Source organism: Cupressus sempervirens, chromosome 9, assembly GCF_028749045.1.
Source record: "Cupressus sempervirens isolate cs-2001-9-10 chromosome 9, ASM2874904v1, whole genome shotgun sequence".
NCBI lineage: Eukaryota > Viridiplantae > Streptophyta > Pinopsida > Cupressales > Cupressaceae > Cupressus > Cupressus sempervirens.
Window position 1 is genome coordinate 704,960,065 of NC_143126.1, and position 144,179 is coordinate 705,104,243.

The 144,179-nt window shown below is 34.5% G+C and overlaps 1 protein-coding gene across 1 annotated transcript; it reads right to left on the minus strand.

The window, feature by feature from the left end:
* Positions 1-27,842: 27,842 nt before the first annotated feature.
* On the minus strand, positions 27,843-88,512 carry LOC149540676 (uncharacterized). Its single transcript, XM_089802727.1, has 7 exons — positions 88,413-88,512; positions 88,196-88,287; positions 35,547-35,788; positions 35,064-35,427; positions 29,885-30,730; positions 28,142-28,358; positions 27,843-27,931 (listed from the first exon to the last, which is right to left on the minus strand). Exons 1-7 carry the CDS (start codon positions 88,510-88,512, stop codon positions 27,843-27,845), a joined length of 1,950 nt encoding a protein of 649 aa, XP_089658853.1.
* Between the last annotated feature and the right edge of the window lie 55,667 nt (positions 88,513-144,179).

Genomic DNA, 144,179 nt, shown 5'->3' on the forward strand with positions numbered 1-144,179 from the left:
TTAGTTTCATTTGTTACATACTTGTAACCCTTGCAAGTTATCATTGTTGTGACATCAATATCTTCATTATTCAAAGGAAAAAGAGCCAAATTGTAACACGGGTCACATGTTCCTCTAATGCAATTAATTTATCCAAAATGAACATCTATTTTTTCACATTAAATTAGATTAGACGAACTCACTTCATCTACTAGGAGGGGCATATTTATAACCAAAAGTTTCTTCTATATATTTTACGATAAACTTGATAGTGGAGATCAAATTCAATATGATAATGAAAAAAAAAAGTTTCAAATACTTTGTTTCTCCTAACATAATATGACTTCAATCTTTCAAATAATGTCTTCCCAATCTTTATACAGATTTGAACTAAAAAATGAGACATAAGTTTCATGTTCTGTTATGTCCAACCAATGTTTTGTATGATATTCGTAAAGGTTAGGTCTAACCCTATCTGTGAGAACATCTCTATTATTTGATGATGGATGAGTATTATCATTCCAAAATGATATTACCAAATTTTTTATTCTATCATCAATCATATGACAATGAGGAGCTCTACACATAATTGTCCAATTTCCTTCCAAAGTGCTATCATCCATAACTATTCTCCCGTTCATATATTTTGATATGGTTTTTCTACTAAAACCAATATGTGATTAAATTGAAGACATTTGCCTATTTTGGGGTATACTACTACCAAGAATAGATTGCAATATAACTCTTCTTGTAGTGCTCTTATCTATACTTCAAGTTTTCTTCCCTATAGGGCTCAAACCTTTCTTGACATTTTCAATAATATCACTTTGCATGTTAGAGAATTTTCTCTTTTTCGATGTTGTGTCTACACCTAGAAATTTCAATGACTCTTCCAAGTTTTTTTGTAAAAGAACACAAGCAAGTACTTGAGTTTTTTCAAGAGTTTCCAAAACAACAAATTTACTTGCTATTTCTTTTACTATCTTTTTCAAAGCTCTTTTTTTGGAAATACTTAATGATTTAATATCAACAAGTAATTTTACTTTATCCACATCCATTGTAAGTAAATGATCTAGATTTCTACAACTGATATTTTTCTTTACACTTGTGGCTAGTCTTATGCATTCATCCATACTAATTTGGAAAACTAATCGTAACCCTTCTTCAACTTCCATTGATTCATATCCTAAAAATTATCATGTCCCAGATTATTATGTCCTAGATTGTCATGTCCTAAATTTTCATGACTCAAATCTTCTTCAACATGTATTTTATTGTCTTGTGATTGTTGGTTAAGATCTACATGCATATAAATGAATAAATTTAGAAAATTAATTATAAAACTACAAATATACATGTCCATATAAATTTACACATGTACATACCTTCTCTTTTTTTCTGATAATTTGCTAAATTTTTCTCACGATTTCTGTGTTTGCATCAGTTGATCTATTTTTTATAGATGTACTTTGTCTTCCTTGTTGTTGTCCCATCTTTGATTTTTTAAAAATTATGAAAAAAAATTGAAGTGTCAAGTCCGTCTTCAAAAAATTATCAAAATATTTTAAACGGTCTTCATTCTTCTTCCTTTTTCTTCAAAAAAAATGAATTCCTTGTAAAATTGTTCTGTATTGATTTTAAAAATTAAGGCAATTTTTTCTTTTATATCAAATAAATCTATTTTAATTTTTAATTTTTTTGAGCCAACAAGGGGTTTCAAGCAAAGCCCTTGGCAGCCAAAATGATAGACTAGGGGATTTTTTTGAAGCCCTTTGGCACCCAAAATAGTAGCCAAGGGGCTTCAAGCAAACCCCCTTGACACCCAAAGTAGCCAAGGGGCTTTGTGCAAAGCCCCCTGACACCCAAAGTGGTAGCCAGGCATCTTCACTCGAAGCCCCTTGGCTGCATTGGGGGCTTTGTTCAAAGCCCCCTAGGCCTTTCTACATGGCCACTCATGGTGGCCAAAAAACAACCCCAAGGGGCTTTGAACAAGGCCCATACAAAAACATGGTAAATTACCTCAGAGGCTTCGTTCGAAGACTCTTCATGCAAAGATCCACAAATGGGCTTAGAGAAAAGTCGTCTTCGCTCAAAGCATCTAAAAAAAGGAAATTTCTCAATTTATGTCAAATTTTCCTCTTTTGATGACTCAAACAAGGGCCAAATAAGGTTAAATTTTGGATCTAAATTTGAAAAAGTGTTGTCCTTTCGATAAGCTTTCCAATGAATACATTTTTAGCATATATTGTGTTTATTGTGATGTTTTATTTTTAGTTTTATTAAATGGGTATATGCAGGATCATGGTGTGCCAAAAAGTGGCCATGTGAAAAAAATAGAGTTTGAAAATTTCTAAAAGCATTTCAAAATATGCTCTAACTTTTTTTCACCCATCCTAATACCACACCTAGAAAGTAGGCTCCAACCCTTATCGGGTATCCAATTTCATATTGGATACCTGATATTATTGGATACCTAATATTATATCGGACATGCGATAATATTGAGTATCCAATGTTATATTAGATACCTGATAACTATCACTATTATTTGAAAAAAATAGAACCCGTGGGTTGTAAATTCACAGTTATATTGTGTTTTTGTGCATGAATATCTATTTGTAAATTGGATACTTGATAAGAGGTGAGTTTTTTAAATCAATTTTAGCGTAAATTTAATAAATTTTATTATAAATTTGTTAGTTTTAGTTGAATTTGTTAAAATTTAGGGTTTTTTGATAGAAATTGTTAAAATTTAGGTTTTCTAAATATAAATTATGTTTTGCGAATTAATAGTTATGGCTGATCAAAATGATGACACCGAGGTAAGGAATACTATTCTCCGTAACCCCCCATCGAATTATCTAGTGCCCCTGCAAAATTCTCCACCAAATGATCCTTTACCCACTCAAAACCTTCCTCAAATCGAGGATTTGATAATTGAAAATATCACCGAATTGAGGGCTTTGCGAACAACATATAATTATGTACTTGCATTGGCTCCTATGTTATCCATGTTAAACACCATAGTGGATAACATTAAAACCCTTACCAAAGAACAAAATGCTGCTCTTTGTTCACGTGATGAAATGCATGAGATGTTTGATGATGGGTTGGACTATGATGAGGTTGCAACCCTCAATATAAGAAAAGATGATTTGGTTGGCCTTTTTGCGAACCCAAAAACTAGTTTACCAGTCAACTGCAAAAACCCAAACTATTGATTGAATGGTGCACAAATGATGTAATATGTGTAAACTTTTGGGATCGTTGGTGGATCGTTTTTGATATCCTTCAACATATCAATTTAGAGGTACCATTTTATTTCCTTAGAAAATTGTATGCAAAATTTGTGTTGGGCCTCAAGGTGAACTATTGGAGCATAAAACCCAACATGGGTGTAGGAGGAGGAGCTCCTTAGAATAGACCTTCTTCCCAATAGAAGAAAGCTGGCACTTTTTTCCCCCCTACTGATGTCTCCCCCCCTCCTCAAGTGCAACATCCTGATATTATAGCAGAGGCTAGCTCTTAGACCATTAGAGCCATTCATAGACTAAGTAGCCTATTGATATCTCAGGCTAGGTCAGTCTTGCCTCCCCGTGTTGATGATGCTGGTGCTAGTTCATCATCGGCTAGCTCATCCCACATTTGTGTGCCTCACACTTGCATTACGTGGAAGAATATTTGCTTGTGTCCCATTGGTGATCTTCTTGAGTATCATTTTAAATTAGATAAGGATACACCAGATGCACGTGTAGAGGCTACAGACTGTGATGCAAGAGAGGAGGGGCATATAGAGGCATGGACTGCTTTTGTGTCAGTATGTGTATACATTTTTTTGTTATGACATATGCGATTTAAAGTTAATTTTTATAATAGAGTAATTTTTATTTATAAGCCATACTGACTTATACATGTATGTGATCTTCATTCATGTTTAGTTGATGACTGAGGAGGAGCTCAGACAGGTTGATGATGCCATGCTCTCAGCTATTTTATTTGGCCTTGAGACATCTATGGTACATTATGTTGTGTTCTCATTGTTTTTTCTATTTGATATTGTAACATATATGGTTTCTAATCTTTCTTTTATCTTGTAGGTACCACCTATCCCTAGGGGACAAAGTGTGGGGGATGAGCCAACACCCATTGGCAAAGGAAAGGTAATTAGGTGCTTTCTATTTGATTAAATATCAATGCATTCTTGTAAAATGTTTGTGGTATAAATGGAATTTAATTACATTCTTTATTGTATATAGGGTGTGACTACTGGCAATGATCCCATACAGATTTCACATCATATACGTTTATGCATTTCCATTCACACTGAGAGCCTCATTGTATGTATAAGTATCATTCATTTTTTTATTTTCCTTATCTTTATAAATAAATTTAAAACTGATTTCCATCATATTAACAACTACTATTTTTTATCTCATAGGAAACTCCTAGTGCACACGAAGTTTGACAGGAGAGTTTTGTATCTTTGATGATGCAGCCACTATACCCTGAGGAGGAGTCTACACTAGTAAGTTATAGTTTGAATTCTTGATTAAATATGTTATAAATTTAGAATTATATTAATTATAATGTTATAGTTTAAGTTGTAGATTCATCTACAAAACATATTTGAACATACACAGGCCACAATCAGCGAGGTACAAGCATTTCTAAGGGCATACGAGAGTACTCCTGACCGATGCAGGAGATCAAGAAGAGAGGTATTTATTATGAAAGTTTAATAGTATAAATCTTCATTAAAAAAAAGATCATTATGCATTTGAGTAATTCAATGTTAGATATAAAGAATCATATAAATTTAGTAGTCTAACTTTGGGTTTTTCTTTTTTGTTTATTTAGGAGGCATCTGATCCACCTAGTGTAGTGAAGAGGCTACATTTTGATCATCCACCAATAGCCTAGGATAGTAGAGTTGTCATAGGATGCGTCATGAGAAATTTTGAGATGGCATATGCCACATTGTTTACAAAAATATTGATATTATACACATTCTGATGGCATGATCAGCCACATTTTGTATATGGATCTATGTATTTTGATATATATTTGTGTACTTTGTCTACGGATACATGATCTTTGATATATATATTTGTGTAATTTTTTTATGGATACATGTATTTTGATATATATATTTTTGTCATTTATGTGCATAATTATATACATATTAAATTAGTATATAGTATTGTTCAATTTATCGTGGATCATCTGTATTGTTCATGTTTATGGAATATCATTAATTTTGATCATGTTTGTTATATTCGATTCAAATGCAATAATTTGTGAATAACATTTTAACAACCTTTATTATCAAATTTGGATGCAATGTTTAATTTGAAGTGCTATCATGACATAAGCACACTTGTTAACCTCCTACACAAGGTTCACATAACCCCAAACCTGATTTTAAACTCCACCTTCAACCTTGAAACTAACTCTTGGCTTCAAATCTAATCTCAACACACTTAAGGACTCCACTCCTCAACTATGGATTCTATTCCCAACCACGAACTCATTCCTAAACTCATAATCTTTGATAACTAGCCCTTCACTTTGTTACTATCCTCATACTACAAATTTTCAATTTCAACATAACCTCAAAATATCCCAACTTAAGAGACTTGATTGGTTCAAACCTTTTAACTTGGTTCCCCAATGCCATATCCATATGAATAACATCTATACTTTTCTCACATTGATCAGATTATCCATACTGATCCACTTAACAAAATTGGCTTCATTAATGCATGCTATCATTTCACACCTTATATAGGTGTTTACAACCTTGTATGGTCATGCTCAAACCCCTAATTGACTCTTTGCACTCATTTTCACTTTACATGAAAAAGTTGCAAAATTGTAATTTTGCAACTTTTGCAATTTTGAGAAAATTTTGCTATAACTTTAAATTCTTAATTAGACAATTTCACCAAACTTCATAAGGGGTTATCGATAGCCCACACAAGCTCTGAGTTATGACCCTTGAAAGATCAACCTCGAAATGCACTTAGAGCACCTTGGAGACTACTAGGTATGGGGGTGGCTGTGGACTATGGATGGTTTCCTTGGCTGGAAGAAGGGTGTCACTAGCATTCACCTACTCACCTGGAGCTAATGACATTGACAATTTGATGCCAAGATCAACAATTTCAAAGTTATGCTATGGTGCACCTATGAATTGAGGCACACTACGAGTTTTGGCATTAAGTGAGATCATTGTGCCGAATCCAAATGAAATGTGATCTCTTGAAAATGAGATAGGTTATTTTAAGCCTCAACATCACCATCTGTAGAATTCAATTTTTCATTGATAGACCTCACAAGCTCTGAGTTACAACCCTCGAAAGATTGACCTCAAAATGCACTTAGAGCACCTTGGAGACTACTTGGTACGAGGTGGCCATGGACAATGGATGGTCTCCATGGTTGGAACAAGGGTGTCACTATGGTTTAATTTCCCATCCATAGCTAAAGGTGCTGATGATTTTAAGCCAACGTTAGTAGTTTCAAAGTTATGCTCTGGTGCACCTATGAATTGAGGCACACTACAAGTTTTGGCATCGAGTGAGATTGCTATGCTGAATCCAAATGAAATGTGATATCTCAAAAATGAGATAGGTTATTTTAAGCCTCAACATCACCATCTTGTAGAATTAAACATTTCATCGATAGCCCTCATGAGCTCCAAGTTACAGCCGTCAAAAGATCAACCTCACAATGCACTTAGAGTACCTTGGAGACTACTCAGTATGGGGTGGTCGTGGATGATGGATGGTCTCTTTGGATAGAACAATGGTGTCACTAGAGTTCACCTACCCATCTAGAGCTAATGGTGCTAATGATTTGATGCCAAGATCAATGATTTCAATGTTATGTTGTAGTGCACCTATGAACTGAGGCACACTGCGAGTTTTGGCATTGAGCGAGATTACTATGCTGAATCCAGATGGAATGTGATTGGTTATTTTAGGCCTCGGCATCATCATCCTATAGAATTCAACATTTCATCAATAGCCCTCATGAGCTCCAAGTTACGACCCTCAGAAGATCGACCTTGAAATGCACTTAGAGCACCTTGGAGACTACTCAGTATGATGGATGGACTCCTTGGCTGAAACAAGGGTGTCATTAGGGTTCACCTACCCATCCAAAGCTAATGGTGTTGATAATTTGATGCCAACATTAGTGGTTTCAAAGTTACGTTGTGGCACACCTATGAATTGAGGCACACTACAAGTTTTGGCATCTAGCAAGATTGCTATGCCGAATCCAAATGAAATGTGATCTCTCAAAAATGAGATAGGTTATTTTAGACCTCGGCATTAAAATCTTATAGAATTTAACATTTCATCAATAGCCCTCATGAGCTCCAAGTTACAACCCTCGAAAGATTGACCTCGAAATGCACTTAGAGCGCCTCAGAGACTACTCGGTACGGGGTGGCCGTGGATGATGGATGGTCTCCTTACAAGGGTGTCATTAGGGTTCACCTGCCCATCCGGAGCTAAGGGATGCATTTGGTTGGTTCCAATGTGTCAAGAGGGGTCATAGGTTAACCTATGGTCCCAATTGATGGATTTCATGACAATATATGTCCTAGGGGCCCTAGGACCCCTAGAGACACATTTGGCTAGTTATAATGCGTTGAGAGGGGTCATAGGTTAACCTATGACCCTTTTCGATGCATTTCATGACAATGTATGTCCATAGGGGGCCTAGGACCCCTAGGGATACATGCGGTTGGTTCCAATGCTTCGATAGGGGTCATAGTTTAACCTATGACCCCAATTGATGCATATCATGATTATGTATGTCCCTACGGTCCCTAGGACACCTAGGGATGCATCTCATTGGTTATAATGAGTTGAGAGGGGTCATGGGTTACCCTATGACCCGTCTCAATGCATTTCATGTAACGTATTTCCCTAGGGGCTGTAGGACCCCTAAGGAGGCTTTTGGTTGGTTATAATGCATCCAAAGGGTTTATAGGTTAACCTATGACCCCTCTTGATGCATTTCATGACAACATATCTCCCTATGGGCCCTAAGACCCCTACAGATGCATTTGGTTGGTTATAATACATCAACAACCTATGACCCCTCTCAATGCATTTCATGACAACGTATGTCCCTAGGGGTCCTAGAACCCCTAGGGACACATGTGGTTGGTTATAATGCATCAAGAGGCATCATAGGTTAATTTATGACCCCTCTCAATGGATTTCATGACAACATATGTCCCTAAGGGCCCTAAGATGTATAAGGATGCATGTGGTTAGTTCTAATGCATTGAGAGGTGTCATAAGCTAACCCATGACCCCTCTCAAGAAATTTTATGACAACGTATGTCCCTAGGGGCCCTAGGACCCCTAGGGATGCATGTGGTTGCTTCTAATGTGTCAAGATATTTCATAGATTAACCTGCGACTCCTATTGACACACTTCATGACAACCTATGACCCTAGGGGCCCTAGGACCCCTAGGGACACATTTGGTTGGTTCTAATGCGTCGAGAGGTGTCATAGGTTAATCCATGACCCCTCTAGAGGAATTTCATGACAATGTATGTCCCTAGGGGCCCTAGGACCCCTAGGGATGCATGTGGTTGGTTCTAATGCATCAAGAGGATCCAGAGGTTGACCTATGACTCCTCTTAACACATTTCATGACAAATTATGTCCCTAGGGGCCCTAGGATCCTCAAGGATGCATTTGGTTGGTTATAATGCATTAACCTATGACCCCTCTTAATGTATTTCATGACAATGTATGTCTATAGGGGCCTTAGGACACCTAGGGATGCATGTGGTTGTTTTTAATGTGTCGAGAGGCATCGTAGGTTAACCTATGACCCCTCTTGATGCATTTCATGACAACCTATGTCCCTAGGGGCCCTAGCAACCCTAGAAACCCATGTGGTTGGTTCTAATGCATAAAGAGCGGTCATAGGTTAAACTATGATCCATATCGATGCATTTCATGACAACCTATATCGCTAGGGGTCCTAGGTCCCCTAGGGATGCATTTGTTTGGTTCCAATGCATTTAGAGGGGTCATAAGTTAACCTATGACCTCGATCGACACATTTCATGACAACATATGTCCCTAGGGGCCCTAGGACCCATAGGGATGGATGTGGTTGGTTCCAAAGCTTTGAGAGGGCTCGTAGGTTGACCTATGACCCAAATCGACACATTTCATGAAAATGTATGTCCCTAGGGGCCCAAGGACCCCTAGGGATGCATTTGGTTGGTTATAATGCATCGAGAGGGGTCATAGGTTCAGCTATGACCCCTCTCAATGCATTTTATGATAATATATGTCCCTAGGGTCCCTAGGACCTCTAAGGACATATTTGGTTAGTTATAATGCGTCGAGAGGGGTCATAAATTAACCTATGACCCCTCTCAATGCATTTCATGACAACCTATGTACCTAGGGATCCTAGAGCCCCTAGGGACACATTTGATTGGTTCTAATGCATTGAGAGTAATCATAGGTTAACCTATGACCACTATCGACTCCCTATGACCCCTCTCAATGCATTTTATGATATTGTATGTCCCTAGGGTCCCTAGGACCCCTAAGGACATATTTGGTTAGTTATAATGCATTGAGAGGGGTCATAGATTAACCTATGACCCCTCTCAATGCATTTCATGATAACCTATGTCCCTAGGGATCCTAGAGCCCCTAGGGACACATTTGGTTGGTTCCAATGCATTAAGAGTAATCAAAGGTTAACTTATGACCACTATCGACTCATTTCATGAAAACCTATGTCCCTAGGGGCCCTAGGACCCCTAGGGATGCATGTGATTAGTTCCAATGCATTGAGAGGGGTCATTAGTTAACCTATGACCCCTCTTAAGGCATTTCATGACAACGTATGTCCCTAGGTGCCCTAGGACCCCTAGGGATGCACGTGGTTGGTTGTAATGCATCAAGAGGCATCATTGGTTAACTTATGACCCCTCTCGACACATTTCATGACAACCTATGTCCCTAGGGGCTATAGTACCCCTAGGGACACATGTGATTTTCATGAAAATGTATGTCCCTAGGGGCCCTAGGACCCCTAGGGATGCATGTGGTTTGTTCTAATGTGTCGAGAGGGGTCATAGGTTAAACTATGATGCCTCTCGATGCATTTCATGACAACCTATGTTCTTAGGGGTCCTAGGGCCCATACGGATGCATTTGGTTGGTTTTAATGCATTTAGAGGGGTCATAGGTTAACCTATGATCCCAATTGATGCATTTTAAGACAATGTAAGACCATAGGGGCCCTAAGACCCCTAGGGACACATTTGGTTAGTTATAATGTGTTGAGAGGGGTCATAGGTTAACCTATGACCCCTCTCAATGCATTTCATGACAATGTATGTCCGTAGGGGCCCTAGGACTCCTAGGGATGCATTTGGTTGGTTCCAATGCTTCAAGAGGGGTCATAGGTTAACTTATGACCCCTATCGACGTATTTCATGACAATGTACATCCCTAGGGGACCTAGGACCCCTAGGGACACATTTGGTTGGTTCCAATGTGTCAAGAGGGGTTATAGGTTAACCTATGACCCCGATTGATGCATTTTATCACAATGTATGTCCGTAGGGGCCCTTAGACCCCTAGGGATGCATTTGGTTAGTTATAATGTGTCGAGAGGGGTCATAGGTTAACCTATGACCCATCTCATCACATTTCATGATAACGTATGTCCCTAGGGGCCCTAAGACCCCTAGACATGCATGTGGTTGGTTCTAATGCATCAAGAGGTGTCATAGGTTAACCTATCACCCCTCTCGATGCATTTCATGACAATGTATGTCCTAGGGATGCATGTGGTTGGTTCTAATGCATCAAGAGGCATCATAGGTTAACCTATGACCCCTCTTGATGCATTTCATGACAACCTATGTGCCTAGGGGCCCTAAGACCCCTAGAGATGCATGTGGTTGGTTCCAATGCATCGAGAGGGGTCATAGGTTAACCTATGACCCCTCTCGAGGAATTTCATGACAATGTATGTCCCTAGGGGCCCTAGGACTCCTAGGGACACATGTGATTGGTTCCAATGTGTTGAAAAGGGTCATAGGTTAACTTATGACCCCTCCTAAGGCATTTCATGACAATGTATGTCCCTAGGGGGCCTAAGTGTTAGTTTTTGGTGACTGATCAGGTGACATTATAACCCTAAAATGACTATACTTGTATAAAATGGCTTAGGGTTACGGATTATATTATTGTGGTGATGCAAAATTGCTTCTTGCAATGGTATTGAGCTTTAAGGGATTAGAGAGTGTAATCATGTTGTAATCATAGGATCATAATAATATCAGACTTTCTATTTGGTGGACGTAGCCCAGGGATTGGGTGAACCATGTTAAATCTTGGTGTCTTATGTTCTTTTCTATGTGATCTATTATTTTCTATTATTGGTTATATTTGCATGTAATGGTTATTTCTATCCATAGTTTTATCCTAAAAAGTGGTATTAGAGCGAGGTTGTTTTTTCTATTATCCTCTACAAGAAAGTCTCACAATTGAGTGGGAGCGATGGTAGACAAGGGTAAGTTGATTGTTGATAGGTTTAATGGGTAGAGCTTCCAATTATAGAAGATGCAAATGGAAGAATATCTTTATCAAAAGGATTTATGGAAGCCATTAGAAGGCAAAGCCAAGAATCAAGGATCTATGTCAAATGGTGAATGAGATCTATTGGATAGTAATGCACTTGGAAGCATTCGATTATGTCTGGCACCATCGGTGGCATTTAATATTATAAAAGCAAAGACGACAAAATAATTGATGCAAACCCTAGTGAAACTATATGAAGAGCCCTCTACTTCAAACAAGGTATTTCTCATGAAGGGTTTATTTAATATGAAAATGGAAAAAGGTGGATCTACTACAGATCATTTAAATGAGTTTAATACTATTACTAGTCAGTTATCTTCTGTGGGTATCAATTTTGTGGAGGAAATTAGGGCTGTCTTGATTTTGTGTTCTTTGCCTGAAAGTTGGAATGACTTGGTAATGGCTATGAGTAATTATGTTCCTGGATCTAGTACCCTAAAATATGATGATGTGTCGGTGTTATTTTGAGTGAGGAAACTCATAGGAAATCCTCAAGTGGATCTACATTAGGAAGTGCTTTGAATGCATAAAGCAGGGGCAGAATGACTAAGAGAGGAAGTAATTCTGTAAATCATGGGAAATCAAGAGGAAAGCCAAAGGGGAGGAGGTCTCAATCAAGAGGACCAAAAAATTGCTGGTACTATGGGAAACTAGGTCATAAAAAGAAATATTGCTGGAATCGAAAGAAAAATGAAGGAGATAAATCAGATGGAGACAAGGAAGCAAATGTAGTAAGTAACAAATCTGAAGAGGATGCTTTGTTTTTTTCTTTAGAACGTGTTGATGATTCATGGGTTTTAGATTATGGTGCTTCATTTCATGCTACACCTCATAGAGGTTTTTTCATTGATTATGTCCAAGGGGATTTTGGGCTTGTTTATTTTGGGGATAATGAACTCTATCAGATTGTTGGAAAGGGAAAAATTAAGATTAAGTTGCAGAATGGGAACCATTGGCTACTACATGAGATACGATATGATCCAAGGCTAAGTAGGAATTTAATTTCAATAGGGCAACTTGGTGATGAGAGTTGTGTAGTTACTTTTAATGATAAAAATTGGAAGGTTTCAAAAGGTTCCCTTGTAGTAGCAAAAGGTTTGAAAGTAGACACCTTATATCTTCGTACAAGTCATATTGTTCCTTCTACTTTAATTGTTTTGGATAAAAATGAATGTTTAGGAACAATTGTTGCAGTTGAGCAGGGAGAACAAATAGCTACTATAGATTCTAATACAACACTATGGCACAACAGTCTTGGGCACATGATTGAGAAAGGTATGAAAGTGTTAGTCAAAAGAATAGTCTTGACAATTTAGTGTCAACACACTTAACCATTTTCACTATATATGTCGAGTAAACTAGGAAATGTTCATGTGTCAAGTAATGCAAAAATGTTTAGTTGTCGAGCAATACAGAACACATATGTGTCGAGCAATACAACATTTAACAAGTGTCAAGTGATTCGAGAAAGTAACAAGTGTCAAGAAAACTAGGAAAGTAATAGATGCCAAGCAATTGAGGAATTAGTTCATGCCGAGCATCAGTAATGTAATGAGTGCTGAGTAACTCAGGATCAACATAAGAGTTTGTGCTCTCACAAACTAAGATGTAAACCATTTTTGGAGCTAACCTAGAGAAATTTTGAAGGAGAAAAAGGATAAGGATGAATCATTTACATTTCCTATGCAATCTGCATGCAACCAATCAAAAAAATAGAGAAGGCATTCAACCAATGAAGAAAATCCAAGGATTTGAGTAGGAATTTGAGATTCAATATGGATTGTAGATCCATACCTAACCCTAAGTCTTTGCATTCTTTATAAGGAGGTTGAATACATCATTGCATGTGTGGAAGAGAATAGTGTAAGGATAGATTATAGCCAAATTTCAGTAAGAAGAAGGAAAGACTTAGTGGAGTAGAGTAGCAATTTCGTATCAAGTTGATCGAAATAGTACAAGAGACAAGGAACACATACAAAGATTAGATCAAGCAAGGATCAAAATGAGAAGAGAAAATCTAGTACCTGAATCTAGCAATTTGAGATTGCATTCAATTAGATCAAATGTTCTAATACTCTCTCACAATTGTATTAGAGGTTGAAATCCTATGTTGATAGGTTAGCTTGATAGCTAGGTAGGAGAACCTTCAGAGAAGGTCTTGAAAATCCTATGTATTAGGTGGGTTGAACAACCTTTTGTAAATCCTTTAGTAGGGTGACACTTCATGAAAGTGTTTGTAAATCCTTTAACTAGGTCACTATTGACAGAATGTAAAGCCTTGAATAGGGCAGACCATCATAAGTGGTTGAACATTGATTGTTGTAGTGATTTTTGTGGGTTTCATCCCCACCCCAGTTTTACCTTCTTATTCCTAGAGGTTTTTTAGGTTACCAAATCTTTGTGTTATGTGTTGATGCATTCTTTCATTTCATGTTTGTTTATATGTTTACATGCATGCAATTTACTTTCAGTTATATGTTAATAAGGACTTAAAAGGATAAAAGTTGGTACTTCTGATTCATGCCCCCTCTTAGAAGTACTCTTCCCATTTGAACATTCCAACAATTGGTATTAGAGCTTTGGTTCTCACAAGGAGAAGCCTAACAGGTTAGAGAAAAAGGTCAGAAGATGGAAGTCTTCAAACTTGGGAAGATCATTGACAATCAAGTGATTAATGTGCAACTATCTCTATGCATGGTAGAGGAAGCTAGGGAGGAATTAAGAAAATCCTTGAAAAGAAGGAAGAAGATAGCTATAGCTGAAAATGACATACACTACAAGGAGATTGACACCACACAAGGGTTTTCCAATGGAGATTCCAAGGAATTTGATGTAGCAATAGCAAAATTAATGGAGAAAAATAGAGCACAAGCTGAAGAAATCAGATTACTCAAGCTTGAACAAGAATCACAAGCCATAATGCTTTGTGAAGTGACTGAACAAAAGAAAAGAGCTATTGAAGACAAGGCCATGATAGAAGATGATAAGAGAAATCTCACTAACAGGCTAGAAGAGAAGACAATTGGATTTGAAAAGATCTCAAACATGCAATTGGACACCTTAAGCTAGATGATGAATGTTCATCATGAGCTAAACATGAGGGACATTGAGATATCCACCTTGAAGATGTAGAATGAACAATTTTAGAATGAATTGAAGAGAGAAAAGGAAATAGTAGAAAGTTATAACAAACCCAATGAGGCCATCAAGTACATTGAGCAATTGTTGAAATCACCAAGGGCTAGTAATGATACTTCAGGACTTAGCTACATCAGCACTGAACAAGGAGAATCATCCAAGGCTGTAGAAGAAAGAAGCAACAAAGGTAAGAACACTAAACCTACTTGTCATTTCTATGGTAAAAAGGGACATAGCTCTAATGTGTGTAGAAGCAACAATAGTCATCAGCATGATAAGCCTACAAATGCAAAAAGGAAGGACATTCAACACAAGACTACAGAACCAAGACCATGAGGACACCAATATTTGAAGTTAACTACTACAACTGTAAAAAGTATGGACATAGAGCATTTGAATGTAGATCAAAGCCTATGTGGACACCTAATCTACCCGCGAGAAGAATCAATCATCCACATCACTACAATTGGGCTTACAATACCAGGTATAGCTGTCACTATTGTCAAGAGTATGGACACATTCCTAAAAATTGCATAAGGACACATTTCAAGGGAAGTTACAGTAGGTGGCTAAACTAGACTACATGTTTTAGTTTCTTGAAGACTGGACACATTAGTAGAAACTATCCTACAAAGACAAAAGCACCAAAGACTGAAGTCAATAAAGGAAAATAAAAGATTGATGTTGAACAAATAAGAGGAAAAATGAGCAGGATATGGAAGAAAAAAGGTGAATGCAACACATCAAATGGAGAAATGACTTCACCCAAGAGGTCAAGTGATCACATCTCATCCAATTAAGCACACGACAGATACATGGGGCTGATATATATAAAGATGTATCATACATCATGCCAAGAAAACATAGATGTACTGCAAAGGAGAAATATGCATGAGAAAAGATGCCTAGTTAAAAGTTAGAAGGTGATGTCGAGCTATCTTTGGTTGCCAAGTAAAATTCTAGTCTATGTCGAGTTGAACAAACTAGTGGATGCTGAGTAAGACATGCTAGTAGTTGTCGAGCAAACAAACTTTAGTGGAACCTGAGTTGATAAAATATTTGGGAGCCAAGTGTACATCTGTCATCACAAATGCAATAAATACTAGTTTTTTGAACCTAATAAAGTTGAAAATTGTTCATTTTTTGAATCATTCAAACACAAAGAAACTAGTTTTTGGGTCTGCAAAAAGGGCAACCAAATCATCTTTACTTATATTGAGGGCTACAACCCCATCATAGTCCAACCCATCATCAAACATCTCATGCATTTCGTCATGCCATTGAAGAGTGACATTTTGTTCCTTGGTAAGTGTTTCAATCTTATCCATTATGGTGTTTAACATGGATAACATAGGAGCCAATGTAGGTATAGTATTATATGTTATTTGCAAAGTCCTCAATTTGGTGAGATTTTCATAGAGGGTTTTGAGGGGGTAAAGGATCATTTGGTGGATGATTTTGCGGGGGCACTAGATCGTTTGGTGGGGGGTTACGAGGAAAAATATTCCTTGCCTCAGTATCATCATTTTTGGTCAGCCATACCTATTAATTTGCAAAACATAATTTATATTTTAAAAAACCTAAATTTTAACAATTTTTACAAAAAAATCTAAATTTTAACAAATTCAATTAAAACTAACAAATTTATAATAAAATTTAATAAATTTATACTAAAATTGATTGAAAACATTAAAAAAAACCTACTTATCGCGTATCTGATTGCAAAATGGATATTTGAGATCAAAAACATGAAATCACTATTAAAAAAAACAACTCTCGGGTTGCATTTTTTTAAAATAACAACACAATTATCGGGTATTTGATTTGATATCGGATATCCAATATCAAATTCGATACCCAATAAGGCTTGGGGGTCTACTTTTCAGCTTTGGTATCAGGATAGGTGGAAAAATGTCAGAGTAGATTTTGAAATGCTTTTAGACATTTTCAAACTCTATTTTTTTCACGTTGCCACTTTTTGACACACCATGATCCTACACATACCCAAATTATATTAATGATTGCATTTTATCAATGTTTAATTAATTATACTACTGTTTCTGACAACCATGGCAAACTAGGTTTCCAACTGTTTCTTTTGACAACTGTCGTAAATTGGAAGTTTGGTCATTCACTTATTTCTAACGAGGTTTGATGTTAGATAATGGAAATAATTGAAGAAAAATGGGAAAAATAAGATTGTGAAAACAATCTTTTTTCTATTTTAGAAAGAAAATAGTTTCTATCCTTCAAAAGGAAACTTTAAGTTTTTTGAGGAATAAATCGAGTTTTATTCTATGTTAAGAAGTTTTCCTCTTATCTTCAAGAGGTCATATATCTTTCTTCTTTGTAAAGGCATATTTTATGTCTAAAAATAATTATTGCACCATCAACTATGAAGTTGGAGATGTAATGAGTTTCTTCTAAACAATAGTAATACCAATACATTCCCCATGGATGTTTCCTTAACATATTGTCAAGGTTTTACCACGTTTATCTGTGTCTTGTCATTTCTCTTTTTATTGCTATTTATTTCTCTTATTATTTCTTTGCATCTAACTTGTGCTATAAGTATATTGTTTCTAGTTATTACTTCCACTTCCATAATAAGTGGTATCAGAAAAATTTCTTTTTAAAATAGTTGTGTTAGAATTTGGTGTTGAGTTTTTTGTAGCATCAAATGACAAAGGTTTTAAGTGCAAGATTCAAGGTACAAAAATTTAATGACAATAAAAACTTTGAGCTATGGAAGCTCAAGACACATGATTTGTTAATGCAACAGGGATTGCATAAGGCATTAGCTAGAAAGTCAAACAACCAATAGCTATGATAGAAAATGATTGGAAAGATTTGGATATGAGAGCCATAAGCACAATCCGATTGTGTTTGGCAGATGAGGTTCTTTTAATATTGTTGAAGAAGATATAGCTATAGGTTTATGGGGTAGAATGGAGAGTCTTTATATGACAAAATCCTTGACAAATTGAATCTACTTGAAGAGGCAACTGTTTAGCCTGCGAATGAAGGTATTAAAATTGATGATCATTTAAATCTTTTCAATGCTCTAATTTGTCAATTGGGTAGTATGGATGTAAAATTTGAAGATGAAGACAAAGCAATTACTTTGTTATGTTCTTTGCCTGAATCCTGGAATCACTTAGTTACTTCTATTAGTTTTAGTACAACTGACTCCCTTAAATTTGATCCTGTTGTGGAAGCTTTGTTGTTTGAAGAGGTGCAAAGGAAGTCTAGTAGAGGAACATCCACACCAAAAGCAATGGCAGCTAGAGGTCATTCCACAAAAAAAGGGAAAGGTTCAAGAGATAAATCCATATCCAAGTCAAGAGGCAAAAGAGAGTAAGGTAAAATGTTGGTATTGTAATAAAGTATGGCATCTTAAGAAAGATTGTTGGAAAAGAAAAGAAGAGAATGATGAATCCAAAAAGGAAGTGAGTCCAACTGAGGCAAATCAGGTACAGTTGGTGAAGTGTTATCTGTTTGTAATATCTTACAAAATCAAGATGAATGGATTTTAGATTATGGTGCTTCTAATCACATGTGTCCACGTAGGAGTTGGTTTTCTTCTTACCAACCTATTGATGGAGGTGCTATTTTAATGTGAAATAATGCTTCTTGTAAGACTTGGGATTAGGAGTATCAAAGTCAATATGTTTGATGGTATTGTAAAGACACTAATAGGGGTAAGACATGTACTAGAACTAAAAAAGAATTTAATTTCCTTGGTGTTATGGATTATGGTGGTTATAAATTCTCTTGTCAAAGTGGAGTTATTAAAGTGTCTAAGGGAATTTTAGTGGTGGTGAAGGCTACAAAAGTTGGAAACCTTTATAGGCTGGAAGGAAGTACAAATGTAAATCATGTGATAGTGGTATCTAAGGAAAGTGATGAGTCTACTTGTTTATGACATCAACAATTGGGTCATATAAGTGAGAAAGGGCTAAAGGTCCTCGTAAATCATAAGTTTCCTCCAAACTTAAAATCTTTGAACTTGAATTTTTTGCAAGCATTATGTCTTTGGAAAGAAATGTAGATAGATGTTTAAATTTGGTAGCCATACAAGAAAAGGTATTCGAGACTATATTCAATGAGATGTTTAGGGTCCATCCCCTATAGTTTCTTTTGAAGGAGCGTCATATTTTGTGACATTTATAGATGACTATTCAAGAAAACTATGGGTCTTTTTATTTCAAAGTAAAGTTGATGTCTTTGGTGTATTCAAATAATTTAAAGTTTTTATTGAAAAGAGTACATGTAGATCAATCAAGTATTTTAGAAGAGATAATGGAGGTGAGTTCACATCTTTTGAGTTTGAGAACTATTGCAAAGAAGCTAGGATCATAAGGCATAAAACCACAGCTTACACTCCTCAACAAAATGGTGTTTCAAAATGCATGAATAGGACTCTTCTAGAGAGAGAAAGAAGTATACTTAGTAATGCCAAATTGTGGCAAGATTTGTGGGTAGAAGTAGTTAATACAACATGTTATCTGATAAATCAATCACCATCAATTGCAGTAGATTGCAAGATTCCTGAAGAGGTATGGATAGGTCATTCATGTGATTTTTCAAATCTCGAAATATCTGGTTGTGATTCTTATGCTCTTGTTTCTAAAAATCAGCATTCTAAGTTAGATCCCAAATCCAAGAAATACTCCTTTGTTGGCTATGGTGATAGAGTTGAGGGATATAGATTGTGGGATCCTGCTACCAATGAAATCATCATTAGCAGAGATGTAGTATTTGATGAATCCTCTATAGCAAAATTAGATTTTGTAGAAAATAATTTGGAATAAAAAGAAGTACCACAATATCAACAAGTTCAATTGGAAACTCATCCTTCTATAGAAGAAAAAGAGCAAGAAGATCTCTCTAAAAAAGAAGGCACAGATTTATAAAATATGTAGGAAACTATAAAAATACCATAACCATCTCTTAGAATATCTACACGAGTTAATAATCCTCCTAAAAGGTATGATGATTTAATTTCATCATTTCTTTGATTTCTAATGATGGGGAACCAAGTTGTTATCAGGAAGCAATGAGTAATCTTGAATGGAATATAGTAATGAAAGAAGAAATGGATGCCTTAGAGAAGAATAAGACATGAGACTTGGTAGAACTTTCAAAGGGTATAAAGGTTGTTGGCTGCAAGTGGGTCTACAAACTGAAGAAGGGTGTTGATGATAAAATTCAAAAGTACAAGGCAAGACTGGTAGCAAAAGGATATTCTAAAAAGAAGGTATTTATTTTCATGAGGTTTTTTCACTAGTTGTTAAGCTTGTTTCTATTCTAATTGTATTAGCATTAGTTGCATTACTTAATCTCTAGTTAGAGAAACTAGATGTTAAAACAACATTTTTACATGGAGATTTGGATGAGGATATATATATATATATATATATATATATATATATATATATATATATATATATATATATATATATATATATATATATATATATATATATATATATATATATATATATATATATATATATATATATATATATATATGGAACAACTAGAAGGGTTTGTTCAAGATCGAAATATAATTTTTTTTAACAAACTCAAGAAATCATTGTATGGCTTGAAATAGTCATCAAAAATTTGTAAGAAGTGAGTATGACCATTGTGTATACTTTAAAAGTTTAGAAAATGGCTTATTCATTATCTTGGTATTATATATTGATGATATGCTTGTAACAAGTAAAAGCATGACTGAAACTAATAAGTCGAAGGCTCAGTTGGCTAGGACGTTTGACATGAAGGGTCTTGGAGTAGCAAAACAAATTTTGGGTATAGAGATACATAGAGACAGGGAACATGGTAAGCTTTGGTTATCACAAAAGAAATATCTGGAGAAGATTCTCATCAGATCCAGTATGCAAAATGTGAAACCTGTTAATATCCCTTTGGCTTCCCATTTTAAGCTTTCTTCAAATTTATGTCCTAGTACTAAGGAAGAAAATGATTATATGTCTCGTGTACCTTATGCAAATGCAGTAGGAAGTTTAATGTATGTGATGGTATATACAAGACCAGATATTTCACATGCAATGGGTGTTGTCAATAGATACATGGAAAATCTAGGTAAAGAGTATTGGGCAACAATGAAATGGGGGCTTCGGGATCTTAAAGGCACAAGTAATTTTTGTATCACCTATAATGGTTGTAGTGATTCAGTGTGTGGTAATGTTGATTCTGATTTTGTAGGTGATTTGGACAAGAGGAGATCTATATTAGGTTATGTCTTTACTCTTGCAGGTGGAGCAATTAGGTGCATGTAAAAAATCCAAGTGAGAGTTGCTCAATCTACAATTGAGGCAGAATCTACGGCTATCTCACATGCATGCAAAGAGGCAATTTGGTTGAAGGATTTTTTGGGTGAGTTTGGAAAAGTGCAGAATAATGTGATTATATTTTGTGATAGTCAAAGTGCTATCCATTGGCTAAAATCTAGCTTATCACAACAAAACTAAGCATATTAAAATTAAGTACCATTTTGTAAGACATGTTATTGAAGAAGGTGGAATATCTCTTGAAAATGTCCATACACCTAAAAATTGTGCATATATGTTTACTAAACCAATGCTGGTAGAGAAGCTAAAGTGGAGTGTAGCTTCACTTGGTTTGCAAAAAGGGTGATACATGGGCTTGGGAAAGTATTAGGTAAATTTTTTTCAAGGTGGAGATTGTTAGATAATGACAACAATTGAAGAAAAGCAGAAAAAACTAGATTATGAAAATAATCTTTTTTTTTAATTTTAGAAAAAGAACAGTTTTTTTTTTATCTTTAAAAAAAAAATTTAAGTTTTTTGAGGAATAAATTGAGTTTTATTCTATGTTGAGAAGTTTTTCTCTTATCTTCAAGAGGTCATATATCTTTCTTCTTTGTGAAGGCATAATTTATGTCTAAAAAGAATCATTGCAGCAACAACTATGAAGTTGGGGATGTAATGAGCTTCTTCTGAACAATAAGAATACTAATACTTGCCCTGTGGATGTTTCATTGACATATTGTTAAGGTTTTACCATGTATATTTGTGTATACTCATTTCTCTTGTTATTGCTATTTATTTCTCTTATTATTTCTTTACATCTAACTTGTGTTGTAAGTATATTGTTTCTAGTTATCACTTCCGCTTCCGTAACATCAGGCACCACCGGAGTGTCATAACATTCCGGTGGCAAGTCTATGAGAGTAATAAGCCTATCAGCTTAAAAATTCTTGAGCATACTATGGAACTTCAGTCACTTCTAAAAGATTCCATTGAGAATAGCCACTAATAGAACTTAAAACTGTCGATATCTATAGGTGATGCTCAACTTACTATGGTTTAGCTCAAAGTTGAACCATGTCCCACTGTTGTTTAACTATTCATTCAATTGGATAGTTATGATTTATGAACAAAAAATTTGCATTATTTGGACAATATTAGTTCTAGTTAAGGGATACACATACAACATTCATTTTAGATGCTAGCTACATATAACTTGTTAGGATTAAACCACAGATAGAAATTTAAAAAAAAATTAAATGCAAATATAACCAATAACAGAAAATAATAGATCACACAAAAATGAACACAAGGCACCAAGATTTAACCTGGTTCACCCAATTCCCGGGCTACGTCCACCAAATAGCAAGTCCGATCTTATTACAATCTAGTGATTACAACCTAATTACAATCTGTAATCCCTTACAACTCAATATCGTCGCAAGAACCAATTTTGCATCACATCATAATGAAAAATACCTAACCTTAAACCCTTTTATACAAGTATTTTATGTTGTTTTAAGGTTATAATTAATAATTACATGTCAACCCAAAATCCCAATAAAATAGGGCCCAAATTTTTTTTTCTTTGGGGAGATGCCCTGAACCCCAAAGAATTATGGAGTATGTATAGTACTTTCCTAACCAGTCACCACAATCTAACAATCTCCCACTTGGGGACTGATCAGGCTCCACACTAAACAACAATCTCCCACTTGGAGACTAATCCTATAGCAATAGCACTACCACATGGGGCTCCCACTGGATCAAACCACCCTGGACTCTACTGTTCTTTTATTCATGTTCAGTCTAGAAGACCAACTGAAGCTGAAGAGGAGTTCAGCTTCTCCCTTGTTACAACCTTTGTCAACATATCTACTGGATTGTCATTTTTATGTATCTTCTCTAGCTTTAACTGTCCATCCTCCAAAATTGACCAAATGAAATGGTACTGCAACTGTATGTGTTTGGTCTTAGAATGCAGAGCTGAATTCTTGGCAAGATGAATGGCACTCTGAATATCTATGAACAAATCATTATCCTTCTGAGAATGTCCCAATTCTTCCAAGAAGAATTGAAGCCATATCATCTCCTTGGCTACCTCTGTAGTAGCAACATACTTCAATGCCTCTGTAGTGGATAGAGCATTAATCTTTTGTAACCTAGAAACCTAGCTCACGGCTGCCCCACCAATAGTAAAGACATAACCTGTAGTACTCCGCCTAGTATCAATATCCCCTACCAAATCTGAGTCAACATAGCCCTGTAAATTAGTAGTAGAGCCCCCAAACTGTAAACACTTATTGAATGTGCCTCTCAGATATCTAAGAATCCATTTGACTACATTCCAATGCTCAATTCCTAGATGACTCATATACCTGCTAAAGACTCCCACTACATGTGCAATATCTGGCCTAATGCATACCATAACATACATCAAGCTTCCTACAACTGAAGCATAGGGTACCTTGGACATCTTATCCTCCTCTTCTTGTGTCTTAGGACACATCTCCTTAGTCAATTTCAAATGACCAGATAAAGGTGTGCTGACAACTTTAGCATTCTCCATAGAGAAACATTGCAACACCTTCTCAACATAATTAGCCTGAAATAGCGTCAATGTTTTGTTGTTCCTATTTCTAGAAATCATACCAAGAATTTTTTTTTCTGCCCCCAAATCCTTCATAGCAAATGCATGTGCTAACTGGCATTTTAGCCTCTTAATATGATCCATGTTAGGTTCAGCTACAAGCATATCATCAACATATAAATATAAAATAATGTAGCTATCATCATCCAACCTCTTACAATAAACATAGTAATCTGAATGACACCTATTATATCCATGCTCATGAGTAAAACTGTCAAATTTCAGATACCATTGCTAAGGTGCTTGCTTCAAGCCATATAAACTTTTCTTCAATTTGCATATTAAGTTCTCCTTACCTTTGACCTCAAAACCCTGTGGCTGAGCCATATATATTTCTTCATCCAAATCACCATGAAGAAAGGTTGTTTTAACATCAAGCTGCTCTAAATGCAAATCTTCAGTAGCCACAAGACTTAAAATAGTACGGATAAAAGTCATTTTAACAACAGGAGAAAATATCTCATCAAAATCAATTCCCTTTTTCTGTGCAAATCCTTTTACAACTAACCTGGCTTTAAATTTTTTCTTACCTCCTCCTTCTTTTTTCAACCTATAAACCCACTTATTCTATAAAGCCTTTTTACCTATAGGAAACTTGCATAAATCTCATGTCTTATTCTTCAATAAAGAGTCCATTTCATCTTTCATTGCAAACTCCCATTGAATCTTAGTATCCACTTGCATAACTTCATCATAACTTTCAAGTTCACCAGCATTAGTAAGTAAAATAGAATACAAAAAGGGAGAAAATATTTGTGGAGGTCTAATTTGCCTTGTTGACCATCTAACAGTCATCGGTGTGTGTGGTATTTGTTATTGTGGTTGTTGCACATCATGAGGAATGGCTGGAACATCAGCTTTTGGAGTATCATCCAACACTCCATAATCATCTTCTTTCTTCTTATGTTGCTGCGACAGATCTTTGTACAACACTTTCTCATTGAATATGACATCCCTACTTCTTACAATTTTCTTATTTTCAAAATCCCAAAGGCTATAACCAAATTCATTAATGTCATATCCAAAAAATACACATTTTTTTTGACTTAGCTTCTAGCTTGGTTCTATTTTCAGAATCTATGTGAGCAAATGCTTCACAACCGAAAGTTTTAAGAAAAGAATAACTCACCTTCTTACTAGTCCATGCCTCCTCTAGAATACGACAACCCAAAGGAGTAGAGGGACCTCTATTAATCAAATATATAGCAGTATTGACAGCCTCCACTCACATGTATAAGGGCAACCTAGCATGCAACTTCATGCTCCTTGCGCACTCTATTATAGTCCTATTCATGCGTTCAGCCACTCCATTTTTCTGTGGAGTCCTTGAACAGTTTTCTGTCTATGAAAACCATTAGTGGAGCAATAATCTTCAAATTCATGACTGCAATACTCACCACCATTATCAGATCTGAGACATTTTAATTTCTTACTAGTCTTATTTTCAACCAAGCATTTCTATTTCTTAAAAGTTTGAAATACATCAGATTTCTATCTAAGGAAATAAACCCATACTTTTCTAGTTGCATTATCAATAAATGTAACATAATAATGAGAGCCACCAAAGGAAGATACCTGAGCTGATCCCCATACATCTGCATGCACAAGCTCTAATTTCTCCTTTTTGTTTTCCTTCCCAGTCTTTGCAAAACTCACTCTCTTTTGTTTTTTATACACACAACTTTCATAGAAATCCATATTAACGCATTTCAGACCTAGTAAAACTTTCTTTGAATGAAGTATTTTCATACATTTCTCACTCATGTGCCCAAGTCTGTTGTGCCACAACACTGTATCAAAATCTATAGCAGCTATTTGTTCTTCCTGCTCAACTATAGCAATTGTTCCTGAAAATTCATTTTTCTCTGAAACAATAAAAGTAGACAGAACAATATGACCTGTACAAAGATATAACGTGCCTACTTTCACACCTTTTGCTACTACATGAGAACCTTTTGGAACCTTTCAATTTTTATCATTAAAAGTAACTACACAACCCTCATCACCGAGTTGCCCTACTGAAATTAAATTCCTACTCAGCCTTGGAACATGTCTTACCTCATGTAGTAGCCAATGATTCATATTCCACAACTTAATCTTAATTTTACCCTTTCCAACAATCTGACAGGGTTCATTATCCCCCAAATAAACAAGCCCAAAATCCCCTTGGACATAATCAATGAAATAACCTCTATGAGGTGTAGCATGAAATGAAGCACCAAAATCTAATACCCATGAATCATCAACACTTTCTAAAGATAGAAGCAAAGCATCCTCTTTAGATTTGTTACTTACCACATTTGCCTCCTTATCTCCATCTGATTTAAATCTCCTTCATTTTTCTTTCAGCTCCAACAATCTTTCTTTTTGTGCCCTGGTTTCCCACAGTACCAGCAATCATTCAGTCCTCTCGATTGAGATCTCTTCCCCTTTGACTTTCCTCTTGATTTTTCACGATTTCCATAATTACTTCCTCTCTCAGTCATTCTGCCCCTACTTTATGTATTCAAAGCACTTCCTGATGTAGATCCACTTGAGGTTTTTTTTAGGGTACTAGATCTAAGAATAGAATTACTCATAACCATTACCAAGCCATTCCAACTTTCAGGCAAAGAACACAAAATCAAGAGAGCCCTAATTTCTTCTTCAAAATTGATACCCACAGAAGATAATTGACTAGTAATAGTATTAAACTCATTTAAATGATCTGCAACAGATCCACCTTTTGCCATTTTCATATTAAATAAACGCTTCATGAGAAATACCTTGTTTGAAGCGGAGGGCTTTTCATATAGTGTCGCTAGGATTTTCATCAATTCTTCTGTCGTTTTTGCTTTTGTAATATTAAATGCCACTAATGGTGCTAGGCATAATCAAATGCTTTCAAGTGCCTTTCTTTCCAAAGGATCACATTTATCATTTGACATAGTTCCCTGATTCTTCGCTTTGCCTTCCAACAGCTTCCATAAATCCTTCTGATATAGATAGTCTTCCATTTGCATCTTTCATAACTGAAAGTTCTGCCCATTAAACCTATCAACCCTCAGCTTACCCTCATCTACCATTGCTCTCACTCAACTATGAGACTCCCACTCAATCGTGAAACTTTCCTACAGAGGATAACTGAAAAAACAACTAGGCTCTGATACCACTTGTTAGAATTAAACCACAGACATAAATTTAAAAAAATTACATACAAATATAACCAATAACAGAAAATAATAAACCACATGGAAATGAACACAAGGCACCAAGATTTAACATGGTTCACCCAATCCCTAGGCTATGTCCACCAAATAGCAAGTCCGATCTTATTACAATCTAGTGATTACAATCTGACTACAATCTGTAATCCCTTACAGCTCAATACCGCTGCAAGAACCAATTTCGCATCACATCATAATGAAAAATACCTAACCCTAAACCCTTTTATACAAGTATTTTATGCCATTTTAGGGTTATAATTAATAATTATATGTCGGCTCAAAATCTCGATAAAATAGGGCCCAATTTTTTTTCCACTTTCCTGCTCAGTCACCACAATCTAACATAACTGTTGGTTGCTGACTTGTAATTGTGGGAGAATAGAAAGTTTACAAGTATGACAGTGAAAATGTCCTCATAATTGGGGTACGATATTTAATCTTCCCCTTTAACCAATTGAAACAATGGTTTTTGGTGTGTTTACTAAATGCTCCGTTTCCCCCTGTTTTATAGATTTCTATACAATCATTGTCACTTTTAAGAACATTACATTTGTAAATAAGAATTCCATTGCTCACAACGGTTCAGAGATATATGTTTTTGCATTATGCTCTCAAAATAGCAACTCAGAAACCATTAAAAACAAAAATAATCATTCGCATAATGTGAAACATTGTCACTAAAAGCATCTCATTTATCAAAGAGAATTCCAAAGCATCAACGTGTTCAGAGATATAAATTGTGCATTACAGCCTCGAAAAAATAAATAGAAATATAGTCATTAGCCCAACATAAAACATTGTCACTTCTGAGGCATCTCATTTATGATATAAAAAACCTCATCGCTTGAAATTGTTTGGAGATATAAGTTTTTCAATTATAGCTTGTAAATAGTAACTCAGAAACCATTGAAAAATTAAGTCATTTAGCAGAACATGAAATATCACCGCTCCTAAAAGCATCCCATTGATCAAAAAAAGATTTCGTGATATCAATATGCTCCTTCTTCCCTGCAACAAGTCCAATATATTCCTGTACAATTAGATAAAAACTATTAGTACTTGCATGAGGTTAACAAATAAAATTATAATTATCTTTGTTATATTAATAGAAAAACTAAGATCTTAGACTATTTACATGATCCTATAGAAACCAAGAAAATGTTACCCAAGTAGCACAAGTTTAGAAACAAGATCAAAATGGTAACTGAGAAAACATACAAGAATTAGAGGTTGAAGCACCAGAATGAGATTGCATCCTAGCATTGTGTGCAGGAGCTCCACCATCTTCTTCAATCATTTTTCCTGTCAGCTTCCTCTTAGATTCCTCTCTCTCTTGTATAGGGCTCAATCTTTTACCATTCTCAGAGCGTCGAATAATTTGCTTACTTAGATTTTGATTGTTGGTCATTGAATCTTCAAATCTGAACGTATTTTCCTGCATTTTGTTGAATTCCTTATCAAGTCAGTCAACTTCAATAGAAATTCCCTTTCAGTTCACATAAATCTTCTTACCGGAGCTTACAGATTTGTTTTAAGGTTTTAGATGAAATGGACAATTTATTATTTGAAATTAAGACTCACGTTCTTCTATGAAATGGATAACTCGTTATTTAAAAATCAAAAGTTCAAAATTGAGGTGAAAGATGGAAGATAATAGATTTAATCTCAACCATTTGTTCCGTTTGAACATTGTTCTAACCTTTTTACTGCTATTTTAATATTGAAATAGTTGTAACTATTTATGTAGACTTACATTATGAAAATACTTACAAAAGTTGTCAAACTTATATCTTCAACTTACAATCTATTATTTTGTAAGTACTCAATGTTGATATCTTTTTAGTGTTTGAAATTTTTTTGTTACATATTTATTTATATAAGTACTGTATACTTTGGAATAAGGATAATTTTAGAATTCATATGCATTTAAGAAAATATAATAGTAAAATTAACAATATCTATATTAGTTGTTATTTAAATTTGATACATTAATACATTAAGATATTGGTAAAAAGTTAATCTAGGTTACCTACACATATGTATTCTTATTATTTATTCACTTATACATCTATTTTTAAATTTCATATAAATCTAAAATACAAATTTGATATTTTCTAGTAAAATTTTAAATTAAATAATTATATTGAACAATTAATTAAATTGGTGTCTAAATTTGAGAGCTATAGGAGTTAATTTCTGAAAGTTATATTAGTTTGAAGTTAGGGAAGTTTCTAGTACTTGTATACCCGAAATGCATACAATAGAAGTTAAAAAATGATCAATTATTAGTGCATGTGTAATGTTAAAAAATGATCAATTATTAGTACATGTGTAATTGGCTATTGATACATATGTTGCCATTTTTAAGACTCCCTCAATGTTAGCAATTATCAATTACCAATACTTTTCCAAAGAATTTTTTTCAAAATTAATTGTTAAGAAGCCTATATTTATATTCAATTGAGTAAAATAACCTTTACATTTTAAGTTTCTATCGAATTCAACAAGTGAATATTCAAACATCTGGTATTGAGAGTTTGTCCATGTATGGTTTAGATAGTTTTGTTCTATGTTTAACTTCAGTGTCAATTTAGCTGTCCTAATGTGATTAAGCTTTGATGTACATTTTCATTCATTCTGGATAGTCCTTTTAGCAGTCCTTTGGTGTGAAGTGGTTGTTGTGTTGGGGTTTGTGTTAATGTGTGGCTATTTGTTTTGGTTCATGTTAGTTGTTGATGTAATTCTGTTGATCTAATAGTTTAATTCTTTAATTCTTTCTGTTTTGTAGAATCTCATTTATTATGAACCCCTATCTTCATGTCCCCTAGACTTGGTGTTTATTTTTATTTAAGATAAAATTCTTAACAAATATACGATCATTGCTCAAAAATAATTTCTCACTGAATATAATTTTTGGTTTGGATAATCAAATTAGAAAATGAACGATATTGAGATGCTAACCTGAATCCGAAGTCCAGGAGCAGCCAGTTGGACTCCAGTGGCAGCTGATCGCCCTTCCAAATTGACAGAATTTGTGTTGGCATACCGAAATCCAAGAATATCGAGTAGTAATTCCCTGGCAGAAAATGGTGCACCTCGTGATGGTGGAAGAATCGGACGCATTTCCAAATTGATTATGTTTGTTTTCTCATGGATGACTCCCCCATAGTTAATGTGATCTGAGATAGAAGCCTCGTCTCGAGCACTAGCCAAGGAATTGTATAGGATGGGCAACGCAACCTGAGCCTCGTTGTTCTCCACAAAAAGAGCTCCCTTGCTTGAGCAGAACAAATAATGTCCAAATGGTCTGTAAGGGCTTAAGTCGACCGCAAGCTCCGCTAGAAATCTTTCCAGTCTCTTTGCACCCTCCATATTAGTTGAATTGATGAGCACAGTCACTTCCCAGGCATGCTGCATGACAGTGCTTAGATACTCGGGAAAGCCCCCTCCTGCAGGTTCCATAAAAGTGTCTGAATTGTCTCCATTCATCTCCTCCATTGACTTCTGCCAGTAGGACAGCAAGAATTCCAAATGGCTACGCACAGATTCGCAGGAAGCTAACAGATTTCTGGCAAAAACATCACTGCTTGAAACAACATTGAAGAACTTATTGTCCCACCCCTGCTTACGAACTTCTCTGGCAAAAATTTCATCTCCAATTAGGGGAAAACCAAATGTGATGGCATAAACAGGGGCTTCCTTGCCCCATTTCTCCAAACTTGCGAGTGTGGCCAAAGTAGCAACCCCACCTCCAAAGGAATGCCCTGTAAACAGAACAGTTTTTTTCGTTCCCAGTGCCTCTTCAACCTGCAGGAACAAAACGGGAGCTTCATCAATTTCAAGTTAAAAACCATGGAATCTAGCAATATAAATAATAAAACAAAAGTAATGTTGTCTGAAGATAAATTCAGCCATGACGTGACAATCACGGGAAAAATGACTGCTTGACCACAAAGTACTTCACATCCTCCTCTTGAGGGAGAGTTAAGGACTGCCCAAAAGGGGAATCTTGAATTTATAGATCTAAGACAGAGAAGATAAGAAAAAAATTTGGGGTGAAAGTTGTTGAATGTAATTATGTTTTTCTCTTGTCAAATTAGACATAACTTCAAAAATGCAAAGTTAAATAAAATTTTGGATATACTCAGTGTTGGGGACTAAAAAGAAGTTGTATTGATGTAATTTACTGAAATAATTAATAAAATCTAGAAACTTTTTAGGTGCAGAAATTTAGCTGAAAGAATTATTGGAAAAATATATTTTTCTCAAATAGTAAATATATGATTTTGTATTACTATTATCCTATTATGAAATAATGTTTATTTATGTACTATTTTATGATCATCTAATATAGATTAAATTAGTAAAGTATATTATAAAATTTTATCTCTTATGATCTTTTCTACTAAAACAAGTGCAATCACATATTTTGATCTACACAACCTAAAAATTGAATCTCATCCATATCTTTTTAAAATTGGATAAGTTTCCAGTAATTTTCTAAAACAAAAAACCACCGGACCTATCACGTTGCTTAGGCAAAGACTATCGATTTCGATTCCTTGAGAGTCCGAGACTTCATTGTAATGAAATAAAGCTATCTGCTTTTTTTGTTTGGAGGTTGTTAAGAATTTTGCTCATAGCATGGTAAGTTTTCTTTCCTCCTAAATGGATAAGTCATCAGACTAGTTGGGCACATGTTGGGATATGAAGCCCAACGGTCGTGATTGTCCCTCTCCCTCTTGTCTCTTCATATTCAATGAGTTTTCTATAAATGACTTGTGCAGTCATGTTTTGTATCGTATCAGATATTTCATTAATATAATTGTTCCCTGCTTTGAGTGTGGATGTAGACAAAGTTTTACCGACTGACCATAAATAATTGTATCATTATATTTTGTCTTCTTTGTTGATTAATTTAATCTCCTTATTTAATAATTTACAGCACGTGAATGAAGCTGAGTAGATTTACTCCAAACACGTAAGATGAACTGATCCATACTCATAGTAAGCATAATCTAGGCCAGTCAAGTATATTCACTCTTACATAGGTCTGGCCCGAGGCAAGGGACAACATCAAAACCACTTAACAGGCCTGAGACATGTGAGGCTTCTACGTCAACAGAAGAATAGAGATTTTAGCAGACGACGTATAACCTCCTTTAAATGCTTCCATAAATAAGAACTGGAATGGTCCTCTTCGTAATGCCCCTTCCTAGTAATTACAGAGAGTTATAATCCTTAATCTTGGCCACGGAATACAAATTAATAGAGCAACGTACCCAGATTTCAGAACCTTCTACTTGTAATTGTAAAATTAAAAGAGCTAGAAATAAGCAGTAGAAACTAAAAACACAATGACATAATATTAATCATAGTTCCACAAAACTTTGCCTAAATCTACGCTGAGCAGGAGAATCTTTTTTTAAAGTCTGAATACAATATGCTTACAAGCTATAGCAGATCAAATATATATATACAAGTTTGAAGAAACTCTTGAATATCTAATTAGAGTTTAACAGACAAGGAACTGTTGAGCTTCACACCCCCGAATGTAATACCATCCATATTGAGTAGTTGCTAAAGCTGTGTAGATTATTGTTAACAACTGCAATATTACTTGGACACGATTTTAGATGTTATATTTACAGATACAAAACGAGTTTTATAAAATTTCTTCCCCATCATGGTCAAATTTGATGGATCAAGTCTAGATATAATGTATTAACGATGCTACCAATCTGTGCTTTGAGATTGTCGTTCCAAATATCTGAAAATTTGTTTAGAGCCTTATCGACTCAAAACAATCACTACGGTTATCGATTCATCAGCCTCTCCTTATTTCTCAGCATAGTTCACAATTAATATCTCTGATCTACTCCCCTGTTTTGCTCTGTTTTTCCTTACATTGCTATAATAGTTAATGTCTTTTAGCATGGGCTTCCTCCTCAAATGAATGGGACCAATTCTTTATTTATGGTAGTCTTTTTATCAAAATGATGATGGTAACTTCTCTGCTTGTATCAAGTGATAAGAAGTTTGTAAAAGGTCATACACTTGCTCTGTTTTGAGTTCTTTAAACAGAGCTGAAGTTCCAATGTAAGAAGCTTTTATGCACACATTGCACAGCAGTGATGTTTTTGTTTCGTCTGCAGAACAACGTTGAAGCTCTTATAATCGAAGTTGAAGTTCTGTTTCTCTAACTCTTTGTTCATTTGGTATCAGAACCAACGATGACATCTTCTTTTGGCACAAGTCATATAAATCCTCAGATTCTTCAGTTTATACGCCAGAAAAAAATATGGATATTGTTCAAGGACAATGAAGTTTTCTTCAGCTTCTAAAGATATATGAAAATTTGTGGAAGTTTCAGATCTACCAATGTCTTATCTTATGTCGAAAAGAATTTGCTCAAGGATAACACGCAAAACATTTTCAAAGCTCTCCTCTACATCTCTGAAGGAATGTCTATGAGCATATGAGCATCTTCTCAAAGCTTGCAGTAGATGCAATGATATCAAAGCAAAGCATGAGATACCCTTCAAACTACATATTAAAGAATGATCGAGGTAAATTCTACATTGTTGTAAATGTTGAAAACAGATGTTCAAACTATGTCAATTGAAGATTATAAATTTGTAAATTTGTTTTTATAAATTTACAAAAAGTCTACCTAAATTTAGAAATTTGTGAGTGGAAACAAGAATTATGGGATTACTTGAGCCGCAATGATGATAAGAAGAATAAATCCAATATCACTTTGTACTCAATAGAAAGATATAGACGGTTACAGAATCGTAATTTCTTTACATTGGCTGCGTCTGGGTATCATCTACAACTTTGGCACTCGATAGAACTACCCAAAACCATCTTGATATAACAGGTTGCTTAGGCAAAACTGAGAATTTGGATTCCTTTAGATTTCTTTACAACAATTATCTGTTTCATTTTCGTTTGGAGGTTGTCAAGACTCCTGCCGATATATATTGTGGCAATCTTTCAATTTCTCCTCAGTGGATCAGGCTACATGGGCACACAGGTGAGTAGATTTACTTCAAACATGTAGGAATGATTGTGATATTGTTATCAGGATTTAACTGTGTAGTTCTTAAGTCAAACTCATTGACCCATGTTTTATGAGTAGTGGTTCACACGAATCTATCTCTCATGAGAATTAATGGAACACTTAACATTTATTGGATCTAGGTGATGCTCCGGACTTCCTGAGAGAGCACTCATCCCAGTAGTCTTCCAGCTCTAACACACTTACTACAGAGTTCCCTCTCATGAAACATGGGTCAATGAGTTTGACTTAAGAACTACACAGTTAAATCATGATAACAATATCACAATTTGACTTACTGTAGAAAATATCTGCTACTTATCAATATAGAAATGAAATTACACTGATTCATAGTAAGAATAATCTTGTCCAGTCCAAGTCTATTCACTCTAGACAGGCCTGGCTTAAGACAAGAGATAAACCTGAACCCAGATGTCAGGACTAAAACCTACGAGGTGTTTATGTGAAAACAAAAACAATCTATAGTATCCCAGATGTAAAAGCTCAGAAGAAAGAGGGTAGAGGAATAACTTTCTTTAGCTGTTCCCCTGCATAAGGACAGGATAGTTCACTTTTTGAATGCCCCTTCATAAGGTGCAATCCTATGTCTGGACACTCTTAAATACAAACTGCACAAATACTCCTTTTCCTCAATGTTGCTTAACCTTCTCAAATTTCAGAACCTTGCACTTCAATACAATCCATGTTGAGCAACTTGTAATTTCTAAAGCTAGGTAGATTGCTAACAACTGCAACTTTACTCGGACATGAACATGAATGTAGATTTTATAGTTACATATTCAAAACACGGTTTATACAATTCATTCCTATTCATAGTCGAATTTGATGGATCATGTTAGATTTATTAGATTAATTAGGTTAGTTTCTAAGTTTAGTTTAAATAATCAAATAAGTTAGATCTATAATAAGTAGTTTTTAAAGGAAAAATAAAGTTATATAAAGTTGTTCATATATCAATGTGAAATAATTTAATATCAATTCTCTATGTATCCAGAAAATCTAAATCAATAAAATCAGCACTTTAAATTTTAGCTCTTTCAGGATCAAGATACAAACCTGTGCTTTGAGATTGTCGTTCCAAACATATGAAAATTTGGTGAGAGCCTCTTTGCTGATAAGCGCTAGCACCAGGGACTCAAAACAATCGTTAAGCTCATTGATGTTGCACGCACCAAATTTGTGGTCTGTCTGAGGCGGTAAGGCACTGGAATGTAGAGAACCAGAAAAGGCTAGGCAAATTTTGCTATTTCCAATTTCTTGCAAAACATATCCATTGTCACTATTGTAAGCAGTACAGCTTAGCTTCCATCCCCTAATCATACATGTTTTGATATATTCTGTCTCTGCAAACCTGTACTCAACACCGACCACAAGCACAAAGTTAACATAAACGAGAACAGAAGAATAATCAGAGGGAATGCTGTACATGATCAATCCAAGTGGGTCTACCGATCAAAATTTCAGAGGAAGTTGTTAATGAAGCCAAATCCACAAAATGCATAATTGAAATGAAATGAAGCTGCCATAATTATGCTAAACCTTGCAAAAGTCGCACCCATGAGCACAGCGATGCTCTCTCCGTCCCTTCCTTTCTTCACTTGTGAATTCTTGCAGGCACCGTGCTCTTCTCGGCCCCCTTCTTGAACAGTGTTTAGAGGAGAGGTAACGCAGAGCAAATACCAGACTTCGGTGTTTGTAATAGAGTTCAAGCACAACCAAATACCGCTTTGTCGTGAGGAAATATTAAAAAAATGTTTTGATGTTACGTAATCGCCGGTTCGCTGAAAAATACAAATCTTAGTCCTCAAAAAGTATAAATTTTGTTTCGCTTCTTTCACTTTCGCTACTTTCACCGGTCGACTTCTTTGCTCATGATATAGTATTTGTTGATAGGCTAAGCACATACTTCACAAGTGAAAATTAATTATTTTTATATTTTCTTATAAAATTAATATACTTTATAGTGAAGATGCAACTTTTTTATGGTTAGAAATGAACAAATCTAATTTGTAGTAATCTCATTGACTAAAATCATTTAGCTTCTTATACATGCTTTTTATGGAAGCACTATAAAAATATAATTTTTGAGACATTCTTTTCGGGTTTATGAAATTGTTGTAATAATTTACCCAATACTATTATTCATGATGCATATTAATAATGATGGGATATAACATTAAAAATTATAATATAATACAGTATTATAATCTATTTTTTTATTTAAATAATTTTTACTATACGGAATATGATACTATAATATGATATATATTATAATACTATATCATATAACGTATTAATGGTGATATATAATTAGAAAAATACAACACTAAACTACAATTAAGATTGTTAAAAATACAATTAAAACGTATTTAATTAAAATTAGAGTTGTGGTTTAAAGGCTCACATAAATACTTTTATGATATTATTAGATTTTTGTACTTAAATTTCAACTATCTACTATAATTTTTTAAAATATCATAATAATTAATCAATTTATATATTTAATACTTATAATAATAGTCACCAAATTATAAATTTAGATATAAAATTAAAATTAAAATTAATTAAAACAAAAGGCAAGTACTTAGACATTGTGTGACACTTGATTTTTTTAAAGTGAATGAGTTCTCATCTACTTCCACACTTCACACTTGCTATAAGTTTGCAATCATTATGAATGTGCATATCATTTTCAATGTATGGTCTAATTTGATCTATTTTGACCCTTTCATTTTCTTGGATCCTTGTATGATCTTATGCATTGCTAATTAGAGTTTTCTATTGTCTAATTTAGATAGTTGTAATTATTTATATCAAAAGTTCATTTGTCTTTTTTAAAATTGTATTGTTAGGGCTAATGAATTGTTGATCTCAAATTGTATTACAAGAAGTGTATCCCTAATGTAATTATAGAATATAGAACACATCCTTTTGTAATACATTTGACTAAGGGCAATTATGACTCATGGGCAATAGGAATCATCACATATTGTATGTTGGCATTATGTTGTATTTGTCATTAGTGACAACACTTATTCAATTCTGAATGATTACCAAGCTCATCACTTAGTCTACAGTTTACACCGAGCATTCAGTGGTTGCCAAGTAAGTTCAGCAGTTAAGTAGTTCACACCGAACATTCCTGAAGCTACCGAGTGAGTGTGCAGTCCAACAATGTTCACTGAGTAGATAGTGGCCATTGAGCTTCACAGTGTCTACCGAGTCATTAGTTTGTGTGATGAGAAGCCAGTGTCTACCGAGTGATGGATGTATAGTGTTTACCAAGTGAAGCAAGGTAAACGAAGGATTCAGTATCTACCGAGTGACACTATATCTACGAGTCTCCAATGGTTACCAAGTTCAAAGCTACATTGTGTGATTAGTATGAACCAAGCTTCTACTTCTACCGAGTGCATGATGATGTTGAGTAATGCAGTGGACGTCGAGTATCAGAAGTTCACCAGGTCAACTTACAGAACTCGAGTTTCTACTACTTGGCCGACTCAGTAATATTTTGTTTACTTGTGTTTTAGCCGACCTTGTAATTGTAAATATTGGAATTATATATATATATATATATATATATATATATATATATATATATATATATATATATATATATATATATATATATATATATATATATATATATATATATATATATATATATATATGTAATGTATTGTATCATTTGCAATGTATGGATGTGACTATCAAAGAATGAATATGTAATATTTTGAGAAGAGTGAATGTGAATCAATAGTAGAGCAGAGTATTCAGCAAGGTCTACAAGGCGCAGTAAAGTTATATCAATCACAACAAGTGATATGTACTTCAAGGATCTAATCAGCAATCAAGCTGTAAGTTAGATCTACTGTTTCAACTTGATAGGTGAATCAATTTTCAAATCCTTTAATAGGGTAGACTTAACAGTCTTTGTTTAAATCTCTTAACATAGTGCATACTTCATTGTATGTTTGTAAAACCTCTAACAAGGTGGATCTAGCAGTCCAAATTGCTCTTAACAGGGTAGATCATCAGAAGTGGTCAATATAAGCCCTAACAGGCCAACTTTATACTGCAATAGTGAAGTTTTGTGGGCATCATCCTCACCCCAGTTTTACTTTCTATTTGGAAGGTTTCTGGATCACCAAAATTCTATGTTCATGTGTTATGAATGTTTATCTTTTCTCATGCATGTAGTAGATTAGATGAATGAATGATGAATGGATTAAGTACTGAACTAATTTAAAATTTTTGAGGTTATTGATTCACCCTTGCCCTCTCAATAACCTAGCTAGTCTTGATTATTTGTAACAATTGGTATTAGAACTTTGCGATTCTTAGGATAAAGTTTGACTGCTTGAGCAAAGATCAAGGACAATGGAGATATTCAAACTTGATAAAGCTATTGATAATGAGAAGCTAGATCTGGAAATGGCTATAGTCCAACTCAAGGAAGCAAAAGAGCATCTTTCTCAATCCCTAAAAAGAAGGAAGGAACTTGCAAGACAAATGAATGACCACCATTATGTTGAAGAAAAGATTGAATATTTTTTCCCTTCAAGCAGTTCAAATGAACCAAATGAGGCAATCATAGAACTCCTAGAAAAGAATAGTTCTTTTCAAGAAGAGGTAAGAAAATTGAAAAGAGAATAGGAAATTCAGTCAATAAGAATGTGGGAAATCTTGGAACAAAGGAATAAGACAAGTGAAGACTTGGAATCAAGGAACAATGCAAATCAAAATCAATCCCTTCAGCAAGAAAGTCTTATCAATCAACTCTCCAATGCAAATGAGGAAATCATGAATTTGAGATCTGAAAATGAAAGTTTAAGGAATGATTTAATCACAGAAAGACAGACCAATGAAAGATTGAAAGATGATCTAATTTCTGAAAAGCAACTCAATGAAAGGATAATGAAATCTTAAGCAGAATCTTCAAAGGTAAAAAGGTAAAGCAGGACTTGGATATAAAGAAGAAGGTGAATCTTCCAAGTAGGGTGCCCAAAGGAATCAAAGACCTACTTGCAATCATTGTGGTAAGTTAGGTCATACACTAAACAAATGTTGGAGCAATGGAAAGACAAAATTCAATGGAAAATGCTACAATTGTAGTCAACATGGTCATAAAGCTAATGAATGCAAGGAGAAACCAAAATTTGAAGGTAAATGTCACAAATGTAAGAAGCAAGGTCACAAGGCAATTGAATGCAGATCTAAAATATTCAATCTAGTTGAACAACTTGTAAAGACAATATTTGGTTGGGACTACAATACTTGGTGTAGATGTCACTATTGTGGAGAATATGGATACATTGGCATAAACTGTGCAAGGCATCATTTCAAAAAGAAGGATACAATAGTAAGATGTTATACATGCACTGAACTTGGTCATATAGCCAAGAACTGCATGAACGTAGGAAAGGTTGAAGATGAAAAGAAAGCTAAAGCTAATAATATCAGGAAGCAGATGAGACAGTAGTAGATTCCCAAATCTACCAAGTAGAACAGTTCAAATGATGGTCATGTGGGTGACTCCACCATTTCCAATTAGATTCCTAAAGGAGGAACTAGAATTACATCTTCAAGACAAATCTCGAGTAGTTCCAACGAAATGAAAGAAAGATCGAAATCAATATTGCATATACAGAGGGATCACATGAATTTAGCATTCACCAAGCTAGGTTGGTCATGGACTCAACCAAGCTAAGTTGGGAGTAATAAGATTTTTTCTCAATCGCTAAGTCATAAGTTTCTACCGAGCAAGTGAGGGGATGATAGTCTATCATGCACTATGTCATTATGGTACCAAGCATTAATGGAGAATTTTTCATCAAAAGGGTAGAATTTGACTTCATTTTTCACTGCAATTTTAGAATTCATAAAGCAGAGCAATTCCAGGTGCATCCAGGTAATTTCGAGCGAATTTGTAGTGAAGAATTTGTTCAAAAAATTTCTCTTATTTACCGGGTAGCGATGGCATCCAGAAGCACCAGCAACAGTAAGGAAAAAAGAGGGTCTAAGATGTTGGTAAAAGGTGTGGACTGGAAAGTGTCAAACTTCAAGCTAGTATCAACAGTTGCAGAGTCACTGGACCCTAATGGAGCTTAATCTCAAATTCCTCCCAAGGTACTCCTAATTAACGATATTCACACTCATTTTAAGTGTTCTATTCAAGAGATTGGAAACTTAGAGATGGATAATGCCCTAGGAGAAATGTGTGTTGATGGTTTGTTGAAACCTGAGCATAAGCATTTAGAAACCAAAGGATTAACCCATATTCCGCAAATGCCAAGGAGCTTTCAAATTAAGTGGATTAGGTATATTCTCAGTTGTGTGCATAATAGACAGTTGTGGTTAGAACAACTTGTATTGATCACAAAGAAAATGATTCATAAGATTATGGGTCTCCCCATGCTGAGCAAAGCCAAAACTACCAAAACCCTAGGTGGGTATGAACTTCAAAAGAAAACCCTAGTCGAGTGGGATGGTAGAGTTTTGAAGATTAGCACTATTTCTGACGTTGAATTAAGGTTTGGTATTCACATCATTACTCATAAGATTTATAGCTCTAGTCACTTGAATAGTGTGTTGTGCGAGGCAGTGGATTTGGCATATAAGGTTGTGAAGAAGAATTTGGAATTTGATCTGTTAGAGTTATTGTTGAAGTAGTTGAATAAAAACATGGATAGTATCAGGACTTCAAAGAACAACTTGTGCAAATTTGGTTTTTTGCTAACATGTCTCTTCTTTTATGTTCAAAAGTTTTTCCCATCAAAAGGTTCAGTAGTATGGAAGAAAGACACCCCAATTCTGTATCAGATTAATGATTTCATTGCTGAAATGGGTATAAATTTTGATAACATTATGGATAATTACTTTGAAGATTTCAAGGAGAAGATGAACAACAGGTTCAGGATTCCTCCCAAGCTTGTTGAAGACTACAAAGATGATGTATGTTTTATGGTTGATTGTGATAGAGTATATATCCAGGTAGTCAGGCCTAGAACTGCATAAGTGAAACCTCTTCCATATGAGGTTAACATTGATGAAACAAAAGATATCATTGAAGCACTGGTGAATGAGCCAATAGATCCTAAGCTACCTATTTTTGGAAGTTATGATGAGGCCAAAGCCAGAATTGAGCTTGAAATCAAGCTTCCCTAGGCTATAAGCAAAGGCAAGAGGAAGATTACCAAGATGAAAACTGCAAGTGCCCCTCTCATGCTTACCGAGGGAAAAGGATAGGATGAACAAGAAGAAGAACAGGAATTTGAAAAGGAGGCAGAGCCAGTAAGAAAAAGGGAAGAGTAATCATTACCAAGCCACCCAAGGCTTCCACAACTATTTTCACAAGGAGATCCAAGAAGAAAGGTGGTAGTGAAGTTGTATTGAGCAAGCCCCCAATCACCTTTCAAAAAAGGTTGAAACAGATGGAAGAAGGAACATGCATCAAAAACTTCAAGGCATTAAAGTTTGAAACTAGAATAGATGTTGAGAAAATGCAAATTGAGGAGCTAGTGCTCAATAAGATGGGAAAATGGAAATATTCCCCCGATCAAATTGCCCCTCAAATTTCAAATGAATTATTGGCAAGATTGTAGCCAAGGTGGGAATCAACTGTACAGACATCAAAAGATATATATGAGCAATCATTGAGGAATTTACTAGCTAATCTTATAGATGCAGAAGTTAAGGCAACAATGAAAAATAATGAAGGTAAAATGATGATTAGATTCCATACATGTTTGATTTTGATCAAAGGCATTGAGCATGTTGTTAGAGATGCAACAAACATGTGGAAGAACATCTATCATTTGCATAAGCCTAGTGAAGACCCAGTGGAAATAAAGGATGATGATGATGAAAATGATGATGATGAAGAAGATAACACTCCATGTGTTACCATTGATGTTGAGGAATGTCAAGAGTTGATGAAGGATGATGAAGAGAAAGAGGGAGAAGTTGAAGAGGAAGATAAGGAAGGAGATAAAGAAAGTGATCCAGTGAGAATTGTAGCACAAGTCATAGCCTCCCTTCCTCACTCTCCACCTAAGATTGCTACATCATCAGGGTTGGAGATAGCTTCAGCAAATGTGACCATAGCCACAACATACACATCATCTGTTCAGTCATTATTTTTTACCTCTTAGCTCCAGGTATCTACAATGGAAGTGTCTACCACTTCATCTAACAAGATGCAACCCTCTTCATCAGCTCCTGAGTCAACAACATAAGCTGCATCTAGTTCTACAATTTTTTCAACTTCATGAGCAACATCTATAGTAAGTTTGCCATCATGTTCTATAGTTTTGTCAACTACAACTTTGATAGCACCAATTTTTATTCCAGTTAGTTATTCTATTGTAAGTATTCCAGTTTGTGCTCCACCTATTGTTACTTCAATTTTGGGTAGCACATCAATTTTGGATTCAATTAGCACTTCTTTCAATTTTCCTTCAATTGGACCTATTCAAGTTTTTATTGCAAGTCTAGCTATCTCTACAATTGTTTCTATTCCTAAGTCTAAGGCAGTAAAGTTAGAAGTAGAACCAAGGACACCACTAAAACTTTTGATTACTGGTAAGGAAATTGATGAAGACATTGATTTAGACAAGGAAATTGTCATTCCTAAGTTGGATCTAGATATTGCTACAACTGATGAAGTGATACTGGTCAATCAACTTTTGGAACAGAAGGCAAGGCAGAAACAGTCAAGAGTTGAAAGAGATAGAGAATTTACAATAATTGAAAATGCTAAGAATATAATAACAGAAGCTATTGGTGTTGATGTGGATTCATCTCAACACATTTTGCTACAATTGGAAGAAGCAATCAATAATTTTAATGAGGATACCTCTAGCCAAGAAAAGTTAATTGAGAAGGCAAAGAAGAATTTTGATAACAAGGTGCTTGAGCACATTGCTATAAACTAGGTTGAACTATCCTCAAATTTGGGCAATCTTGAACATTCTTTCACCAATGTGACATCACTTTTTGCTAAGCTTTGTGATGTTACCAAGTATACCAAGGAGATCAAAGAGAAACTAAATAAGATTGATGTAGATATGAAGGCAAGTGCTCAAAGGCTACAACTTGACCCCAGTTCAAGCTCAACACATCACATCAAGGTGAGATTTTTGTCAGATATGCAGGCAAAATTGCTAAGAGAGGGAGCCAGGATAAGGTCCACATTGATAGATATCCAAAATATGATCCTTCCAGTTATGGACACAATGTAGAAATGTATTGCATATTCAAAGACATTGGTCCAAGATAACAATTTTTCTATTGTAGATCATATGATTGAACTCTCAGTAGAAGTTCAAGTGGCACTCTCCACCTGCAAGATTTTGCAAGACAACTGGGATAAGACTTTAGCTCTTATTCTCAAGGTACACTCTGAATTTCTCTCACATTTTGGTGTCTCTATTTGAATGTATTGCATAAATCTTTGGCATTATTGTCAAAAAGGGGGAGTAAGAGATGATAAGAGACTTGTGGAGACAATAAGGGAGAAAATAGATTGATATATGTACAAAGAGACTATGTATATACTATGTCATATGTCTGGGGGAGATATGTGAGATATGTATATATAGCAGCTTTACACAGATCAATTTTGAAAAATCAAAATTAGTATGTTAGTGTACATAAGGCTTATAAGTGTTTTTGTCACAAATGCCAAAGGGGGAGATTGTTGGCATTATGTTGTATTTGTCATTAGTGACAACACTTATTCAATTTTGAATGATTACCAAGCTCATCACTCAGTCTACAGTTTATACTGAGCATTCAGTGGTTGCCAAGTAAGTTTAGCAATTAAGCAGTTCACACTGAGCATTCTTGAAGCTACCGAGTGAGTGTGTAGTCCAACAGTGTTCACTGAGCAGATAGTGGTCATTGAGCTTCATAGTGTCTACTAAGTCATCAATTTGTGTGATGAGAAGTCAGTGTTTACTGAGTGATGGATGTATAGTGTTTATTGAGTGAAGCAAGGTAAATGAAGGATTCAATATCTACCGAGTGACACTATATCTACCAAGTCTCCAATGGTTACCGAGTTCAAAGCTACATTGTGTGATTAGTATGGATTGAGCTTCTACTTCTATCGAGTGCATGACGATGCTAAGTAATGCAGTGGATGCAAAGTATCAGAAGTTCACCAAGTTAGCTTATAGAACCCAATTTTCTACTACTTGGCCGACTCAGTAATATTTTGTTTACTTGTGTTTTAACCGACCTTGTAATTGTAAATATTGGAATGATATATATGTAATGTATCGTATCATTTGCAATGTATGGATGTGAGTATCAAGGAATGAATATGTAATATTTTGAGAAGAGTGAATGTGAATCAATAGTAGAGCAGAGTATTCAACAAGGTCTACAAGGAGCAATAAAGTTATATCAATCACAAGAGGTGATCTGTACTTATCAACAATCAAGTTGTAAGTCAGATCTACTATTTCATCCTAATAGGTGAATTAGTTTTCAAATCCTTTAATAGGTTAGACTTAAAAGTTTTTGTTTTAATCTCTTAACAGAGTGCATACTTCATTGTATGTTTGTAAAACCTCTAACAAGGTGGATCTAGCAGTCCAAATTGCTCTTAATAGGGCAGATCATCAAAAATGGTCAACGTAAGCCCTAACAGACCAACTTTATACTATAGTAGTGAAGTTTTGTGGGCATCATCCCCACCCTAGTTTTACTTTCTACTTGGAAGGTTTTTGGGTCACCAAAATTCTGTGTTCATGTGTTATGAATGTTTATCTTTTCTCATGCATGCAGTAGATTAGATGAATGAATGATGAATGGATTAAGTGATGAATTAATTTAAAGTTTTTGAGGTTACTGATTCACCCCTCCCCTCTCATTAACCTAGCTAGTCTTGATTATTTCTAATAATTGTAGATGGCTTAGTCTCTGACCTCATATTTATGGGCTTGTTCTTGAGCCAAAGATACAATGGAAGTGTAAGAATTTGGTATAGCTTTGATAACATGTAAGAATTTGCCTTAGGGAAAAATTACCCGAGATCAAGGAACTCAAGCACAAGCACAACAATAGACCAAGAAGAGTATAATCAATATGAGAATGCTCTCTATTATGTCAAAAGCATGTACATACACACTAGGAGTGCTTGTATATAAAGGCATCTAAGATGCATCTAGAATGGTTCTAGAAAGAACTTTGAGATAAGCATAACAACTAAGCACATGTCCTCCATTGTGCATGAATGTACATGCATCAATGAGGGGATAAGCATGATGAGGTGTCTCACATGTGGAGATGTTGTAGACACCATATGCATAATTAGAGTGCTAACTCCTATGTTGTCAACATGACAACTCACAAGAGTATGCATACTCCTAGGTGACTAACTAATAAATAATAAAATAATGCATTAACATAAGTAAACTTAAGTAAGTGTAAATAGTAAATAGTAAATACTTATTTACACCAACACTCCCCCTTAAGTGAAACTTAGGGGAATGCACTTGAGCTCACAAAATCTAGGATGAAATGCATAATGGGTCTCGACTACTAGGCCATGTTAGGTACCCATGTGCATAATGAAATGCAATCTCTCATAAAGTAGAGAAAGAGGGAAAACCACATGGGAAAAACCCTCCCCCAAAAAGAGAGATGAAGAAAACAAGATGCATGGATGGATGAAGTAATCAAGAACCCTCCCCATACGATATACATCAAGTATATACAAAAGAGAATCAGGAGAAGGACAAAACCCCATAAGAGGAAAAAGTCCCCCCTATAAAAGAGAAGAAGAAGGAGACAAGGTAGCCCCCCGACCCCCACAAATGTAGTGTGCCAATCACTGATAACTACTCCAATGTAGAAACTAATACATGACAACAAAATAGTGTTCCTCCCCTTTGGAAGAAACAATGGTAGAGGTATAGGTGAGATGCTTTTCCTATGTGTAGAAAGAATCTCGATGATGAAGGGTGTCTCTGAAACCTATTCAACTGTCCTTGTGTCGATGTTGATAGCCACTCCTTCCAATACTCCTGAAAAGAATGAGTATAGATCTAGCAAGGATGGATGTATAACATGCCCCATAGAATAATCTATCTCCTCAAATGATAAAGAGACCTCCTACAACTGTTGTACATAAGGATCCACAATCACATCAACCTGTGAAGATTGATCATGTAGAGAATGGATAAGAGGGTCAAAGTGAGCCCTCATGACAAATGAAGAAGATTCTGCTTCATCAAAGAGAAGATGGATATGATCAATGCTGTCTCCCAAATTTGTGATGTGTGACTCCACGAACAAACCTAAAATATCTGTCAAGAAGTCATCCACTGATGCTGGAGCTGGAAGACTAGGTGTACCCTGTTGTGCTGGACCTATCACTATGGCAATGGATAAAGTATTTTCCTTAACAAAGAGAAGATGAATATCATAAATGATGTTTCCTACATCTTCAACGTGAGACTCCATGAATAGACCTGCAATATCTAGAAGGAAGTCATCCCATGAAGCTAAAGTAGGAAGACATGTAATTTCTTGCTATACTGAATCAGAAGCATCTGTGGCTGGAACTAGATCAGTAGAATCAATAGGAGCATCAAGAGGTATTATCTCATTTAGAGTTGAAGGAACCAATACTAAAGTTGCTAAAGATAGAATGTCATCTGGAAAAGGAGGAACTATGGGATCTCCATATTCTTTCCAAAGAGCCACCCACATATCATATGGGTGAATGAGCTTTTTAATGACATGCCAAGGATCAGAACTCATGTTTATTATAATAATATCCAAGAGTCTGCTAATAGGTGTTTGTTTTTTTATTATCAGAGATAAGTTCATTGGAACATAAATAAGGAAATACTTCCTTATGCCCACTTCTTAGATGATCAATGACTAAAGCACTCCATTTTTATAGTTCATTTTTGTCAATGAGGATCTAATCCCAAACCGACATGTGAAACAAAACTCCTCCATGATATCAATGAATGTAAGCACCCCCCAAAATGTAGAAATAATCAATCAACCCCCCCACCCACTAATGTATGATTTGGGCACTCTGTACTTAGTGTGATTACAGTAGTCAATTTAGGACCTATTTATGAAAGTAGTATTTCTATTCACAAAAACTATAATTTGATTGTCGATTTGGATAGTAGACAAAAAAAAATGCACTTTAAAAAAAATTAGAACCTAATTATATGTCCATATGAGCCTGTACTAAGACTTTGAAGTGGCAAAAATCAGGATTTGCGATTTGCAAAAAAATTTAGGAACATAGATCTCAAACCACCTACACCAATGTGTAGATCATGAAATTCTACCCCAAAACAAAAAAAAAATTCTTGAAAAAAGGAGTCCATATGAGGAAGATATCATCGTTTAAAAATCACTGTTGTAATTACTTTTCCTAGATCACTGCCGTCGTGCCTCCAAAAATTAGATGGCTTTAGATTTTTCCTTAGATGTCCAATTTGGATGAAACAAAATTCAATTTGGGGGTTTTTTGACCTTTTGAATGTGATGCAAATATCTAATTTGCACCAGCAAGCTTCAATCTTCACCTATAGAAATCTCTCCTACTAGCCTAATGGCCAAAATTTTCTGGAAAATAATGTAGATCTGAATTTTTCTTGTAGAGATGTAGATGAAAAAATGCAGATCTAAAAATTAAATGTACAGATCTGAAATGATCATACCAATTTTGCAAATTGGGCCTTTGGGTTGCCAGCTTGTAAAAAAAATGCCTCAAATTTGACTATGGCCCAATATAGGGAAATTTATAGTCAAATTTCATTGAATCGATGCTATGAATGCAATGGTGAGGTCTACTTTGGCTCTAGATGCTCTTAATATCTATGGATTCTCTAGATTTGGGTCAAGGTTTTGTAGCAAGAATGGTCTTGAATGGCTGTGTGAAGAGAATCTCTCCAAGAGCTCTGATACCATGTAAGAATTTACCTTAGAGAAAAATCACCCAAGATTAAGGAACTAAAGAACAAGCACAATAGAAGACTAGGAAGAGTATGATCAATATGAGAATGCTCTCTATTATGTCAAAAGTATGTACATACACACTAGGAGTGCTTGTATATAAAGAAAGGTCTTTAAGATGCATCTAGAATGGTTCTAGAAAGAACTAGGAGATAAGCATGAGAATTAAGCTCATGTCCTCCATTGTGCATCAATGAGAGGATAAGCATGATGAGGTGTCTCACATGTGGAGATGTTGTAGACACCATGTGCTCAAATAAAGTGCTTACTCCTATGTTGTAGACACCATGTGCATAATTAAAGTGCTAACTCTTGTGTTGTCAACATAACAACTCACAAGAGTACGCATACTCTTAGGTGACTAACTAATAAAAAATAAAATAATGTATTAACATAAGTAAACTTATGTAAGTGTAAATAGTAAATACTTATTTACACCAACACCCCCCCTTAAGTGAAACTTAGGGGAATGCACATCCCCGTATTAGTGTAAATAAGTATTTACTATTTACACTTACATAAGTTTACTTATGTTAATACATTATTTTATTTTTTATTAGTTAGTCACCTAGGAGTATGTGTACTCTTGTGAGTTTTCATGTTGACAACACAGGAGTTATCCTTCATGTGCCAAATTATCTTGTTGATATCAAGCATCAACATTTTGGATGTGTTTTCTAACTTTTTGGTGCAAGCTAACTTACAAGACTTATTCTGATCATGACATTTATGATAAGATCTTTTCTTGGGATGTGTCAATACCATTGTTGGGTCAGCCTTTCTCTTATGTAATGTTCTAAGATTTTTTGTAAGCCTTTATGGCAAGTATAAATAGAGTGTTTAGGCTTAGAGTTTGGGCAAGTTTGAGAGATTTTGGGTAAGATCAATTTGGAGCATTACTGGAAACTATAAATTTGAAGCTGGATCTTTGATCTAGAATGTATTTTATATCTGGCCAAAACCTAAAAGGCCTTATAGCTGGGCATGTATGCTGATCATTTGATGAATCAATAAAGAATATTGTTCTGTGTGTGTGTGTGTGTGGAAATGTTCTCTTTGTGTGTTTTCTTCCATTGTGTTAACTCTGCAAGCTTGGTTTGGATTGTTGGTGTGCCTTTAGCCCTAGTTATTCCCTACCCTCCTTGCATTAGGTGGTATTAGAGCCTAGTTGTTCTTAAGTGTGCAAGCATATTGCAGAAGTGTGAGGCAATTTGTACTAGGACTTTGGATCGGGTAGAACCCTAATTTAGATTTGGTTGTAGGGTTATAGATCTATAGATTTGACCTATAACTTGCAGAGGGTTACGATCTTGCAAGAACCTAATTTGTAAAGATGGTTCGTGGTATAGGAAATGTTGATAATGTTATATTGGATCAATTGAGACAAATTATAGCTAGATTAGATGCTATGGAGGTAGCCTAGAGGGGAGGAGCACATCTTGAGGATGTGAGTGATGAAGAAGCAGTAGTATCAAACCTTAATCCAGAACTTCAAGAACATCAAGATGAGGAAAGATTGCTGAGAGTATTGTCTAGGGCACATTTGAAGCTTGTTGTAGAAGTTTTTCCTTATGATAGAAAGTTGGACACTAATACTATGTTGGATTGAATTTTTGATATGGAGAAGTTCTTTGAGCATGAAAATACTCTTGATAATAGGAAGGTAAAAATTGCAATTACTATGTTGAAAATTTATGCTTCACTATGATGAGAGCATTTGCAAACTAATAGAAAAAGGAGACGAAAGGAGAAGATCAAGACTTGGCTGAAGATGGTGAACAAGGTAAAGAAAAAATTCCTTCCTTTTGATTACCAAGTTAGCTTGTTGAGAAAGATGGAAAATTTGAGACAAAAAGACATGACTGTGAAAGAGTAAACTAAGGAATTTTCAGATATGGACATGTGGATGATGACATTGAGAAAATTACAAGGTACATAAATGGATTAAGATATGGAATTCAAAATGAGATAAGTTTTTTGAAATTGGAAATTATAGAAGAAGCATATCAATATGCATTAAAAGTTGAGGAGATCTTTGAAAAGAAGCATGAACAAAGACAAAGAGATAGAGGTGGTAGATTCCAGAGAGGCAGAGTAAGATCTTATGGATAAGGTGGTAGATTTGACAATTTTGTGTAAGATAAAGGAAAATTTGAATGGAAGAATTATGACAAAGAAAAGATCGAGTGGAAAGGTGGTAGCTCATATCAAGGAGGTATTGGTTCTTACCAAGGAAGAGGTAATTCTTATTCTAGAGGTGGTTTTTGAGGTAATTGTTTTAGATATGGTAAAGAAGGACATAGATCTTTTGAATGTAGATCCTCTGAAAGTGGGAAAGGTAATAGAAATTTTGTGATTCAAGGAGACACTAAGAGTTCATTAAGTGGACCTGAGGCTAGAGAAAATTTAATGGTGAGAAGAACCTTATGTAATAAGGGAAGTGAAGAGGAACCTATTCTAAGGATAATTCTTTTCAAGACTAGATGTAAGATGGATGGAAAATGTTGCAAGGTGATAATTGATAGTGGAATTTCCACAAATTTGGCATCAGGAGAGATAGTTACAAAGTTGTAGTTGCAGAGGCTGAAATATCCCAAAACCTATCATGTTTCATGGATCAAAGATGAGCATAAGATATTGGTAAGTGAGCAATGCATTGTGAAGATCAAGATTGGACATTACTTTGATGAAGTGTTGTGTGATATTATTTCTAAAGATTGTTGTCATATTTTGTTGGGTAGACCTTGGTAATATGATAGATATGTTGTACATAATGGAAGATTGAATCAATATACTCTTTGGGTGAATGAGAAGAAACAAATATTGTTGCCTTTGATTGAAAGTCCGTATGATGTTAGTTTTACTACAATAAAAGTTTGCATGGTTAATGGGAAAAACATTGAAAAAGAAGTGAAGAAGAATCAAGTCTATTTTTCCATAGTTCCTATAGGACTGAGTGGTGGTAGTAATGACTAAGTGATAACAAAAGTTGGTAATGACCAAGTCATAACAGATAGTGGTAGCCAAGTACCAGAAGAAATTACAAAATTACTGAATGAGTATAAAAAGATTGTTGCTAAGGATATTTTTGATGGTTTACCACTAGTAAGAAACATAAATCATTGTATGGATCTGAGTCTTGGAGCTAGCTTTCCTAATAAAGAACCTATAGATTGACACCTATAGACAATGAAGAACTTAACAGACTAGTGCATGAGTTTCTTAAGAAGGGATTAATCAGAGAAAGTTTGAGTCCATATGTTGTACCTAATGTATTAGTACCTAAGAAGAATGGAGAATGGAAGATGTCTACTAATTCAAGAGCTATTAACAAGATCACAGTGAAATATATGTTTCCTATGCTAAGAATGGATGACATAATATATTGTTTGAGTGGATCAAAGTATTTTACCAAGATTGATTTAAAGAGTGGCTATTATTATATCAGAATTAGAGAAGGTGATAAATGGAAGATCTCTTTCAAGACAAAAGATGGTTTGTATGAATGTTTGGTTATGCCTTTTGGTTTGACTAATGCACCTAGTACTTTCATAAGGTTGATGAATGAAGCTCTGAAAATATTCTTGGGTAAATTTGTGATTGTTTATTTGGATGATATTTTTGAGATTCATTAAGACTAAGAAAGAACATCTTGAACATGTTAGACAAGTATTGCAGAGATTGAAAGAGGAAAAGTTGTTGTTTAATCTGAAAAGTGTTCTTTTATGCAAAAGGAGATTGTGTATTTGGAATTTGTCATTTCAGCTGATAGTTTGAGAATGGATCTTGAGAAGGTTAAAGCAATTTTGGAATGGCCTACACTTGAGAATGTGGGTGAGGTAAGATCATTTCATGGTTTGGCTAGTTTTAACAGAAAGTTTATAAAGAATTTTAGTGCTATTTGTAATGTTGTGACTACGAGAATGAGAGGAGATAAAAAGGAATTCAAGTGGACACATGGAGCTGATAAGAGTTTCGAGACTTTGAAACAAAAGGTTGCTGAGTTGCATGTATTGGCTTTACCTAACTTCAATAAGGTATTTCAAGCTGAATGTGATGCAAGTGGTAGTGCAATAGGAGTTGTATTAAGTAAAGAAGGTAAACATGTTCCTTTCTTTAGTGAGAAGTTGAATGATGCTAAAAGAAAGTATTATATGTATGATCAAGAGTTTTATGCTATTGTTCAAGCATTAAAGAAGTAGGGTCATTATTTGATTCCTAAGGAGTTTGTGTTGTATATTAATCATACATTTTTACAGTACTTGGGAAGTCAACATAAATTAAATCTAAGACATATGAAGTGGGTTGAGTATTTGTAGAGTTTTACATTTGTGATTAAGCATAAGAGTGGAGCTACTAATAGAGTTGTTAATACATTGAGTAGAATATGTTCTTTTTTGACTAAAATGAAGGTTGAAGTTCTTGGTTTTGATGACATGAAAGAGTTGCATGATACTGATCCTTATTTTTCTAAGCCATGTAGAGAGTGTAGAGCACTAAATTTGATAGATCAGATCAGTAAGTATGATGAATATTTGATCCAAGAAGGTATGTTGTTAAAAGGTATTTAGTTGTGTATCCCTAAAAGTTCTATGAGGTTGAATTTGATTAAGGAAAAAAATAGTGGTGGATTGGTTGGACATTTTGGAAAGAATAAGACATTGAGTTTGCTAAAAGAGAAGTATTATTGGCCATATATGTATAAGGATGTTCAATTTTTTTTGAAAAGTTGTGGAGTTTGTCAAGTTACAAAAGGAGTAAGTTATAATACTAGATTGTATACACCTATTTTTATTACTAAGAAACCTTGGAGGGACATTAATATGTAAATGCTTATGAAGTTGAGTTACTTGATGACATGGATATATCTCCTATACTCAATGTTTTTTATTTGTTTAAGTATCATGAGTCATATGATGAAGTTGTTGTACTTGATGATTATCCTAAGAAGAAGATGGAAGTGGTTGAATAGATATTGGATTAGAGAGTTGGTAAAATCACAATAGCAAAGGAATACTACGAATATTTGGTAAAGTGGAAGAACAGACTAGTTGAAGATGCTACATGAATTTCTTAATCTGAGTTGGATTTAGCTCAAGTTGTGACACTTGCATGATTTAGGAGAATCATTTATTTCTACCCTAGTTGTCTGATGCAAGAGCATCCTGAGTTGACATGTTATCCTGCTCATTTGCGTTCATTCTACCACTTGTTGCCAAGTTATAGTCATTGCCAAGTTGCAAGAATTGTTGAGTGCCAGAAATTTTGTAGTTTAAGTTGAGTTGAGGTTATCCTATGTCATGTTAACACTTTGGTTAGCATGTTATCCCATCTTACTCTGTAGTGTATGTCAAGTTCCATAGTGTGTGCTGAGCTATTCTTCATGTGTTGAGTTACCTAGTTTATGATGAGTGATCCTTTATGTGCCAAGTTAGCCTATTAATGCTGAGCATCAATATTTTGGACATGTTTTTTGCATTTTTGGTGCGAAATAACTTGCAAGATTTATTTCAATCATGACATTTATGATAATATCTTTTCTTGGGATGTGTCGAGACTGTTGTTGGGTCAGCCTTTTTCTTATGTAATATTCTAGAATGTTCTATAAGCTATTTTGGCAAGTATAAATAGAGTGTTTAGGCTTAGAGTTAGGGAAAGTTTGAGAGTTTTTGGGTAAGATCAATTTGAAGCAGAAATGGAAAGTATGAATTTGAAGCTGCATTTTTGATCTGTAATGTATTTTGTATCTAGCCATAACCTAGAAGGCCTTACAATTGGGCATGTATGTTGATCATTTGATGAATCAATAAAGAATATTGTTCTCTCTCTATGGTGTTGTTCTCTTTGTGTGTTTGCTTTTGTTGTGTTAACTCTACAAGATTGAGTTGGATTGCTAGGTGTGCCTTTGGCCCTAGTTAGTCTATTCCCTCCTAGCATCAGTAGCACATTATGCAGTAGTCAAAAGGATATTTAGATATCTAAAAGGAACATCAGAGTTTGGATTGTGGTATGATAGATCTAATGATTTTACTCTAAGTGCTTATATTGATGTTGATTAGGTAGGCAATATGGATGATAGAAAGAGCACCAATGGTGGAACCTTCTTTCTTGGAGGAAGATTGGTTTCTTGGCTAAGCAAAAAGTGGGATTGTACTTCACAAAGTACAAAAAAAGTAGAATATGTTGTAGTAGCAAGTAATTGCAATCAAATTGTTTGGATGAAGCAGATGCTGAAGGATATAAGGATGGAAATCAGTGAACCCATTGTCATACATTGTGACAACACAAGCATACTAAATATGTCTATGAATCCAATGTTGCATTCAAATACTAAGCACATTTCTATCAAATATCACATGTTGAGAGAGAAAGTTGTAGAAAAGCAAATTAGATTGGAGTATGTGAGCACTAAAGAGAAGATTATAGATATATTCACTAAGCCTCTTCCCAAAGAGACTTTTGGGTATTTGCAAGGTATGCTAGGGTTTATGCCCCTTCCTATATTAGAGTAGAAGATGTAAGAGTGCATAAATCCATAGTAATAGAGCACCATTATTTTTTTGGACTAAACATTGATGCTTCTTGTATGGGGGAATATTTGTGATAGACAGAGTCATCTAGGAATCTTGTTGGATGTTATTTTTTTGAACAGTGTCTTTGGACACTTGAGCTAGTAAGAATCAATTATTATAGAGTTTGATAGATGTTGAACCCTTTGAAATTGATTTCAACGGGGGAGAAGATTCAAGTTGAGGAGAATGATTAATTTAGATATAATGATTGATAATTTGATGAAGATGATTGGAAAAGAAAGATGAATAGTCTTTTGTTGGTATTCTTGGAACTAGATGTTTTTCATCTATGTTGCCATCAATGCCAAAGGAGGAGATTATTGGAAGCATGAATGTTAATGATATTCCTATGGGGGAGTATTGTAGATATGTTACTATGATGATATATTATATTCATGACTGACTATGCCATTGATGTCAACATAGCAATTTTCTGTGGTAACTGACAAAAGAACAATAGAAAGATCAAGATGGTACATATGACTAGTTGAGTATTCTCACTATCTAAGGTTATGAGAGATACTTTTTAGTATCTAGTATATGTAGTTAACATCAGATGAAGAAATGATAAGTTTGGAAGAATTTATGTAAGTTTTGGTGATGTCTGTTCTAAGATTCTATTCTAGTAAACTTGTTATATCTCTTAGTAGAATTTTTATTCTGAGAATCAAGGTTGAAGATGTGTAGAATACATGTTGGCAATGACATGGTTAAGTTTTCTCATTATGATATTGTGTGTATGGAAAGTTATCTAAGTTGCAAGGTAGAAGATTAATGTAATTGCTAAGTGTAATGTGTTCTTAATGTGGTACTATAATGATTAATTAGGAAGGTCTAATAGTCAAATCATAGAATTATTTTATGGGCTTAGTATAAAGGAAGGATATTTTCCTTTATAATGATATGCATGTGGATGATATCAATAAGTAATTTGTAAGTAACACAAGAGTGGAATGTGAAGTTGAGCAGAATAGAGTGGAAGTGAAGGAAACTTCATTGCTGAGGTTCTATTGTATGATCTAAGGTTTGATATTTGAATCCAAGGTTCATGACCTAGTCTACAAGGTTTGACAATGTTTGGTTTAGTTGACAAAACAAACGAAAGAAGAACATACTAGTAAATTGCATGTTTGATTAGTGAGCTCTTCTTCTAGTTGAAATTACATGTTTGGACAGTGGGCTCTTCTTGCATACATTGTACTACAACTCCTAACAAGGTTAGAATCTCCTAACAAGGATTCAAAGTCTCCTAACAGGGACTCTATATACTTAATGTTGAAATAGACTCCTAATAGGGTCCATCCTCTAACAAGGAATATTTAGATTAGTACATCATCTTGTAGGCATTATTCCCACCATGGTTTTCCCTCTAATCAAGGGTTTCCCTAGTTAACATATCTAGTATAATTGCCTATGTGCATCTTATTATGCTTGCTTTTTTACTTTGGTTGAATGATTAAGTTTGTTTAAAGAAGATAAATGTTCTAATTATTGGACAATTGATTCACCTCCCCCACCTCTCAATTATCTTGGTGGACTATTGTTTCTAACAAAAATATTTATCAACATGTAACATTCCTTCATTATATGATAGAAGTCCATAGATTCAAGAAAATATAGCATATTTGATGATGTAGTGTAAGGTAGGAGAATCCTCAAAGAAGATTTCCTAGCCCCCAGCCATATAACCACATAGCAGAAAAACAAGACAAGATAACAAAAATGCAAGATCTAATACCAAATCACAACTCTTTATTTATAAAATAACTATTTACATGCAATATGCCTGGCTATAAGGCCTTTTGGGTTATGGCCAAATACAACAACAATTACAATAATAGTTTTGCAAGATCCCTCTAGATCTAATCCATACCCTAGCTAGTCCAGATCCATAATTGGATAAGAATACCAAGAAGAATCCACACTTGTACCCTTAGGTCCACCAAGCTATTCTCTGGTTCTCAAGCCACAACCCTAGCTCTACTCACAAACTTGTTCTACAAAATCCCTCAAGATCCAACTCAATCCTAGCTAACCTAGACTTATAACATAACAATAATCTGGCAGAAACCTTCAAGATCTTAACTTGTGCTTGCAAGACACCAAGAAATGTCCTTGTTTCTAAACCACAACCCAAACTTTATCCAAGATCCAAGTGTAAACTGCCTCACATTCGGTGCTCTATCCACACACTCATAGCTTCATCAAAATCCTATTATAAACTGCCTCACATTCGATTCTCTATCCACAGGCTTAGGAAAATTTTCCCTTCAACTACTCCCAAAAATTGTTTCTCCCCTTAAATCACTTTCCCAAATCGCTTGCCAAACTCTAAACCTAAACACTCTATTTATACTTGCCAAAATGGCTTACTAACATTCTAGAAAATTTACAAAATAGAAAGGTTGACCCAATAATGGTTTGCACACATCCCAAGATAAGATATAATCATAAATTTTGTGATCAAAATAAATCCCACAAGTCAGCTCACACCCAAAATGCAAAACATAAGTCCAAAATGTTGACACTCAGCATCAATAGGAAAACTCAGCCAATGAAGAACCACTTGGCACATGAAGAGTCACTCGGCACACACTGTAGAGTGAGATGAGATAACATGCTAACCTAAGTGTTAACATGATGTGGAATAACCTCAAATTGGCTTAAACTACAAAATTATTGGCACTCAAAAATTGTTGTAACTCGACAGCAACCAACATAATCAATGAGATAACATTGTGGCTAGGATGCTCCTACATTAGATTCCCTAGGTAAATAGAAAAGTGTGTCCCACATTTTGATGCCAAAAGAAAGATCAAAAACCATCTTCATCTTCACCAAAGGACTCCACTCCAACAAGGACAAGAAAATCAATTTGTACATCATCCACAGCTGCATCATTCTACCAAACACCAGAATCTCAACCACCCAATTAGCATGCTTACTCTTAGGAACAAACTGAGCATAATGCTTTAACATCAAATCCTCATCCACAACAAAAAACTCTACATCAACAACAATATGTAGATCTCCATCAACACATGCCAAACTCACAACACCAATAATCTCATTGCTCACAAAAAGATGCTCTGCTACATACAACTCCTCACCAACAACAACCAGATCATCCATGACCAAGTGCTCTACAATTTCCATGCCAGACCTAGTCAACTAATCATGAAAACCAACCTCTATCCCAACATCAACAAGGTTAGGAATATCCTTAGCAACAACCTCAAGTTTCTTTGCAAGTTTTATATCAGACTCCACAAACTAATCAACAAAACTAAACTCTTCTATCTCAACCTTGTTATGCCATCTTCATTCTCAAAAAGGTCTTCTAATCAGAAAAACAACTCTCTTCCAAATTGGTAGACTGCAACTCCAAAAACTTCTTTAGAATTCCTTCCTCATCCTATCCCTATCTCAATCAATCAAACTAGTTTCAAACTGATAAACCTCCTCCTTAGCTCAATAAGCCAAACTAGCTTCTAACCAAGTAGACATCTCAATACCTCCTTTGCACATCACAGAGATTCACAATCATCTTAGGGTCCAATTCTCTTGAAGCCTTCTCCTAATATCTTCATAAACCCTCTACAAAAAATCCTTCCCATGCTCCTTGTGATAAAATTGAATTGTTTGCAAGTTAGATCACAACCTACCACCTCACATGAACAATTAGAAACCACATCACAAGTCCAAGACCATAGATCTACAATATACAAAATCTCTATGATCGTGCCTCAACAAGATTAGTTTTCCATCATTACATCCATCGATCCATCTACAAGACCTCTACAATTACAAGTCAAAACCATGATCTGCCACACCATAACCAAGAGATCTAGGACTCTAGAAAGAAAATTCACCACCAGATCAAGATCAACTTATATTTACTTCTCCAACCCAAGTCCTGGTGAAAATTGCCATAACTTTAGTGATCTGTCTACACACTTAGTCACAACCTTCACTCTAATAAACTTTGCCCAACCAAGGTCTTGGTACAAACTATCTCACACTTTGGTGATCTACTTGCACACTCAGGAACAACTAATCTCTGATACCACTTGACATAGTGGCAAGGTTGAAGAATCCCCAAAGGAGATGTCCTAGCCCCCAACCATATAACCGCATAGTGGAAACACAACACAAGATAACAAAAATGCAAGATCTGATACCAAATCACAACTCTTTATTTATAAAATAATTGTTTATGTGCAATATGTCTAGCTGCAAGTCCTTCTGGGTTATAGCCAAATACAACAACAACTACAATAATAGTTCTACAAGATCTCTCTAGATCTAATCCATACCCTAGCTAGTCTAGATCCACAACTGAATAAGAACACCAAGATGAATCCACACTTGTACCCTCAAGCCACAGCCCTAGCTCTGCTCACATACTCATTCTACAAGATCCCTCAAGATCCAACTTAATCCTAGCTAACCAAGACTTATAACATAACAATAACCTAGTAGAAACCTTCAAGATCTCAACTTGTACTCACAAGCCACCAAGAAACCTCCTTGTTTCTAAATTGCAACCACTAGCTCTTCTCCAAACTTTATCCAAGATCCAAGTATAAACTTCCCCACATTCGAAACTCTTTCCACACACTCACATATTCATCACAATCTTGCTATAAACTACCTCACATTTGGTATTCTATCCATAGACTTAGGAAAATTTTCTTGTTAGCTACTCCCAAATTTTTTTGCTCCCCTCAAATCACTTCCCCAAATTTCTTACCAAACTCTAAGCCTAAATACTCTATTTATACTTTCCAAAATGCCTTACAAAACATTCTAGAATATTTAAAAAATAGAAAGGCCAAGCCAACAATGGTCTACACAAATCCCAAGACAAGATCTAATCATAAATATCATGATCAAAATAAATTCCACAAGTTGTCTTGCATCAAAAATACAAAAAACATGTCCAAAATGTTGACATTTGGCATCAATAGGAAAACTCAGCACATGAAGAACCACTCAACACATGAAGAGTCTCTCGGCACACATTGTAGAGTGAGATGGGATAACATGCTAACCTGAGTGTTAACATGACATGGGATAACCTTAACTCAGCTTAAACTATAAAATTACTGGTACTCGACAATTTCTGTAACTCAATAGCAACCAACAGAATCAATGGGATAACACAACGACCAGGATGCTCCTACATCATTTGAACTTATCCATATTACTACTTCATGTCTTAGCATGTAGATAACATAATCATGAAAAAATAAGTTCATTTACTTAAAACCATAGAGTCAAAACTATTTTTGTAAGATAACTGTCTAAAATAAGATAAAAAGAACTCAAAATAGTGGCATTTTAGAGGCCCATCATTCCCCCCGATTGAGCTATTGCTGGTCCCCAACAATCATGAAGTTCATGATTTGGGCCTGAACTATCCAATCACTAGGTGTCCTTTCCCCTGGCTCATTCTTGACATAGTTGAAGTACCCATAATTTTCCTTGAACCTTTTCCAACACCACACTTTAGTTATCATATCATGATCCTCAACATTTTCATTTACTTCTAGTAGTGCTTGCAGGAGAATGGGGAGTTGATACCTTAATGACAACTAATAATTGCATTGATTTCTCCCCAAGTCAATATACCATGGAATTCTAACTGTAGCAAGAGTCAAGTTTTGAGGAAAGTGGGGTTCTCTTATTTTTAGTTCATGTGACATCCTAGTCCATTGTTACCTTGAGGTAGAAATTGTTGTCTCAACATCTTGAGATGAGTACTATTCCTAGTCTATAAAGGCTCGCTCTCTGATTGAAAACACCTTACTAGATCTTGCAGGATTACCTAGAATAGAAATCCAATCCAGATATGTCTTTCATTTCACTCTCCTTGTAAGGTGTGGCTTGATGTTCTCTACTTATTTCATTTTGTATCCATGACATCACTACTCTCAACTACACATTGCCTACATATGGAAGTGAGTTCCACTTTGTGTCATTAGGTATTGCCAAATTATGGAGATACAATTCATACAATAATTTTTTCAAAGGTATGGGAACATATTTGAATGCATCACAAAACTCATGTGGACTAGAGATGGAGGGATTAAGACCTTCCAAAACTCTAGTCAATTTGAAATTTACAAGTTTCTATTTGAGAAACAAGGCATACATTGGGGATGGTGACCTATATTCCATTAATTCAAGAATTAATCCTGTGATCTATTCAATTCTTCTTTTAAAAACTTCACTCTAGTCTAGGATCTATTTCAACTGATAGGTCTATTCATTAATAACATGTTTCGATCTTTCTTTTTGTAGTTTCCATTGAGATCTTTCCCATAACAACTGTTGAAATGAATTAATTTCTATAGAAAAGGTGTGGATAAATTGGGTGGTGGCAATGGTTCCTAGTTAAAATGTCTATCTAGTCAGATGTGAAATGGTGACATTTGCTGACACTCTATGTTGTGGAGCATTATCCTTCTTTTATGGCAATCATTTTCACCACATTTCCTCCTTTACTAGATTTAGTAGCTATTGTAGCTAATGTGTCCAACCCAACTCGGTTGAGTTTTTCTATTATTTCCCCCAAAACTTCTTATGTTAACTTTGGGTAGTCTTCCAAAGGAAACTCTACAAAATATTCACCAATGTCCTACATATTAGGGCTTCCTTCAAACTCCTTGAACACTTCAAGCTCACTAGATCCCTTATCACTATCAATAAGTACATAGTCAACACTATACTCAACTTCTAGTTGTAGATTCAGAGATTTGTACTCATTCTCATCAGCTATATTTTGCTGTAATTTTTCTCTCAAAGAGGACTCCTTTTCACATTTAGAAAACTTAGGGTTAACTATTGGAATAGAGGGTTTAAGAAACCTACCCCTAGAAAGCCTCACACTTTTACTTGTGGGTGGTGTTAACAAGCATGGAGGATTCTTTCATTTCCTCTTGCTTACAAGTATTTCCATTGCAGGTGCTTCAGGAAGTTTTTCTGAATCTTCTCCTCTTGTGAATGTAGGGTTTATTAACATTCCTATCATCATCTAATTGTTGTTCTAAATTTTCTTCCTTAGGTTCCATAGCTTTTTCTTTTCCTTCCCTAATAGTAGACCTAGTCTTAACAAATAATGGGGTCTTAGGGGAACTAGTAACTTCTCTATGTTTTCTTCTCTTTTTACCAGCAATGGAGGCTTTAGCTTTGTAAATCCTCTTATTAGTTGATCTAGAACTAGAGGGAAAGGTTTCAAGAAAATTTTCGATTATGGGAACAACTTTATAGAAAATAGTAGATGTTCTTTCCCTTCATCCAACACCCTGACCTCTAGGGCTGACCAAGCTAGGCTTTACCTCATTTAACAACAAAAACTCCTCCCATGTCCCAATTGATTACTTATTTAACTACCTTTCTACAATTAATTTTATTAAGCAATGGTGAGAGATAGACTGATCCTTTCCTGATTGCACTAAAGAAGCTTACTTATTAACAATGTTAAATAGGAAATTTGGAAGGTTTACCTGTCTACAATCATGTTATAGGTGAGCCAAAATCTTGAAATATGGGGCATGCAGGTATGTGTAATGTCCTTCACATGTGAAGTACTAGATGATAACATTGTTGGATGAATAAAATCCATCAACAAGGATAATCTAGAAGTACCCTTCTTTTTGTCAATTTCTAGTGGAGGGTCATGGTGTACACTAAACTATGCCTAAGTTGTCTATAGGTCAAATTCTTTGTCCCAATAGTCTCCTTCCTGGGGTAACCCAGTGATCTTGGCTACCACCTCTTCTACGAACTTAATTCTCAAGCCCTTAACTACTATGATGCCATCCTTTAAGGTTCTCATGAATTGAAGAGTGACCTCTTCATAAAATCCTTTCAAACTAAGACAATAATCCAACAATCTCATTCTTTTAAACATCTCACAACTTGTTGGATCACCGAGAAGAACATGATGATCAACTGGCTCATACCTCTAGAGTCCTCCACCCATTGTTGGCTTTAGTAGAATTTTAACAAAATTGTGATGTTTTAGAGCTTTGTGAATCAAAGTATGTAATATTATGGCACTAGTTATCTCAGAAAAATGGTGTGTACTTGGAGAGTTTAATGCACAATATCTCATAATATCCTTCTTGCATAAAGTTTCATAATTTCTACTCGTGTATACGTCTGTCACTTGAACATGTTGCAAATTATCATAAAAAGTTAAGTAACTACTTTTAATATCCTTAATTCCATAATGACACAATCACAGAAGGACAAGTCATCAACATGTGACTTTAAACATTCAATTAATTCCAGTCATCTCAATTAACTTTTAAAGTTACATGTGATTTGAAATTGATTTGAAAACAAATATTTAAATATTTCCATCCCCCCAACTATGAAAAGGCATGGGTCCCACTAGACTAGGATATGCAAGAGTGAATAATTATAAACAATACCAATTCCTAACAAAGCATGAATAAAATAAAATGCATGCAAAGTTATGCAATATGTACCTAGCAACTGCTATAGAAAAGATGTTCTAGAAAAGATCATCAAAATTAATAGAGTGATGGGATGGAATAGTAAGATGTGAAAGAGAGAAGGTGAAGTGGAGTGGATGGTGAAGAAAGTACTTTCAAGAAAACATTGTTTATTATGAATGCCTCGAATGGAATCAAGAAGTAGTAGGAGTTAGGATAGGAGACCCAGACTCTTCAGCTATAGGAATGAGGATATCCTCATTGTGCTAGAACTACTATGAGAACTCCTCACGACTAACTAGTTTATTGTAAAGTTTGAGGTTATGCCCATTGACAAGAAACTTGAATCAAATAGGATCAATGGTAGAAAATTGAACTACACTATTTGGAAATACAACAACAATTTCATAGGTCCTAACTAGCATTTTTGAAACTTTCATAGATTATGCTAGTATTTGGAGTCATAAAGAGTGCCCAATCTCCTACCAAAATTTTTTTCTCTTTCATAAACCTATCATGCCACTATTTTCTCTGGTGTTGAATGAGTTTAGTGTTGTTTAATGCAAATTTCCTCCATTCATCAAGATCATTTAGACTTAGGATTCAGTCTTGTTGTGCAATAGTAAGTTCCATACCAAGGCCCAAGGTAGTCCTCAATGTTTTATATTCAAATTCCATAGGCATTACAACTAACCTACCATAGACGAGCTCAAAAGGAGTAAAACTAGTTGTGGATTTCTCAGTAGTTCTATAAACCTAGAGAGTTTTAGGGAGGCATATGGAACAATCCTTCATATGGAGTGCTACTGTCTTGGTGAGGATGGCTTCCAACTCCCTATTACTAACTTCTACTTGACCATTAGCCTATGGATGATAAGGTGATGATTTACCATGTCAGACGGTACACTTCTGCATAAGAGTAGTTATCAAATGTGATGTAAACTGGACCACTCCAAACCATGTCAAGATGGATTCATACAAGAACTTGGACACATTGGTATCCCTTGGGTGTTTCATGGGTTTAGCCTCTACCCATTTGGTTACATAGTCAGTGCAAAGTAGAATGTAGGATTTTCCTTGTGAAGAAGGTTCAATAGGTGAAGAAAATTCATAATATTTTTTTAGTAGGTTGTAGAGGGGTGTTGCAAGTTAACTAAATTTTTTAATGAATCTTTTATAATATCTAGCATGTCCCAAAAAAATTCATACATCCTTCTGCTTCTCTGGCATAGGAAAGGTACTAATGAATTCAATCTTTGCTAGATCTACTTGGATGCCCTTAGATGAGATGAAATGGCCTAGCACCACATCTTCCTCAATCATCATAAAATATTTTTCATTATTTAAGGAAATGATGTAGTCTTGGCATCTTGTGAGTACCATTTCTAGATAAGCTTTTTCTTCCTCAAAAGTAGCCCCATAAATAGTAAAATCATCCATGTAGATCTCCATACTATTAGTAGATATATTTGAAAAGATACTAATGATAGCTTGTTGAAATGTGGCTGGGGGATTGGAGAAGCCAAAAGATAAGACTGAATAGGCAAATTTTCTCCATGGGCAAGCAAAATTTATTTTTTATTAATCCTTTGAAGCTATTTGGATATGATTGTAACGACTGAAACCATCCAGAAAAGAAAAATATTTTTTTCTAACTAGGTTGTCAAGGACTTGGTCTATAAATGGTAAGGGAAAATGGTCCTTCTTAGTGGCTAAATTTATCTCCCTATAATCTACACAAACTTGCCATTTTCCTCCCTTCTTATATACTATAACTAGGGGTGACACCTATTGTCTATTAGAGATGGGGCATATAAAACCTGTATTTAGTAGTTTATGCAATTCATTTATCATGTCCCCTTTTTAAATAGTTTTAAAAAAAAAAAATCTTTGCTAAGGTAGGCAGGCCCAAGAAAGTGAAGTTTCGAAAAAAAGGGGGTTAATCTTTGGAAAGCGTTGGACAAATAAATGAAAATTATTATTAAAATAAGTTTCATTAACCTTTCTTGGACGTGAGTTACAGTTATGCCCTCTTTTAAGGGGTTTGAAGGAATTTTGGGCGGATTCCAGAACTTGATTTTTGCTCATTCTTTGTTATTCTTCAGAGGCTGCTAAATCTGTGGAGAAGGAGACCCAAGAATGGGAGTTTGCAAGTTTCCAGGGAGACCCAAGAATGGAAGTTTTTAGGTTTCCAAGAGGGCTAAGGATGGGAGTTTGAGGCTATTCCATGTGCATGCTCATACAAAGTTTTCCTTTGTGTTGAACAGTGCAGATTTGTGAGTTTTCGGGTGTGTTTTTTGTATGAGTTTGGTGTTTATAGTTGAGTATTTCATATCAGTTTGGGTTGCTGCTGTATTTCAGACTTTAAGGTGTTAAAATAGAGCTGAATATATGTATTGGGATGTGATTAAACTTCTGAGATAGATTATTAGTGTTTTGTGGTGTTTCCGGGCAATTTTGTGTTAATTTCGGGAGCCCGATGAGCATAGTTTTTGTCCTATATTTGTGAACTGTTGTGTAAAGGCTATACAGATCTGGAAATGTCATTTTTTAGGCTGTTATGCTGCTGAAATTTCTATAAAAATGTCCATTTTCAGATTTATTAATAATTTGTGAAGTTGTGAAGCTTTTGGCACTATTTTCAGCATACCCGATTTGGGGTTTCTTGAGAAATTTGGTGGATCTTTGTGATATTAGTTGTTTGATCTTAAAGATCTGATTAGAGGTTGGAAATATCATGTAAAATCAGAAAAGAGACATTTTAGTGGTATTAGAGCCATGATCTTGCCAGCCTGAGGGTTTGTAGAAGCTTGCATGTCAGTTTTGACAACTACCCAGATCTTGCATGTCAGTTTTGACAACTACCCAGATCTTGCATGTCAGTTTTGACAACTACCCAGATCTTGCATGTCAGTTTTGACAACTACCCAAATCTTGCATGTCATAATTTATGATTGCACGTTGCTTCTAATCAGCTGCATGTCAAAATTTATGGTTGCATGCTACTTCTAATCATTTTTATGTTAGTTCTTAGTGAATTTGGTGTTTGTAGAAGTTTGTATGTCAGTTTTGACAACTACCCAGATCTTGCATGTCAGTTTTGACAACTACATAGATCTTGTAGGTTAGTTTTGACAACTACCCAGATCTTGCATGTCATAATTTATGATTGCATGTTGCTTCTAATCAGTTGCATGTCAAAATTTATGGTTGCATGCTACTTCTAATCATTTGCATGTTAGTTCTTGGTGAATTTGGTGGTTGCATGTTGCTTCTAATCAGTTGCATGTCAAAATCTATGGTTGCATGCTACTTATAATCATTTGTATGTTAGTTCTTGGTGTTTGAAGAAGTTATATCCTATTGGGGTTACACTCTACTTTATCTAGAATGGATAGGTATAGTACAGAGTCTCAGAGGACACGATCTTGGACAATTGTATCCAGAGTCAGAACAGTAGAAAGGATGGTTATTTAGACATTCGAGATAAACTTATAAAAATAAGTCATGACATGTCTGAACAGTTGGTTGAGCACCACTGTATAATGAATGACATGTTGTCTAACCCAGCTAAGGTGGATAAGTTGACTAGATTTCTATTTGGCAGATTTTCTCACAGGGCAGATGACACAATTACTAAGAACTTGCATGAGGAGTTTGAGAAACTAGCTTATAGCCAGGCAGAGGTCTCAAATTCTACTCTGCCACAGGAGGTGGTGTGAAAGGATATTACATAGATTGATAGTAACGGTCAACTGGATACTCAAATTGAGACAATTGTTTATAGGTCATCAAAGGGTGATGCCACAAGTATTCAGGATGGTATAGTTACAACAGGCAGTGACTACAGTGTAGTGGGTTCAGATGATGATTATGAGGATGTTGTTGTGCAGGATGGTGAGATACCTGGTAGAGATGAGCAGACATTGAGCATTCATGACTTTTTTGAGAAAGAGTAGCAAGCACAATTAGATGCTTCATCGCATGAGGTTGAGGCTGGTAGTACTTCACATGATTTGTCCAGCCAGCTGAAGGTGAACAAAGATAGTATTGTGACTTCATTATCTCATCATGATAGGTATGTGGAGTTAGTTGGTATTGGTCATATTACTTAGGTGAGGAGTTTTCTTGAGTTACCAATTGATTCTAGTTTACGGATAAGGACTCAAGATTGTTGTATTGGCTTTTGGGATTCAGTTGACTGGAAATCTTTAACACTTTTTGGTAGCAGTGATTGTTTGGGTGCTATCATGGATTTGATTAGCAGATTACACGGTGTTGTCTTTTCTTGTGCCAGTATCTTGTCCTATGTTGGTATTAGTTTTTATACACTGATGTTGGGCTTTGTTCATATATCCAGTCGACCATACTTGTTGGAATGTGTTGATGATATTTCATATTTGGCAGTGTGTATAGATGAGTCCCAGGATCATATTGGCATTGATGACATCCAGGAGGATGCAGTGGGCAGTTTTGAAGACTTAGTTTCCTTGGGTATAGAGGAGTTGGACAACAATGCTAATGTTTTTGATACTCCATATGTTGATATGAGCTTTATATTTGATTCATAGGATATGGATGGTAATACTCTAGAGACTAGTAACTTTGAGGATACTCCTTTAGACAGTGCATCAGAGGAGGTTTGTAGGAGACAGTCAAGCCAGTGCCATCATGTGTCTAATTAGTTGAGAGTTAGTGACTGAGACATTGCTATCACTTGCCAGCATTTCGATGCTACTTGTCAGTTGTTAGCAGTTTTTGGATGGGGTTCTCCTACTAGTGATGAGCAGGAAGGCAGTTATCTTTCCTTGACAGAGATCCACTCTTTATGGGAGGCTATTCAGATTTTGAGATAGAATTATATGCAGTTGGTAGCCGATAGAGATTATCTTATGGAGTGGGGCAGTATAGCATATGATGCATTGTTGGACAAGGAAGATGAGGTGAGTGAGCTTACTGAGCAGCTTGAGGTGACTTCTAAGATTCTTGAGAGTACACAGTTGGCTTTCAAGGAGTCACAGTTTCATTTGGCTAAGGTGACCATGGAGTTAGAGTGACTACAGTCTTTACCTGATTCTATACAGTCACAAGCTGTGGTGTTTGGTAATCTGAGGATGTCCATGGCCGAGATTGTTAGAGACAGTGGAGATGGAGATGCATCCATCCTTGATACTAACATTGGCATATCAGGTTCATTCCCACTAGAGTCAGGTTCAGTTGAGTTGGGGTGTAGCAGATTTTTGTGGTATGCCTGACATGGTGGTGACCTCTAGCACTAATGGAACGAAGACTAGAGATGTTGTATCAAAGACCATGTGTGATGTTGGTGAGCCGATAGTTGGCATGGTTCCTGCTAGTAATACTACTCCCTTGTTGATGTCTTTAGAGGTAGTAGTCAGTTCCAACTTGGTTAGTGATCGATTGTAGTTAGTTACATCTAGATTGCAGTCTGAGCCACTGACTAAGATTGGCACATTCTATCAACATTACATTTTGAGGTATGATCATCAATTTACCTTTGATGACCATGTTGATGAGATGATGATACAGAGATGTGCTTTGGTTCCTGGTGCTTATCGTCAGTTATGGGATAGTTTGATGCCTCGGGATGAGAGTTGTGATGGGCACAACATGGCGATAGGTTTTGTAGTTGATAGCTTGATAATACATGACTTAGAGCAGGAGTTTTGGAGTGATGCTTCAGTGGGTGTTGTTATTGATTCTACACCTTTGGCTATGACATCTCCTAACTTAGCTGGTGATCAATCACAGTGGGTTGTATCACTTGTTCATGGTGAGTTGTTGACTAAGGTTGGTTTTTATTATCAACATTATATTGCAAGGTATGTACATCAGTTATTAGTTGATCCTTGTGTTGAGGAGTTGATGGCAGGCAAATTTGGTTTGGGTTCCATTTCTTGTTGTTTATCTTGTGATGGTTTTTTACCATCAGGGGTGCATGGGAGTTATGGTTATGAGACAGTGGCCGGTGATTTGCAAAGTATTGTTGACTGTAGGAGTTGTACAGTGTGTGGATTCTCCATACTTGGTACAGTTTCACTCGAGAGCATTCATCATTGTTGTAGAGTTGGATTGTACATTCCGTATAGGCCAGTGGGATGCGTTGATGGTATTTACTGTGTTGGTGGTTTGATTTTTCCACTTTACTTGGGTTTTGATGTTCTAAGAGTTTGTGTCTCATGGGTTTCTGACTATGGAAGTTGTGACTTTGGAGTTTGGTTGAGCAATAATTGTCAGTTTGATTACAGATTCCTCTTGGTTATATTGCAGAGGATATTGCAGGAGCCTGTGTTAATTGACAATAGTATAGTTCATGACTACATTTGGGATCCAAGTGGATTGATTGGTTTATTGTTCATCCATTTCTTGAGGACAAGCAATGTTTGGGAGGGGAGGACTTGTCATGTCCCCTTTTTAAATAATTAAAAAAAAAAAATCTTTGCTAAGGTAGGCAGGCCCAAGAAAGTGAAGTTTCGGAAAAAGGGGGTTAATCTTTGGAAACCGTTGGACAAATAAATGAAAATTATTATTAAAATAAGTTTCATTAACCTTTCTTGGACGTGAGTTATAGTTATGCCCTCTTTTAAGGGGTTTGGAGGCATTTTGGGCGGATTCCAGAACTTGATTTTTGCTCATTCTTTGTTATTCTTCAGAGGCTGCCAAAACTGTGGAGAAGGAGACCCAAGAACAGGAGTTTGCAGGTTTCCAGGGAGACCCAAGAATGATAGTTTTCAAGTTTCCAATAAGGCTAAGGATGGGAGTTTGAAGCCATTCTATGTGCATGCTCATATAGAGTTTGCCTTTGTGTTGAACAGTGCAGATTTGTGGGTTTTTGGGTGTGTTTTTTGTATGAGTTTGGTGTTTACAGTTGAGTATTTCATATTAGTTTGGGTTGCTGCTGTATTTTAGACGTTAAAGTGTTAAAATAGAGCTGAATATATGTATTGGGATGTGATTAAACTTCTGAGATAGATTATTAGTGTTTTGTGGTGTTTTCAGGCATTTTTGTGTTAATTTCGAGAGCCCGATGAGCATAGTTTTTGTCCTACATTTGTGAACTGTTGTGTAAAGGCTATACAGATCTGGAAATGTCATTTTTTAGGCTATTATGTTGCTTAAATTTCTGTAAAAATTTCCATTTTCAGATTTATTAATAATTTGTGAAATTGTGAAGCTTTTGGCACTATTTTCAGCATAAACGATTTGGGGTTTCTTGAGAAATTTGGTGGATCTTTGTGATATTAGTTGTTTGATCTTAAAGATCTGATTAGAGGTTGGAAATATCATATAAAATCAGAAAAGGGACATTTCATCATTCTTAACTATATCTTTTACAATGGGGTTAACTCTTCTTTGATGTTGTTGGATAGGTTTGAAGTTAGGTTTGATGTAAATATTGTGAGTATAGAGCATAGGATCAAGTCTTTTCATGTCCATGTAATCCCAAGAGAATGCTTTTTGATTCTCCTATAGTAAATGCAACATAGTCTTTTGTTGGGAGGGTGATAAGTCATTGTTTACATTCAATTCTTTGCCTGGACCAACTTCCATCTTAATAACCTTATCTACCATGAATAATTGTGCAACTAGAGAGGAATCCATCTCATGAGAAAATAATGACTGGAGAAACTATGGAGCTTCTAAATGATGTGGTGAATCCAAGGATGGTAATATAGTCTCTAAGATACATTTAGCATGAGGGCACATTTGAGACTCTATTCCATATTCATTCAAGATAATAGATGAAATTATTTCATCTTCTTCTTGAGAAGCAATGAATGATTCTCTACCTATCATCATCAATAGTTGGATGGAATTGACTTCTAGATCATCATCACCCAAATCTAGCTAGATTACTTGGTCATCTAGTAATAATGGTTGTGTAGGGGAGTATAAAGTTAGGTTCTTGGTATGAATACCATTGGATATTGTCATCTTTCTAGATTGGCAAGCTATATAAGTATTTGAAATGGCCAACCATGGTCATCCTGAAATTTAAGGATATCCTCCCATATTAGCCTTTGGGGAGAGAACAAAAAAATCAGCTGGATACTCCCAAGAGTTTAAGGTGATTATGACATCTTCTATCATCCCATCTGGCTTAATAGTAGAGCTATCAACAAGTTGAAGTATGGTGAGTGTCTCTCTGGGGCCAATGATATGCATTTGAGACAATACCTCCTTTTTCATGACATTTATAGATTCTCCTAACTCAACTAAATAATTTTGAACTTGGATCCCATGGATAGTGATTGTAACCAAAGGATTTCCAAGGTTAGAATATTTAGGTACAGTTAATTTCTCTAGCAATAAATTAGACAATGGTCCTAGGACATGAGTGGTTTTTGGATCTTTCTTCTTCCTTCCTAGTTGTTTAATATGTACTTCCTTAATAGCTTTAGTATAGGTAGGGACTTCCTTGATATCATCTAGTAATGATAATTTTACTGTCATTTTCTTTAGCTGATTAAGAAAATTGATGGTACATGGTTTTTTGCAAGCTAGTTTTGTTCCATCAGCCTATGGGGGAATGAAGGTTCTTTGGATATAGTAGAGGTTTTCTGATTTGACTCATTTGTCTACTTAGTCAGAGGATCTTAAACTTTAGTTATTATAGGCTTTTGGGCTAAAGGAAGAGTGGTGCCTAACCTTAAGTTAATATCACTCAAGAATATGACACACTTTGTTATTGAGCTTGCTATTTAGTATTGTTTGGATTAGGATTAGGCTGAATTGATAGCTAGGTATGCTTGGGAGGAATATTAGTGGCTATAGGAGGCATTAAAGCTTGCTACTGAGGTGGTGGCAATAGGGTTTTCTAACTAGGTTAGGTATTCCAACCTTGTTGAGGTTGCTACCAACCGTACTAAGGTTGTTTCCAACCCTATTGAGGTTGCTACCAACCCTATTGAGGTTGTTGCCAACCTTGCTGAGGTTGCTTCCAACCCTATTGAGGTTGTTGTCAACCTTGCTATGGTTGATGCCAATTATTATATTCACTAAAATTAATATTTTGAGAATTTTGTCATTGATTGCTATTATTATAATTTTGAAGAGGATCTTGTGGCATACCTTATCTTTGATCCCATGGGCTTCGTTGAGCAACATAAAGCACCTCTCCATTTTCATCAATGACATTAAACTCAATAGGAATTGGTTGTGTCTCTAGACTTGCAAAAAACTTACATCTATAGCGCCTTTTCTTTTCCCTATAGTGTGGATAGTATTCAGCCCACATGGCTTCGACTTCCTCTTTCTTCCTTCTTGCCTGCATGGTGTCTAGCTAAGTGGCTAAATCATTAATGATGTCTTTCTTGAAATCTGATAGAAAATTGTACAATTCCATCTTTGATACTCTTGAACTACCATTAGACTTATGAACTAAATCTCTAAGTCCCCTACCTTTCTTCACAATGGTTCTAGAATAATTCAAACATATATTTTATATATAAGTCCAAGTTTTTTGAGTGATATTTCCTCCTACCATAAGATCTAGAGCTTCAATGCTTCTAGCATTCACGCCTCTCAAAAAAAAGATGTATCTTTGATTCCTTATTCAATTGATATTGTGTATTATGTTGTAGGTTGAACATGAACCAAGAAAAATATTATTTTAGGGTTTCATCATCCTTTTGGGACATTTTGAAAATGTCTTCCCCTTTTGAATCTTGATCCCTATAGTATTCTTTATACTTTGTTAGAAACAAGTTTCTCATTGTAGGCCAATCTGCTACAACATTGGCACCCAACCTCATGGACCATCTTAGAGAAACTTGTTTTAGGGTAGAAGTAAACAAATTCAATTTATGGGTATTATTTGTAGAGTCTAAAATTCTACAAAGTATGTTGAACTCAAAGAGAAAGGTTTTAGGGTCTTCAATGATTAGACCATAAAACCTGTGAAGTATAGCAATCGGTATGCTCTTCAAATTTTGGTTACCCTACTGAGCAGGGATAGGAAAAGGCAATGTAGGTTGAGGTTGATCTATTCTTGGAGGAGGTACTAGTGGTAGTGATTGATGAAAACAAGGGCAAGTGGATTGTCTTGGTATTCAAGTTCAACAAAAAGATCATTCAAATGTAAGGATTCGTTAGAGGATGAGGGTATTCATTCTTACGTAGTAGCAAATGGCTTTTCAAAAGGTTCTTCTTCTTTCTCACTTTGAGGGTTTTTAGGTTTAGGATTAAAAGTGTCTTCCTAAATATTACAGGGAAGAAATCTCCCAAGGATATCTCTTCTTCTATGCATGAAAAATAATGTAAAATCTAAACTAACATAACAACTTAAGGGTTGAATTAGATTGATACCTTCCCTTGCAATGATGCCAAAAATGGTTGGTAAGCTTAATACCTTAGTAAAAAAGGATTGGAAATCCTTTCAAAGTGACTCCATGATTAGACAAAATCATGTGTTTTCTTAAAATAACATATTGGCTTCATTTTATTTTTGTCAACCCAGGAGCATAAGCTTGAGAGGGTGGCTACAAAGTATATGCTCCAATTCTTCTTTAAGTCATTGCAACCAAAAAAAGGAAATGTTGAAGGGAACTTAAGCTAGAAATTGGAACAACATATTAACTTAAGCTTAAAATAATGCTGCAAATAGTAAACCTATCTAAGCACTTATGTTGTAGGAATAGTTCACTGATCCTATTGTCAATGGCTATAGGAATATCATAATTCTACCTTGTGAAGAAACAAGCAAGGAAATTAAATTTATTCTAATAGAGCATTTCACTCACCAAGTGGGGCCCCTTGGATGAGTGAACAAAAAAGACAATCAAGATAGAAGATGTAAACTTAAACTTTGTATTCTATTCATTCATGTTAAGAGATTACATCTGATTAAAAATAAGATCACATGCTACTATTATGAAAATCAATCTATTCTATCTTTCTTCCAAAAACTCTCTTCTTTGAAAGCTACAATAGGTATTATTTTTAAAGGGAAAATACAACAACTTCCTAACACTAAGATCACTCCATTAATGAAGATCAATTACAAATTGATAAAGTTTGCAATAGAAATATCATTAACTGTGATTAAATCCTCCAAGAATATAGTAGGTTGAGGGATCTATATTTGTGCATTGTTATAATATAAATCACACAATAATCTTCTTGTTGTGGTGATTCAGTAATCTAGTTAGCTTTGACTTAGTGCAGAAGTGTTGACTTTGAATACATGTGGCAAGTACCTTCAGAACATTGAATGCATACAACTTCCACATACATATATTCATTTCACAATCAATGTTAGAAAATGTATAATGTTCAAACCATCACTCTTTGCAAATCCTATGGCTATAGGAAGGAATCTACTCAAAACATAGTATGGATGAGAAAACATTTATCAACATATAACATTCCTTCATTATACCACAGAAGTCCATATATTCAAGAAAATATAGCATATTTGAACTTATCCATACTACTTCATGTCTTAGCATATAGATAACATAGTCATGAAGATATATGTTCATTTACTTAAAATCATAGAGTCATAACTATTTTTGCAAGATAACTATCTAAAAGCAAGATAAAAGGAACTCAAAATAATGGCCTTTTAGAGGCCCATCAATGAACCTATGCAAGAAGAAAGAAGGAAAGAACCTACACTAGCCAAATATGTGAGAAGACACCATGCACCTAAGAAAATCATTGGAGACAAAAATCTATAGTTATGACAAGAAAAAGACTTAGAAGTGATACATGTTTACTTTCTAATATTGAACCTAAATCAATAAAAAATGCTTTGGAGAATGGAGCTAAATTCAAGAAATGAATAAATAAATTGAATATATAGAGAAGAAAAAAAATGGACACTGGTACCTAGACCTAAGGAAAAGAATTTTATTTTAACCAAGTGGGTATTCAGAATCAAGTTGAATAAAAAAGGAGAAGTCACAAGAAACAAAGCTATATTTCTATGCACAAGAAAAAGGTATTGACTATGGGGAAATATTTTTCCTAGTTGCAAGATTGGGAGTTAGAAAACTAGTTGCCTATTCTCCTTATAAATAATGTAAATTATACCAAATGGATGTCAGATCTACACTTATGGATGGAATATCTAAGGAAGAGAATTACATAGAACAACAACAAGGATTTGTGGACCCTGGCAAGAAGATCATGGTATGCAAACTGCACAAAGCTCTATATAGATTGAATAAAGCCCCTAGAGCATGGTATGAAAGGCTACATAATTATTTGGTAAAAATTGGATTTGAAAGAACTAATGATAACAATAATATGTACTTGAAGACTAGAGGTAACAATGAGATATTAATATCTAAAATTTTGGTTGATGATATCATATTTAGAGGAAAGGATGCATTATGGAAATGATTTTCAGATGAGATGAAGAAATAATTTTAAATGTCTATGTTTGGTGAGATCAAATTATTTGTTAGTTTACAAGTATATCAAATGAAGCAAGGTATCTACATTACTCAATCAAAATACATTAAGGAGATACTAAAAACTTTTGGAATGGAATATTCAAGACCAGTTATCACACCTATGACTACAAGAGATAATCTATCTAATAAAGAAAATTCTATTGATGTGAACTTGGAATTATATAGATAAATGATTGGGAAACTACAATATGTTGTTCACAATAGACCTACTATTGAATTAGCAGTTGGGATTGTTGCAAGATTTTCTACAAACCCTAAGGAGAATCACATGAGTGATTCTAGTGTCAACCAAGCTCCAGTATAAGTTGAGAAAATATAGTGTCGATCAAGAATTAGTATAAATACTGAATAGAAAAGTTAGTAGTGACTAACTAATCCAGTGATGACCAAGTATCAGAACACAGTGCTGGCTGAGGGACGATATTTGATAAATTATGAGGAAATTGTGATTTCCAATTGACACACTTGATTTCTTAGAATATATAAATCATGTGGAAGATACGGATGGATGAATCAGAGCATTTAATTCAAGGGAAATTGTGTTTGAGCATTCCTATGCAAGAATTCAAGGAGAAGTTATGAGCAACTTTTAGAAGATAAAAGAGGAGATAAAATGATGGAAGGATTCAATGAATATGACATAACCCTAAGATATATAGTGATGTTTAATTGGAAAAATATTATAATTACCTATTTAAGGAGCTACACACTAGTACATTTGGGCTCATTTTTTGACCTTTATTGGTCAAAATTTTGACCCAATTTTCGACCAAACTTCAACCAAATTCGACCAACACATTGGTCAAAAATTTTTTGGTAAAAAATTTGACCAAACTAGTGGTTGGTCAAAATTTTGACCAATACGTTGGTCAAAAACTTTTGAAATTGCCAAAACATTTTCTGCCAAGCATTGGTCGAAATTTTGACCAATTCTTGGTAGAAAACTACTACGCATTGGTCAAAATTTTGACCAATACTTGGTAGAAAATTGTAAGGCATTGGTCAAAATTTTGACCAATGCTTGGTAGAAAACTGCTGGCATTGGTCAAAATTTTGACAATTCTTGGTAGAAAACTGTGAGGCATTGGTCAAAATGTTGACCAATGCTTGGTAGAAAATTGCTGGCATTGGTCAAAATTTTGACCAATGCTTGGTCAAATTTTTTTTGAGGCTCATAGTTATTGAGGTCCACTTCAGCAATGGCCCTTCCTATGAAATTTCCATCTAAAACCTTTCTAATGAGATAATGTGTTATGAGCTCTTCATCAGTGGGATGGAATGTGAATCCAGGAGGCAGTTGTGCATCATGGATATCATAACCATGATATCCATGATGCACAACTACCTCCTGGATTCACATTCCATCCCACTGATGAAGAGCTCATAACACATTATCTCATTAGAAAGGTTTTAGATGACAATTTCATAGGAAGGGCCATTGCTGAAGTGGACCTCAAAAACTGTGAGCCTCAGGGAGCGTTCAATTCCCTCCTTTATTATTCACTATATGGGTGATGCACAACTACCTCCTGGATTCACGTTCCATCCCACTGATGAAGAGCTCACCAAGTTAGCTCGCCAAGTCATCACACCAAGTCAACTCACCATCTTGCCTTAGCAAATGGACTCACTAAGTTGGCTCACCAACTTGCCCCACCAAGTTGATTGTTCAAGTATGCTCGCCAAGTTGACTCTTTGAGTTCAATCATCAAGTCACCCCACCAAAGTGCCTCATCAAGGTCAGTCTTTAGGTTCACTCATTGAGCTTGCTCACCAAGTTAGCTCACCATGTCACATCTCTAAGTGGCCTCGCTAAGTCGGCTTGCCAACTTGCCCCACCAAGTTGCCACTTTAAGCCCACTCACCATGTTAGATTGCCAGGCCAACTCCCCAAGTTAGCTCGCCAAGCTAACAATTGAAGTATGCTCACCAAGTTGACTCTCTAAGTTCGCTCACCAAGTTTGCCCCCTAGGCCAACTCTCCAGGTCAGCTCACCAAGTCACCCCCACCCAGTCACCTCAATGAGTTGACTCATTAAGTCAGCTCATGAAGTTGACTCACCTAGTGGTTTTACCACCTTGCCCCAACAAGTGGGCTCGCTCAGTGTGCTTGCAAAGTTTCCCCATAGAGTTTCTTCTCTAAGCTTGCTCACCATGTAAACTACTTGGTCGACACGCCAAGTCAACTTTTCCAGTATGCTTGCTAGGTCGGCTCACCAAGTCAACTAACAAAGTCACCCAACCAAGTCATGTCACCAAGTCATCTGTTCAAGTATGCTTTCCTCATCAAGTCACCCAACCAAAGTGCCTCATCAAGGTTAGTCTTTAAGTACACTCAGCAGGTTGGCTCACCAAGTCGCTTCATGAAGTTGCCTCACCAAGTGGCCTCGATAAGTTAGCTCACCAACTTGCGCTACCAAGTCACCACTTTAAGTCAACTCACCATATCAGCTCCCCAGGCTGACTCCCATAGTTAGCTCACCAAGCTAACAATTCAAGTATGCTCACCAAGTCAACTCTTTAAGTTTGCTCACCAAGTTTTCCCCCTAGGTCAACTCTCTAGGTTAGCCCACCAAGTCACCCCCACTGAGTCACCTCAACTAGTTGACTCTTTAAGTTAACTCACGATGTCGACTCACCCAGTGGTTTTACCACCTTGCCTCAACAAGTTGGCTCGCTATGTGTGCTTGCCAAGTTACCCCACTGAGTTGCTTCTCTAAGCCCACTCACCATGTCAGCTCAGTTTGTTAGCTCACCAAGTCGACTATTCAAGTACGCTCGTTAGGTGGGCTGGCCAAGTCACCCCACCAAGTTGACTATTCAAGTGCGCTCGCCAAGTTGACTCTGAGTTTGTTCATCAAGTCACCCCACCAAAGCACTTCATCAAGGTCAATCCTTAAATCTGCTCACCAAGTTAGCTTGCCAAGTCGCCTCACCAAGTTAGCTCGCCCAGTATCTATATTTTGATGTTATGCTAGTTGTTAGCTAAAACCCAGAAAAGGGGGATGTTACAACAACCCCATTGAGGTGTCTTCAGTTGTCACACCTCAGTATCCATCAAGTTCATTATTACGTTACAAAGATGTCAACTAGTATGTAGGAGGATAGAGATAAGCATAAATAAAGACATGTGTTTTCATGGAATTTAATAAAAAAAAGTAATAAATACAACATATTGCATTATGTTTGACCCTACAACAAGTTGCACAAGATGGACAAAGAAGATCACGATGTTTGAAAATTAATTCAATTTACATTGTACAATACTGAATCATATTTATTTGTTGTTTCATCAACAATTTATTTTTTGATATAAATTAAGATCTAAAATATTTAAACCCCAAAGCCATCAATGAGCACAATAATGCAGTATTGTTCATTGGCAAAGCCTTCATGTGTTAATCTAGCACTAGGTATCCTAGGGATAACCAACATAGTACATAATGCATTAGTACACTTCATTTGCACCCAAAAGAGGTGTTGGACTTTAAAATAAGAAAAATAATAAAATTGATTGACAAGAAATATGAGAAGTTACTAGCATATATGCACATATCAAACTGCTACCCCAAAAATGAGCTCATGGGATTTCTTATCACACATGCATTTTCATAGAAGTGTATATTTATAACTTTTTTATACCTTATAAAGAGGGTCAACTATGAGTTCATATCTCATTTGGGCCCTAATAACAACTGGGATGTGAGTATTAGCATGAAAACCAGATATGCTATCTGCTTGTCATTTTCAAATCAAGAAAAGAAAACCAAATTTCCATTAGTAAAGACAAAATTCCATATGCAATGTAATAATCAGTATGTGATGCTAAATTTATTCAAACCCCAAAAGATTGCTTACACATGAAACCAAGTTCCAATACATAAGTTGAGAAAAAGCTTTAATGATTATCATTATCTATTTTGTGCAGATTAGTGCTCAGATATTTGTACATATATAGTTTGAGTTATTTAGAGATTCTAAGAAAGTTAAATAAAATATTTCTTGAAAAAGATTTCCTCTTTTCTTATACACAATTTCTTGCAATTTTTTTTACCATTAAACATACTTCAACTAAATCACTACAAACAATCCCATATAAATCCACTCTATTACATTGATTGTCTTGATATGAATCAATCTTTGTATACTATTTTATTCTTTTAAATATAAGGTGTTAAATCAACAACTACATTTAGTTGGTGTAGAAATGCATCTAGAAAAACATGTCAAACTACACTGTTGTCTTTATAAGAGCTTATACTCACAAGCTAATGAATTTTGATTAACACTAACGAATGTCAATTATAGCAGCTATTTGATTTTTTCCTCATGAGAGGCTACTAAATGATAATTGTCATGATGACTAATAACCTCACAAAAATTTTGTTGACATTGATGGAGCATCCAAAGATAATCCCGAAACAACAACCTTCTGAAGATTCTAAGCACTTGGCCCTTCAAGGATGAACATATTTTCTATCTGTAATGACTGAGCATTTTTTTTCTATAATGGAAATACATTTAGCCACTTTGTAGTTGGAAACATTTGGCCCTTTATGGTGAGTACCTTTGTCTTCTATCTAATTAGTCATCCTAGTCTAGTTTAGTTAATCTTCTTCTAATACAAGGTCTTGATTTTGAGCATTCCTCGTCAACCATTGAAATGGGCATCTCACAATTTCTCTAGAGAGATTGACATGAGATTTAAATTATGAAGAAGTTTGAGAATCATTCACTATTATCTTCAGAGATGTTTCACATTAGGACATATTTTAGAGGACTCTTGTAGTGGCAATGATAATAGGGATAAGACTATTCACTTGGGATCAAGCTTAGAATTACATTCTTTATCTTGGAGTGACCCTAATATGCTAGGGCCTACCTTGTAGTTATTAAGAGATTTTGGTAATGTCTGTTATGTATACAACAGATGTATACCTCATTATTAATCTAGTTCAAAGTATTCATTCTTTATAGAAAGCTACTTTCATACATCTTGCACCATCAATATATTTTCCATTATTATTTCTTATGTATAGCATGATTGAGCCTGTCGCAAACAAATCTAGAATCTGTTCTTGCAAAATAATGATTTTTGTAAATGCTTAGCTTTGATCAACATATATTAAAAGAAATTTCCCCATGTGGTCAAACTTCCATACTTGAGATATTCAATATAATTAGAGCTATTACTGATTCTAGAATTCAAGTCATCAAGGATGCATACTTTCATGACTTCATTCAAAAAACTCATCTACCGTGCAACATAGCTGTTCGATAGCTATAAAAGTATTGTAAAAATTTCTTTTATCAGTGAAATGCTACTATCCATTTCCTATTTGAAGAGCCCTAAAACATATAGGTCTTCAAGAGTTTTCCAATTAAAAGAGCTAGTACCTTGACAGCTAACAAGCCCAAAAAGCAAGGCTTGTCAAAAAGATGTGCTAGCAGTAGATGGTTTTTATTTCCCTACATGCACATTCTAGTTAGATACCACATATCACATGTCAATGAAATATAAGACTTGAAGAACCAAACATAGTATAAATGCTTGTAACATTCTATAAATTTCTTTCTTATTCTTTGAATTAAAATGGAACATTTGAGAAAACTTACAGTTAATGAATACAAGCGATAAAGAACATCATTCATTCTACCACTCTCTTAATTGAGGGAAAGCTAGTGCCTTTCGATTGTATATGTTGATATAAGTTTTAGGACATGATTGTAGAAATAGTCAGCCATCCATATGACCATTTTATATGCTTGGTCATTACCAATAAACTCATATTGATCCAATAATCCTGCCATGATCTGCAATTGAGCATACCTTAGTTTCTAAATTCAGGACGTTACACAGTTACTGCTCACCTCTCGATTCACCTTCTAGTATGTCAAAAACATCTAAATATTGTTGAAATAAATATGAACATAGAGTACTACCTTGTGAATGGTATAATATGGTGCCCACATAGGTTTAATTGCTTCAACACGATCAAAGAACTCTGAAGGAAAGGCCAAAAGATAGCTTGTCCCCATTTTAAACTAGCATTCATAAAGAGCATCAACAAAAACTTGCATATTGTTCAAGAGTGTCTCATTATGAGTGCTTTCCCACATTAGCGCTGATGCACTCATGTAATGCCCTGTAGTGCATCCATCATTAACTAGATGAAGCCTATACAATCACTGAATTCTAATATTTTTGACAAACTGCAACAAGAAAGCTTCTTTTGTAGAAAACAATATTCATTAATAGTAAGTTGATAATTTAAAATAATAAATCTTCCTATTATAAAAAAGCAATTAAACATGGAATTCTTGACCAGTCCATAAAAAGGAAGAACACACAAGTAATAATAAATCACAAGTCAATGATTGACATTATTGGCAAAATTTATTAAGCTAAACTGGCAATAAAAATACAATAAAGCAATGTTTTTCAAGAATGCATTCCTTCAATCTGAGCCTTTACCAACATGGTTATTGCATAATGTTGGAAAAATACTTTTATTGTCATTTCTTATGTGTTATATTTTCACATTTATGCATAGTCACTCCACCAGACATTCCAATATGAGGAGAGTTGAGAGAGGATTTTAAGCATTGGAATGTTGATGCATCTTGACCTTCACTCTTTCTAAACATCATTTCCTATCTAGTCACAAATTATTACAAGAGTTGCCATGTTTACCAAGTTCAGACCACAACATGTAGGATACTATAGTGCCAAAGATAAATAGAAAACATGACCCTTTAATGCTCCAGTGAAGCCCCACACTCCTATGCAAGTGGTTGTGATAAGTAGCCACCCAAAAGAGAAAAAAGTAAATTTATAGAGTTCAATATCCATGCTCAATTGAAATCGATAAGAATTCTCCTTTATTGCACCAGTGAAGCCCCCAGATTCCTATGCAAGGAGTTGTGATAAGTAAACCCACAAAAAAGGAACAAGAAAAGTAGCACAGTCCAATGTCCATGCTTAACTAAAACGTATGAAAATAAATCATTCAAGGTATACAATCAAGAAAGGAAAATAGAAAGCAACCCTGAAGAAGCTGTAATGGTTGCTATCCATAATGTTAGATAGGAATCTAATCATTCCAATCTAATCCATAATGTTAGATAATTCTTGGTACAAATGAGGCAAAATGTTTGATGGTGGTAACAAAAACTCACTAATCAATGTACAACAACAAATATGAATTCTTAATATAATGAATAGTAATTGTATGCTAACATTGAAGGTGACAAAAATGACATACCTTAGCATACGTGACATTGCTACATTGGATATACTATTCACAACCTTTAAGTTCACCAACAACACTATAGCCGATAGTAGAGTTGTTTGGGAGCCTTCATATAAGGGCTCATGTGCCTTCTCAAGAAAAGGTGTATTAAGAAAATCTTCATCATTATTATCATATTCACTAGTACCATCATTGTGAGCTTCTTCATCACCTACCCCACTACCATCTTCTTCAATCATGTCCTCTAGCACATTATCATCTTCTTCCATGGGAGTGTTATCCTCAGCTTGGATATTCACACCTCCATGTTCCTCCAGTGGGAAATCCACATTTAGCAATGGATGAAAATCATGGATCCCTTCAACATGACCATATTGCCTACAATGACTTTGGGTTGTTGTGATTAGAATTCTCTGATTCTTTAAGCCCTTACACTTTTTGAAAGGACAATAACATTTATCAGGTTTTCTTCAAAATTAAGCCCACAATGCAGCCATTGTCTCATTATTATTTTTTGGGTTCATATTGTTAGGCGTGGTCTTTCTTCACAGTAAAATATACCTGCAAATAAATTGGACCGAACATAAATTTTACTTTAAAGTTGCCATTAATGTTGTTCGGTGTAAGAATTTGCCTAAGGGAAAAATTCACCCAAGAACTAAGAACTCAAACACAAGCACACAATAGACCAAGAGAGAGAGAGAGAATATGATCAGAATAATGATGTATTCAATAATTGGTTCATTACAGTACACTAGGAGTGCCTAAATATAAAGGCCTCAAGAGAGCTTCTAGAATGCATAGAAGTTAGCATCATGATGTGTCATAAAACCAAGCACATGTCCACCACATATGGGTTATTCTTCATTAAGAACGGAAGTAAGTGTGGTGATGAGAGGATAAGCCTACAAGGGTGGGACACACAAAATAGTGTTGTAGACACCATGTACTTAAATAGAGTTGTGTACTCTTGTGTTGTCTACATGACAACTCAAAAGGTGTGCAAACTCCTAAGTGTCTTACAAGTAAAAATAATAAAATAATGCAAAATAATTAAATAATGCATTAACCTAAGTAAACTTAAGTAAGTGTAATAAGTAAATACTTATTTACACCAACACCCCCACTTAAGTGCAACTTAGGGGAATGCCCTTAAGCTTACAAACTAGGATGAAGATGCATAATGGGTCTCGGCTATGAGGCCATGTTAGGTACCCATGTACATAATGAAGATGCAAATCTCCCATAAAGCGGGGAAAGAGGGAAAACCTCATGGGAAAAACCCTCCCCCAAAAAGAGAGATAAAGAAGGATGCATTGATGGATGGAGTAATCAAGACCCCCCCATTACGACATACATCCAGTATATACATAAGAGAATGAAAGAAGGAAGAGAGATAGAATGGGCTCCCCCCAAAAAAGAAGAATGCCAACAAGTGAAAGTTGCTCCGATGAAGAAGCTGGTCCATGAATGTAGAATGTTGTTCCTCCCCTTAGGAAGAAAAAAAGGAAAAGGTACACTACTGAAGATGTATGGTGGCCCTGAAACTCGCTCAAGTATCCCTGTACTGATGCTGAAGTTCACCCCTCCCAACTGTGCTAAAAAGAATGAATGTAGATCGGGCAAGGATGTCTATTGAACCTATTCAACTAAACCATCTGTCTCCTCAACTAACAAAGATACCTCCACTAATTGTTGTTCATAATGATCCATAATCACACCAACTTGTGAAGATTGATCATGTAGAGAATGGACATGAGGGTCAAAGTGAGCCCTCACAACAATTGTAGAAGAATCAGCATCAATGAGAAGATGTAAGTCCTCAAGTCTGTCTCCCAAGTCAAGTGAAGTTGGAGCTAGAAGACAAGATGTACCATGTTGAGATGGACCTTTCACTGCGGCAATGTAAGCACGTGGACTGGACTGATGTGACCTCCCACTGCAATTGTCGATAGAACCCCATGTGTCTGAACCTATTGAAGCACTATCACTGGTGTCACTATTAGTTTCCACTATGTATGATGTGTGGAGAGGAGTAGAGGATAAGCTCAGAGAACTTTCCTCAAAGTGAACATCCTTCTCCACAAAAATCTTGTGAGTCTCTAGATCCATCAGTCTGTAAGCCTTCACATTATCTTCATAACCAATAAAGGTACAAGGCCTAGATGTCAGTGCCTTGCAACTCCTAGAAGATAGTTTTGCCCATGCTAGACAACCGAAGACTCTAAGGTGACTCACAACTAGTTTTTTGCCACACCATGCCTCAAAAGGAGTCTTGCCATCTAAGGTTGGATGAGGAGATTTGTTAAGTATGTGAGTAGCACTGCTAATGGCTTCAACTTCAAGTGTAGGATTTAGAGACTTGGCCTTTATCATGCAACTTGCCATGGTCTTGAGAGTCCTAATCCTCATAGCTATGACATCTTTCTTGTGCGAACTGAATGCTAGTGAGTTCTAAAGATCAATCCCCTTAATTCTGCAAAAGTTCTTAAGTCTTTTGTCAACATATCTGTTCTCATTGTCCACTCTTAATACTTTGATGGCTTTGCTTGACTTGTGTTCGACATGAGTCTTGAAGTCTTGAAGCTTATGAACCAATTGATTCTTATGATGAAGGAAGAAGACCCAAGTGAATCTCGAAATGTCATCAACAAATATGAGTATATAGTAGCCTTGGCTGACAAAAGTCACTACAAAGGGTCCTGCTAACACCATGTGAACTAACTGAAGAACAACTGGAGCTCAAGAAGACTTCCCTTTATCATACTTCTCCTTGAGATTTATATCCACTAAACAAGATGAACATTCTCCCTTAGAAAAGATGATATTAGGTAGATCTTTGACCATTTGTTTTGAGCAAAGTTGTTGAAGAGAGTGGAAATCAAGGTGACAAAACTGCTCATGCCATAAGTTGATTTGTGAAGTAGAGTGAGTTAACAAGGCTTGGGAAGGACTCTTAGGCACAAAATGGGAGAAGGAATAAAGCCTCTTGTCATTATTGACTTTCCCCATAGCTACCAATGAATCATCTTTGAGACTTTGCACCATCACTAAATCGGGAAGGAACTCAACCTTATGACCATCTCCAAGGTGAATGATTTGGTAAACTGATAGGAGATTGGAGCTTAGATTTGGAATGTAGAGAACATCTTTGAATTCCCCATCTATCATTTCAACATGTCCTTGCCCTCCAACTTCCATCTTAGTATCATCTCCCACAAAGATGTGTGGTACCTTTGACTGCTTCAATGAAGAAAAGTATTCCCTTGAAGAACCCATATGATAGGAGGCACCTAAGTCAAGTATCCATTCTGAAGAAGAATTTGTGTTTGCCATAAGTACTTGACCTTTACCTTTTGAAGAGGTAGGAGTAGAATCCTTTGAAGTACCTAGCACTTGAATCTTTTTCTTCTTGAGTAGGTTTTCTAACTCATCGATTCTTTTTGTTTTGCAATGATGCTCGTCATGATTTGGCTTTTTGCAATATGCACAAAAGAGTTTGTCCTTCTTTTCATTACTTTCCTTCTTGTTTGAAGAAGAACCGCCTTGTTGAGAGGAGTCATGTTGTGTCTCAAATTGTGTTTTCTGCTTCTACTGCTTCTTTTTGTTGTTTCTTCCCCCTTGACTTGATTTGGAATCATCACTAGCGACCAAGGCTTTGGTCTTTGATGACTTGAGAAGTCCAAAATCCACCAAGTGAGATTGTTCAACAATCAACATGTCTGCAAATCCATCAAAGGAAGGCTTTTCGTAAGTAGATCCCATGGTTAACCTGTGAGTATTAAAACTCAAAACAAAATTGGTGTATTCAGAAGGTAGCTTCTTCAAGATGTGATGAATCAACCTATCATCCTTCATGGGATTTCCACAATCTTTGAGAAGTGCCCTATACTCATTGAGTTTAATAATGTAATCCTGAATTGTGTCATAATTCTTAGGATCTAAGAGAAGTAGATCATCCTCAATTTGAAATCCCTTTTCTTCATCCACCTTACCATACAAATTTTAAAGTTTATCCCAAGCTTCCTTAGATTCAGAACAATTTTTAATGTGAAAGAGAAGATCCCCTTGTACACAACTCCTAATTACACCTAAAGCTTGTCGGTCTAGATTTGTCTAATCAATAAGTTCTTTAGCATCAATAGGTTTGGTAATTGTACCATCAACATATAAACTATATGCTTTTTCCATTAATCTACTCCATGCAATATCTTTCCATGTAGAATAGTTGCGTGAAGTTAAAGGAGGACATTTAAAACCCATGATGCAGAAAATGAAAGAGCACAAAATAGAGACACAAAAACACAGTACACACCCCCCTTTTCACTCAATCAAAAGACCCCCCCAAAAATGATGCTTTGGCACTTTATAAGTAGTGCATTTACAATGAGCCACTTATCAAAATGATCAAAGTGGAATTTCTGATTTTTCTTTTACAACCGCCTTATGAGGCTTAAAGTTGTCACTTAAGCACTTGTAACTTAGTTTTACAACAATTCTAAAAAAGAATCAAGCTTTACAATGCCAAAGAAGGCCTAATTCTAAAAGTGAAAAATTGGTCCACACAACCCTAGAATCTGACTTTAGATCTAGAAAATAGATAAAAAAACATGCACTTTCAAAAAAAATAGAACCTAAAAAAGTGACTTGATGTGCCTGTATGGAGCTTCTGAAGTTGCAAAATGTAGGATTATACAGGTACAGTCACCAAAAAATGAAAATTTTGCAAAATATGTGAACCAAAACTAGAAAAAAACACCACCACTAGAAAATTCAAGAAATTTTATCTGATTTAAAAAAAAATTGCACCTGAATCAGAGCTCGGATGTCCAAGATATGAGCTCGCAAAGTCAGGCTGCCAAACTGAAAAGTAATCTGAAGAGGGGTCTGGAGGAGAAAATGAGAGTCTAAATTTGACAGTCAAATAGCCATCAATTTAGTTTTCAAATGCCTAGGTATGATGGTCAAATGGCCATCAAATTTAACCTAGTGTTCTGCTGACATCATCAAAAAATTTGCACCCTTGCTGACATGGCAAGCTGAGTCACCGTCCGTATTGTTAAAAATAGTGACACATGTCAAAATACCACTAATGTGGAAAAAATTATGGTTTCCATAGGATGATGTGGCTATACTGGGTGACAGGGTAGATGACACAATGCTGAGCTGTTAATTACAAACGTCACTGCCCGATAGGTGGCGACTATGTGGCGATCCGCATGGCTGGGAGGATTTTTAAAAAGCTTTGCTAGATTTCTTTGACCCGAAAAAGTTAAGTTGGAGTTGGAGTTTTTGAATGTGCAGCCGTGCTTATAGGTGGGTGGGAATTTTTAAAATTCGTTGTCGAAAAACCAGTAAATTGCACCTAAAAAATGACTATTGTGCAGGATGCCAAAAACTGATGACCATGCTAGAAACTTTCGACTGATGCTGGGATCTATAGAGAATATGCTGCCTGAACCTCTATCTCAGTGGTAGGAAAGCAGTCCAAAAACCCAAAACAGCGCGGGTAACAGTGTGCAGTCGTCGGACAACGATAATTCTTGCCTGGAACCAGAGATCTGAGTCGATGCCAGAGTCTTCAATGCAGAGGGCACGGGCTAGAGTAAATAGGCGACACCAAAAATTTAACTTGCCGATGCCGACGCTAGAGATTTAAGTACAGTGATTACCGGGATCCATCAAATGCATCGTTGGGAAACAGAGCACAGGATGGGAAAGCAGACTTGAAAACGGCTGCCGGGGTTCACAGATTAATCCCACATCGACCATGTGCTCGATGTGGTCATTGTTTTTAATAACAAGTCCATGCATACCAAAACAAAAGCCTGTGGACGCTGGTGGATGGGCCGGGCCAGGCTGGGAGTGTGCCTGTCGAAATTCGATATGCACAGTACGACCCAATATAAAACGATTAGGATTCCTATCAAGTAATTAAATATACCCTACGATAAGGGAATATTGTACACGTAGGGCCAGGAGCTAACAGCTCGGTACTTGCTAAAATTTTCTCTGCAACTAGCCCATAAGGCAATATTGCAAATCGGGCCTTCGGGTTTCGATTTGAAAAAAAATTTGTCTCACGGTCGACTTTGGGCCAAGGTAGCCAAGTTTATAGTCAATTTTCATCAGTTCAACATTTCAGACACAATGGCGAGGTCAGATCTGGTGCTGGACACTCCCAATTTTTACAGCACTATGGATTCGGGTTGAGGTGATGAAGCAAGCAAGAGGTCTCGAATGGCTTGTGATGAGAAAATATCCAAGTTGCTCTAATACCATGTAAGAATTTTTCTAAGGGAAAAATTTACTTAGGAACTAAGAACTCAAACACAAGCACACAGTAGACCAAGAGAGAGAGAGTATGATCAGAATAATAATGTATTCAATAATTGGTTCATTAAAGTACACTAGGAGTGACTGAATATAAAGGCCTCAGGAGAGCTTCTAGAATGCATAGAAGTTAGCATCATGATGTGTCATACAACCAAACACATGTCCACCAGATATGGGTTATCCTCCATTAAGCACAAAAGTAAGTGCGGTGATGAGAGGATAAGCCTACAAGGGTGGGACATGCAAAACAATGTTGTAGACACCATGTGCTTAAATACAGTTGCATACTCTTGTGTTGTCTACATGACAACTCAAAAGGCGTGAAAACTCCTAAGTGTCTCACAAATAAAAATAATAAAATAATGCAAAATAATTAAATAATGCATTAACCTAAGTAAACTTAAGTAAGTGTAATAAGTAAATACTTATTTACACCAACATTCAGTAACATCAAAAGCATTATGTTTCCTTCTAAAGATACATACAGCTATTTGAATTTAAAAATAGCCATAGTTAAAAACCTACTTATTAAAACTAACTTGATAAATTTAAGACTCAACTTTTCAACTTATCTACAGTTCATATGAATATCAGGATTTAACTGTGTAATTTTAGATGTAGTCAGACAATCCCTAGATCTGGAATCTTTAGAGCCAAGGAACAAATTCATTTTTGGAGCACCTCGTTTGAATTAATACAATGTTAATTTTAAAAAGAAGTGTAGAATCTAATGCTATAATAAAAGGGTATGTGAATTTCATTGTTGAATTGAGAAGTAAGTCTATTGTGCTTCAATTTCTAGGAGTTATGGGAACCCAGTTATTAAATCCATATTATATTGAGGCTACCTGTGATGATGAGGCTGAGACAGAAAAGCTAACGCTCATAAAGAAGAATAGGAACCTGAAATAGTGAGAGGAGGAACTAACTACAACATCTTGGCTATACTTTGAAGACCACCCAAGGGGCAAGTTCCATACTCTCTCAAAGTTTGTGGAGTCTTGCTGGGATAGGGCATCACTGTTCTTATTGACAATGGGGCCACACATAGCTTTCTTTATTAAGGATTGGTGTCTAAGAGGGGCCTTGCATATTTTGTAAGCCCACAATAATTATGTTTCAATACTAAGCTTTTTTCAGAATATGGTGGTAGCTATCAATTTTTACATATATGAAATTTGTAACTTTGATTTTATAGATATTACTATCTAAGGGCATCAGGTTGGGGATGTCCTAATCATTTTACAAGCTAGGCACAATGGGAAGGGGACTTTTCATTCTCATCCCCATTAGTAAAATAATATTGCAATTTTAGTTATAAATTTATAATGGTCAACTAAGCTATTATGATGGACTTTAGGAATATTCTTTTTTCTTTTAGTTGTCATCTTTTCTTAGTTTTCAATCTTATCCTTATTGGAGAACATAGAGTTGATATAAATGCTTTTATTACAATTTTCTTCCACAAGCATTTTCTAGTAATTTTTTAATTTTCAAATCCTCCATACAATATACTACTATAGTTATGCATCTCTTGCTTGTGTGTTGCTTTATGGAGAGAGATTTAATTCTGAGCGAACATGAATAGTAAAGTGATAACACTTTTACAAAAAATAGAAATAATATCCAAGCCACTTACCTTGGGATTGTACTCAGCATTCCTAGCTTGGAGAGCTATAGCCTTGAGATCCAATTTGCAATCCAAATTTATAGTTGACACAATGTTTCTGTGTATTTGTCCATTGAAGGCACATGCATCTAGCAAGAAAGATACAATTAAATTTTGAAAGAAACACAAGGAAGGGTATCTTTGAAATTAGAGCATTCAATTGAGGCAGAAGCAAGAAGTAATGTAGCATCCACATCTCTTCAGGAAAATTCAAAAGCATTATCTAATTTGCAAGAAGCCAACAACTAAGTTGAATCTGAGGCTAAAGTTCTTCAAACTAAAATTGAGATGTTAGAAAGTGAGAATTTTGGCCTCAAATATAAACTTCATGTGCTTAACAAAGAACTGGGTATAATAATTGATGAAAGGGATATTAGTAAGAAATCTGCCCAGGCTGCTAGCAAGCAGCAAATAGAAATAGTTAAGAAAGTCACCAAGTTATAGGCCGAGTGTCAGAGGCTAAGAGGTTTTCTTAAAAAATGATTACCAGGGCCTACTACACTGGCTCAAATGAAACTTGAAGTAGATACTGCTGAAAGGGAGTCTGGGGATATCAAATTGAGGAAGTCACTTAGTAAGGGTGTTGGTTCACCATGTTCTTCAGTAGAGACATTAAATGATAGACACAATGAACATTCTTAGAAAGCAACTGAATACCATACAGGAAAAGTGCCGGCAATAGAAGAAGAGAACAAGATACTAAAAGATGCTCTCTCAAAGAAAAATGGTGAGCTTAAGGCTTCTAGAGTCATGTGTGCTAGAACAGTTGCCAAACTCTCCACTGTTAAACAAGAATTGGAATCTTTGAGGCAAAGGCAAGGAAAACCTGCACTTGAGTTGCATTTGGAAGGATCAAGAAATGAAAGCGCAAGCAATCCACCAAGCTTGTCTTCCATTTCTAAGGACAGGAATGATGGTGACCCTAGTGCAGAGTCATGGGCTTCAGCATTGATTGCAGAGATGGATCATATCAAAATAGAAAAGGTCATTGGTAAAGCTAAGAAGCTCAATGATGTATCCAAGGTAGATTTGATGGATGATTTCCTTGAGATGGAGAGATTGGCTTCCATGAATTCAACTGGATTGGATCAAGCAGAAGTAGGAAATTTAGATGAAATAAATGACAAGAATGTTTTAGGAAGTTTTGATATTTCATCTAATCAAGACGATAGAGCTTTCTTAGAAGAAGCTCTTGCACAAAAAGAATCAAAGCTTCAAACTGTCAATCAGGAATGCTCTGAGTTGTTAAAAAAATGAACCATTTACAAGAAAATCTAATTGTTCTGCAAGCTAGAAACACTTGGAATGAATTCGCCCTAGTTAGTCTCAAAGAAAAGCATGATATGATCCTTGCTATTGATGTTGAGGGTGCAAACTTTCACAAAATACTAGATGAGGTCAAATATGCAATGGCAATAGATGCTGAAAGTACTAGAGATTCTCAAACACATATCTAGTCTTCTATGAAAGTTAACTTCGCTTCTCATTCTGATACTGGGATTAGAATTACTTCTATTGATGTAGAGTTTACAACTGCTATTGTCAGCGTTGTTAATTTCTTACAATCTATAGCCCAAGACCCTGAAAAGACTCAAAAATTTAAATCATTAGATACCGATAAACTAGTTTTTAGAATTCAGGAGTTTTCTTAGTTAGTGGATTACTTTTTGCAGTGCAAAGAAAACATTACAGAGTTAATTGTTGAACTGATATCTTTGTTATCTCAATTTAGGAAAATGTTTGCTCTTGGTTTCAGTGAAATCTTCCAAAATGAAGCCATAGATTTTGGCAACCAATTGTCCAACCTAATGCAGTCTAGTTTTGTTCATAATTTGATTAGTATAGATAATTTCACAAGACAATAAAGTGCTCAAGATCTTTTAGGAGAAGAAAAGGCTAATAGCCTATGCTTTCAACTAACTGGTGGCAATTTATACATAATTAGGAAGTTTAACAACATTCAAGTTTAAAAAACATCTTTGGAATCTGAGTTGAAGGCCCATGTAAGCATAATTGGAGAGTTAGAAGAGGAACTTATGTGCTTCACAAGTGAGAATGCAAATCTAGAAATAGTCTTGGCTGCAACCAAAGAGGATCTTGGACACACACAGTATTAGATTATTGAGTTAAAAGAGGAGCTCATACGTCTCAAGAGTGAGGATGCTAATCTGGAAGGAGTCTTCATTGTAACAAAAGAGAAGCTTGATCACACCCAACATCAAGTTACAGAGAATTGGAGGAACAACTTATGCATTTGAAGAGTGACAATGCTAATCTAAAAGGTAGTCCTAGCTACAACTAAAGAGAAAATTGAACACATAGAAAGTCAACTTACTAAATTGGAACAAATGCTAGCAAACTTACAAATGCAGCTTGAATCTGCTAAGGAATCAAAGCAGTTATTAGAGAATGAACTAGTAGCCATGATTTCACATAAATCAAATATTAAATCTCAATTCAAGGCAACAGAAACTGAGATGAAAGGGTTGTCTGAAAAAGTGGATGCTTTGGAGCTAGAGATTTAGGAGGAGCACATGCAATGCAAAGATGCCATTACCAAGTGCGAGGTTTTAGAGGAACAGTTACAAAGGTTTGTGAAATGCTTCAATCCTATTTCAAATATACCAGATTGATGTATATTTTAATTTCTTAAGATATGTTGAGTTCTATCTGATTTTTTTTATAACTTCTTCAGCATGCATGTATTTAGTTTCAGACCTAGGGTTTCTGAACTAATGTGAAGATGTTTAATTGGATACCAGGAAGGAACAATTTTTTGAGTATTCCTAAAGTTTTTTATTAGAGGAATAAATTAGAAAGAGACTGGTATTAACCAACTTGCTTGCAACCCCTCATATTTAATCTATGTTCTTTTCTTATTTGCTAAATATACAAATCAAAAGTATGCATATATTACTAATTTGTGCTTGCTTTCTATTTATTCTCCATGCTAACCAATGTAAAGTTCATGGTTGAAGTACATTGACGTTTTCTATTTTATCATCACAATGAGATTTAAACTATAAGATTTAGCATGAAGATCTACTTGGCATGAAGGCATGAAGGCATGATATTTGGTCAAATCCCATTTGTTCTTGGCAATCTTCCACAACTAAGGCATCTTATTCTTCATAACAATCAACTTTTAGGGAAATTTCTTTCTAGTTTAAGGAGATGTATAAATTTGGAAAAGGTGGACTTATCCTACAATAGACTACAAGGAAACACACCTCTTGAATGGTCAAGTCTTGTGAATATTCATTTTTATTTCAATGTTTCAAGTAATTTTTTCAAAGGTTCTATTTTAGTAATGAGTACTATGGCAATGGTTTAGGCCATAGATGTGTCTCTCAACAACTTCTCAGGTGAAATTCCTGCTGCATTGTCAAGTTTTACAAACATGCAATATTTGAATCTTCCATGTAATTCATTTTGGAGCTCAATACCAATATCACTTACCAATCTTAAAAATCTTCAAGAGATTGATCTTGAACCAGAAATAATTTGTTAGGCCCAATTCTAGTGACTTTCCAAAAATGAAAATGCTTCAACATATTAATGTATCTTCAAACAATTTAAAAGGAGAGGTTCTGAAAGGAGGAGTCTTTGCAAGGATTGATAAGTCAGCAATTTCAAGAAATGTTGGCATTTCATTTGCCCATAGATATCTCATCTTTTCTTAAGGAAACCAACAATCCAAAAAATACTTATGAAAGGACTTCCAAAAATCGGTCTATATCTACATCGTAGATTTTCACTCATGTTATCAATCATTGGTTTTTTTTTTTAATGAAAAGAAGAATGTCCAAGCTACTTATGAGTTTTAGGCTTAGGCATCTCTGTAGTCATTTGAAGTCTCCATCTCTAGACATGTTGCATTTGGTTGTGTTGCAGCCTTTGGCTCAACATTGTACATATTTATTTCACTATTTAAGGAACTATGATCATTAGATATTTGTTTTTCCATTATCAATTCCAGTCTTATATTCTACTGAATCTCTGTGTTTCTGTTCTCATTAAAAAAAAATTTGATCTTGGAAGCGAGATGTTAAAATTTAATAAACAATTGTGTCTATTAAGTGGTCAAATTTTGGGGTTGGTCCTTCAATTCTAAGATCTTCTATCTATTTATATTTGAAAGATATCTAAAATTAAATTGAATCTAATTATTATAAGTAAGCATTAATTTGTGTTTTTAAATTTATTCAATGATATCTTTTGTAGAGAGCTTAATAGCTCATCCTTCTTCTCTTGTTGTGAGATTCTATTTCCAATTATATAAGTATTTTTCCCATCCAATGAAATCTGATGACATGCTCTGTCTAATTATAGAAGCCTTACAAAAATCACAAAATAATACAGTTCAACTCACAAGCATTTAATGCTAAATTGCAGCCAAATTACAATCGATTATCAAAATGTAATAATTGAGTTTTATTGAAATCTGGTAGTGAACTCTTTATAATTTGCCTTTAAAATTTGTGTTTTTGCTTGTGGTCAACTTATGTTATCTGCCTATGAACGTTGCTCCCTATGTTCTCATGCTTCTATCACTTTTTCATACATCAATCATACATCTAGTTCTTTGATGTATAATACATTTTTGTATTTTTTTACTTCTATTCTGAATGACTTAAACATCAGATACTAATAATTCATTCCTAAACTAAAAGTACTAAATAGTCAAAGTTCCTTAATGTAATGTTTAAGAATGAAATAGAGACAACTCCAAAATCTTCTTATTTCCAGGTCTTTTATTCATTTACTCATATTCTCTCATATTCTTTGCTTTTTTATATGATTAATGTATTAATCATTAGTGTTCAAGAATTAGTTTTCCAGTGTTAGGCATTTCTCTACTCTTTTATCTTATTGCATTCCTAATTCTTACGGTAGTATTAGGATAGATTTAGCGTATTAAATTCTAGTTTGAAACGTAGAATCACATTTAAACAGAAAAATGTGGCCATGGTGGGTATATGCAGAGAAAGGAGGATAGATAGTGCTTAAGTAGTGTTAGAAATGATACTAATTGCTTCTAGATGCTTAGACATTCAAGTCAGAATGATTGCATAAGTAGGAAAGTGAGCATGCTTCTATTGCAGATGCTCTTTTAGGATGCCTTGCACATCCAATATGGTTGTTGCATGTTGTTTGCATGAATGTAGATTCTATTAAAAAAATTTGGACTTAGATACTTATCAATTGAATGCCTTTTCATTGAGGAAAACCACCATGGAATTTCTTAAAAGTGAACAAAGTTCTTCATAAACAACTCAAAAATTTTGCCAAGATCCATCCATGTTGCGTTCAGTATAGTTATGACTATCTTTAGATGGACCCAAAGACATGCAAAGTGATTCGATGTATTTCATAGAATGTTCTGTTAGAAGGGGTTGGAGAAATAATAGGATCATTGAAAGGGTCGATGAATTACTTTGTAAAGAGCAGAGGTCATATGACTGTGTGAGGACATGGAGAGATTGCTAATCAAAATGATTTTTAAAAAATTGCAATTTCATTGCCCATGTATGTTTATACATTTTTTTCAAGGTGGATTCATGCTTTGTTAGTTATGGTAGAAGAAATAGGAGGCTAAATGAAAAGAAAAGAGTGATACGATGCTGAGAACATGGAACTATAACTAATGAAAGGGCTGCATTAGAAATGATCTGGTGTAGAGGACTATAGAGTTTATGAGTGCATAATCTCAGAAATTGCAATTGAAGAAAATAAAACTTTGGGTGGTTATTTTGGTTAAATGAGTAAGAGGCATTTGGAGGAAAAAAAATGTGTTTTTGATTTTAATGAATCTTTCTAATAAATACCGTCTTCAAGATGTTCAGTGATTTATTTTAAAATATTAAAGGTAGGAAAAACATTAGTGATCAAGATTTAAAAGTATTAAAAAAAAATGATATTTAAAAATGAATGACATGGAGGATATTCACCAATGGAATCAGAATGGTGAATATGGATTTGCATACGATGATGATATAAAGGACAATGATTTTAAACATGGTTGGCAGACTTGGTTGACATGCTATGATTTCTAATTCAATTCATTATTTTCATAAGAAAGCATAAGATCTGTGTTATATTTTGTTTAATCTTTTATTTCGATGAAAATCAGGACATCACATACTTCTATAACAATTTTAGAATCATTAGTACAAATTCAAATAGAAGCTCCAAATAAAGCTAGTATTGATGAAAATTTTATTGCTAACAACAATTTAATATATGGTATTTTCAAACAAATAGATAAAACAAGTCCATTGCACCTAATGTGTGTTATTATTAAATTGTAACATAGTTACAATAAGTTTTATGTATCTTAACCCAAACTAGGCTACTGAACCCATAAATGCTGCAAATTTTGAAAAAATCAACTAAAATGTGGCAACTTCACAACTTCATTCCACTTCTGCAAAAGTTGAGTAGGGTGCATGGGCTCTCAAAAGTCTCACTAAGGAATAAGGTATGTGAAGGATGTGCAATGGGAAATGTCTAAAGATCATAATGAGAGATAGAGGAGCTAAATATATGAATAAGAAATTTTTTAAATTTTGTAAACAAAATGCATAAAGAAAGAATCAACTATCTCTTACTCATGACAAAAAAATGGGGTTGAAAAAAGGAAGAATAGAACAATAATGAAAATGACTAGCATGCTTCATTGTAGAAAGGTAGAAGTCAATCTTTGGGATGAAGTAATTTATAACACATTATATATATTGAATATAACTCCTACAAAAAGAAATTATGAACATAACACTTGAACAAGGATGGAGTGGAAGAAAGCCTATTGTATCTCATTTTCACATTGTTGGGTGTACAACTTATGTTCACATTCCTAATGGATGAAAAAACAAATTAGAAAGAAAATGTGAGAAGTTTATAATAATAGGATATCTAGCAAAGAGTAAAAATAATATAGATTATATAATCCTAATACAAAGAAAATTCACATTAAAAGAAAAGTTTGGCTATAATGCATTTGATGATGTAGAGAGAGAAACATGAATTCTTTTAACAATATCTCACCTTTTCTTGATAATATTAGTGATCCATGCTAGAAGCTCTGAAGATTAATCTAAATCCACATCTTATCATTTTACCCAAGTTAATAACAATAATTACTTGTTCTTTGTATGGTAGAAAGAATGTTCATGATCTTGTTAATAAGAATAAAAATTGGACTTAGTTTAGGCACCCTCAAACATTTCATAAGCCTCCATGTTTAGGTGTGCTACATTTGATTTTTTTTTTAGGCTTTGGTTCTATATTGTGGTTCTTCATTTCAAAATTTTATTATCTAAGGTTTTGTGATGATTGTAATTTTTTTACTTTCATCAATTACAATCTTGTAGTCTACTAAATCTATGTATTTTGTTCTTGTTGTGGTTTCATAGCACACCCCCAATTTTGAATTCAAAATGGGGACCCCCTCTTTGATTTTAGGGCAACGGATTTTATTCTCTAGTACATGACACCTAGTCGAGCAAAACTATGGATAGGGTCTCCCTCTAGGTCTAGGTCAGTCCAAGAAATCTAATCAATTGACTCTAAACAAGGTTAGTAGGTTAGGAAGTAAAATTTTTACAAGGTAGATAAAATGTGCGCACATGCACACCCATCAAGTGTGTGCAATGTGCGCCTAAATCCCTCACTTCAGTGAAGGGAACATGTGCACCCTCAAGCTCTATGTGCCTACAAATAAAAGGTCTCCCCTCACATACTGACCACTTTTCATTTTAGGGCATCCCAGAGTCACAGTTGTGTACTATTAGATGTCCGTACCTTCACATCCACATAGTTTGAGAAATTTATCCTCGACCTTAGCTAACTCCCAAAGGTAAACTCTGGTGTGCATGTGCATACATGCACACCCCACTTTGATTCTCATGGTGCACTATATGCACAATATTCTTATGTGTTAAGGCCCCCATAAAAGGCCATGCCTTGCACATGTTAATATATGTGGTAAGGCCCTAGTTCACTTCTAGTTTACTTGGTCAGATTAACTGATCCCTTATAATGCAACTATTATGCCAAGAAATATTTCCCTTGTAATTATGTAAATATCATCTCAATCTATTTCAAATTAGCTTTGTTTCCACGGTACCAATTAATGTAAAGCTAGAATACTGATGTTTCAGTAGTTGAAAGTTATGCAGCTATCTAGAATCCAAATATGTTATGTGCAACATCACTTTGCAGACTTGCAATGAGGATCAAATAAAAGAGAAAAAATGGAACTTGCTCAACAGATGTATTAAGATATATTTGATCTATAGAATTGAGTTCAACATCTTATAATTATGACAATATTCATGTTAAGCCATGACATTGTGATTCTGTATGCTATTGAAAGCTCTCTTGATTTAGCCTTCCCTTGGTCAATAGATGAACATATCAATTGGAAAAATAGCTAAAATGTAATAAGTGTTTCATTTTCAATCTTGAAATTCAGATCATTTCTAATTCAAAGTGACCCAAGAAAATTCTTATTGAACCAAACACATTGATACTATTTAATGTTTAAAATGCTCTTATATCAATTCTAAAGTGAAAAATGTATTTTAGCATTTATTAGATCCAAGGATCGCTGCAAAGCTTCTGTGCTGGAGAGTAGTGATTGTCAAGAGAAGTTTCATGACTATCTTACAAAAACCTTGAAAAATGCCTGAATATGCTTCTAGAATTCCATGACATAGCTAGTTTGTATACTCAATCAGTTCATCCTCTTGATCAGCAGAATGCAAAGACAACTCTACTGCCCTCTGAAGCATAGGCATTGCATAACCTAAATATTTTTCAAAATGTTCCCCAATGGCCAGTGTTTTTTCTACCTATTGGCTTGCTACAAAGAATGGGAAGTCCTACCTCATGAGCCATACATTGAGAATATGACTATTATCCCTTGTTAAAATAGAAGAAGAACTTAGAGAACTTCAAAAGAGTACAAGATGTATTCTTAGCATGCCCAATGTTTGATTTTCAAGAGAAAGAGAAGAAGAGGATATTTGAAGAAGCAATTCAATTAATCATAACCTATGGAAGATACTTTATTTAATTTCAAAAATTTACTTATTTGAGGGTTGACAGATTTGAAGGAGAATCAAATATAACTTAGTGTTAGGATAAACCACATACATAAATAAAAATTACATGCAAATATAACCAATATCAGAAAATAATAAATCACACAAAAGAGAACATCAAACACAAAGATTTAACATGGTTCACCCAATCCTTGGGCTACGTCCACCAACAAGTCCACTATTATTATTATCAAGTGATTACAATCTGTAATCCCTTAAAGTTAAATACCACCACAAGAAACTACAATATCATCATATATTATGAAATCCCTAACCTAAGTCATTTTATACAAGTTTTTTTCTACTACAAAATTAAGGCTAGAATAAATTGTCAAATAGGAAAATAGTAGCAGATACTACTACCCTTGAAAACCCCAGTGGGGGAATTTCCCCTCAACCCCATGTTGTACTATGAAAGGGAGCACACCTAGGGTGTTGCCCTGGGATCTTCAAGGGGTGCTGCCCCCAAACCCCATACAAATAATCTGGGGGGAAATTGTGTCGAATAAACCTCTAAGTCCAATTAAGCTCCACACCACAATACTTAGATAAGTATATCCTCATTGAAACATGTAGGCAAATAATCTGTATTGGTAAAAATCTTAAAACCCAAGAGAGGTTCTAGTTCCCCATTTCCTATTGAATTGGGCCATTAACATTGCAAGGCTTCCCAAGATGTCTTGGATCTTGAATCAGAATTGAAGCTTATGAATCTAAGGCTTTATCAAGTGAGACCTAGATTCTTGAGATGACAAGATACATGTAAATGAGCATAACCAAGGAATTATCTATGGAGTTTCCTGAAAGTGAAGATTTCTCTACTCCTAATGGTGACTCTGGAAACTTTTATCTAGAGTATGAGTGAGATTTGGAAAGAGGAGATAATTGTTTCACCATTTTAGATAGAGCATACATGACAGTGATGATTAGAGGCCAGAGGAATAAGGCTCTAGCTACCTCATCCATTCGAGTATGAAACAATGCCTCTAGGGCTATGCTAGCCAAAGCTAGTGACCCTATGCCATCAACCTCTTAATGGGAGAAAACTAGTAATTCCCAAGACTCATTTGATAGAGTCCAATATTGCAAAGATTCTAGGATTCATATATCTCCACTTAATTATCTAAATTATCCTACCCAATTGGAAAATCTTGTTGAATATTGTAAAGGAGTTAGTAGAGATAAGGCTAATAGGAAAAATATAAATGTTAATATTAGTGATAGTGTGACTTCCCTTTCTGAAGAAGAGCTTGTGTTACCTAAATTATTCCAAGAAGAGGAATCTATTGTCCTAGCTACCTCCCTTTGTTAGAATTATTGATCACTTTTATGTCTCCATATTCATTAATGACTACAAGTTGAGCAATTACATTCTAGACTCTAGAGCCTTAGAAAATGTTATGCCTACTACAGTTGTAAGAGCTTTAGGTTTACCATTAACTAAGATATGTGGGTGTTTTTATTCCATGGATGCTAAGAAATTTCCTTTAGTTAGACAAATTAAGGGCACCCAGGTAGCCTTAATAGCTTACCCCAAAGACAGTGAAGCTAGCTATCCCAGTAGCAGATATACCAGCCAGTTATGACATGCTCGTAAGAAATAGCTTTTGAAAAGACATGGGCATGAGATCAAACATGATTGATCTCACACCATTATTCTAATTGGAAGTAAGAAGGTTAAGCTTGAGCTAGAAGAAAAAGAAAAATTCACAATCATGAAGTCAGATTATCCAAAAGCCCAAATATTATATCAAGAAATAGAATAAAAAACCAACATGTTTTTAAATTTAAGTGTTTTGGAGGAAGAAGAATAGCCCCCTAATGATCAATGATTGTGGACTTTGGTGTTTGAAAGTAATTGTGTGTCTGTCGATTCTGGAGCAAGTGTGGTGTTAGTGTCCCTAGAGGGAGAATTACTGTAGCTAAACTATAAGCTATAGTTTAAGAATATAAATAATACTACTAAGTATGAAGTATTACTTTTGGTTATAGTTGCATAACCAAACTGAAAGGAGTAAAGACTCTAAAGGCTCAAGGTCTTGTAGAATTGGTAGTTAAGTAGGTCTGAAGCCAATATACTATTAAGAATCATACACTTTAGAATTATAGGAACCAAGTGTGGGATGAATTGGAAGGCCTATATGCTTTCACAATTTAGGTGGTTCTAAGAGAACAAAATGCAAGAGCCAATTCTTTGGTAGTGTTGGCTTCCCTGCTCTTACCTCATTCAAAATTTAGAGATCAAGAATACAAGGTGGAAGTCTTGTTTAGTCCAAATGTTCTTGATGATGTAGATTCATAGAAAGTATTTGAGAGTGACCAAAAGATCTAGCAATTATTAGAAGGAACTAAAGCATTTAAGGGTTAATATTTTGAAGGAAGTGATAATCTCTGTTGAGTTTTCTCACCTAATAGTAAGAAGAATTGGAGTAAAGAATTAAGTAATTAAAAGATAACAAAATTCCTCCTCACCTTGTTCCACTTGAGAAGATTTTTAATTGGCATGATGTATATATCAGAAGAGAACGGGGTAGAAAAGGAGGAAATTCTAGAGAACATGATGGATTGAACATAGGTCGTGAGTTAAACCTAAAAAATAATTAACATTGGGAAATGTTGCACCAAGGGAGAAAGAGTTGAAGTCAAGAAGTTTCTTACAAACTGTCAAAGATATTTTTTGCATGAGGTTAGCTATATCTCCAAAGCATGAAAATATTGAGGGTTTTACTGAACGATGCAGCCTATCACTTTTAAAAACAACGTATATGCTACTAGAGGTAACGACATGGACTTACCTCACCTCAAAGAGCTCTTGCACGCGGTGCACATGTAGACAAACCCTCCTTCGGCCGATGGCAAAATGACTTCTTCTTTTTCCTTTTTGTTATGTGAACCCGAGTTGGTCAAAATTTTGACCAACTCAGACATAAAACGAGTTATGTGAACCCGAGTTGGTCAAAATTTTGACCAGCACGGGCATAAAAATGAAAAAAAAATTATTCGTCAAGCATTTTAAGAGCTAGGTCAAAAATAAAGGTCAAAATTTGATCTAAAATGTACTAGTGACAAGGGCTAAGTTTAACGAGTTTAGTAGAGTGTGTGAAGACCTAATTGAGGTTGGAATAGTTGTTGATGTTATTAATTGGCGAACTTGAGTAGAAGGCTGACAAGTATTGTGAAGAGGCAAAGAGTAATTGCTTGAATGAGTGCCAAGCATATCAAAGACTGTGATGATAATGGAGGCTATTCAATGCATCACTATGTAAACTAAATTGTGATCTGTATTTGCAAAGGTTGTCTCCTAATAGAGCTCACTTCAGAAGGGTGAAAAATTGGTGACATGTTACTAGTGGTTTTTCCCAAATTTCCACATTAAATCTTAGTGTCATACTTGTGTGGATGTCATATGAGATGTTTTATTATTAATGTTTTACATTCTGCAATTTTGTTACTTGTTAGTGAATAGATTGTCTTTTCCTACAAAATTCAGTAATTCAATTTATGCCCAAGATTGAAAATCCAATAATGTTCACAATAGTTGGGTAAATGTTATGCTAATCAGTTACCTCTAAATTTTTACATGTAGAGATCCCTTAACAAATAACTTATCAATGAATTTGAAATATCAAGAGTAACCATATATATTACTATATACAATAATAATAATCATATAATATTACTATATATATTTAATTATAATAATCATATATATTACTATATTATATTTAGTTATGATAATAATTATACATATTATTATATTATATTTAATAATAATAATCATAATCATATGGAATAATAATAGTAAAGCCCTCACTTGTTAAATTTTGGTTTGCATCCAAAGTTTCAAAATTTCAAAAATTTGGGCCACCACTTTTTGGGTACCCTATTTCATATAATGTATCTGATCTGATATCAGATACTTGATTTGAAATCAGGTACCTAATAATTTTTGGTATTTACCAAACGTATTTGGTCAACTCAAAAAATGTGTTTGAGAAAGGTTTCGCAAATATTTAGACTTCAGTAATCATTTCACAATATTATTTACATTAAAATTCAATAAAATAATAAGGGCTTTTTTATAACACTCTCAAGATTCCATCGATATAATTGATGTCAAATTTTGAGTTCAATAAGTATTTATTAGTTAATTTTTAATGAAGATGATTGTAAAGTGTTGATTGACATACTAATTGAAAAATAACTATAACTTTCAAATAGTATAAAATTTTTGAAATCCAAAAGTTGCATCACATTCTATGCTTTTCCTAGTATAAGAAAAAAAAAATTAATTTGGTAAAGTTTTCAATTAGTTAAGGTGGTCAGACATTGGAGTTTTTTTTATTTAGGAAAAGTTATAGTAGAAAATTCATATTTAATTATTTATTTGGAATAAAAATACTCAAAAATATGCATCACATTCAAGCATGAGTCTACTTCTTATATATATAATTATATTAAAAATATTCTTATTTGCTTTTGATTAAGGTGGTCAGACATACACTCACTTTTTATTTTTGCCCTAAAATTTTTGTAGTATTGCATTAAAATCCAAACTTTTGACCAATCAAATAATTTTTTCTTTAGATAAAGCTTAGTAGTTTAGAAACTACATTCAATTTCCCATAGATTATTTTCTTATAACTTTTTGATATAAAGTGCAGAACTGCTTTAAAATTATGTGTCAAGTTGACATAACCCTGATTTGTTGGTTTTTCACTGCCACTTAAGGCCATAGTTTAGTTTACTATGATCTTGCACATACCTGGGTCAATCCTTGTGCCTTTCTTTGAAACAATGTGTCCTAGAAGCTTTCTTTCTTCCATGAAGAAAATAATCTTTTTAAGATTGAGAGATATGCCATGTTGTCTACGTCAGCCTAGTATTGCTTCAAGATCCCTTAGATGGTGCTTCCTCCTCTTGGAGTAGAGAGTCAGGTCATCTAGATATATTATAGTTATTCTGTCTCATAAGTCTTTGAAAGAGGAATTCATTGCTCACTAAAACATCACCCCTACATTGATCAAGCTATAAAGCATTCTATTATAAGCATAGGTGCATTAGGGAGTTATAAAAGTTATTTTGTGCTAGTCTTTCAATGCAACACTAATTTGATAATACCTTAAGTAACCATTGAGCATTGACATAACTTTAGACCCAATGACTAATTGTAGATAATGGTCCATAGTTGGGAGTTCATAATTATCCTCAAGACTAGCCTGGTTTAAGTTCCTAAAATCCACAAATATTCTTATCTCACCATTTTTCTTTCTCACAAGAACAATGTTTTCTATCCAAGTTGAATGGTGAATTTGATAGATTATATGGGCTTTCAACATCTTCTCCACTTCTTTAAAAATTGCTTTAGACACCTTTGGATTATAGTTTTGAATCTTTTTCTGATAAGGAGTCACTTCGAGTTTTAAAGGTATATGATGACTGAACTCTCCATTCCTGAAATTTGGGATGTCTTCACACCTCTAGGGAAAGATATCTTTATATTTCACTAGAAGCTTGAGTAGACTTCCCTTATCTCTTTTTGAGCATGTTTGTCTGATTGAAATCCATCTAGGATCTTCTTTGTCTTTGATATTAATTTTGTCACATTCATTTAGGCCATCATTGTGAACATCTTCTATTTAAATAGTAGTGTCATCCTCCCACCCCAATAGATGCTCAAGTGAAAGTAACCCTCTGGGAATTTTGTTCCTCTTTAACTGAATTACTTCTCCAGATTCACCTAATCCTTCACATGCTGACTTGCCTTCTTTTTCAAACCCTTCATAGAAAAAATTAGCAAAATTTTCAATACATCCAATAAAATATTTTAACTGTGAATCATTATCAAAGACTTGCCAATGATTTATATTGTCTAGTATGCTAGGCCTGTAAATCATCTCTATCCTATATCTATCATTATTAAAATTAGGATGCAAGATGATTAAAGAGGTAGAGACATCTAAGGAATTAGCTCTAGAGTTTAGTGAATGAGGAATGAATTCAATGGATAAAGCATCAAACAATTCTATCTCATCCCAAACCAAGTTTCTATAGTGTTTCCATCTATCATTTTTTATAGAGAATCAATTTCTTACCTATTTTACAATGAGTTTAGCATCACCTTTTACCTTTAGTTGCTTTATTCCCTTTGCTTTAGCTTCCTGCAACCCTAAAAACAAAGCTTCATATTCCACCATATTGTTGGTGTTTTGGAAATCCAATTTATTTTAGAAATCAAAACCACCTTGACACCTGATCCCAAATTAGAGCAACTTCAATCGAATTTCATCGTCATTAGGATTATTTTGTCTTCTTTTTTCTCACCTTTTCCAAGTTCATTGTTGGATAGTATTGCATAGTTCCCAAATTGGCATTCTTCATATAATATCCGAGCTTTGGGGTTGTTTGAAGGTACTACAGTGTATTTTTTCTTCAATTCTCACTCAAGTTTAATCATCTTTTTAACCATTGGAATCATAGCTTTAGACCACTCCATCTTGATCTCCCCTCCCATGTCCTTATAGAATGTTCTTCTCAGCAACATCTTATAATTGGTAGGGATATTAGCCACAAGGATGGTTAACTTCAATCTCTTGTCTAGGCAAGCATAGAGGATGGCATGTACATCTTTGACTTGCCTCCCATCCATATAATAGTAGTGTCTAAATTTTTTAGTGAGATCAAGACCAAGGTCCTTGGCTATTGGAGCTGGCATGATGTTATCGGAAGCCCTCAAATCTATAATGAAATTGCTGAGTTTTTGCTCATTTAATAATAGAGATACGTAAAATGAGTTGAGTTTCCTTTCTTTGACTTCTCCTTCCATGACATTAGCACAAGGTTCTACAATAGGACTTGTCCAACACACTTTGACACAAAGACAAGCTTCTCATGAGTGGTCTAGGTTTCAATAACATTTTCAATGAATTGAGAATTTGCTAGAGGTTCTCTTTTCACATATTGGACTAGTTTATCTAACTCCTTAGGATTCATTCTCAAGTATTCACTAGAGAGATAGAAATGGAGGATGATTTGTAGAATTCCATAATATCAAAGATGGAAGTGTTGGTTGCCAACTCTACTTTGGATAATATTTTAAAATTTGTACTCCTTGTTGAGTCACTATGCACATGCTCTTTCCCCTTCATTTCTCCTAGAGATTCCCTTTTACATAGCTTTTCATTTTATGATACATATGTTGGAAATGTTTAGAATAACTAATAGGGGGGGTGAATTATTTACGCATGGTCTTTATTTACCATTTGAATATTAAAACACAAACACTCATAATTCTATTTATCCTACTATTGCTCGATCTCTACTATAAACATCACATTACTATCTAAAAGCATAATTTTGTTTACTTAATGATAACATTACCAAATGTAAGACACATAAAGCATTCAACATGGATTTGACACTAGCATTTTACATGAAAACCCAATTTGGGAAAAACCACCAGCAACATGTCACTACCTTTTCACTCTTTCAAAGTGAGCCCTATTAAAGGTTTACAAAACATATTGTTAAATGTGACCTTGTTAAAGGATTTAATCATCTTGTTAGGAGTGGCCTTGTAAGAAGACTTTGATCATTCCATTTTGAATGTCACATAATTAAAGGATTTACATAGACTGTTAAGTCTTCAAATGACTATTAGGTCGACCTCTATTAAAAGGATTTCAATACAAAGTGTTTACAATGACAAGAAAGAAAAAATAGGTTTGATCTGCATGATTAAAGCTCCCTCTTGCTTATTCAAATCTCTATTCATTCCTTGTGCTAATGTACTAATAAATCCTCCATTATCATCTTTGTCTCTAATTTTCTTGGAAACCCTTCAAGAAATCAACCTTCTCACTTCACCAACTCTTAAGCCATTCACTTATCAATATCAATAGCATCTATGCAAGCTTTCTTCTAGAACTTCACATTCACTAACACACTCTTGTGTTCACTCTTATGTGCCTCTAATCAACTTTTGTCTATATATCTTATTCATACACATCACTGAATACATCCACGAACACACATAGGCTCATTCATTTATGTACCTCTTTAAATAGGAAATTCTTGCTTTACCATTTTCCATGATCACTGTAGATATTAGGGTTTATAATCTAGTTCAACATGATTTATTGAATCTGTCCATCTTCTTGATCATCCTATAGAAACTTCTCTATAATTCATCTATTGTGTCTTTACCTAATCCTCACCTTGGATTTAATGATCCAACTCATCAATCCTATCTCCAACATGGTTTACATCTCCCAAGAAATCAATTGTGTTAGCTTGATCTCATGATTTACTTGAATTTATTCTCAAAATTTTTACTTGAAAATCTTTAAATTTTGGCACTTGGTCATCACTGAATTACTCAATCATTGTAAATCTTTCTAGCTTAGCATCAACTATCTTGCTTGGTTGATACTAATGCTTGATTAACACTAGATTTTCTCAACACTATAGCTCGATTGGCACTAGCATCATTTGACCTTCCTTAGTCTTTTACTCTATTGTTTGGCTTGGCTTATCTTTCTTGATATAAACAATAAATTTTCTTTATCAAAGTCTACCTAATCATATGTCCATTGTAACTTTCTTTTCATAATCAATATTTCCTCTAGGTGTTATTGTTATAAACAATTTCTCAAATCCTCTTTATTAATCAAAATAGATATGAAATTTAGATTAGATAGCAATATATCTTATCAATAGATTTGACATCAATGGAAAAACAATAATTGTTCTGATTGTAAGTTTCCAACAATATCACTCTTTGTAATTGATGACAACAACTCAAACATCTCAATACTAGTAATAGCTTAGTTACCATACAATCCAAAAGATTTTGTTCCTTTCATTTTGATTTTGATATTTTCCCTTTGAAATAATAGATCTTTTTTTTGTATATTCTTTCAATGTCTCCCTCTTTGATAATCTCTGCATGTCTATCTTTAGTATTCTAATCTCTCCATGTTTGTCTTTAGTATTATCTCCCCTTTAGTATTCTCTCCCTCTTTGACAACAATGCAAAAGACACTTAGTTTTTTGAGCTTCAAATGCTTCATACATCTAAATTATGTAAGTTTTGGATGTCTGACTGATTTTTGTCATCTAGCTATGACTCATCTATTATATTGTATTAAGTTATCTACCTTAGGCATGCCCCAAAGTAGAGTTGTATTGCATCAATGTGTAAGATATTTCAATCAGCACTTTTGATGCAATGCACCTTGTCTCTTTAAGTAGTTTTTTTTAGGGGAATCACCCCTAATTTACCTCTAAGATATTCATGAGCATCTCTGGGTAAGGGTTTTGTGAATATGTCAGCAATTTGTTCCTTGTTATTCACATATTCTAGCTTCACTTCTTTGTCTTGAACTAATTCTCTCAAGTAGTGATACTTGATAGCAATGTGTTTTGTCTTAGTGTGCACCAAAAGATTCTTTGAAATGCTAATAGCACTTTTTTTTATCATAGTAGATAACCATTGGATTTGTAATTTCTTCTTTCATACCTTTCAATAATTTCTTGATCCATATTATATTTGAATAGTTTACTAGAACTGCCACATACTCAGTTTCACTTGATGATTAGGAAATACAATTCTACTTCTTGCTTGTCCATGACACCAATCTCTTTCATAGAAAGAATGCACCTCCACTAGTTATTTTTCTATCATCAATATTTCCTTCCCAATCTAAGTTAGTAAAAACCTTTAGCTCAAATCTATCACTTTTCTTGTAATACAGTCCATAGTCTTTTGTACCATTCAAATACCTCATTATCTTTTTTACTGACATCTTGTGATTCTCTTTAGGATTTTCTAAAAATCTAGCAACTATCCCAATTGATAAAGTAATATTTAGTCTATTGTAAACAATATATTGTTGTTTTCCAATCATGGATATGTATAGGGTCTGGTTCACTTTAGTAGTATCTTCAGTCTTTTATAGCTTATGTCCTATAGACTTAGGTGTACTCACTGGTCTCTTGTCTTCCATACCAAAAGTCTTTAGTATCTCCTTGATGTAATTGGATTAAATGATAAAAATTCCTAGCTTCATTTGACATAATTGTAATCCAACAAAGAATTTTAATTCACCAAACATAGACATTTCAAATTCCTTCTTCATTCCATCAGAAAATTATTTGCATAATTCTTTTCTTCCTCAAAATATAATATCATCAACAATATTTTAAATAAAAATACTTCATTGTTCTTACCATTCTTCAAATATAGATTATTGTTATCATTTGTCTTTTTAAAACCAGTCTTTACCAAATAATTAGGCAATCTTTCATGCCATGCTCTTGGGGCTTGTTTCAATCCATAAAGGGCTTTGTTTAGCTTGCATACCATGTTCTTCTTATTTGGATCCTCAAATCCTTTAGGTTGTTCAATGTAAAATTCTTCCTCAAGTATGCCATTTTAAAATGCAGATTTGACATCTATTTGATATACCTTAAAATTAGTGTAGGTTGAGTATGCAAGAAGAGTTTTGATTCCTTCTAGTCTTTCCACATGAGCAAAAGTTTCTCCATAAGAAAAGTTCTTACTTTGAGTTTTGGGAGCATCACCATCTACATAGATAAATTTATTGTAGTCTTTAGGTTGTTCATTACATGTATTGTCACTTCTTTCTACAAACTCATCAACTTTCACATTTGCACTTTACAAACTCAATAACCTAGGAATATACCTTCATCACTTTTTGTATCAACTTTTCCATTCCTATTATCTTTCAATAAATAGCATCTACTTCCAAATATTTTGAAATATTTGACATTAGGAGCATAACAATACCATAGTTCAAAAGGTGCAGCATTTGTACCTTTATTGACTTGTACCCTATTCAAGGTATAAACAATAGTACTAATAGCTTCTCTCCAATACTTCTTGGATACATTATTCTCCATCATTAGTGTTCTTTCACAGTTCATTATTGATCTATTTCTCCTTTCAACTATTCCATTTCGAGGAGGGGTCCTTGGTGTTGACATATGTCTTTTGATTCCTCTGTCATTGCAAAATATATTGAACTCATTTGAAATAAATTCACCATCTCTATCAGATCTCAAGAACTTCAAACTCTTGCTTGTTTCTTTTTCAACTCTAGCTAAATACCACTTAAATAACTAAAAAGCATCATATTTATCTTTATAAAACATCACATTCATCATCCTAGAGTGATCATGAACAAATATATTGAAATACTTATCTCCACAATAGCTTAGAACATCAATGGGTCCACATAGATCAATATGAACCAATTCTAAAATATAACTTGCATTGTATGTTTTGCGCTTAAAGCTAGACTTGGTCATTTTTTCCTAATTGACATTGTTTACACATAGCATTTGTTGGAACAATTGATTAATTATGTATTGTATTTGATGTTAGACAAAATGTCATATCATTATCAGTCAATATATGTCAAACTTACTTAGGCATTTAAGATAGTTTTCCGTGGCTACTGAGAAATCCATAGTTTTTCTAGTTCAGAAGGTAGTGTCTACCAAGTTCACTCGAACATCAAAGGAAAGTCTATGGAAGTTGAGTGTTAACTGAGTTGACTTGGTTAATGAATGAAATGTTGGATGGAACTAGTGTTAACCAAGCTTATTCAATTACTAAAAGAACTTTTCTAATATGTAGTGTTGACTGAATTTCATTTGGTTAACACAGGAAAATAATTTTTATGTTAGTGTCTACCAAGAAGGGTTAGCTAATGAAGGATTTTCTTGTTTTGGCATATTGAGTTCAATTGTTTTATCTATTGGTTCTAGCCAACTGAAAAGATGAATATAGTTATTCTAAGTTGTATTTGAGCTGACTTGACAATATGGAAGATATAAATAAAAGGTCAAGTTGAGGATTAGAATGTGTGTGGAAGCAAAAAAATTGAAGATCTAAAGATGTAAAGAGGAAGCGAATCAAAATGATAAGCATAATATCCTTGAGACGTTGAAATGATATATTTGATCAGGAAGGATCAAGTATAAGCATAAATTGAGATCTATAATCAGCAATTTAGTTGCATCTAAATCAAGTCATGTCATTGTCACTCTCTAACCATTGTAGTAGTGATCTAAATCTCTTAATAAAGTTGGCTTAACAACTATCTATAAATACTCTAACAAGGTGGTAGCTCTATTGAATTTTCTAAAGAACTCTAACAAGGCCACTCCTAATAGGGTCACACCTAATAGTTTTTTTTGTAACATTTAACAAGGTTGGCTCCTAATAGGGCTCACTTCAGAAGACTGAGAATAGTAACTAGTTGCAATTGGTTGTTTTTCCTAAATTGGGTTTCCATGTTAAATCTTGGTGTCAAATGTGTTCATGCTATTTCTTTTATGTGTTTGCAACCAAGTTAAAGTAATAAGTAATCACAAATAACATCTTAATATTTTCATGTTAAGTTTTTGCCGAGCAATTAAAGTGTTTACCAAGTTATAGCATTTCTTTGTTTGTCGAGCATTAACAGAGTTAAGTTTTCACAGAATTGTTTTGTATTGACATCTAAGGGGTCTGGGATTTTTTTGGTAGTAATTGATTCATGCCTCCCCTCTCAGTTACTCCTCTTATATTTCTAATAGCATTGTTAGTCTTCTTTAGTTTAGGAAATCCTCTTACTTTCTTCATTTTACTAATGTTCACCAAATTGTCAAAGTTCACTTGACATAATCTCACGTTCCATAACCAAACATCTTCTCTTTGTGCAAACAAACATGTCTCATTTGATAAAACTAGATACAAAAAATTACCTCTTGTATGTTCACCAGTCCTAATAATCTTACCATTAGCATCATGTATCTTGGCCTTCTTATTGTGGAATTTAACTCTGTAACCTGATCTATTCATTAATGAAACACTCAACATTTATAGTTAACTCCTTAAACCCAATAAATATTATCAAATGTTACCTTGTTAGTAAGTTGAATAGTACCTTTATATTTCACAACACATGGGATATCATGACCAAATTTAACACACCCACCTTTGTATGGACCAATATCTTAAAATTTATCTTTAACACCAGTCATATGATTGGAGCATTCAATATCAATAATCCATTTGTCACTTTTATTCACATATGAGATTAGTGCAGTTTTCTCATCTTCTTCAGAGTCTTCTTTCATAGCAACATAGATAACTTCATTATCATTACTCTCAAATTCATTATCAGTTTCTTTTTCAACAATATAACATGATTTCTTACCTTTATCATCCTTTTTTCTCTTGTAGTCTTTTTCATCTCTTCTTCCTTTGTACTTGCTTTCCTTCCTTTCATCCTTATCCTCTCTATCAAGGCATCTAGCAGCAATATGACCAACCTTGTTGCATTAAAAAAAAAGGTAATTTACCTTTGTATTTGCCTCTTCCTTTCCCAAATCTTTTTGCAATGAGGACTTCAAGTTCATCAATCTCATCATTAGAACTATCATTGTCACTCTTCACATGTTTACCTTTTCTTTTGCTAAGAACTAATTGTGACCTAAAAGTAGATTCAATAGTAGTAGGTGTGTAGTTATCAAAGTTAGACATCTCAAAAGAATTAAGTTTACTAATTACACCTTCTAAGGTAAAAGTGTTACCTAGTGTGCATCTTAGTTCTTAAATTGTAGAAACTCTAATAACATATATAGGGACTACAATTTTGAATACCATTCTTATTACTATTTTGAATCTTTTTCTTCTCCATTTGTACCTCAAATGGCATAAAAAATTCTTTGACTCTTGTGTAGTATTGCACTATGTTCTCACCTTCCATCATTCTCGATTCATCAAATTTACCTCTTAGGCTTTCTGATTTGACTCTCAGGACATTATCATCACCTCCATATGTGGTTTTCAATTTGTCCCACATCTTCTTTTTACCATCACTATGTTTTAGGTCATCAAGCTTGACATAGCTTAGGGTTGAGGCAATCTCCAACATTACTTGATTGTGTTCTTGCTTCTGCTTCATTTTTTTAGGTGTTAGAGGAGTACTAGTCATAGGTATAGATTCATTGTCTACAAAGTTGATAGCATCATCACCAATACAAGATATATGCAACCTCATCAAGGTCTACCATGCAGTAAAGTTCTCCTTGTTCAATTTTGGTACATCTCTCTTATGAGTCATGATCTTTGGCTTTAAGTACCTTTAAAATTTTCTCTATAAGAACTTAGCACCGATACCAATTATTAGAAATATTTAGAATAACTGAGAGGGGTGGAGATGAATCATTAACTCGAGGTCCTTATGTACCATTTGAACATTAAAACACAAACACTCACTATTTTGTTTATCCTACTATTGCTTGGTCTCTACTATTAAACACCAAATTATTGTCTCAAAAAATAACTTACTTTTTTGAATTAAAACATTATCAAATGTAAAACACATAAATCATTCAACACTGATTTGACATTAGGATTCTATGTGGAAACCCAATTTGGGAAAAACCACTAGCAACATGTCACCACTTTTTCACTCTTTCAAAGTGAGCCCTATTAGGAGATGACACTACTAAAAATTTACAAAAAACATTGTAAAATGTGACCTTATTAAAGGATTTAATCATCCTATGAGGAGTGGCCTTGTGATCATTCCATTTCGAATGTCATGTAGTTAAAGGATTGACATAGATTGTTAAGTCTTCAAACGACTATTAGGTCAACCTCTATTAAAACAATTTCAATACAAGCTATTTACAATGATAAGAAAGAAAACAATAGGTTTGATCTATGAGGTTACAACTCACTCTTGTAGATTTAGATCTCTATTCAGTCCTTGTGTTGATGTGTTGATAATTCCTCCATTGTCATATACATTTATAATTTTCTTGGCAACCCTTCAAGAAATCAACCTTTTCACTTCACCAACTCTTATGTCATTCGCTTATCAATATCAACAACACTTATGCAAGCTTTCTTCTAGATCTTTGCATTCACTAACACACTCTTGTGCACCTTTGATCAACTTTTGTCTATATGTCTTGTTCATATGCGTCACTTCACACATCCATGCACACATGTGTGCGTTCACACACACACACACACACACACACACACACACACACACACACACACACACACACACACACACACACACACACATTTTCGCTCTATACCTCTTTAAATAGGAAATATTTTCTTTTCCTTTTTTCATGATCACTGTAGATCTTATGGTTTATGATCTAGTTCAAAACAATTCATTATATTTGTCCATCTTCTTGATCATCCTCTAGAAACTTCTCTAGAATCCATCTGTTAGGTCTTTACCTAATCCTCACTTTGAATTTAATAATCCAACTCATCAATCCTATCTTCAACATGGTTTACATCTCCCAAGAAATCAACTATGTTGGCTTGATCTCATGATTCCTTGAAATCATTCTCAAAACTGTTACTCGACAATCTTTAATTCTAGCACTCGATCATCACTAAATTACTCTATCATTGTAAATCTTTCTCGCTAAATATCAACTATATTTCTTGGTTGATACTAATGCTTAGTCAAGACTATATTTTCTTGAAACTAACTATAGCTCAGTTGACACTAGCATCACTCAGCCTTCCTTAGTCTTTTACTCTATTGTTCGGCTTAGCTTATCTTTCTTGATATAAATAATCACTTTTCTTTATCAAAGTCTATCTAATCAAATGTACATTATAACTTCCTTTTCATAACTTAACCTTTCCTCTAGGTGCTATTGTTATGATCAATTTCTCAAATCATATTCATCAATCAAAATAGATATGACATTTAGATTAGGTAGTGATATGTCTTATCAATTTGATTTGACATCAATAAAAAAATAAAAATTGGTCAAATTGTAAGTTTCCAATAACATATACAATTGACTTGTACTTTATTCAATATTTCACATTACAATATTACATAGATTTATTTCAATAAAATGCTACCAAAAGACTTTAATAATCAATCACCAAGAGGTGCTCATCAAGGATCCATATAAAAGCTTCTATGAAAATTTGAACATTACCTCAAAATATTTCACGACCCAAACACATGGAGCCATAAATAGTCCACTCCTCTGAACTAGGAGCTAAGACCATGATCCACATAGGTTGTAAGGTAATCTAATGATTATACCCCAAAATCAAAATATTAAGGTAACAAAATGCCACACAAACTAGTAATACCCAAAATGAAATCACAAAGAAAATTAACAACCAGAGGTAAAGTAGAGTGAGGAGTTGAAACAAATCTAGGTGAGTGTCATCATAACTTCCTAAGGTGTTGGAATTTGCCTCCTAGATCTAAGATCATCCTGTAGTATAGAATATTTTTTCCCTTAGTACTCCAGTGAAGACATGTATGGTCAATTAATGTTGGAATCAACCACCTGTGTTAGGGACCTATAAGATATTCATGATGTCCCTTCCTTGAGTACTCCAGCAATATTTCCATTTTTTTTTTTAGTGTGTGAATCCCAAAACCCAATCCATAAGCTCATTTATTATTATGTTATCACTCATTAACTAACACACAAATGGAATCAACCTATGTAGGGCTCTGGCTTCCAAAAATAGGATCCATGAAAGCCACTTTCGGGCCCTAAAACCTATGGCAAGCCACTCATCTAGGGTTTCTATCCTACTCATCAAAATAATCCAAAAATAAAAAGAGGTATAAGGAACAATAACCTAGGGTCCCATTCCCCTATACCAAACCCTAACTCATACATCAAAGAATATTCACATGAACAATATCATAGAATAAAAAAGATATAAGAAACTTCCTTTTCCAAGGAACCACAAAATCTATAAGAATTTGGTTACCCAAAAAGAATTCAATTTGAAATCCAACTCAATCATACAAGAAGGAGAAGACTAGTTTAGGGCACACTTCTAGGGTAATCAACTAAACCATAATTTATCACATAAGATGCACAATCACTCATACAACACTTTTCAAGAATGGATATCACATTTATAAAAATTAAATTCCTTAGAATTATATACAAGGTCACAAATCACAAAAGGGACAAGTTGAATTGTTGATTCTTGAAATTTGGCTAAGTCTAAAATTCCTTAAAGCCTCAAAATTTATAATCTTTATTTTAACTCCTATGAGATTGAAACCTATATATAAAGGAGCAAGATTCATAACATAAAATTTAACTTAAAATATAAGAAAGAAAAATTATGCCACTCATACTTAAATGTTCATTTATGTTATACCCTGATGCTGAAATTAGACTCTGGAGGACATAATCTGCCTATCTGGCTAAGTTAACTCTATTTTTACACGTTTTTTTCTTCACTCTTGCACTTTTATTTTGTATTCTTTCACATTTATTCAATATAGATGCACTTTCATTCATTATAATTGTGCATCCATGTAGTATACTTGCACTTCTTGATAGCTCTGTAGAACGGAACATTTGTTAAGCATTGATGTTCTTTTGTGCAATATTGTTGTGCATAAATGTTATATTATGGCAATTTTCTTTCCTATTATTGTACATTTTTTTCCTAGTGCTACAAATTTTTTATAGAAAAGGTGATACTTTTGTTTAAGGTGACAGACAAAATGGAGAAGTGTGGAAGTGTGCATATGTTCATTTTTCCTATGCATTTGTTCTAGAAAGAACTAAACTTTATGATGTTGGAATAAGGGAAAGGTTCTTTAGCACTTATAGGTTGAATTCAAGATCAAAAACCCTACCAATATGCATCTAAATTTTCAATTCATAGCAACTCATTATTTAACAACATACTAAACCAAGTGAAAAATCCAATATACAAGTAGTCATGGAGAGTCATCAAAGATGTGTAAATCACACTGACAATTAGAATCCAAAACATTGCAATAATGTTTGATATAAATTCACTATTCTAATTTTCATATCATAGGAAGAGAACATGGCCTACTTGGAATGATTCTTTGGAATTGGATAGGCCTAAATGTTTTTGAAATTCCTATAATTTTCCTTCAAGGATTCTTCTACAACTCCTAGTAATTCTCTTGTCCCTTTCTAGATTTCCCATGAATTCCATGTTTAGGTTTCTTCCATTACTTGACTATAGTTTTTTTTCCATTCTAGTTTTTTCCCCATTTTTTTATCTAATTATTTTCTATCTTCTCCTTACTGAGAATATTTCTAATCTATAGGAGGTTATAGTTGTTTGAATGGTTGAGCTCATTGCAACTGACATGCCAACTAGTGTTTAATTTAATAAATCACCCTATTTGTTTATTTTTTGGTTGTCATTTCATATTTCCCACTAGTTGATAGTTATCTAAGTGGTCAAGGAGGTTCAAGTTTGAAGATGTCTTGTGGTGTATTGGTTAAGTTCTACCATAATATTTTATAGGTCATAGGTTCCATTCTTGTGACCTTTTAATGTTTCTCTTTTCTCTTCTATCTTAATCAATTAAAATTTATAACATATTCTTTTTACCATGAACCTTAAAGAGTATAATGGATGAGGTGGTAGATATAGTATCAAGATCAAAATCAAATTTAAAACTACCCACATAAAAGTCAATTTTCACAATACCAAATTAGAGGCAAGAATCCCAAAGGATCCCCAACTAGTAGATTGACTCCCTAATAAAGAATCCTAGGATTGGGGTTCCTACATGGATCATGTTTTTATCTCCTTTTTAATAATTGGTTCGAGGATTTTGAGGCATGCTTAGACTTGTGTAGCTAGGTGGAGTCAATCACTAGTACCCAAACACACCTACATCATTGACCAACAAGATATAATACATTTACAGATATACAAAAATAGTAACATGAAAGGAAGGAGGAGTACAACATCATGTAGATCTCCCAAAGAAGTGACTATGTTTGCCATTAAATAAACTATTGTAAAATATAGCATGCAAAACAATAACATCCACACATGAAAATAACACTTTGATACCAAGATTTAATGTGGAAACCCAATTTGTGAAAAACCACCAGTAACATGCTACCACTTTTTTAATCTTCTAAAGTGAGCTCTGTTAGGACCCATCCTTGTTAAAGGTTAAAAAACACACTGCTAGGTGTGACCTTGTTAAAGGATTTAATCACACTCTTAAGAGTGGCCTTGTTAGAGGACTTCAAAGCATTCCATTAGAATGCCACCTTGATTAAATGATTTACAAATGAATATTAAGACAACCTTATGAAAATGATTTTACAACTACCACAATGGTTAGAAAGTAATAATAAAAATTTAATATGATAACATACAATTCACTTTGCAAACCTAGGTCTATGTTCTACTCACTTTTGGTTCATTGACTAGACTCCATCACTCTCATCATCTTATATTTTCTTGGCAACCCCTTCAAGCAATACTTCACCTCACAAAAATCACACTTCTCCTTGTCATTTATTCACCACTTGTCTTCACAAGTTTCTAGTCCAACAAAAAAACTCTAATAAATATCAAATTCCTCCTTAAATAGGTAGCTTTGATCTTTTTTCGCTTAATCACAATCGTAGATCATAAGGTTTACAATAACATCCAAAACATGCATTGAATCCATCCACCTTCTTGTTCTTCTTCTCTTCTCAATACTTCTACAAACATCTCTTCAAATCATATCCTTTGATCTTGACATAGTACAAGGCAAGAGTATCCCCAAAGGAGATGTCCTAACCCCCAACTATACAACCATGCAATGAAAACACAACAACAAGAAACAATAATGCAAGATGTGACACCAAATTACAATTCTTTATTCATAGATATAACTGATTACATGCAATGTGTTAGGCTGGAAGGCCTTCCCGATTATGGCCAAATACAAAGCAAGTAATAGTTGTGCAAGATCCCTTAAGACCCAATCCAAACCCTAGCTATTCCAAATCCACAGTTTGGTAGAAACCCCCAAGGAAGATCTCAACTTATGCCCGTAAGCCCACCTAGCAATCTCCTTGTTTTCAAAGCTGTAGCTACTAGCTCTTCTCCAAATTCACTCTTCCAAGCTCTTCCACTTCTCCATTATGGATGAATAATCATAATCCTACTATAAACTACCTCACATTTGGTGCTCTATCCATAGACTTAGAAAAACTCTCTCTACCTACTTCCCACACTCACTCCTCTTTTGAGTGAATGAATAATGACTAAAGACTTCCCCAAAACCCCTACTTATACCAATCTAAGCCACAAGTCAGCCTAGAACACAAATTAAATACAAATACATAAATTAAATGCCACAAGTTGGCCAACAACAACAATTAAATGCCCAAAATTGACATCTTAGTAAAATTACAATATCTCCTAGCTCAAAATGAATTAGAACTCGTGCTTCAAACTGTAGTTAGTAATCTTCACCCTATTCAATCCTTGAAATTTTCATCCTCTAAATAATTTTATAAAATTAGTTACAAGGCCTGCAAAAAGAACCAAATTCCTAAGCAAGGCTGAGCTCCTCCCAAACCATGCCGAGCAACCAAAGACCATGCCCAGTAACCAAACACCATGCCGAGCTCCAAGAACATGCCGACCAAACATAGACCATGTTAAGTTACTAGACCATGCCAAGCAACCAAAGACCATGTCGATCAACCAAAACCATGCTGAGCTCCAAGACCATGCCAAGCAACCATAGACCATGTCGAGTTCCTAGACCATGCTGAGCTACCATAGACCATGCCAAGTTCCCAGACCATGCTGAGCACTAGTATCTGCCAAGATCCAAAAAAATTTAACCAAAATCCCTCCAAACATTTAGGATCACAAGAAAAACCAAGATGCTCTTGCATTAGACACCCCATGTTTAAAAAGATGTTCTAGTAACTAGAAGAACATCTTTTGGGATTCAGCACATAAATCTGAAACTGGTTCTTCACATACATATCCTCTGAGTCTTCAACTTGTACATTCTTTCCCTTATTTTTCTTCTTCTTCACATCCACCACAAGTGTTCTATAGGTTTTCTTTTCATGCTAATCTCCAACCTTCTCAGAATCTACCAACTCAACTCGGTTGCCAATACTCAAGTTCCTACTACCAAGCTCTTCATTTTGCAAAGGAATCAGGGAAAAGTTTCTACCACCTTTCTCAATGGTAAGCACATTCCTAACACAATCATGCATAGCCCTACAATCATACTACCAAGGTCTACCAAGCAACACATGACAACTATTCATATCCACAATATCACACAACACTTGATCCTTATACTACCCAATCTGAAAATCAACAAGGCATTGCTCTCTCACTTCCAAAGCATGCTCACCTTGCAACCAGCGAATCCTATAAGGATAAGGATGCCTCATTCTCTTCAAACCAAGTTTATGAACCATCTCTTTAGCAATGAGGTTATTAGTACTACCACCATCCACAATCACTTTGTAGACTTTACCACTAGACTTAAAATGAGTTTTGAACAAACTAGTCGTCAGACAAGAATCCAATGTCCTCTCATTGACCAATACTCACCGAGCCAAAAAACTCTCTCCTTTCTCAAGTTGACTATCCTAGACTTTAGCCTCATTCACAATAGTAGTTTTCCTCCCAATTGGACATTCAAAAGCTCTATGTCCTTCTTAACCATATTTGAAACAATTACCTCTAATCCCACCTCCATCTATCCTTTTCTATTCAACAAGCTTTGGTTCACCTTCTACTTTCAATTTAGCTTGTGCTGAACTATCCTGCTTCTCCTTCCCTCGGGAACTACCTTGATTCTTCCTCTTTAGCTTCTCCTCTACCCTCAAAGCATATTGATAAGCATCCTCAACTAAAGAAATATTTAGCATACCAATCTCATATTGAATATTGAATCTCAAACCATTAATATACCATGCTACCTTCTCCTTTGACAATTCTCTATGCCCAGACTGAATAGTCAACTTGTAGAACTCCTCTATATAATCTTTCATAGTCATATCCTTCTGCTTCAAATTCTGCAACCTCTTAAACAACTCAAGTTCATAATCAGTATGAATGAACTTAGCCTTCAACTTAGTCACTATCAATTTCCATCTAGTGATCTTCATTTCACCTTCCTCTTCTCTATCTCTTTTTAGTTCCTTCCACAAAAGAGCAGCATGTCCCTTCAACTTAATTTGAGCCAACCTTACTCTAAGTGGATCCTCAATATCCTCAAGGTCAAAGTAGTCTTCCAATTTACCAGTCCAATCAATTAGGTCTTCAGGATTCAAAGTAACTAAAAAATTAGAAACCTCCATCTTATGCTTCAGCTTCAACTAAGATCCAAGTTGAGCAACCCTATTTCCCATAGGTCTCTCCATATGATCAGTTCTGGCCTCACCACTTGATTCAACAAATTCAAAGTCTTTAGCAACTTCCTCATAACCATCTTAGTACCCACATGTCTTGGTACACCACTTAAAGCACTTACAATTTCAGCAATCTCAGATCTAAACTCTACTCTCATCTCCTCTGAAATTTGTTCTTCTACAGTATCAATAAGATCAGAAATTGCCCTAGGATCCAATCTTTTGGGAGGCATCTTCCAAATTTTTAGTAAACCCTAAGAAAAAAATCCTCCAACAAATCAAGATCAACTTAGATCTACCTCTCCAATCCAAGTCCTAGTGCAAACTGCATTAGGTTCAATGATATGTCTACATGCTCAAGAACAACCTTCACTCTAATACCACCTAACATAGTGCAAGGTAGGAGTATCCCCAAAGGAGATGTCCTATCCCCTAGCTATACAACCATGTACTGGAAACACAACAACAAGAAACAATAATGCAAGATGTGACACCAAATTATAATTCTTTATTCATAGATATAACTAATTACATGCAATGTGTCAAGCTATAAGGCCTTCTTGATTATGGCCAAATACAAAGCAAGTAATAGTTTTGCAAGATCCCTCAAGATCCAATCCAAACCCTAGCTAGTATAGATCCACACTCTAGTAGAAACCCCCAAGGAAGATCTCAACTTGTGCTCGCAAGCCCACCAAGAAATCTCCTTGTTTTCCAAGCTATAGCTACTAGCTCTTCTCCAAATTCACTCTTCCAAGCTCCTCCACTTCTCCACGATGGATGAATAATCATAATCCTACTGTAAACTACCTCACATTTGGTGCTCTATCCATAGACTTAAGAAAACTCACTCTCTAGTTGCTTCCCACACTCACTCCTCTTTCAAGTGAATGAATAATGACCAAAGACTTCCCCACAACCCCTACTTATACCAATATAAGCCACAAGTCAGCCCAAAACACAAATTAAATACAAATACATAAATTAAATGCCACAAGTTGTCCAACAACAACAATTAAATGCCCAAAATCAATGTCTTAGTAAAATCATGATATCTCCTAACTCTGAATGAATTAGAACTCATGCTTTGAATTGTAGTTAGTAGTATAGACCCTCTTCAATACTTGAAATTTTCATCCTATAAATAATTATATAAAATTAGTTACATGGCCTACAATAGGAACCAAATTCCTAAGCAAGGCTGAGCTCCTCCCAAACCATGTCGAGCAACCAAAGACCATGCTGAGTAACCAAAGACCATGCCAAGAAACCAAGACCATGGCAAGCTCCAAGAACATGCTGAGCAACCATATACCATGCCAAGTTCCTAGACCATGATGAGCAACCAAAGACCATGCCGAGAAACCAAGACCATGCTGAGCTCCAAGACCATGTCGAACAACCATAGACCATGTTGAGTTCCCAAACCATGCTGAGCTACCATAGACCATACCAAGTTCCTAGACCATGCTGAGCACTAGTATCTGCCAAGCTTCACAACACTTTAACCAAAATCCCTCCAAACATGCAGGATTGTAAGCAAACACAAGATGCTCTTGCATCATATCTCTTAACTAATCCTTTCCTTACATTAAATAATACAACTCATCAATCCTTATTGTCAACACATTTTTCTTATTCGAAGATTTCAACTATGTTGCCTACAAATATTAATTCTTTAAAAAACTATTATTTTGATGTCACTCAGTCATCACTATGTCTTTCTTCTTCATGGTCTTCACTAGATCACTAAATCATCACTATGCCTTCTAATTCAATCATCATTATATAGCTCAGTCAGTACTATCACTCCCTAATCTTTGTCACTCAAAAATCTCTGATACTTGGTAAACTTTTTTCTTCTCTACAATGCTTAAGTTCCTTAATCTTTTGCTTCAAATCCTTCATTTATTGTGCAACACTATACTCAATCAAGCTTATCATTATGACTTTTTCTAGCTCTTAGCTTTATCAAACTATCTTCTAAACTTCATGTATTAACTTGAATAACACATTTTCTTGTCAAGTACTAACTTATTAATTTCACATAATAATTTCATATCACATACACATCTAAACTCTACCTTTCACTAGGTCATCTCATGGTCTCTACTTTTCAAATCCTCTTCATCAACAATAGATATGGAACTCTAAAATTTTAGCGAATGTCTCTCTAGTAGGTTTGATGTCAATGATAATATAATAATTATTTCAATCAAGCTCTCAACAATTGTAGTACAACAATCTCCCTCTTTGGCATTGATGGTAACTACCTCAAGTCACCATGCAATTGAAAAATAATACAATAGTAATATCCTTAGTTTCATTTTGATTCTCGTCTAGTCAACTTCAATGATAACAACAATCTTCAACATTATCCCTCTTTCTTTATGTCTTCATTAACAATAGTCTTCATCATCATCTCTCCCTCTTTGTTATCTCCCCCTCTTTATAGTCATATGGTAACTACCTACAGTCTTTATTGTCATCTCTCCCTCTTTGAAAATAATGTCAAAGACATCCAAGTCACCATAGAAATATTAGGTACACTGTCATACATATTTTCCATATAGATATCATTAGTATTTCATGCAGATTTTCTCCCTATATTATTAGGCTCATTGTCAAGATCATCTCTTCACATCATTTCACACCTTAAAGGAAGATCCTAAAGTATAATATTTTGTATCAATGTGTATGATATTCTAGTAATAAAATTTGATGCAATGCCACATTTTCACTATAGTTGGTATTGAAAACATATTGATACAAGTATGATAATGTGTTGCAATCATTATTTTGTCACTAATATCAAACATACTACTTGATGGTAAGACAATTACTTATATGATTTAAGTACTATCATTTATTTGATTGATGAAGAGGAATTAATCAAATGAGGAAACAATAGCACCTAGAGGAAAGGTTGAGTTATGACATGGAAAAAGAGTACAAGGATCAGTTAAGGTAGTGATATTATAGTGAATTGATAATCTACTTATAGTTGCAAAGGATGGATACATTGATTAAGTTCAGAAGAACAAGTTAAACGAATTGTGTCTAGCAAGCTTAACATTCTACATAGTAGGTGCCAAGCAAAGTTAGTGTAAGCTGAGTAGAAAATCAATTAGAGCTGGGCAAAGTTAATTTCAATGTAAGCCAAGTGAAATAGTGTAGGCCTAGTAAAGTTTAGTTGATGTCAAGAATCAATAAAATTTAGTTTGTGTCAAGTCTTTTGATAGTGGATACCAAGCAATGCAATATGTGTTAGGCACTAGAAGCCAGTTAATGCTGAGTGTCAACATTATGAGAAAGATCGAGAATTCAATGAATCTAAGCTGACAAGTTTGATTTCTTGGATTGTGTGAATTGTGTAGAAGATAAGCTTGATGAGTTGGTGACACAAAATTCATGGTGAACTATTTTGAGGTAAATTCAAAGAGGATTGAAGGAGAAGTTTCTGGAAGGGAATGAAATGAAATGATGGGTAGATTCATTGAATATTACCTAATCCAACATAACCTTAAAATGGACAATGGAGGATGAATGGAAAAAGATCTTGATTCCCTATTTATAGAGATGGCTAGTCAGAAGCAAAGATTGTCATGTGTGAGAAACCAATGAAGACAAGGAGTCTAGGGTATTACTTCATTTAGTGACCCAAGAGAAGAGATTTCATTGGCAAGAAAGGCAAGAAGGCTTAAGGGTATGGATGCTTGGAGGGTGAACAAGCTATTAGAGCTGAAGTGTGTGAAAGCCAAGCCTAATAGAGTACTAAAATAGAGATCTGTAATCTGCAAATGGAGTTGTAAGTTGTTATTAGATCAATCTTTACTATTACTTTCTAATCATTGTACTAGTCCATGGTAAATACTTTGGATTAAGGTTGACCTAATAGTCATTTGTAAATTCTTTAACTCGGTGACATTCCAAGTGAATGATCTAAAGTCCTCTAATAAGGCTCACTCCTAATAGGGTGATTAAAATCCTTTAACCAAGTCACATTCAATAGTGTGCATTGTAACCTTTAACAAGGTTGGCCTTTCATAGGGGATCATCTTAGAAGAGTGAGAATGAGTAGCATGTTACTAGTAGTTTTTTCCAAATTGGATTTGCATGTTAAATCATTGTGTCAAATGTGTTATTGAATATACTATGTTTCATGTTTACATTTTTGCAAAGTTGATTTAATAATAACGTACAAGTTTTAGTGATTACATAATCTAATAGATGCATGCATGATGAAATTTTTTTATGGATATGGGTTGAAAAGTTTTAATTATACATCTAGGCCTTAGATAATTGATTCAACCCCCCCTCTCAATTATTCCAAAGAATTCCAACATGTAGCAGTAGAGAGGGGAGTGCCCCTAACTTGTCTCTAAAGTACTCATGTTCCTCCTTAGGTAATACATTAGTGAATATGTCATATATTATTATTTTTAGATTGTGGTGACTAATTAGGAAAGTATTGTACATACTTCATAAATTCATTGCAGCTTGAAAAAAATAATTTAGGCTCTATTTTATCAAGATTTTGGGCTGGCATGTAATTATTAATTATAACCCTAAAGCAGTAAAAATACTTATATAAAAGAGCTTAGGATTAGGGATTGTTTCATAAGGGTGATGCAAAATTGGTTCTTTTGGTAGTATTGAGCTATAAGGGATTACAAATTATAATCAGGTTGTAATTACTGGATCATAATAATATTGAACTTGCTATTTGGTGGACTAGCCCAGGGATTGGGTGAACCACATTAAATCTTGGTGTCTTCTATTCTTCTTTGTGTGATCTATTATTTTATAATATTGGTTATATTTGCATGTAATTTTTATTTTTGTCTGTGGTTTAATCCTAACAAGTAGTATCAAAGCGAGGTTATTTTTTCAATTATCGTCTATAGGAAAGTCTCATGGTTGAGTGGGAATGATGGTAGACAAGAATAGCTGAGGGTTGATAGGTTTAATAGGAAGAACTTCCAGTTATGGAAGATGCAAGTGGAGGACTATGTTTATCAGAAGGATTTATGAAAGTCATTAGAAGGCAAAGCCAAGAATTAGGGATCTATGTCAAATGATGAATGAGATCTTTTAGACAGAAAGGCACTTGGAAGCATTCAATTATGCCTAGCACCATTGATGGCATTTAATATTACAAAAGTGAAGACAACATAAGAGTTGATGAAAACCTTAGCGACACTATATGAAAAGCCCTCCACTTCAAACAAGGTATTTCTCATGAAGCATTTATTTAATATGAAAATGGCAAAAGGTGGATCTGTTGTAGATCATTTAAATGAGTTTAATACTATTACTAGTCAATTATCTTTCGTGGGTATCAATTTTGATGAATAAATTAGGACTCTCTCGATTTTGTGTTCTTTGCCTGAAAGTTGGAATGGCTTGGTAATGGTTGTGAGTAATTCTGTTCCTAGATCTAGTATCCTAAAATATGATGATGTGATTGGTGTTATTTTGAGTGAGGAAACTCATAGGAAATCCTCAAGTGGATCTACATCAAGAAGTGCTTTGAATGCACAAAGTCAAGGTAGAATGACTGAGAGAGGAAGTAATTTTGGAAATCATAAGAAATCAAGAGGAAAGTCAAAGGGGAGGAGGTCTCAATTGAGAGGACCAAACGACTATTGGTATTGTGGAAAACCAAGGCATAAAAAGAAAGATTGTTGGAATTGAAAGAAAAATAAAGGAGCTAAACTAGATGAAGATAAGGAGGCAAATGTCATAAGTAACAAATCTGACGAGGATGCTTTGCTTCTATCTTTAGAAAGTGTTGATGATTCATGGGTATTAGATTTTGGTGCTTCATTTCATCCTACACCTCATAGAGGTTATTTCATTGATTATGTCCAAGGGGATTTTAAAATTGTTTATTTGGGGGATAATGAACCCTGTCAAATTGTTGGAAGGGGAAAAGTTAAGATTAAGTTGTAGAATGGAAATCATTGGCTACTACATGAGGTAAGACATGTTCCAAGGTTGAGTAGGAATTTAATTTTAGTAGGGCAACTAAGTGATGTTTTAGTAGGGCAACTAAGTGATGAGGATTGTGTAGTTACTTTTAATGATAAAAATTGGAAGGGTACAAAAGGTTCCCTTGTAGTAGCAAAAGGTGTGAAAGTAGGCACCTTATATCTTTGTACATGTCATATTGTTCCTTCTAGTTTGATTTTTTCAGAGAAAAATGAATGTTCAGGAACAGTTGCTTCCATTGAGTAGGGAGGACAAATAGCTATTGTAAATTTTGATACAACATTGTGGCACAATAGACTTGGGCACATGAGTGAGAAAGGTATGAAAGTACTTCATTCAAAAAAAGTTTTACCAGGTCTGAAATGTGTTAATATGGATTTCTATGAAAGTTGTGTGTATGGAAAATAAAAGAGAGTGAGTTTTGTGAAGACTAGGAAGGAAAACAAAAGGGATAAATTAGAGCTTGTGCATACAGATGTATGGGGACCAACTTAGGTATCTTCCTTTGGTGGCTCTTATTATTATGTTACATTTATTGATGATGCAACTAGAAAAGTATGGGTTTATTTCCTTTGATAGAAACTTGATGTATTTCAAACTTTTAAGAAATGAAAATGCTTGGTTGAAAATGAGATTGGTAAGAAATTAAAATGTCTTAGATCTGATAATGGTGGTGAGTAATATAGTCATGAATTTGAAGATTATTGCTCCACTAATGGTATTCATAAACAAAAAATTGTTTCAAGGACTCCATAGGAAAATGGAGTGGTTGAACACATGAATAGGACTATAATGGAGTGTGCAAGGAGCATGAGATTGCATGTTGGGTTTCCCTTACACATGTGGGCGGAGGCTGTCAATACTATTGTATATTTGATTAATAGAGGTCCATCTACTTCTCTAGGTTGTGGTATTTTAGAGGAAGCATGAATTGGCAAGAAGGTGAGTTATTCTTTTCTCAAAACCTTCAGTTGTGAAGATTTTTCTCATGTAGAGTCTGAAAATAGAACCAAGCTAGAAGCTAAGTCAAAGAAATGTGTATTTGTTGGATATGGAATTAATGGATTTGGTTATAGGCTTTGGTATTTTGAAAATTAGAAAATTTTAAGAAGTAAGGATGTTATATTCAATGAGAGAGTGTTGTACAAAGATCTGTTACAACAAAATGAGAAGAAAGAAGATAATTATGTAGTGGTAGATGATACTCCAAAAGATGATGTTCCAGCCATTCCTCATGATTTGCAACAACCACAAAAATGAATACCACACACACTAGTGAATGTTAGATGGTCAAAAAGGAAAATTAGACCTCTAGAAAGATTCTCTCTCTCTCTTTGTATTCAATTTTACTTATCGATGCTTGTGAACCTGAATGTTATGATGAAGCTATGTAGGTGGATACTAAGATTCAGTGGGACTTTGCAATGAAAGAAGAAATTGACTCTTTGTTGAAAAATAAGACTTGGGATTTATGCAAATTGCCTATAGGTAAAAGAGCTTTACAAAATAAGTGGCTTTACAAGTTAAAAGAAGAGGATGGAGGTAAGAAAATATTTAAAGCTAGGTTAGTTGTAAAAAGATTTACAGAGAAAAAGGGCATTGATTTTGATGAGATATTTTCTCCTGTTGTTAAGATGACTTCTATCCGTATTATTTTAAGTATTGTGGCTACTGAAGATTTTTATTTAGAGTAGCTTGATGTTAAAACAACCTTTATTTATGGAGATTTGGATGAAGAGATATATATGGCTCAGCCACAAGGATTTGTGCTCAAAGGTAAGGAGTACTTAGTGTGCAAATTGAAGAAAAGTTTATATGGCTTGAAGCAAGCACCTCGGCAATGGTATCTAAAATTTGATAGTTTTATGCATGAGAATGGATACAATAGGTGTCATTTAGATCATTGTATTTATTTTAAGATATTGGATGATGATAGCTACATTATTTTATGTTTATATGTTGATGGTATGCTTGTAGTTGGATCTAACATGGATCATATTAAGGGGCTAAAATGCTAGTTAGCACATGCATTTGCTATGAAGAATTTGGGGGTAACAAAAAAAATCCTTGGTATGAAGATTTTCAGAGATAGAAAGAACAAGAAATTGACACTATCTCCCGTTGATTATGTTGAGAAGGTGTTGAAACATTTCTCTATGGAGAATGCTAAAGCTATTAGCACACCTTTACCTAGTTATTTGAAGTTCACTAAGGAGATGTGTCCCAAGACACAAGAAAAGGAGTATAAGATGTCCAAGGTACCCTATGGTTCAATTGTAGGAAGCTTGATGTATGCTATGGTATGTACAAGGCCAGATATTGCATATGTAGTGGAACTCGTTAGTAGGTATTTGAGTCATCCAAGAATTGAGTATTGGAATGCAGTCAAATGGATTCTCAAATATTTAAGAGGAACATCCAATAAGTGTCTACACTTTGGGAGCTCTACTACTAATTTATAGGGCTATGTTGATTCTAATTTGGTAGGGGCTATTGATAACAAGCGAAGTACTATAAGTTATATCTTTACTATTGGTGGGGCAGCCATGAGCTAGGTTTCTAGGTTATAGAAGATTAATGCTCTATCCACTACAAAGGCAGAGTATGTTGCTACTAAAAAGGCAACCAAGGAGATGATATGGCTTCAATTCTTCTTAGAAGAATTGGGACATCCTCAAAAGGATAATTATTTGTTCATAGATAGTCAGAGTGCCATTCATCTTGCAAAGAATTTAGCTCTACATTCAAAGACCAAACACATATAGTTGTGGTACCATTTCATTCGTTCAGTTTCAGAGGATGGACATTTAAAGCTTGAGAAAATACATACAAATGAAAATCTAGAAGATATGTTGACAAAGGTAGTAATAAGGGAGAAGCTAAACTCATCTTCAACTTTGGTTGGTCTTCTAGTCTAAACATGAATAATAGAATAGTAGAGTCTAGGGTGGTTTGATCCAGTGGGAGCCTCATGGAGTAGTGACATAGCTACAAGATCAGTCTCCAAGTGGGAGATTTTTGTTTCGTGTGGAGCCTAATTAGTCCCCAGGTGGGAGATTGTTACATTGTGGTGACTAATCAAGAAAGTACTGTACATACTTCATAAATTCTTTGGGGCTCAGGGCATCACCCTAAAAAAAAAATTGGGCCCTACTTTATCGAGATTTTGGGCTGACATGTAATTATTAATTATAACCCTAAAGCAGTAAAAATACTTGTATAAAAGAGCTTAGGGTTAGGGATTTTTTCATAAGGGTGATGCGAAATTGGTTCTTGCAATAGTATTGAGCTGTAAGAGATTACAAATTGTAATCAGGTTGTAATTACTAGATAGTAATAATATTGGACTTGCTATTTGGTGGACATAGCCTAGGGATTGGGTGGACCACATTAAATCTTGGTGTCGTGTGTTCTTTTTTGTGTGATCTATTATTTTTTAATATTGGTTATATTTGCATGTAATTGTTATATCTATCTGTGGTTTAATCCTAACAATTTCCTTAGTGTTCACATATTCAAGCCTCAATTTTTTTGTCTTGTACCAACTCTCTCAAGTAGTGATACTTGATCTTAATATGTTTTATCTTGGTATGCATCATGATTCTTTGAAATATTAATAGAACTTATATTGTCATCATAGATTAATAGACGATCAATAATCTCTCCCTTTGTACCTTTCAACAATTTCTTGATCCAAAAAATGTCAAAGCAATTTAATGTTGCAGCAATATATTCAACTTATGTTGTGGATTGAGAAATGCAGTTTTGTTTCTTGCTTGTACAAGAAATCAATCTCTTTCCAAGAAAGAAAGTGCCTCTACTAGTTCTTTTTCTGTCATCTACTTTTCTAGCCCAATCTGTATTAGTACAAGCTTTCAGCTCAAATTTATCATTCTTCTTATACTGTAGCCCATAATCCTATTTTCCTTCCAAATATATTAGTATCCTTTTCACAACCATCATATGATTTTGTTTAGAATTTGCAATTTTTTTTGCAATAATTCCAATTACTAATGCAATGTCAGGTCTTTTATGAACTACGTACTATAATTTTCCAATCGACTTGTACAATGTCTATTTAACCTCTTTAGAATCATCATTTTTTGAAATTTTATTTCTAGTAGCAATAGGTGTTCCAAATGGTCTGGAGTCTTCCATGCCAAAAGCTTTTAGTATCTCCTTGATATATTTTGATTGTGTAATGTAGATACCTTTCTTTATCCAATATACTTGTAGTCCATCAAAGAATTTGATCTCTCCAAACATAGACATTTAAAACTCTCTCTTCATGTCATTAGAAAATGATTTACACAATTCATATCTTCCCCTAAATATGATATCATCCACAAAAAATTAAGCTAACAATATCTTGCTTTCATATTCATTCTTTGAATGCAAATTGATGTTGTCATTTGTTTTTCCAAAATGAATTTTTATCGAGTATGCATGTAATCTTTCATACCATGCTCTAGGAGCTTGTTTCGATCCATAAAAATCTTTATGCAATTTACATAACATGTTTTTTCTTGCTAGGATCAACAAAACCTTTAGGTTTCTCAACATGGACATCCTCTACAAGTATACCATTCAAAAATGCAAAGTTCACATCCATTTAATAAAATTTGAAACCTTTCTAAGAAGCATATACAAGCAAAGTTCTGACTCTTTCCAACCTTGAGACATGAGAAATTTTTTCTCCATAGTCAATTCCTTCTTCTTATGCATATCCTTTACAAATTAGTCTTGTCTTTTCCTTGTGATTTTACCTATCTCCATTTAGCTTGTTCCTGAATACCCACTTTGTTATAGTCACATTCTTTTCCTTTGGTCTAAGTACTAGTGTCCATGTCTTGTTCTTTTCAATTTACTCAATTTCTCTTCTTTCATGGCTACAATCCAATCTTCATTCTCAAGTGCATCCTTGATTGATCTAGGCTCATACTCAAATAATAAGAATGTTTCACTCATTATTTTTCTTGTCATCACTCTTGAATATTTGTCACTAATGATTTGGTCTAATTTATGATTTCTTCTCACATATTTTGCTAGGATAGGTTCTCTTCTTCTTTGTTCTTGTTGATTTTCATTAGGTTCACCTAGTTCAACATGTTAAATCACTTCAAGTTCCTCTTGTTGTATTCTTGTATGTATCACAAGTTCATCATTCTAATGGTTGAAATTCTTTGTTTGTTGCTCATCTTCTATATTTTGATGTTTGGTAGGTTGTTATTGTTGCTTAGTAGGGCCTTTCTATTTTGACTTGGCAGTGCTCACATTTTGTATTTATTCATCTTGTATCTCAAGTTTAGGAATGGTGTTACGTTCTCCTTTATAGATATATAAAAAAATTCTAGTCTTCAAGTTCTTTCTTGCATTCCATCTCATTATTCTCTACAAATTCATCAACTCTCTTTATTTTCTTTTCACAACCTTATTAATGTTAGAATTCAAACATTTGTATGCCTTACTCTATATGGAATAACCTAGGAATATACCTTCATCAATTTTAGCATCAATATTTCCATTCCTTGAATCTTTCAAAAAAATAACATTTTCTTCCAAAAACTTTGAAATAATTTACATTAGGTGCATGTATATACCATAACTCAAAAGGTGTTTTGTTTGTACCTTTCTTGACTTGTATTTGATTTTGAGTGTAGATTGCAGTGTTGACAACTTCTCTCCAATACTTTGATGAAAGATTCTTCTCCATCATCGATGTTCGTGCAAAATCCATTATGGATCTATTCCTTCTTTTAGCTATACCATTCTATAGTGGAGTTCTAGGTGTTGACATTTTCCTTTTGATTCCTTTATCATTGTAGAATATGTTAAACTCTTTAGACATGAACTCTCCACCTCTATCTAATCTCAAGCACTTCAGGTTCTTACCTATTTCCTTCTCCACTCTAGCCAAATACCACTTCAAAATTTAAAAAGCATCAAATTTTTCTGTAAGAAACATTATAGTCATCATTGTATAGAAGTCATCAACAAATATGATAAAGTACTTATCTCCACAATAACTTTGCACTCCAATAGGACCACATAGATCAATATGAACTAATTCCAAAATATCATCAGAATAAAAAGTTTTTCTCTTGAAACTAGACTTAGTCATTTTTCCCAATTGGCATTGTTTTCACATCACCTTATCTGGTTTACTCAATATTGGCAATCCTTTTATTTTTCTTTTCTTGATGATCTCAATGAATTATCAAAGTTTACATGACACAACCTTTTATGTGATGGCCAAATGTCTTCATATTGTAAAAATAAGCATGTGCCTTTAGATAGGTCTAGATATAAAAAATTAGCTCTTATTTGATTTCCACTTCTAATTAGTTCACTAGTAACATCATAGATCTTTGTCTTCTTGTTTAGAAATTCAACCCTGTAGCTAGAATTGATCAACTATGCCACAATCAACAAGTTATATTCATACCATCAACCAAATACAAATTATCACATCTAATCTTATGAATCGTTATTATTGATCCTTTACTTTCACATAACATGGTGTGTCATTTCCAAACTTGATGCTATTACCATTGTACTGAACCAACCTTTCAAACTTACCTATATCACTAGTCATACGATGTGAACATTAACTATCAATTATCCATCTATCACTTTTTCTTATATGTAAAATTAAGATAGTCTTTTCACATTTTTTATCCTCGTTAGAATCAAAATTAGGCAAATTAGCCAACTCAAAAGTTATGAGTCTGCCAACTAGACTATCCAATGTGAGATCATAACTAGGTTTGCACCTCAACTCTTGTATTGTAGACACTCTAATAGCATAAATAGGAAAAAAAATTTGTAGAACTTGGTTGATTTCTTTCTCCTTAGATATTTTACCTCCAAAACTCTTGATAGCATTCACAACTTCTTTAATTCTTGGAACATATTGTGCTATGTTCTCAACTTCATTCATTATCATGTCATCAAATTTTCCTCTTAAACTTTCTACCATAGTTCTCATCACATTTTGTCTCATCCATGAATTAATGTTTGCTTGTCCCATATTTTATTTGCATTCATATAGTATTTCACTTCATCAAATTTAGAGTAGCTTAGAGAGGATGAAATCTCAATCATCATTTGGTTATGCTCCTACTTTTGTCTCATCTTCTCAACAATCATATGTCTAGGAAATATAATGTAATCATTTTCAAGATAGTTAAAGTGAATAATCTTCAATACCTATTAGATTCAATTTCATTAGCCTTTTCCATGGTGAGAAGTTCTCCTTGCTTAGCTTGGGTATATCTCTATTGTACATCTTGATCTTTAGCTTTAAGTCCTTCATACTTTCACACAAGCACCAAGAGCCCTGATACTAATGGTTAAAATATTTGGAATAATTATGGTGGGGGTGAATTAATTATCCTAGGTCCAAATGTACAAAAAAAACACTTAAAACCTCAAAAAACTTAACTTGATAAATCATTGATTAAATGTTTTCACCATAATCCAACTTATTCATTCCATTTATCTCTATATTCTATATGTGCTAAATTGTAGAAACTTATCACAATCAACTGTAAACTTAAACTTAAAAATAGTAAGTAGCATAAACCCACAAGAAACATCCATACAATTTTTAACACCATGATTTAACATGGAAATCCAATTTGGGAAAAACTACCAGTAACATGTTATCACTTTTTCACTCTTCTAAAGTGAGCTCTGTTAAGAGCCAACCCTGTTAAAGGTTACAAAACACACTCTTAGGTGTGACCTTGTTAAAGGATTTAATCACATTGTCAAGAGTGGTCTTGTTAGAGGACTTAAGAATATTCCATTAGAATGTCACCAAGATTAAAGGATATAGATATGAATGTTAGGTCAAGCTTATCAAAAGGATTTTATAATTACCACAGTGGTTAGAAAGTAACAACAAAAATTTGATCTGATAACATACAACTCACTTTGCAAATTCATATCTCTATCGACTCATCTCTAGTTCATTTATTAGACTCCATCACCCTCATCATCTAAGATCTTGGAAATCCCTTCAAGAAATCCTTCACCTCACAAACTTTTCTCTTTTCCTTGCAAGTATGTTCACAACTTGTCGTCACAAGTTTCCTATCCAAAAACAACACTATCAAACATATCAGATACCTACTTAAATAGGTGTCTTTGATCTTTTTTCTCTTAATCACAATCATATATCTTAGGATTTACAATCAGATCCAAAACATTTATTGAATCTATTAGCCTTATTGTTCTTCTTCTCTTCTTAAAACTTCTAGAAACATATCTTCAAATTATAACCTATGATCACTCAACTAATTCTTTCCTTAAATTAAATAATACAGCTCATCAATCCCTATCATCAACATGTTTTTCTTATTCCAATATTTCAACTATTTTAGCTACAAATCTTGATTCTTTCACAAAGTGTTCTTTTGATGTCACTAGGTCATCATTGGTCATTTCTACCTGGTCTTCACTAGATCACTCTATCATAACTATGCCTTCTCTTTCAGTTATCACTATACAAATTGATCAATATTGTCATTCAACAATCTCTAATACTCAACCAACACTATTCTTCTCTACAATGCTTGAGTTACTTAATATTTTTCTTCAACTCCTTCATTGACCGTGCAATACTAATAATCAACTAATATTATTATTATGACTTGCTTCAACTCTTAGCTTCATCTAACTACCTTCTATTCAAATACTTTAGAATAACTGAGAGTGGGGGTGAATCAGTTATCAAACATTTAAATGTCTAAATAAAACTTTTCACAACTTAGTGAACCCATAAAACATTTATACTCATGCATGCATCATTAAGATTATATAATCACTTAAAACTTGTAGGTTACTGTCAAATAAACTTGCAGAAATGTAAAGCATGAAACATAATAGATTCACCAGCACACTTGACACAATGATTTACCTGGAAAGCCAATTTGGGAAAAACCATCAGTAACATGCTACTCCTTTTTCACTCTTATGAAGTGATGCCCTATAAAATGCAAACCTTGTTAAATGTTACAATACACACTATTAAATGTGAACTTGTTAAAGGATTTCAATCACCTTCTTAGGAGTGAGCTTTATTAGAGGACTTTAGACCATTCACTTGGAATGTCACCTAGTTAAAGGATTTACAAATGACTATTAGATCAATCTTAATCCAAAGGATTTACCCTAGATTGATACAATTGTTAGAGAGTAACAATAAGGCTTGATCTAATACAACTTTCAACTTCATGTGTATATTACATATCATTGTTCATTCCTCCATTTTTCTTGGCCTTTGTTCTTTACAACTTTGATAGCTTGTTCATCCTTCAAGCATTCATCTCCTTAAGCCTTCTTGCTTAGTATGCCAATGCACTCTCCTCTTAGGTCACTTGATGAAGTAGAACCCTTGACTCCTTGTCTTCCTTAGATTCTCACATCCAACTTTCTTTGCTTCATGACTAGCCATTCCTATGAATAGGAAATTAAGATATATTTCCATTCATTTTCCATGATGCAATTTAGGGTTAAAATGGATCAGGTAGGATACAATGTATCTACCCCACATTCCATCTCTTTTCTAGAAACTTCTCCTAGAATCCTTTTTGAATTTTCCTAAAAATGGTTTACCTTGTATCCTATGCCACAAGCTCATCATCCTTATCTTATTTCTAATGCTTGGCACATATTGCATTTCTTGGCATCCACCATGAAATTACTTGGCACTAACTAAAGTTTATTGGTGCTTGACATTGATTAAACTTTACTTGGCATCCACTATTCTTCTCGACATACACTAGAATGAAATTTTGCTCAGCTTCAACTAAATTTCTACTCAGCTTGCACTGACTTTGCTTGGCACCTATTATCCACTCGGTCAAGCTTGGCAGACAATCTTTGTGTAAATTGTTCTTCTAAACTTTCTTAGTGTAACTAGCTTTTGTAACCTTAAGTATATTATCAATGCATCATGTCATCACGGTCTTAATTGATTCTTATACTTCAATACATAATCATAACTCAACCTTTCTTCTAGGTGCTATTGTTGCATCTTTTGATCAAATCCTCTTCATCAATCATATAAGTAGTTGCCTCACTAGCAAATAATAGGTTTGACATCAATGAAAAAACAATGATTGAAACATACAATCTCCCTCTTTCAAACAATCTCCTTTGAAAACATCTCTTTACAATCAATTTATCAAAAATCTTCCTCTTTGGCATTGATGGAAAACCAAACTAATCAACCAAATGAACCAAATGGTAAACACCTTCAACTAAATTGACTAGGTTAAAATAGTAAGACAATACCAATACCAAAAACAAAATAATTCCTTGTATTGTAATCTCTCCCTCTAGTAGTAGCTTCCATCTTCTAAAAAGGTCACAAAGTTCTTTCTTATAACTTCTTCTAATTAAGCTGTATCTTCCTCTTACTAGGTAGATGTCAAGATTTCTCCCTCTTTCTTATATTGTTATCTATCTCTTTCATCATACTAGTGTTCTCCTTTGATCAATAATATCAACAATTAGCTCCTTCTAAGATTAGTAACACTCTCATTTGTCTTTGACAACAATCTCTTGATATCTCCCTCTGATGATGATAAGTTTAATACTCTATCTTCCTCTTTGACAACATTGCCAGAGATGTGTGCTAAAAACTTGTCATCTTAAACATGTAGATATAGGGTTTTTTAGTTTCTTCTGTTTCTCCCTCTATCACCTTGCTTGTGACTAATTTAAAATTTTAGTTCTTTGATTACTTTAGGCAACTCGTAAAGTAAGACCCTCTGCATCAATTTGTAGCATAAGACAATCAACTTGTTTGATGTAGGGCACTACTTCTATTACTTAGTTAGCCTTTGATAGGGGTATCACCCCTAGTTTACCTCTTACATACTCATGATCATCCTTAGGTAATGCTTTTGTGAAGATATGAACAGTTTTTTCTTTTGTGTTAACATATTCCATCTTCACCTCTTTATCTTAAACTATTTCTCTCAAGTAATGATACTTGATTGCAATGTGCTTAGTCTTTGTGTGCATCATTGGATTCTTTGATATATTGATACCACTTATATTATCACAATAAAGTGTCATTGGTTTTGTGATCTCTTCCTTCATTCCTTTAAGTAGCAATTTGATCTATACAATGTTTGTGTAATTTACAGCAATAGCAACATATTCAGCTTCAACAATAGATTGTGAGGTACAATTTTATTTCTTACTAGTCCATGTAACTAGCTTTTTGCCTAAGAAAAATGTTACTCCACTGGTGCTTTTTGTGTCATCAATATTTTCAGCCCAATCAGCATCAGTGTAGGCTCTCAATTCAAATTTCTCATTCTTCTTGTAGTATAGACCAAATTGTTCTATTCCTTTTAGATATCTCATTATTCTTTTCACAACCATTAAATGATTCTCCCTTGGATTTGCAAAGAATCTTGCAACTATCCCTATAGATAATGCAATATCAAGAACTTGCGATGTACTACATATTGCGACTTGCCAATCATAGACCTATACAATGTTTTATTCACCTTAGCTGAATCATTATTCTTTAACAACTAAAGTCCTATGACTATAGGTGTACTTATTGGTTTGGAATCCTCCAATCCAAAAAAAATCAATATTTCCTTGACATATTTTAACTGAGTGACATATATACCATATTTCATCTGATATACTTGACAAAGTACTTGATCTCTCCAAACATAGACATTTCAAATTCTAACTTCATCTGATTTGCAAAACCTTTACATAGAGCATCTTGACCTCCAAATATGATATCATCAACAAAAATTTTAGATAACAAAATACCTTTTTCTTTTTTTGTCTTTATGTGTAGATTTTTGTTATCACCAATTCTTCCAAATCCAATTTTCACAAGATATTTGTGAAGTCTCTCATACCATGCTCTTGGCGCTTGTTTTAAACCATATAGAGCCTTATGTAGTCTACATACCATGTTCTTATTGTTAATATCAAAAAATCCTTCTAACTATTTTATGTAAACTTCTTCCTCTAATATGCTATTTAAAAATGTAGATTTAACATCCATTTGATAGACTTTGAAACCTTTAGAGTTCTTACTACTTCCAATCTAGCAAGAGGGGCAAATGTCTCTCCATAGTCAATTCCTTCTTCTTGTGCATATCTCTTGTAGACTATTCTTTCTTTCTTCCTTGTGACTTCACCATTTTCATCTAGTTTATTTCTGAATACCTACTTGGTGTCAATCACATTTTTGCCTTTTGGTCTAGGAGCTAAACTCCATATTTTGTTTTTCTCAATTTGTTCAATCTCTTCTTCCATGGCTTTACTCTAGTCTATATCTTCTAATGCATCTCTCACTGATTTAGGTTCCTTAATGCTTAGAAGACATGTATCATTTCTTAATTTTTTTCTTGTCATTGGTCTAGCATCTTTATCTCCAATGATTTGAGCTACAAGATGATGTCTTTTGACATATTTGGACAATCTTGGTTTAGCTCTGGTTTCTTCATTAGTCTTTCAACATTAGAATCAATGTGTGCATCTCTATCAGACAATTCAACATCTCTTTCATGTACACTAATCTTAGAATCAGAATGTGCAATGAATTCATTCTATAACTTGGCATTTGAATGTGGCTTAGTTCCTGAATGCAACTTGATATTCATGTAGTGTGACTCGACAGTCATTGAAACTTTTTGTTGATTTCTAGCTTGATTTTTAGCATATTCTTTAGTAGGCATACCTTCATAAAAGTATACAAATGATTTGTATTCTTTTGGTTTCATAGGTTCATCCTCATACACTTTTGTATATTCATCAAAATTTACATGTGCACTTTTCACAACTTTGTTAGTGTTAGTATTCAAACACTTATAAGCTTTAGTTCTTGTGGAATAGCCTAGGAATATACCTTCTTCAATTTTTTCATCAAGTTTTCCATTCTTGAAGTCTTTAAGAATGTAACAATTTTCTTCAAATACCTTAAATATTTCACATTGGGTGAGTATCCATACCATAATTGAAAAGGTGTTGAATGAGTACCTTTCTTGACTTGTATTTGGTTCAAGGTATATACATCTATACTTACAACTTCTCTCCAATATTTCAAAGCAACATTCTTCTCCATCATGAGTGTTCTAGCACAGTCCATTATAAACCTATTTCTTCTTTCAAAAATTCCATTTTTTGCAGGGGTTCTCGGTGCAGATGTCTATCTTTTGATTCCTCTATCATTATAAAACGTTTAAAATTTAGTTGACATGAATTCTCCTCCTTTTCAGGTTTGCATAGTAATTGGTCCAACAAGTCAGTATGAACAATTTCTAGTATTTCTTTAGAGGTGTAAGTTTTGCTCTTAAAACTTGACTTTGTGATTTTACCTAATTGACATTGTTTGCACATTGTATTGTTAGGTTTCTTCAACTTAGGCAAACCTCTAACTTTCTTTACGTTATTGATACTAACCAAGTTATCAAAATTAACATGACATAATCTCTTGTACCATAACCATATATCATCAAACTTTACAACAAGACAAGTAGCATCCTCTATATCAAGATAGAATAGATTACTTCTAGTTTGGTCACTTTTTCCAATCAGTCTTCCAGTTGTGTCATATATCTTAGCAACCTTGTTTTCAAACTCAACCTTACATCCCAAATTATTCAGTTGTGAAACACTCGACAACTTATAGTTAAGTCCTTCAACATAGTAAGCATTATTACATAAAATCTTATCTATGAGTTTGATACAACCTTTTCCTTTTAACAAACATGGTGCATCATTACCAAATCTTACATTATTTCCATTAAACAATTTAAGGTAATGAACTTACTTTTATCTCCAGTCATATGGTGTGAACATCCATTATTAATGATCTATCTATCATTATTGTTCACACAAGTTACAAGTGCAGTTGCCTCATCTTCATCAGATTCATCCATCATTGCAACACATACTACTTCATCATCATGTTTGTCAGATGTTTCCTCTTCAACAATGTAGCACAACTTTTTTCCTTTGTCTTTGTAATTCTTGTTGTCTTCATCTCTTCTACTTTTGTATTTGTGACCACCTCTATAGTTATTCTTCTCCAGACATCTAGCAGCAATATGACCAACCTCATTGTAATTGAAACAATTGATAGGTAACTTACCTTTGAACTTGCCTTTACCTTTATGGAATCTTCTTGCTAGTAGCGCTTCAAGTTGTTCAACATCTTCCTCATCTGTATCACTATCACTAGATAGAAATTTCTTCTTTTTCTTTTTCTTCTTCTCATCAAGTTTCTTCAATGATACTTTGGCTTTGAAAGTAGATTAAATACTCTCAAGTTTGTAATTCTCAAAGTTAGATAGCTCAAAAGTAGTGAGTCTACCTACTAGTCCTTCAAGTGAAAGATCATTCTCTAGTATACATCTTAGTTCTTGAAATGCAGAGACTCTAATAGCATAAATAGGCAATAATGTTCTTAAAATTTTACTTAATATAGTATCATCATCTAATTTTCCATTAGCTCCTCTTATTGCATTAACTACTTCTTTTATCCTTGCAACATAGTGAGCAATATTTTCACCTTTATCCATTCTCATTTCATCAAACTTACCTCTAAGACTTTCAGCTTTGGCTCTAAGAACATTGGTGTCTCCTCCATAGATGGTAGCTAGGGCATCCCACATTTTCTTTGCACTATCAAGGTCTTTAATGTCATCAAATTTAGCATAACTTACTACAGAGGCAATCTCCAACATTGCCTAGTTGTGTTCTTTCTTCTTTTAAATATCTTCAATAGTTGGGGCTCTAGCGGGATCAACATGCTCTATGGTAATGGTAGATTGTGCATGATCTCCAAGTCCTCCAAGGTATAGCTTCATCAAACTTTTCCATGTAGGAAAGTTATCTCTGTTGAGCTTTGGTACTTCTCTTGTTGACATCTTGATCTTTGTGCTTCTAGTACCTTCAAAGTAGTCTTCTTTAAGTAGATGGCCTTGATACCAATTGTTAGAATATTTTAGAATAACTGAGTCGGGGTGGGGGGGCTGAATTAGTTATCCAAGGTCCATATGTATAAATAAAACTTTTTATAGCTTATTGAACCCATAAAATATTTATACTCATGCATGCATCTTTAATATTATGCAATCACTTAAAACTTGTAGGATACTATCAAATCAACTTGTAGAAATGTAAAGCATGAAACATAATAGATTCATTAGCACACTTGACACAATGATTTATGTGGAAACCCAATTTGGAAAAAGCACCAGTAACATGCTACTCCTTTTTCACTCTTATAAGGTGATGCCCTGTGAAAGGTTACAATACACATTGTTAAATGTGACCCTATTGAAGGATTTCAATTACCCTATTAGGAGTGAGCCTTATTAGAGGACTTTATATCATTCACTTGGAATTTCACTTGGTTAAAGGATTTACAAATGATTATTAGGTCAACCTTAATCTAAAAGATTTACCCTAGACTAATACAATTGTTAGAGAGTAATAGTAAGGCTTGATCTGATACAACTTACAACTTCATTTGTAGATTATAGATCACTATTTAGTCCTCCATTCTGCAAGGCCTTTGTATTTTGTAGCTCTGATAGTTTTTTCACCCTTCAAGCATTCATCTCCTTAAGTCTTCTTGCTTAGCATGCCAAATGTAGTCTCTTCTTAGGTCACTTGATGAAGCAGAGCCCTTGACTCCTTGTCTACCTTAGATTCTTACATCCAACTCTCTTCACTTCATGACTAGTCATCCCTATAAATAGGGAATTAAGATATTTTGCCACTCATTTTCCATCGTCCAATTTAGGGTTAAAATAGATTAGGTAGGATACAATTTATCTACCCCACATTCCATCTCTGTTCTAGAAAATTCTCTAAGAATCCTTTTTGAATTCACCTAAAAATGGTTTACCTTGAATTTTGTACCACTAGCTCATCACCCTTATTTCTACTTAGCTAACACAATCTAAGAAAAAAACTTGTCAGCTCAAATTCATCAAATCCATGATCTTTTAAATAATGTAGCAACTCAGAATTATCTTATTTTTCATGCTCGACACATACTGCATTGCTCAACATCCACTTTGAAATTACTTAACACTAACTAAAGTTTACTA

Bases quoted from the DNA above. Each gene is read 5' to 3' on its own strand.
- LOC149540676 (XM_089802727.1), bottom strand. From the start codon at position 88,512: ATGGTCGATGTGGGATTAATCTGTGAACCCCGGCAGCCGTTTTCAAGT. The intron at 30,731-35,063 runs GTTTGTATCTTG...TTGTTCCTGCAG, and splicing joins ACGACAATCTCAAAGCACAG to GTTGAAGAGGCACTGGGAAC. The intron at 27,932-28,141 runs GTATGTTTTCTC...GACTTGTTGCAG, and splicing joins TGCTTCAACCTCTAATTCTT to GGAAGAAGGAGCATATTGAT.